A 107,043-nucleotide genomic window follows, 5' to 3' on the forward strand; every position below is an offset into this window, starting at 1 on the left:
AAGGGTATAGTATGCAGAAAATATATAGTGCGCCTCCAGGTGCATAGCATTTGTGCAACTTTGTGTTGTGTGCCGAGTTATCTGCAGCAGGCTTTAAAGATATTAATCATGGTATAAACGCACAATAGATACTTCTAAGACGAAAAATAGGAAGCACCACCGATAGACGTAAGACGGGGAACAGTAGAATAAAAATATAACATAAAGCTTCGTCTGTCCCCATTAGACGAAGCTCCCCAGTGATGACGCCAGTCGCGCTGTGTTGTGCTACGTACGGGAAACGCAGGCTTCCTGCTGCAGCATTTTGTCCGCCATCACAGGCTGGGCGGCGCTACAGCCACTCAGCACGCATTGGCAGCAGTGGCGCATCTGCCTGAGCTATCACGTTGCAATTATAGGGAAGGGGAAATTCATCACCTCCCTGTGAAGTTGAACTGAAGCTAAAGTTACTAGAAATATCAAGGCGGTTTGTTTTGACAGGCAGTTCTGCAAAATTAGAGTTTTTAACATAGAATTGCATAATATCAGATAAGGAAGCTTTGTTTGGCTCTTGCATGGCCGTGATAGTGGGCACACTAAACACGGAAACGGAGATTTTTGAAAGTTCTTTGTTCGGTTGCTTGTTATAACTTACTTGTTATAGATTAGTACATTTTATTTGTCGTTTAGGTGTCGTAGGTTGAAGCAAATGTAACGAAATGGCTTCTGGTAGTCATTCTGACGGCGACGATGCGTTCGCAGCCGACGAAGAAAATGTCAGATCAGGTCCATTGGATCGTATTGATAACGAGTGGGCCGGGGCCGTAATCGAAAACAAACACGCTAAATGTTACACTCTTGATAGGTCTTTCGGCAGTAAATCTAAAAAATCGCCCCACAGCTCCACAGACAAAGTCAGTTCGCATTTAAAAAAGTGGAAAAGGACGCTGCGAAAAACCTATTCCAACACCGAAGATAACGGTAGTACGTCGAGCGCCGAGCACCGCAGCACTGGTAACGCTTGGGACGGACAGTGCTCGAAAGAAAGCACCACGGGAGCCGAACTAACTTTGTCCTCAAATGTTACGGAAATGCATATTGCAGAATTACGCCTCAATGTGCAGACAGACAAAGAGGATGGGCGAAATAACGATAACAAGGTCGAAGGTTTCGCTGTCTCGACGACCAACAACCAGCCCGACTGCTGTTCTAGCTCGTCTCCTGTATCCGGACAGTACGTTCTCACTCAGCAAGAGGAAAACCCTTCAGTACAATCGTACAACCAGAACTATTGCCCTAAAATAGCCGAGTTGGATGACAAGCACGTTTATATAAACATGAGCGAACTTTTTGAAAAACCCAACGTAAATCTGTTATCAATGCTCCCAAACAACTTCCCCCCGTGTCTCGCGCCTTCGCAAACTCTTTCAGGCTCAACTAATGCTGACCAGATGGATCCACAAACAAACGGTAAATATGTAAAACATGTTTGGTCAAAAGGTTATATTTTATGCCAACGTGCCAAGACCTCAATGCCAAAAACCATTGTGCCTTTAGACAATCGAAGACTCTCCGTTGCTCTCAGAACTGGCTTTGAGATGAAAGACAATGCCTCCTTAAAAACTAATTCATCTTCAAACTTTCAATACTCAGACCCGTACTTTCCTTCCATGATGCAGGTATTCAACACATTCATGTAACTTGTTATAGTTTTAGGTTGTACTCAAGAATGTACCCTGATGGACTGTGTTCGTGGAAACTTATGATGCCTTTTTATTAATTTATTATTATTAATTCCTAGAGCTCCAAAGGGAGTAAAAGACGATCAGCGCCAGAATACGATGTTTATTTCACAGAAATATTAATTTCGCCTATTTGGCATCTTCAGTTTCTGTTGAGTTTTTGTTTTTGTTGTGGTTTTTTATTTTTTATTGCTATTCTGTTTTAGACAGAAACTGAAGATGCCAAATAGGCGAAATTAATATTTCTGTGAAATAAACATCGTATTCTGGCGCTGATCGTCTTTTACTCCCTTTGGAGCTCTAGGAATTATATTGATTCGTAAAGACAGATCCGTCGGTCACCGTACTTGCAAAGGCTGATTCCTGTAGTCAATTTTTTGACGTTTTCTCTATTTATTATTATTATTATTTTTTTTTTTGTCTGTTTGATCGATTCATGAAATACTTCCTTATTTTAAGATCTATTATGACGGTTACAATTCCTTCATCTATACTTACAGGACTCCATTCGAGAGTTAGCATTAGACGGGAAATTCACTGACGTCACATTGGAGGTTGGAGAACATCGATTTCTGTGTCACAGGATGATTCTCGCAGCCAGTAGCAAATATTTCCGGTAGGTTAATGTGCAAATCCTCGAAAAGTGGGACATCATTTTCGTACAATACACACTTCAAATGTTTCTGTAGAGCCATGTTTTGCAACGACTACCGCGAGAAGAATCAGTCATCCGTAACGATCCAAGGAGTCTCATCAGATGTGATGAAAGTCCTTATACGATACGCGTATACATCTTACTTGGAGATCAGTCGAGATAACGTACAAAACGTACTTGAAGCTGCAAGTCTGCTCCAGGTATATACATATCGCAGATACTAACAGTGCTGTGGATTTTAGTTAAATATTTTTTAGTTTACTCGAGTTTTGGAGGCGTGTTCAAACTATTTTGTTGGGGAACTTGCCGTGGAAAATGCTCCTGGATTTATGGAGCTTGCGCACGCTCACAATCTTCACCACCTGCTTGTGATGGCCAGACTCAAATGTGTGACTTGTTTTGATCAACTGAAATGCGTAAGTTATTCCAATACATTCATGGGAGACCCACAACAATATGTTAGGGCAGAATGTTGAGCAACACCGGAGAAATCCCTTATTGCCAAAATTTTTTTTCAACCTTTTTGAACAAATATAAAAGACCCGCAATGCGAAGGTTAACAATCCATACTGCAAACGTGAAAGCCAGTGCCAGAGGCTGACAAATGCACAAACTACTTCCTGTTTCGCCCTATTTTTATGCATCTTTCACATATGATAATTGATAAGATCAACTAAGGCTGCTGGATTCTGTGAATACTGTTTGTGTGTGTGTTAACGTTTTGCTTCATCTCGCGCTTCGACTACTGTACAAGTGGAATACATTGTGTCGGTAAATTTGACAACCATTAGGTTAAACTCTGTCCATACATTTCATTTCACAAAATTCACCAAAAAAACAGTTTGGGAGTTGAGCTAAAAACTACACTTTGTGCAGAAATCCGATTTTGTTGTTTTGTCGAGTGAACTACTCGAAACTCTCGTCAGTCGCAGTGACCTCATGATTCACCAAGAAGAACAAGTGTTTGAACTGGTGATGAGTTGGTGCGAATATGCGACAGACACAAGAACAAAGGAACTGAAAAGGCTTCTGCAACATGTAAGTTTCGGTCTTGGCGATTTTCAATTCATGTTCCATAGTGAAAGGCCCCTTACTAACTGGCGATTGTCCCCTGGTAATATGAATGAAGTTAATAAAGACTGTCGAATTTCGATTAAATTGTAGATCATTGCAAAACAGCGAAAGGACAATGGGATTCATGAAATCTATGGCATCGCAGAAAGCACATACAGGAAGTAATGTGCACAAGATATAGCACATTTGTTTATTGTTTACAGAAAAGGTTGATTCTTTTGTAAGGGAATATATTTATGCTAACCCCAAATAACTTGTCCTTCAATGTTTAACACATGTAGTTGGCCACAATGGTTTCGTTATTGTCGTAAACCCACAAAGCTCAACTCATTACAGGTTAAATTTCCCCTGATCGACCCAAGGTATTTCGTGCTTAACGTTGAAACCCACGAACTCATAAAAAACAATGCTGATGTATTTGACCTCCTGATGGAAGCCCGACGTTACCAAACAATAGGAGATGTGACTGAGGGAAGTCGAATTGTTCCGCGACAAAGTGGTTCAGTCCATCAGGTTAGTAAGTTGTCAGCACTCAGCTTGCACGAAGCCATCTAATTTTGGATAGCGTTTCCGGGTATTTTTGTCTGCTAATAACATCGTCACGTCATTCTGCCAGTTTAAAGTCAGCCCCAACGCGTGAAAAACGCTGACCCAGAAATTGGAACACAAACACAATTTCGGTGTTGTCAGCAATTAAATGTAAAGGTTTTTTCCAGAAAAATGGTAGTTCCAGTGAGCCTTACAAGGGATTCACAAAGAAGAAAAATATATGAATGAAATATTGTTTCCAATTACCTTTATGACGCAATCAAGTACATTTACATAACTTATAAATTTATCGCTCTGAATAGTCAACACTCGGAGTGTTTGAGCCCTTGAAAGTGGAAGTTCTTTACATGGCTCATTAACCAAGCAGAATCAGAAAAACCTGGGTCACATTTGCAAACAAGCTCATCGGAATTGTAATACCACTATTTTCTTACAGGTGTTCGTCACGGTGGGAGGTTGCGACAAAGAAGACCGCTTCGTTACCGAAGTTTCAGTTCTTGATTTTCAGCACAAAACCCGGGCCACCCTCTGCAACCTTCCGTCCAACAAAACCTCCAATAGGGTTAACGCGAAGTCGCCAACCGATCCAGTTCAACCAGACCGATCCAAGTGGGCTGAATTTGGATGCGTCGCTTGGAAAAATAATATTCTTATTAGCGGAGGAAAAGAGAGTCGTAAGGTGTGAGCACATCCTTTGTTTTTTAGGTGTTTTTGGTGGCTCTGAAGTAAAGCGTTAATATTTTTGCATCTGATTCTTGAGTTGACAAAAATAACATGTTGGCCACTTACAAGATTTTGGGCTAAGGCGTATGTGCTGGTGGGTAAAAGTATACCGTCATATTAGTATTGCACATGACCATTTAATATATGTTAGAAAAGAATGCATTTTGTACATCAGGCAGAACCAGCACCCATATTTACTTGTTATTGTTTTAAAGTGTTGTGCAAATATTCTTCCTTGATACCAGGAAGAATAACATACGGAAATTAGGATTAAACTGACTTCGGTATCTGCAGTTTTCAAGTGATTGACCTTTTTAGGAAGCGTGGATGTTCATTACGTCACTGCGACAATGGGTAGAGCTTGGGAGTCTGAATACAGGGCGGTGGCGCCATCGCATGGTCACGTGCGGAGGGGAGGTGTACGTGGTTGGTGGTTACGACGGATTACTGCGCGTTGATAGCTTGGAGAAATACGATGAAAGGTTGTCATATATTATGTGATAATTAAGAAATGAACTGCATATATGAGAGAGAATTTTTTTGCGCAGGGAAAATCGATGGAAAGAGAAGCGGCAAATGAGGGAGGGTGTGAGCTCAGCGGCCGTTTGTGAGTGCAACAAAATGATCTACGTCATCGGAGGAGGTCCAAGTGTGCGCATATCGTCCGAAAAAGTTCAGGTGTGTTAACATGCACTAAAACTAATTTATTCATTAAAATAACGTCTGAAATATTATAAAATTTCGGCTTGGTGTGATTATATATGTCATCCTTAACTGCTTGAGCCTCATATAAAAACACCAGGTCAGAAATGTTGATGAAAGCATGCATTACGTAATTTTTTAGACCTCCTTTGTTCGTTCAGTTGCTTGCAGACTCACAAACATGAACAAAATAAATGACCTAACGATTAAACTAAGATCCTCAATACGTGTAAAGGTTTACGATCCGTCGTACGATCTGTGGCGAACGTCAAAACCGATGCCGGAAGCCGCCAAATGCATCAACGCCATTTCTCACCGAAATTCCATCTACGTGGTTGGTGGAACGCTGAGACATGTGTTGAAGTTCGACATCACCACGGAAGCATGGGAACAAATCGGCGAAGAATTGTTGATGGAGAGGGCGAGCTGCGGGGTGACGCTTTGCAGTGACAAGGTACATTTGTACTTCTGATTGTTAGTTTTGTTACAAGGGTTGGCCGTTCTGGTTTTTTTTTTCTGTATTTTGAAACATATGTATTTTCTATGTGCGTAGCATAGTAGAAATATCTGCAAAATGGATATTTGTTTGATCTATTTGGAAACACCTCATTGCACTTACAATTGCAAGCTGTTTTTCAGTCAAAACGTTACGAATGTTGACTTCATGGCACACCACGCATTTCCTCTAATTATACCAACAATCGCGTACAGTTGTTGTCAGCATTTCTTAGCAAAACGGTTTTCAATTAAACGGGAAGTTGTTACAGACACGTCAATGCTGTAGTTGCATCATGTTGTGCAGATTTTTATCGTTGGTGGTCGTGACGAGTCAGGAAAAGCGATCTCCAACGTAAGTTATCTGGACCCCGACACCAACGTCATCAGGTCAGAATGCAACGTCCCGTGCGGCATTTCACACCACGGCTGCGTCACACTCCAGAAGCATGACCAGATACGTTCCAAAATGTTGTAATCGTCGCACGGTTCCAGTCAACCACTTTCGTTCCAGAAACAATGATGTTTTACGTGGTTCCTCTACTTGTATGGATCAGCATGATAGCGTAATTTATTTCATGACAGCATTTATTTTGTTTTGTAAGCGTTCTTGTTTTACTGTCGTTTTTGTACTGAGTCCTTATTTGATTCGCCAGTATAATTTTTTTATTTGGTCGAGCACAGGAAAATAGAGCGTGCCATTTTAATCTTTATTGTCCCGTTTAAAAGTAAGGTCGGTATTTGGAACTAGTACATTTTACAAGTAACGTTTACAGACACCCTGTGTTGCAACCATATTCAACGAGCAAATGAATCGGTGCAAAGCTTTGCGAAACATTGGGGTTTATTAAATTTATCAAGCCGAAAGCTGTTGATGGAAAATGACCATGTGCAGAAATTCACAAAAAACGAGTTTACAGTCATTGAAGATATTACGACAACAGATATTTATAGTTCAATTGGCGAACTGGCACCGTAAGGGCTTTTGGAGCTATGACGTGCTTCGACTTGATCTGCTGCGTAACGTGCGCATGGACCGTCATGAATTTGTAAGCGTCCCAATTGGCTTGATCCTGCATGCTCGTCTGCAGACTTTCCTCGGTCGGATAAGGACGAACCTAAGCGAAAACACTATTTTGACCTTTTTGCGTTCACTTAATTCAATTGTGCCTGGTGGCTGATTTTTGGCTGGTAGGACAGACTAGTTCCTCTAAACTTTTCTTGCAATATATTATCAATTGATTTCTCAAAATTACCATGATCTGGGAAAAAGCGTCATTTTAGTAAAACACTGAGTCACCAACCTTGCGTATTAGTGACTCTCGCAATTCGTCGTCGAAATGCTTCAAGAAAAATTCTTTGTTAATCAAAATACATTCGGCACCTTCGGAAATCAGGGACACCGGCGTTGCCCCCTCAGATTTGTCGAATAAAATTGGCAGCAATCCCTAAAAATGTGGTTAGGTAACCACACGGCAATATAATAGAAAAAGAAAGAATATGTTTTTTTATCATATGGTTCGCCTGTTTTCTATATCTACATACTATTAGGTATAGGCATAGGAGTGAATGAGAAACACTAGTTTGTGTAAAGCAGTACCATGACAGTGGTATGTACAAAGGTTTTCCAACAGCAACAGATTACCAATTTGACTTACAAAAACATCTCTTTCGCCAAGCGTTTGAACGTGAATGTAGGTGGGTTTGTTGCTCTTCGTACCATCGTCGTTTGTTTGAACAAAAGATGGGCGAGGCAAGACATTCTCGTTGAGAGTAGGTAGATTGCCAATTGTAGACGAAGCCTGAAAAGGCATAAATACCGCTGTTAGGCCGTTTCAACGAAGTCCTGTTTATTTCTAAGAGACTAATTGGAACCTTTTTCCTTTGTTTCCAGCCCCAGGCATCGACGAGACTTGCCCGATTGCGTTTGAGGATCTGCGTACGAAAGTTACTGTGCATTGAACCTCTTCTACTTTCCCTGTCGTCTGTTTTGTCGCGAAAACATGATTAGTGGCATGGTGCTTGATAACATTGCCCTATAATTGCTGAGCAATTCATTTGCCAAACGTTTCGATTGAAATTACATCTTCTAATTGTAGTTTGTAGTTACCATCGAAACTTCTGAAAAATGAATTTCTTAGCAGTTACATACTTTTTATTTTAAATATTTATAAACTGAGATCCCTATAATTGTAAATTTTTCTTCATGGCGTCAATAAAATGTCTACGTCACTTACCGTCTTTATCTTCCTCTGCGGCGTACAGCTGCTGTTGACAAAAATATTCAAAATTTCTTTCGTTTCCATCGAAGTTGTCCCTATTCTCCGACTCCGTTTCTTCATTATCAGCGTCGTGGTCGTTGACTTCTACCTCCCTGCCAGTCATCAGAAGAGCAAACGTCTCCCGTGAAATGGGATGCTCCTCCTGCCATTTCTTGTATTTGATGTTGATCGTAGATTTGTGCGCGTCAAGTGTTGTATCTTGATCGAAACACACGAAAATATATTGTAAAAATGTATTCACTTTGTTATCACTTTGAGATGTGGCTAATGGCAAATTTATCTCGAATTTTATTTGCGCAGCAGTATTGATAGGAAGAGGCTATACGTTTATCATTATCTGCTATTTTCAAAAAGAATTCACCGACATTGAATGTTCGTCATTTTTTACTTTGTTTCTATAATCTCTACAGTTATAAAAATATTTGGCCTTTGTGGCAACAGCATCATGCTATATCCTACATACCTGCAATCCCCAATGCTGCGAATTGACGTAACGTTTCCGGCGCATTTGGCAGAACTTTTTCGGTAGAATATTTCCTGGGCAACGCGCGGTAGTTTTAGAATTGTGTTTTTAATAACTGGTCGTTTGAAATACATTACTTACTGCACCATAGGTAGAGTGAGCCTTCGCATCAACGATGGAAGCGTAGGTCCCGTCAAAAGAGACACAGGCGATGTTGGTGACGTCAAAACAATTGGCCTCTCGGAACCAAATCGACCATTAAACTTGTCTATAGCGTTGTATCACAAAAAACTTTAAAATAAGGATTGTTTTTGTTTATGTTTATACTACACAATATGCACCTGCTGAAGTTTCACTCAGTGAAGTATTCTCATAGTTGAGGGCGCCCTTTGCTCCTCGCAGACCGTGAATGTTGGGTCGGGTAGCACGAAGGCACTTCACAACTCGACAAAATCCCTTTGAAGTCCACACAAGCAGTTATAATCTCATTACTTGAAATAAAGACTGAAACCTAATTTGAATTTTATGGTTTGAACGTAACTGCTTGGGCACCGGTGCGTTTGGTGATCATGCATTAAGCAAATTTAGCAAATTGGTTGGTAACAAGATATTGTTGCCTGGAAGGATCAGTGACGAATGGTAGCAAAGTATTGTTTGTAAAATATTTTGCATAACTTTTAATGTCAATTTTTAATGCCCTTTTTTGCGTTATTTTATCAATAGCGAATTAACGGTCATTACTAGGAAATGGGTTAATTCAAAAAAGAAACAGAGAAGGTTACCGATTTCACAATCACTATGACGTCGCTCTGATTGCTGTTGGGACAAATTACCACGCCAACGCGGAAGTAAGTGAAAGCGCAAATCTTAGGCTTATTTCTTGGCAGTTTGTATAGTGGATAACCTTTGAACTCAGGTAACGTGCGAAGGAAGGTCATGAACTCCGGCTCGTCACCATCCATTCTAGTGAACAGGTTTAGTTTTAAGTATGTTGTATTTGATTACAGCAAACTATGAATTCCAAATCATAACCACGCAATATGCCCTCCAAAAAAGTTTGATTTATTACCACTTCATATCAAATGTTTCGCGAAATGGAAATCAAATGTTTCGGGTAATCGAGCAAGTCATACAGGTCTTGCACGTATTTAAATATATTTAAACTATTCATTACATCCCTCGACATGCATACGTCCATGTTTTACGCACAGGCCTAGTTCTACGTCAAAGATGTCCCTTGTCGTGACATTTATTGACGTTCAGTGCGTTTTTCGTTGTCAGTTCAGCTTTGGGTTTATCATGCTATACAACCCATGTGTGGAACAGTACGGACGGGGTTGTGATCAATAACACCAAATTTTGCTACCTGTGCATGAAGATTTCAATGAAGTCCTTTCGACTGGCAGTGAGCAGTGTTAGGTGAGTTTGACAGACGACGTTGTTGGTTCGCTGTTCGTGACGCATGATAGCAAGCTCGCCGAAGCTTTTCCCGCGCTTTAGTATGTTTACCTGTGTCAATTTTTCAGTTGCGATTTAACTACCAAATGTAGGCTATACATTAGAGCAGTGCTTCCCAACCAGTGGGTCGCGAAGCTATTACAGGTGGGTCGCGAAGCATTTCTGAATGTTACAGTTTTCTATTAGATCACGAAATTATTGCATTATCATTACGTAACATTGTTTGGTCATATCTCATTGTGGGTTAGAGCTTGCTCCTAAATGTCAAAACATCAGTTTTTTTCAAAAAAAAAGACAAAAAATGCGAATTTTGCCTAATTACATTTTCAGTTTCTGTCTTATTTACATAGAAAATATGTATACACTTGGTTTTATTTTTATCATTGTGCAGGATTCAAGGAAGAAAGTAACCAAATATCCTGAAATCTGAATATTTACGCCCAGAAAACGATCTTTTTGGTTGGGAATGTGTTAGTTAATGATTACAGATCAAAGCTTAGACGAATTATTATGCATGTATTGGCATAACGTACCGTTTCAACATACCCTTCTCCAGAGTGACTTATTCTGTTTCGAGTTATCAGGGCGGTACCCGAGATTATAAAGTAGAAAGTTTCGGCTTTGTGGCCTTGTCGAATGACGATGCGCTTTGGTTCAAACCTGCACATACGTGAAAGACAGGAATAATTTTTTCAAAAACACGATCATACGGAATGCTTCTATTTAAGTAAGTTGGAGAAACTGATGATCCTCTATTGGGTGAAATATATTTTTTGAATTAACAACAAATAAGATGTCCCTGTGATCGTGTTTTCGAACTCATCTAGAAATAGTACTTGTGATACGGGAGCATGATCAACAGCCTGTCAGAGTACCTTGGTAGTGGAAGATCCAGTGTATGTTTACTATACTGCAATACATTCTACGTGTCCAAATCTAACCAAACAGACGAAGGACTTACTCGTCAAGCCAGGCCACACGAACCAACGCCTCCTGCATTCGCAGAGGAAACTCGGCGAATTCGTCCACACACGATCGAAGTCGTTTGAGCACCTGTATCAGATGATATAAAAAAGCAATGTTTTGGTAAAACGCATTAACTTAAACTTTACGTATTCAATCTGTTTGTCGGTCCTTTTCTCTGGGACGATGGTGAGAATGTATTTGACTTCGTCGTTAAGTGGTCCCTGGTAAATGCACAAATAAAGTAATTTTAACAATTATTTTCGCAAAAAAAGTTTGTAACATATCAATATAGTTTTTTTAATCAACTTTATTTGGTAGCGTAAATCCACGTATCATTAACAGAAAGCTTTCATATTTGTTGCCAATGGAAACCCTGGAAATGTTTGTACAAAATGTTGTAAGCATGATGTTCACCTCAGTTACTGCCCTGTAGTCGTTGGGATCGAAAGTAAGTCCTTCGCGGTAGGTTCGGGTCGTAACCATATCGTTTGAAAGCATGGCGAAAGACATTTGGCTCACGTGCGACACAACTGAAATCTTGCGGTAGTTGTCCAAACAGCGTAAAAGTAGACGGATGATTTGGGAGATTCTTTGAAATCTCTCAAAAGGCTGTAGAAACGTTATGGTCGTTGTTATGGATAAAATAACAACATGATGCTATTATTGCCAAAAAGTCTGTTGTCAATAGTGCTAAAAGCATGTTAGAAAAGAAGCAAATTGTTACCGTCAAAATTTTTACTCTGCGTCTCGTCCGGGATCCCCGTTTTCTTCGAAGCTCTCTTAGAAACTCGTGTGAAATATATCCAACCCGAAGGCGGCTTTGGAGAAACCTTTGCATGAGAAATAAGTCATTAACAGCCACTCTTGGAAACGCAAGTACACATACAAAAATTTTCTATTTGATATGCACACACACCACATGCAGTAGAGCTATTTTTCACGCAAAAAAACGATGTTGAACTTAAGCTATGCACAGCATTGAAGACAAGCGCCATATTGTTACCTGGGATTAATGCCTTCTGTCTGTGAAAACGCCTTACTTCGCATGCGAGGAGTGTTTTTGTCGGTAAATTCTTTCTGGAAATCACCAACGTTTGAAAACCTTGCACTTCGCCGCTTGCCCAGCGTCGAACCAGATTCGAGGGTCGATGAGCGGGAACGAGCCTTAAGATTGTCATTTCTTTTAGTAAGTCGTGGAACCTGGCCCATTTGGATAGTCGTCCTTTTTTTAGGTCGCTGCCGCAACAATGCATTGTCTGACTCCGGTAATTCGCTTTGTCCAAATTCTCTAGGAAAGACGGAAACTGATTTTCGTCGCTGGTATATCGCCGGTGGTTGAGCAATTCTTGTTTCATCGAAAGCGTCTTCAGCCTCTTCCAGGTTGCTGAATGAAGCGGATTTCTCGATATCATGCGGTTCCAACGAGGAGGTCGACTTCGTCTTCTGGACTGCTGCGTCGTCGCCGGTCAGAGAAGGGTAAAGAAAGTAGTTTGAACTCACATATGGACTGGACACCCCGCTCTCCTGGTTTGACTCGTTGGTATCGTCCGTCGCCGAGCTGTAAGTTCTCACATTGCCAAGAGTTTTGTTTAGAAATCTTCCACCCAAAAATATGGGCACTGCATGTGATTGCCTTCGGTGGAATGCTTGTTTTAGCCCAGCATTAGAAGCTTGGTCCTTGATGTATTTGGCGCCGTCACTGTTGCTGAGAAATGGAGGCATGTCATGTAGATTTTTACTTTCTTTAGCAGGAAGATGATCTGACGATTGTTCTGGAACATTGTGCTTTTCGCTGTTTACGAATTTCCAACCATTTGCTTCCAAATTCGCAGATGCTGAAATTGAATTTTCATCTAAACTTGGATATTCCTCTGACATTGTTTTAATGAATAAATCTTCATCCAATGTTTAATCGCTGACGACTGTATGAACCGACCGTAGTCCAGACAAACTCCAAAGTAAGTTCAAGTCTCTGCTCTTATACACCAACAGACGCCCATTGGCCCCACAAAGCAGGTGCTGACAGATGATAATGGTTTAGCTCAACAACTAAAGAAAATAACCGGACTATACAAAGATGATGGTCGCGCACGGCACAAGGGCTTCTGACGAGTCGCAAAACAAACTCACTTTTTGTCCCCACGCTGGCGTTTTTCTCGGTGCATCCTATCAAGGTTGTGAAGAAAAGCTTGAGAATAAGTCTTTTTTTTACAGTAGTCACAGCTGAAGGTTTGTTGAACATATCAGCGATATTAAAGTTTCCTCAAGATAAATCAGCAAACAAACCTAGCACTGCAGCCTACCCTAGCAACCTGCAGTGAGTAGTCGGACAATGCTGAATAAATATTTAATCGAACACCCATTAATCACGTCCTATCACAGAAAAGATGGTTGTGAAGATTGTTGGTAGGCGACAAAGTGCCCGAAAACCCATTGTGCGCCCCGATCTGATTTTGTGTTTTGTTTGTCTGGCGCGCGGACGCCGGGGACGCGACGCATAACAAGGCTCACTATAAAATATCCAATATACTCAGCTTAGTGTGGGTGCCGATGGTTCTTTGCACATTGATAAAAACATCATTGAATGCCGTTGTTTGTACAGGTTTCTCGGCTCATGCGCGGTTATAGAAGTTCAACACCCGTTTACACACAGAACTATTGTTACACTGCCCATTTAGGAAAGTTGGACGTCAACGCCTTTGCTTTTCTCCAAAGGATCTTGTTTGCGTCAGGAATGAAAGCGAACTCACCTCACAACATCCAACGAAAACAGAAACACATTCTTGTTTCACTTCCTTGAAGAGCAACATAGCACGCGCAGCAACACAAACAAGATAAATTAGTACATACAATATGTGTGCATGTACTCAAACAAGGATATTTTTCAGTGAGCTGCTGACATATTCTTTTCTCCGCACAGATGCACCTATTTTGGTTCCATAACGATTGACGGCGACTGCATAATCACCAAAGAGTGGAACTCTCGCTTGGTTATTTAGCTCGTCACCAAAGTTGCACTGTTGAGTACTATTAGGTGGGAAAAATCACCTAGACTACAGTTTTAACTCTATTGCTGGTACATAAATGAAAAACCCAAACAGAAAGGTGTAGGCTACGCGACAACGAACACGTACCAAATCCATTCGGAGTCGTGGCATTGAGATATTTTTATCAAAAAATTTTTTGACCAAGACATAACATTGTATGACGTGTGATGAATGTTTTCAAGGGTGAAAAACTTGTTGTAAAAAACTTTAAATAAGAACCAAAAATGGTCGTCGTATTAGCTTTGGCATTCTTATTTATGTTTACAGGCTTTGGCGTGTGTCTGCTCTTCTCAATTTTGCGCTATCTTTGTACCGACTTTTAGCACAGAGAAAGTGTACATAATGAGCGTGTGACGAATCCAAGACGTCATCGAAAAATTGACAGACTATGAAATATAGGACTGCTGAAGCCGGAAATAGCATGTCCTGCTCACTACTTGTCACTGCTTTTCATTGACTAAAAATGATCGCGAAGTGACATAAAAAATTTGTCCTTTAATAGTTTCCGTTATGAGTGATTGCACGTTAGGTAAAATAGTTTCATCAGTGAGAAAATGTTTGCTTTGTATTCTTTGCATCGATGCTTGATTGTTTTGGAAAATCGTGACCGTAGTTTGAGATAAAGCAGTGCCAAAGCTCTCAGCCTTCACAAAATATTTGTTTTCAGTATCAATTTGTCACTAGACAGAAATTTCTGAGTTAGACTTGCGCTGTGTGTTTGTGCGATGTATTTCTTTTACATCTATATGTGATTAATCGACAGCTGGTAGGACAGAGTTTTTCTTAGGTTATCATAGGGTTTTATGTCAATATATTTGCTTAATCTTCCTCATATTTTAACATTGCCATAAATGTTAGGTGCATGTAGCCTTTTCGTAACAAATGATCCAAGTTTTGTGTTTGCCAAGTTGTAATCGTGACAAAAGGTCACAGGGGCATTGCTTACGAATTTGTCAATGAGCTGCTTTCTGCTGTCCTTTTGTGTCTTTGGAATATATGCTTCCAGCATTGCCTATGGTGCTCCAGTTAGTTTACTTGAGTCTTCAGCTGTGAAGTGGTGGTCAAGAGGTCTGGCGAATCCATCATGGAGACCTATAGAAAACAGTACGTAAATACATTTTAATGCAACTGATTATTTTAGATTGTGAATATATGTGCGTCTTCCTCTATGCAGCTTCAGCAGTTCGAGTCGATTTAGTTTTTCTTATTGACGGTTCAGGATCTGTGGAAAGCAGTGGTCTCCACAGTTTCAACTACATTAAAACCTGGATAAAACGTGTTGCAAGCGCTTTTGTGTCGTCGAAAGGTGTACAAAAAGGTACAAAGCTGTGCTATTTGCAAGCAGTATAATACAAAGAAACTTAACCAACAAGACATTGCGAAATGACCCTTTGTTTTTATTAGTTACTTAACCTTGTTTACAGAAAACATTCGAATGGGAGTTGTACAATTTTCCCACCACTACAAGCACTTGCCGCTAGGGCGGCAGAAAATGCTTAAAACAGTAGTGGCTCTCGGTGCCTGTAAGGAAACAAACTGTTTTGAGTACTTCGTAGATCGCATGAAAATCATGGTGAGCCCTGTTTTTTTCGTCTACTTTTGGCAACATTACGTCAGTCCGGAGTGAGATTACGAAAGAAGATTAATTGCTAATTCGTGTTTAAGCGTGTCTCTTGGCGCAGGGTTACACCACGTTCATTGGTGCTGCAATCAATAAGACTGTACTGGAAGACTTCGCCACTTCGCAGAAGGGAACAAAGAAGATTTTACTGCTCCTCACAAACGGTGCTTCCGATGACAACGTGGGACATGCCGCGCGACTCGCACACAATAAGGTGACTTTGTCTGCGTATTCTTCTTTTAACATTTCCAGCTTCCTTCTTTGAGACCTCCTAAAAACTATTTCGGGTAAGTACATCAGCCACTTCAGAAAAACTACAGCAAACCTAAACACAACGACTTACATTTGTTAGTTAGGATTTTTGTGTTTGAAATAAATTGACATGACAACGTTGTTATGAAGTATTGTAACAAAATGTTTGCTTCACAGAGTATCGCGATATTTTCTGTCGGTGTCGGTGCCTACAATCTTAGTGAGTTACAAACAATTTCAAACGCCGAAATCGGAAATAACAGACGGGTATACCAAGTGTCAACGTTTAGTAAACTACCTTCTACAGCAGACGACCTAGTGAAAGAAATTCATAGCGTAATTGAATCAACAGGTAAAGTTTCTAATGTAGACACTTTGATCTTTCCCATAAGGTGACCAAGCATTCTAAATTAGACAAGTCAGCTGTAAAATGGTATCGTGACCTTTGCCATAATTTGATTATTTTTATGTTGAATTGCTAGGCTTTAATACTATCCAGTGCCATCAAATGTAATTCCGATTTTTTTCACAAAATTCGTTGTGCAGGTTGCAGCGCACTGCTAACCCCAATTCACGGTCAGTTGACTTGTAGCAATGCAAATGAAGTTGGATCAACTTGTAACATTTCGTGTGATTCGGCTTACTCGCTGTTCGGTAGCAATCAGCAATCCTGTCTTAAAACAACAAGTTCGCCGCCTAACTGGACAGGAAGTACAGCAACATGTGGAGGTGTGTAAATTAAAACGTTGCATACAAATACAAATGTTTGCCAATTGCTCGTAACTTCAACATAGATTCATTGAACCAGAGGGTTTTCACACAGCCACGTATCATGGACGTTCCACAGTCAATTTTTATTTTGCAGTATGTCGCGGTGTATTTGATCTACTTTTCATTCTTGATTCCTCATCAAGTGTGAGGGTTAAAAACTTCGCCATAATAAAGGACTTCGTTATGCAAGTAGTCGATACTTTCGAAATTGGACCAAGCAGTGTGCAAGTAAGAACGACCACAGTTTACCGTTAGGTCAAATAATTCATTGTTGTAAAACTTACGCCAGGTATCGGTCATGACCTACAACAAGCAAGTGAGGGATATGTGGGATTACAACAGCTATCTTGACAAGGATTTACTAATGCAAGTAAGGTGATGCAATTTTACGCCAAACCGGATATCAAGCACTCGATTTATTCCAGGCAATTACGCATATCTATTACAATGGTACTGGTACGCGCACTGGCCGAGCTCTACGTTATGCCGTAAACAACAAGTTCAAAAGTCAAACCGGCCGACGCGGAAATGTTCCCCATATGACGGTCATAGTGACGGACGGAAAGGCCCAAGATCACCGAGATGTCACCGGTGGGTCAATTATTTACGCTCCCGAAGAAATTCCGCATACCCAATTATCCATAATTAGAGCAGGTTATAGCAATATGCCGCTTTTATGTGAAACGCTTTTTGAGATTTTTTGAATGTCCGTTGTGTGTAAACCATATAAAACCAATAACCATTTGGTGTGTTTTAGTGTTTGCACCCAAACTTCATCAACATTCCAACGTCATAGCTGTCGGCGTACGTAAGGCTAATAAACACGAGGTAGAAATAATGGCGTCAAGACCAAGTGCATTAAATAATCTCATGGAAGACACGTTTTGGAATCTTCTAAGACACGTCAGGTGAGCAACCGTCGATAGCTTGTGATCGAGAGTCATGGCCAATGGATTTTTTTACGCATGAGTACAAAAAAGACATAATGTTTTGCTCCTGTGGTAAATTGTCGTAAAGTAACAATTTTTCTGCAACAAAATTTCACCCTATCATTTGTATCGCAGAAATGTCTCAACGATGTTATGTGCAGCACAGGAGAGATACAACCTCACGTGCCCTGTTATTTCGGAGGCCCCTGGAAGCAATATAAACTGCGATATGGAAAATAGAGTTGGATCCAGATGTTCCATATCGTGTCAATCGGGATACAAGCTTGTCGGGAATTTATCTTTACCTCAATGCCAAGTATATACGTTTTTAGCTGTTATTTTCTATAATTACTGCAATGCGTTTACAATAACACTAAATTCAATTTGCAGAAAAACCGTAGGCGCTGCAACTACGAATGTCTTCTACTTGGCGACCTACGTGAGGCGGTTTGGAATCGTAAACCTGCGTCATGTCAAGGTTAGTTTTTTGGTCGTACAGTCCAAACGCAGATGACAGTTTCAACTTTTTGAACTCACGATGATCGATTTGATTGTGGTTGAAGGTGGCGACCGCTTTGTGTATTACCACACACGATGGGAGTTTACGACACACAGCATCAAATTATGTAACGAAACTCGTTGCACATTGGGATAATATTCTCCTTTCCATTTCTGTTTACGTCGACAACAGAATTTGATGCAGCTGACAAATAACCCCTTTTTAATTTTAGATGAAACTGAAACCTAAAATTGATGGACGATGCAGAGCTCTACTCGTTCGAGTTTCGAGTTGAGATGAATGTGCCGGCGTTGCGACACAGGGCGACATATATCGTTGAAATTGTTGCCCAATTTTACCTTTCGTGACCTTGGGGTCGTGAGACAAAGCTTTCACAACCTTCTCCCTGTGACAATTGACAGTTGTCGCATACAAGGTCCCAACAAATGACCCATTGTCATTCTGATAGTAGCAATAGTGTGAATAGGCGTTCACGCACATATAGCAGCTTCGTGGTATGTTTACTTCACAAAGTTGCAACTCTTTGTATGTTTTCTGGTCATTATCAAAAAATGTACCACTTATATGTAAGGCTCACGTTTCCCCAATCTGATTAACCGTACTCTTTAAGTTTTTAGTTTTTTATTATTGTGTTTCGATTTTCGCAATCGTTTGTGCATGGTGTATATTTGCCCAAACTGGTACTGTTTCGGCAATAAATTGTTGCTATTTTGGGGTAGCTTTTTCAGAAAAGTGGAATTACTGCGAAATTGTTTTACAACACACTTACTTGCTGGCAATGGTCATTTTCATGGGTGGCGTAAACCATTTGACATGGAGCAAATTATTGTTTACAAAACGTGAACGCGTCGTTACCAGCGCCAAACGATTGATTTACGTGTTGGCGGCAGACACGTGGTTTGCGTCAAAAAGAGAGCTGCACCTTGTGATCATTGCCAGCGGCGACCTGCTCAGGGCGCTAAATAGCATTGTCTGCCATTCTTCAGAGACATAATAGTAAACAGGCGCTGACAATTGCCCAAGAACACGGCCATTGTCTCGTCTGTTACAACTGGTGAAGCGACTAAGGAATAATGTATACAAGTGGATTATGAGATGCAGTTTGGATGTAACAGCAGTGAAATGCGATATCTGAAAGATGGTTACTTACAGAACAGATATTTCATTGTGAAGGCAAAACACACAGTTGTTACAAGTTTTATCTCGGCTAATCCGCTCGGATCTTTGGTGCCAGAAAAATAAGTTCTGTGAAAGGATGGTGGTAAACTGTGTAGCTAAAACCCTTGAATAGTGGAAAAGTGCATTTTGTTTTCATGAAATTAGCTTTGAAACAGTCTATCAATTTTACTTCTTCAAGTTGGACGACCACGTATAGCTTTGCAATGGTTTTTAAATTTCTCCTGCACTGTGTCTTTTTGCTTTTGTTCAAACACTGTGTTAATGCTAGCAAGTCGCCCGAGATTGGGGATTTCGATCCGACTTACCAAACCACATCACGTCCTGACGCAGATTGGTCACGGGCTTTGGTGACACCCCCGTGGAGACCAGTTGTAAGCGGTATAGTTATGTTTACTTATCTTGTATTTAAACTTGCATAAAATCCAACATTAATATTCACTTTAACCACTTTAAGTATAATCGTATTTCTGCTTGGTAATTATTTGCCACAAAATGTATTACCTCAGAAGCCGTTCATATGCGTAAATGATACAGGTGCTGCGGTGTCCGTGGATCTTATATTTTTAATTGATGGTTCCGGTTCCGTGGAAGCCACGGGAATATTAAACTTCAATAAACTGAAAAGATGGCTAAAATCCGTAGCCTCTGCTTTTGATTTTTCAAACGGTTAGTTATCGCAAAACATTTGTTGGTGAAAAAAACACAGTTTAATTATTTCTGTAATAGAGAAGTTTAGAGTCGGCGTCGTACAGTATTCTCATAGCTTTCGACACCTTTCCCTGAATGCGCAAAGATTGCTGAAAACCGAACTGGAGTTGGGCGGTTGCTCCAACATTGCCTGCTTTAACACATATGTGGAAAAAATGCAGTATATGGTAAGTTTTTTAAATTAACGTAATCTGTGAAAGAATTTGGTTTGTGCAATACAAGTCAGCTTTGTAAACTGTTTTAGGGCTACACAACATATACTGGGGCAGCCATCAACAAGACTATTAAAGAAGATTTCGCAGCATCAAATGCGGATGTGGTAAAAATTTTAATATTAGTCACCGATGGACCATCGGACGACGACGTGATAACCGCTGCTGATTTTGCTAGGAAAAAGGTGAGTCGATATTTTGACGCTTTGTTTAAGCTGAACTCAACGCGATTCTTAGAACATCCAGTATGGAAAGTTTGTCGCTTTGCGTTCATTTTTTAAGTGTTTATGTTGCCAGAACGTCACCTTGTTCAGCGTGGGAATTGGAAACTACAACCTTTCGCAATTACAATGGATCGCCAATGGAGAAATTGGAAATAATTGGCGCGTATACCGCGTTCGTACATTCGGTGAACTTTCAACAGTTGTCGCCAGTTTGCAAAGGGAAATCAAAGCCACTTACGACATTCCAGGTATAAAATGACACCACTTGACTTTGTATTATAATGACGCTGTCGTGAGCTGGCGGATGATAAGCCGTGATCAGTAGCAATATCCATCTGATAAGTGTTGTTCCTCGGTCTCGCATTCCGAAAGGAGCATCGCGGGGCATGCATGCCTTTCAATCCCGCCGTCCAATAACGTTAACTGTACGCTTTGGTTGAGCGATATTAATCAGCTAAAAGTCGATGGGTCATCGTAGATCGCATCTACATTGTTTAGAGCGCTATATCTGTGCAGATCCGCGCTGTTGGCAAACAAACCAAGCATCCATTGAAAGCCTGTCGCGCTTGGCGTTCCGTATTCATGCACGTTTACGCGCCGTTGCCAAGCGCAAAACATCTTCCGAATGTCTTGTCGCATCAACACTCGTCAATCACACGCACGAAACCAGCGCATATATTTTCCTTGTAAAGTTTAATCCTCGGTTTTTGCGAATCGTCCATAATGTTATCAATAAGATTCCTTTCTTTTTATCTTGATTAAATCTTTATCAACCGCAGGGTTTCTGAACTCGTTTTAGTCCGGTAACTCCCAGCCCAAAAACTCCATAGCCAAAACCATTGTTTTAAATATAAATATGTCAATAATCATTGCCCTATAAGCTAACTTGTTGTATAAAATATACGGAAATCGTTTGCCACATCATATCATAATAAAGCATGATTGCAGCAACTGCTGAAGCAAAATCACAATAATATCCCTTCTTCAGACAAATTGAACTTTATTGCTTGTCCGCTAATCCACAGCGAAAGAATTATTTTAAATAATCTTGTGAGCCCACTCGGTGTACACAGTGGTCCTTACGTGCATAAACCCCCAGAGGAGAGCCCCTGATCTACTGGGTGATTTGTTACGTAAAATTAATCACGATGATTCTTCAAGTTAATTTTGATTAAACATTGAAACTAATCTAAAAAATCAGTTCTGTTTTCAGTAAAATTGTTTTACTTGTAATGTTTAAGTCGCAATGTATTGAAAATGCGCGATTTTTGCTAAAATACTTATACAGCAGATAAAATACTGAGATTCGAAGTACTTTTAAGAAAATTGAGTACAAAGTCATCTGAGCTTGTTGGTTTTTTAAAGTAGAGTCCGGAATGCAGCTTAGCGCAAAACACTGTTTTTATCAGAAAGTACACATAGACGTCCAGCCAGATAGTGCAACTACGTGTTACACTGGAGGTTACATCATATGACAGTTTTAAGATAATTCACGACCTTAAACTGAATACAAACACGGCGGTTAATTTAGTCCAGTAATACCAGGAGCTTGCGAAGGGTCGTGAACGGTATATTGTTGTGCGTAACAATAGTGGAGCGTGCCTTGTATTGTGACACAACAAACCTGTTGTTGCTGAATTAAGGCATGTCCACGTTTCGTTAGCGGCTCGCCGTAAGATTAATGTGGTTGACAATATTACATGCGGGTCGGACACGGTTCAACTTCAGCACGCACATGTTTTTGACATCACGATTATCAAGGTGATTTTTCTCGCCAAAAAAATCAACAAAGATTTTAAAAACTTAATTGTTGATTAATCATTCATCTTTCTTTATTAAATTTATATTTGTCACAATATTATTGTCCAAACCACAAGAAACAACTTCTAGTTTGTATGCGCCAAAGAGCCATAATAATCAATGAGAGCTGCAGACAGGGTGTATACACGCACTGTTTCGACCTGTAAAGTCTCGACTTCTAGTTTGTAGTTTAACCAAAAAAATAAACGCAACAAACAAGATGATGGTGTTTACAGCCTGTTCGCCGCTTTTGACTCCAATACATGGCGACTTGTCGTGCACAAACGCTAACGAGGTAGGTTCTACGTGCACCACGTCTTGCCGAGGCAAATACACAGCACAAGGAAGTCAAAACAGATCTTGTCTCCTGGATGACCTGACTATAGGACCACATTGGAACGGTTCATCAACAACATGTGGAGGTACATAGAGCTCGTGGTAGCCGATCCCAAAATGTTTGTTTAATGGTGGTTAGACAATATTAAAGCTTTATTTATCTCAAAAGTTATGGTTTTTAAAGCCGGCCCGTCTACAAGCTTTAAGAACTCACGAGCACGTTTAAACTTTCTTTAACCATATTGTATTCCTAATCCGCCTATAAAACTGCGTTTTTATTCTTTTGACTCAAGATAATTCGTATATATGGAAGCGAAAGGTCGCCTTTATGTAACCTAAGGATAAGGTATTTCAAATATTTAATTGACATACCAGCAAAGCCCTTCCTTTCCTCATGCTTTGCCACACAGGCGGTTTTTTGTATATTTGATTGTTTAGTTTGTGCGGCGAAGTTCGACCTCCTGTTTATCCTGGACTCGTCGTCTAGCATCGGTCAAGCGAGTTTCAACGTTATGAAGGATTTCGTTATGAGACTGGTGGACACGTTTGAAATCGGCCGCAGCGAAGTTCAAGTGGGTGTCGTGTGTGCGTCAAGCGTCGATAGGTCCAATGTTTTGCACGCGACGAACCGACCGCTCTTGGCAAATAATATTCCATGCGGTTTGCAAGGCTTGCCCCTTTGACCACTAAGTGTGGTTTGACATGGTTTAAATGCGAAAGTACGTGAATGACGCTACACACGCTTGTAAGATAATTGGCTACCTGAAACGACTTTCCTGGCTCGTATTGCGAGGCTTGCGGCCTGAACTTGTTGTTCGCGCAGGTCTCGGCCATACGTTACAACAGCAGAGTTGAGAATTTGTGGAACTACGACAGATACAGAGATAAGAACTCCTTGATGCAGGTGGGTATTTCGTCAAATCGCTCGCGGAAGTTGGTGCAAAGTTTCGCATCCACTATACATATTTATCGTTACAGTAGTTGTAGAACTTACAGTTGCAAGTATTTATACCCACCGTTTATAAATACGATATGTTATTAACATAGTGAGTTTCCGAGCGATCCAGCTCTTAATCAGCGCTTTAACTTTTGGGAAGTATTTTAAAATATATTTTCATGTTTGTAAGTTAAGATACAAACCTTACCTCAAATTATCGCAAGCAAATGTAAAGCTTGTTCGCTGACCCCAATGTTTTGCGGTAATGTTGTTCTCAGTCCAGTTTCAATCCCTTTCTTCTAAGGGTAAACCGGCCCGCCGATTATGGTATAGTATGTCATTTTGACGCAAACGACAACGTAAGTGGTCCATTGTATTGCGCTCTCATTATCATTCGACATCCGCAAAAGCGCACATTAACGTATTCCTGCTGTCCATATATACCAACAAATTTACCGTGAGTCAATGGCAAACCCGACACCGCCTTAATCTTTTACTGCAGGCAATTACCGAAATCAGTTACTCGGGTGTGGGCACCGATACCGCTGCTGCTCTGTACTACGCCCTGGACCACAAGTTCGGTCCGGACTCCGGTCGGAGAGAGGACAAACCCCATATGACCGTAGTGTTGACTGACGGGAAGTCAAAGCGTTCCATTAAAAGTATGAATTTGTTAAAACTATACACGCGATAAAATTGTGTGGTCCAAGACCGCTATCTGAAACCTCATCTTAAACTCCGCTAATGCTTTCGTCGCAAATGTTTCTCTGTAAACATCGTAATGTTTATGCAATTAGTATTCAGCAACTGGTGCGTGTTTGTTATACAACGTTGGCAATTGCATTTGTTATTAATACACATGACCATTTAGTTTTAATCAATCAAAACCTTTCTTACGTTTCCTAATATACTTTAAACAAGCACTTTCAAAAGCATTTTGCACTGGAACGATTTTGTGTATGCCCACAACTCTTGTCGATTTGTAAACAGTCATGGAACAAACGCTTACATATGCAGTCATGACAACTTTAAAAACTCCTTGCTGGCTTACTTCGCAGCTCCTGCGCAGAGACTCCATCAAATCTCACAAGTTCTAGCGATCGGCGTCAACAACGCTGACCAGGCGGAGATTGATGAAATTGCTTCGGATCCAGACGAACTTTACTCCCACAAAGTGATCGACAACTTTGTAGATTTGCTCAAGATTATTCGGTAAATTGGTTTCCTGAAGGTCGTCTGTATACAGGTTTAACAGAACTGCTGTAAAAGTGGCGAGATGATTTTGTGGGATTGCTTTATCTTATCACGTTGGATATTTCGTGTTAAGATACGGACGTAACAAAATGTCCATTGTGCCATTTTTATGTTACTGCCCTGTTTGGGAAGGTCGTATAACCCATATGGCACAGCCCCAAAATACTCGAAATTTCACATACTGATTGGGGAGGTTTTGCGGCGGAATTTGTGAAACAGCTATTACTAATTTACAATATGTCTGGCACCTATAGAAACATATTACTAAACCAAATTTGTTACATAAATTGTTGCTGACGCTGCAAGGCATATTTTATTGCTGAATACTGCTCTTCTGGCAAACTTTATTTTATCGACGTTTCTCGACGTTTCGGCTGTTATGCAACAGCCTTCATCAGGAGGTAAGAAATGTAAATTGCCTCAACAATGTCCACATTGCTTAACTTACATTTCTTACCTCCTGATGAAGGCTGTTGCATAACAGCCGAAACGTTGAGAAACGTCGATAAAATAAAGTTTGCCAGAAGAGCAGTTTTCAGCAAAAATTTTGTTATAGCTTTTAGGCAAACGAAAAACCTGATATCAGACTATTTTTAACGTCCATTATGACAATAGACGTATATATTGTGTCCGAAGTAAACAATGCCATGTTGTTTAGCGAAAGTTCGATAAAGCTTTGTGAAGCACAAGCTGCGGTTTCCAACATCGTATGTCCTTATTCTTCCCTGACCGACCCGACCGGATGTCTTTCGTTTATCTGCTCCAATGGTAACAAGGCTGGTTCGGTTTGCAAAGCCAGTTGTTGCCAAGGGTTCAACTTACCTGAAAACGATCTTTCCTCATGTTATTACAACGGGAAGTGGTCGGTCTCCAAGTGGAGATGCATTGGTATGTTATTGGTTATTACCAATACAGGTTTTATTTTGAGCTGGAGACAGGGTGTACACACTGTTTTGACCTGCAAAGTCTCATCGGTCACCTATTGACTGTGACACTTTGCTAGCTTTTACACTACCAGGCACACAGATTTTATTTGTTTGTTGTTAATAAGTTAATAAGTTTCCCACGGAGCATAACTGTAGAAGCAACAAACAGATTTGTTAATATATTCTATATTAGTAAGAAGTAAGCGAGGCAACTCTCATGTCTAAACATTAGTTCATCACCGAAAGTTTCCTGTGGTTCATTTTCGGTGTAATGCCCGAAGCTGTAATTTTCATCTCGCATTTTATTCAACACACTGTAAATATTGTAAACATTGTTTGGAACTTTTTGCCATTACGAAATATATCACATGTATATCCGTCTGTGATGTTATGCCGTCTAAACCAACCGAAAGCAGCAAGTGCCTGAGGTGAAATCGGTAAAATGTTTACATGCAGAAAACCGTTGCGAGGCCATTAAACCTGTAAACGGACTTCGCCTGAGTTGCTCCAGTGGAAACAGCCTTGGATCGATTTGCACTATTTCTTGTGACCCCGGTTTCTATTTATCCGGTGCATTGGATAATACTACATGCAACGTGAGTACTTGGCTGAAAAACACTTTAACGCCACATTGTTAAAAGGTCGCCCGTGTTAGAGGGGGGAGATATATATCTTGAAGTAAACGCGTGGAGAATTTAGAGATTTGTTGCTCTGAAAACCTCACAGATTACATCCTCATATCTGTTTTTAGTACTAACATGTTTGTATTCGTCACTAGGCATCGTCATCCGGGGATTTCTATCGATGCTCACACACTTGTATTAAGACCGCCCAACATTCCACTGAATGGAATACACCGCCGGTTACTTGTCGACGTAAGTTACCAGGCATTTGTTTTGGTTGCAAACCTTCTTTATTGGGGCTTACGCTATGCAAATAACAGCATTCGTTGCCCAAGGCTATGGTTATATATAACTCATTTATCACTGTTTTTTGTACGGAAATGCTATAGCCATGAGTAAGGTAATTCTTAATGTGGCTTTCTTTGGGCTAAATTTGATTGCCCATAATCACCAAAAACTACCAATAATGTGTTTGGTGTTTATGTCAGAAACGCAGAATTGCCACGCCACCGCTTGCTACAACGGGGGCAAATGCAAAAACGGCATTAGTTCCTTCACTTGCAAGTGTCCTGAGGGATTCGCCGGTGATCGGTGTGAGACGGATATCGACGAATGCGCATCAGACCCTTGCGAAAACGATGGCACCTGTGAGAACTTGAAGAACAGCTTCAAATGTCGATGTGTTGTTGGTACGTTTTTTCAGTCACGAACAACAGTGATATATTTTTATCGATAGTTAGCAATTGTCGGTATGTATATTCCTAAAACTATGGTGTCGTACTTTCGTCCCGCCCCGCAAGTTACTTTGCAAATTGCCCATATACGCTACGTACATGTGTTCATTTGTACAGTGCTATGAGCAAAATTCTGTTCTAACTTGGCGATTCGTGTTTACTTTCAAGTCCTTAATTCATGCATCCCATTAGCATTGTTTGGATACAGACCGCTTGTTCGAAGCGCCCGCGCGTTCCTCGAAGCAATGTTTTGCAAAACACGACACGAAACTATTTCATACGTGCCCACACGTCTAATAACAGCAGACAAGCGCCAGACGTAGGTATGTAATTATGCTTTCTTATTAAAGGATTCAGCGGAACCAGGTGTGATGTTGATATCGATGAATGCTCGCCACACCCATGCCATAACAACGGCACTTGCGTGGATCTAATAAACGGTAAGCAACGTTGGCAGCAAACATAGCATTCCACAAAGCTGTAATTTACCCTCCTTCGTACATATTACGGACAAATGCTCACCTTTTGCGACAGGTTACGAGTGTAACTGCCCGACGGGGTTTTCCGGAAGAAATTGCGAAGTTGCAGTAGATTGGTGTGCTACGCGCAACTGTTCGAACCGCGGCCGTTGTCAGAATTCCTCTGTAGGTTACGAGTGTCATTGTAACGTCGGCTACGTGGGACGTGACTGCGAAGTGGATTACGACGAATGTGAAGGGCAACCTTGCTTAAATGGCGGTAAGACATTTGCCGTCCGATGGCTCATCGTCCTGATATATCCACCGCAGTTTAATTTTGGACTAGCAGATGCTATTTTTGAGCTGCCTGTGCCGGTTTTATCGGGCAGCGACATTATAATCATGTTGTGTGCATTTGACCCATTAATAAAACAACTAAACGGTCAAACTATTTTAGAAAGGTCAGTGAATACCACTGTTTTATGATTACGATTTATTTTTACTTTCCTAGGAATCTGTTACCAATCCCAGACTGTGGGAGAATACGTTTGCTATTGCAAGAATGGTTTCGCCGGTCATTCGTGTGAAATTGATGTACCCGAGTGTTTATCGAGTCCATGTAAGAATGGCGGAGTTTGCAACGAATCCATTGGTTTCTACAGGTTTTTTATTGTTTGTATTCTCACCGTCTTGTGTGAATTTGAAGCCTTGCTCGCCGAATTAGAAGATAATTTACCATCGAGATGTCAAGCAAAACTAAAAATCTCCTACTTGCTTTAAATTGTGCGCTATTAAACAGACACACTTTCTTGTTTAATGAAGTATAAAATTTTACTGCATTATTTTTATTATTATTACTTTTCAGTTGTATATGCGGTGCCGGTTACGAGGGAGTAAATTGCGAAAAAGAAATAGACCGATGCGCGTCACAACCCTGTGAAAATAACGCAACCTGTCTAAAAAGGTTGGTATTGCGAATTTTTCTTTAAAAATGTTTTTGTGTGTTTAAAACTATAGTTTTTTAAGTGTTTTGAATTAGTGTTTTTATTAAACCAATAAGAAAGCAAAAAATTGAAATGGCATAATTTGTTATATGTTATACATTTGTTTTATGATATAAAGGGTTGAGGGAGACGGATATAATTGCACGTGTGAAGTTGGATTTACCGGAAAACGCTGCGAAATGGATGTAGACGAGTGTGCCTCGTCACCGTGCATTAATGGAGTATGCTCAAACTTAGAAGGAAGTTTCAAGTGTTTATGTAACGATAGTTACGAGGGAGCGCTCTGCGACATTCCCCCCAATCACTGCAGAAACGTTACCTGTCAAAATGGTGCCCCCTGCATTAACTTACCGGACGGATTTTTCTGCAACTGTTCGAAAGGATTTAATGGAACTTTGTGCGACCAAGACATCAACGAGTGTTTTCCAAACCCGTGTTACAATAAAGGAGCTTGTATTAATGGCAACGAATCATTTAGGTACGTGGTAGTTGTTTTTCTTTTGTACTTGGTGCAAAACCGATCTAATTCTTTGCTGCTACGAGTCGTGAGTCATTCGTTACAAGTAAACAGGTGGTCGAATTTCTGGCGCCCCTATTTGCGCGTTTGTCGGCAAATACGCTTTCTTATCTGATTCTCGACTTTGTGCGGTGAATTTTCCTCACCATCGGTGCCGCAGCATGTAATCACTGAAAAGTACTTAAGTAGGGAAGCACTATGCGATTCCGCATTGTCCGTGATCTTACGTCACCTCCTTAGTTTTTGAACGCAAAAAAACAACTAAGGTACAAGATAATAGTGTATGTCTTAGATCGTGACAAAATATTTTTTGGATTTTCTGTGGTTTAAGAAGTGAAAATCCGAGCTCTCAAACCAACCATTTCGACTTTAATTAAGCTCGTTAAAGTGGCCGCCATCTGTAACCTGTCCGAATAAAAATGTGTTGGGCGGACTCGTTAGCCATTTTGCGGCCGAAAACCGTGCGAGCGACGAGTGTGACATGCTTGAATTAAATTCAGCAACCATATGCAAATACTTTGTTTCTTGTTTCGGAATAAAACTTGGTTATTTTGTCATTTCGCATGCATAAGTCTTTTATGTGCCTGGCCTAATGTTTTTCTAAGTTACAAATATTGTTGTTGTTTTTTATTTCCTTATTTGATTACAAGAAGGCTAGCGTTTTTTTTGTATGCAGATTGGGAATATTTCTTTCCCCGCAGTTGTATGTAAATAATTCCCGTGTTTCTGGTTTAGGACGAAAACACCAATGGGCCACTAACGACCATATGTGCACATATTTTCTCAAAAATATTTGCCGTGTAAAATTCGCATATTTGCCACATTGCGATTAACCATTGCATTACGTACACTTGACACAGAATAAGGAAGAAAATTAATTGCACGCTCAGTAAATGCATATTAGCATTGTTTCCGTACAAATTTGAGTGCCTTATGACGACTCGACAAAACGTTGCGTCGAAACAATATGGTCACGGAAATGCATTTACCAAGCTCTTCTTATTGACAGTTAATATTATAGCTTCCTTTAAACCCCATTATTGGCCGTATTGTTTCACAAACACAAACAGTTTGACATTAACCTTCATCAACCTTCACAGCTGCCTATGTACGTACGGATACGAAGGGCTTCGATGCGAACACAAAACCATAAACTGCTCGACGGAGCCTTGCGTTAACGCAGAAAGTTGTACAGATGACGAAAAGGGATCTTATGTGTGCAACTGCATGGAGGGATTTGAAGGAAGAAGATGTGAAAGAAACAAAAACGAATGCCTTGCTGAGCCTTGCGAAAATGGTGGTGAATGCGAGGATTTGGATGCAGGATACAAATGTAATTGTCTCGCTGGCTACACTGGCGTGTGGGTAAGTCAAAGTCGGGCAAAAGTTTCTTGCTTTACAGTCACGCCATTCAGCAAATGCATTCTCATGCTGTATCGTAGACTTCCGAGCTCAAATTACGAAATTTACGGTGATGCATGATTTTTTCACTTGCTATTTTAAACGTTTGTAGGAAGGCGAAAATACGTGACTAACGCAACAAAATTGCGCGAATAAAAGAGTCGAAAAGCAATTTATTCAGAAAAAACATGTAGCTACGTGGTTGTTGCATGTGTTTAAAGTGCCAAGACAAAGTGGACCACTGCAAATCGGCTCCCTGTCTCAACGGAGGACAATGTGAGGGCGGGACGGCCAATTACACCTGCCACTGCTTGGCAGGGCATCACGGAATTGTTTGTGGGGAAACGTGTAATGATTGTTCGTGTGGTCCCTGCGCCAATAGTGGAGTGTGTTTGCATGCCGCTGCAGGTTTCGTGTGCAGGTAAGAAAGTAGCTTTTGTCAGTTCTCGCCTGATACTATTATAAATCTGGGGAATAAACAAGGCGATACCTTTATTTTAAAGTTTACCTTTGTTTTCCATGTTCCTCCCACTTAGTATACCCTTGTATTTGTATTATAGTCATATATTACTTTCTGCAGGTGCACAGACAGGTATCGTGGGCGCAACTGTTTGCAAGACGTCAACGAGTGTTCTCGAAACTTCTGTGGCGGGGCAGGGCAGTGTCTAATATCCGGTGATGGTGTTATAAGCTGCTTGTGTGATCCTGGCTATGATTACACTGGAGCAAGTTGCGAACCCTCCACTGATCTTTTGTGCAACCCGTCTCCGTGTCATAACGGAGGAGTGTGTTCGACTCAAACCAACGGGTGTGTTTCTGTTTTTTCTGTGGAGAAGCCGCAAGCTGTTAACATGTTCATTCGTTACAGTTACACGTGCAACTGCAGTGGCAATTATTTTGGTCGAAACTGTCAATATTCGTTGGATAATGCAAACTGTACCGGTTTTGATCCTTGTCTAAACGGCGGCGCTTGTTTACAAAACGCTAATGGAATTCACTTGTGCTCGTGTCCGTCCGGATTTTTCGGCGAATTCTGCGAGAGAAACGAATCCGCCTGTGTTTTAAATCTATGTCCATTAAACAGCTTCTGTGTTGAAACGAATCAAGGATATTGGTGAGTGACCCTATTTTTGTGTGGTTTGTGAGTGTTGCAAAAATTATGTTACACGTAGATACCTGACAACTGTACAAGATCGATGCATTTATCTAATCCTAAAACCTAAAAGATTTTTTATTGCAACCGACGTTCGTCAACCATTCGGCGAGACTTTTTCAGGTTTAGACGAAACGTCGGTTGTAATGAAAAAAATCTCACAACTTTATGCCAGAAGAACAATTTTTTCAATAATTTACAAGAATATTATTATGTTATAGGTGCGTTTGCAACAGTGGTTTCACTGGTGAGGATTGCTCTCAGACGGTAAACGAATGCGAGTCCAATCCGTGTGCCAACGGTGCAAACTGCACCGATAAAGATAACATGTATTGGTGTGATTGCCATCCGGGATGGACAGGTGAAAGATGCCAGCATGACTTGAACGAATGTGAAGTTATACAGTCAGTCTGCAACGGACGAGAGTGTTTGAGTAGGTATTTCCAAACGTATAAGTTTTAAACTCTGTTGACAACACACTATTTAGGGTTTTGCATTGACTTAGAATGTGAGGTTCGATACCAATTCATGTAGTTACTGAGCTAAACCCCGTGGTTCAATTGCTATGCGGTCAACATTACGGAGATGCTTTCTTGCTGTATAAACCGGTTATGCCATACGTTTTCCCTATTTACGGCAACCTCTCAGAAAGCGCACGTAAACTTGTGTTTACAGCGTTGGCGCTTAAGCAACCTATTAAAGCTCGCTTATAAGCTTGTTATTGCTGAGTGGACACCTTATTATACATAATCCCATTGCAGATACGATTGGTTCGTACATGTGTTGTGATGGCATTTCTTCTGGTGGTCGTTGCCATGTAAACAACGATGAATGTGCTTCAAACCCTTGCCAACACGGAGGTGAGCAAAAGTAAAATAACGTTAAAGTTTTGACCTTACGTGTGACTCTTCCACGCGTGGTTGTTTATTGTTGCTTAAACAGTCCTGAACTTTATCCTACGTTGGAGGGCTGTAGGCAATCTTCGAATTACAATTATTTTGCCTATCGATACATCATTGCTTAGAATGAAGTTTTCGTTTGTTTGTAACTTCAATGTTCAAATACAGGTGCTTGCGTTGACAAACAAATCGGATACTATTGCAACTGTAGCACTGGATACATCGGAATTAACTGCGAGGTATAACTAAACTTTGTACAATTTCGAAAACTGTTGTTGTAACATTCTACGTATCCTTTATAGACAGACATTGATGATTGTGCTTTGGATCCTTGCAAAAACAATGGCACTTGCATCGACCAAACCCCCGGCTTCCAGTACGTTCTGCTGTAACAATTTTAAGCACATGTGGTATACATATTTTACAACCTTTTTGGGCAGGTGTAATTGTACGGAGGGTTACGGCGGTGCGTTGTGCGAGGTCGTCGGCGACCACTGTAGGGTTGGCGAGCAGCCCAAGTGCTCCAACGGACTCTGCATTAATGGAGACGGAGGATTCACGTGCAAATGCCCGCCGGGCTTAGGTGGCACTGCTTGTGACCAAGGTCGGTTCCCAGAACGCTGGCGGCGGCCAACGCCTCGTCTGCCACAGACAGTAATTTGCTTTGTTCGTTTTGTTTGCTTAGTGCTTTGCGTGCTGCCTCTCGATGCAACTGGCAGATCGGGGAGAATACTCTGTCGCGGAGACGGCAGTGTGGGTACAGTGTGTGAGTTGATATGCGACCGGGATTTGGTGCCTCTCGACCTGACCTACAATAACACGAGAACGTGTGAAGATAGTGGGGAGTGGTCGGGCACAGACGAATCACTCTGGAGCTGCGTGGCGCCATCTTGCCCCAAAATTCCAGGAACTGACATTTCTTCCAGTTCAACAACACCGCAGAACACGCGCTCTTTCTCCCTCGTTGGCGTCGTGCTGAAGTCGGCTCTAGATGACCCTCAAGCAAGTTGCGACAACGGTAGTGCCGTCGGATCAACTTGCGTGTTTTCGTGTCCAGATGATTATCGGCTTATCGGCTCTGCTAACAGGTGTTTAGTATATACATTAGGAATTAGAGTCGCTCCATGTCTGTTAATCTATTATAGCCTGTTGAACTACGAAGGCGAATAAAACCCAATTCATTCATCATTCCTTGGTATTTATACAGGAAATTTATCGTTTAGCTACTTTTTATGTTATTTTTGTAACAAAACAATTTGTGTCGAAGGCTTCGAATGGCGGAAAAGCAATAACAGTAAGGTTGATTTTTCAGCAGCACGTGCAGCAACGATGGTCAATGGGTGCCGACTCCGAGTGCGAAATGTGCACCAGCTAACTGCACCAAACCTGACATTAGAGTCGATCCTAAGTTTTCAAACTTGGACGTTTCGGAGGTGACCTGCGCAGACCCACTTTACGGACATGGCTCGATGTGTTTTCCGTATTGCCATAATGGCTTTATCATTAGCAAAACTTCACCAGATATGAAGGTATACGCCGCAATACTTCTATAAATTGTATTTCACATGTGCCTGGAATTTAAAATCCTGAAGCAAAGCTATCAGGCTCACATAACAGGACAGAGTTTAATGCAAAATTTCTGGTTATCACGCTTTATTGTACAGAGGAAACAATTCACCTTACACACTATCCCAATGAATTTGTGTAACTTTCTTATTGTGCACTGTAATCCACACGCAGGAAAACCGCAGTTTACGTCACTGCTCTAAACAACCGAATATGTTGTGTTTGTATATTGTGTGTTACATATAGCAAATGTAATCAAACCCATATTCCACCAACAACATATTTCAACAGATAATAAGAATGATTGATTTCGTAGAAAGTTTACCTTGCTGCTGATTGTATTTCATAATTTTGCGGGGAGATAATTTTGGCTGATAGTTGCAAACCCTGCAGTAACATTAATTGTTTAACTAATTGGGACCGGATAGGTGGAAACTGTGACACTTTCTTCAACTAACTTGCAAAAATAAATTTTCGACTTTATGTTTAGATGAAAGTTTGATTTCTTTGGTAATGTCAGGCTCTTCTGGCAAAAAAAAAAAAACTAGTTCGGACGACGTTTCGGTCGTTATTCAACTGACCTTCATGAGACTCAGTATCGGATTAGTACAAAATATGATAAATAATCCCAAGTCGTCTGTCTGACTATTTTCAGAAATGCAAAAACGGCCAGTGGACTCCCCCGGAACCCTTCAGTTGCGTACCCTCGGCATGCAGGGGACCTCCCCCAAACACTCACAACGGACGGTATGAGTGCACAAACTCGGTGTTTCTCAAATCTTATTGCGAGTCAAAATGTAACCCTGGCTACATCGAAGCAATAAGAGGAAGTTATACTTGCACAATGCGAAACGGATATATTTTCTGGGACGGTACGTTTTCTTTCAGTAACGTTACAAATACATTGGTTTCACTGGGTTTTAAAATCACTGTCAAAATAGTGATTGTTAGTGCTTTACTGAAAACGAGTACTTATATTCAGTTGAAACACTTCATGGTTCAAATGAAATAATCTTCTATGATTACCATGAGCCAAGTAGTTTTTATAGGACTTTTTAAAGCACCTACTACGAAACAAATGGCACAATATTAGTGATATCATTTGTGCTTTCAAAATTACGTGACAGACCACTACGCAGGTTTTCTGACATAAGTTTTATAAAAGGTCGCCAAGGAATTTGCCGCGAAAAACTTTGTCAACACTCTGTCGACTTGCGAAGTGGAACGGTGCAAGAGTTACAGGAAAGTTCGGCAGTCCGTATACAACTAGCGCCATCTCGCAACGAAGATTTATCGTGCCGACGCCGAGCCAAAATTGTCATAAACCCAACATTAGTGGGAGCAGTAAGTTTCCTCAAATTTTGTAGTATTGTTTAGTGATTCCCAAAAGTTTTAAAAACTCAAAAATATAATATAAAGCACAATGTAGTTTTACTGTATTAAACGAACGTCTAATTAAACCCCTCTGAATAGATATTTACTGTTGAACAAGTGGTTGTTGCGTTTACACATGTAAAACTTTATTTAATTATAATTATGATCATTGCATGAACTGATAATTCTCGCAGATTTCAATTTCTCTCTTGCCAAATTAAGTAATTGCTCGCGTACAACTTGGAGCACTTTTTGCTTGCCACTAGTAATTCGCGCACTAGCAGCTTTGAAACCACTGGTCCGGATGGTGTGATAACGTTTATCCATTACAACGATAGTCATATACATGGTGTTTGCATTGTTTGCAGATATTTATTGATGTGTGGTATGGTTCCAACCCCACTGGATATCACTTACACATCGGTTACGATTTTTCTGAGTCAAACCAGGGCGAGAGCGGAATATTCGGCAATAACACCTCTTTGATATTCAGGGGGTGTGTATGTGGTTATTTAATAAGGCTTAACCTATGTAATCCGTTCGCATGAATCTCGTGCGAAAAGTACGAAGTCCAAAGTTTGCCACCACGTTTTTCAAACAGTTGAAACAAACTGTAATATTCGGTCAAATTAATATGACAAAATTCCTAAAATACACACTTTTTGAAACAAAGGTGTATGTTTCGTTGTTTTTCACTAACACGAACAGATCAATTATTTATCATGTTTCCCAAAATCTGTTTCAAGGTTTCATATTTTTTTTTCGCTTTCAGTTTATTTTATTCAATTATTTATCTTCGTAAAGATGCGGCCAAAGATGTCCAGTCTGTTTTCGTAGAAATGCAATTTATTTTTCAATTTATTACTATAATTTAAGTAAATAAGATTTCGCTTTATAAGTCGTCGTTTAATTATATTTGACCATCCCATAGCGTCTCGAAGAGCCCTGTATGATTAGAATAATCCAACTTTTCATTACCGTCCATGCAGGAATAATTGGATCGGCGCAGAATCATCAAATTTCTTTCGTTCCGGCGACCACTTACAGATTATGATCACCGCCAACTACATTTACCTGAACAACCACAGGCAAAACAGAACTATCGACATTTCACACCATGAACCTTTTCCTGTGGCTATTGGTATAAATCAAGCTTTGTCGCCAGATGATCGTCCAGGTTCAGGTCTGTGTGTTTTGTGCATCAATACCACATGAACTTGCCTCTGCAAAATCCATGAAATACAAAAGTTTATGTTGAAAATGTGATTGATTTGTTTGGAGCCACGTAGTGTGTTCAATACATGCTTTTTATCCGCTTTGTTTGAACTAAAATTAAAAAACAGGTTTGCGGGTTTGGATTACACCAAATTAACTTTTTCGGGCGGTGAAGATCATATTATCGGTACGGTGGTTAAATGCTTTATTGAAGTTGCTTGTATTTCATGTATAAATGTCAAAACACGCGTCATCTACGGAATGTTTATTGCAAATTGCCGTGACGACAAAATGGAAACATTCGTCAACGTCTTTTTTTACTTCCACTATTGCCAAAAACTTTGCTCCATTTGGGCAACGGACAGTACTGGTTACTGTCACCGATTTTTTATTTATTTTTTTATTTTGCTTTCTTCGGTGTTGAATATTTCAATTTAAACATCCTGTACTGGGATTCTGTGTATTGTTTTTCTTTACATATACATATATGTCTCGTATATTTTGCTGCTTAAAAATCTTGCTACACAGAAAACGTTTAAATGTTGCCAAAAGGAGAAAGAAGCAGTAAAATCAAAAAGTACGTTTAAGCAATATCATAAAACGATTTATTCTCTTTTTTTTCTTTAAATTTGTATGGTATTTGAACAACAACAAGCAGCGTTTGTTTCAAAACAAGATCCGACAACTGAAACTGGAAGCAGCTATACTCGCATACCTAATAACCGTTAAAAATCAAGCTGAAATTCAAAAGATTTAAAGAATGAACTTTGATGAAACAATTAGTCTCTTTTTTATTTTAACACTGGCTATGTGTGTTTATATGCTATGGTATGATGCTCTGTATTGTTTGTTCGTGCTGTTAAGAAAAAAGCATCGCACAGTCACTCTCATGTCTGCAAACTTATCGGCCGCCATAATGATAATTCAGGTGTGGTTTGTACAATACAGCGTATTCATTATTTCATTCTTCTGGAAACAATCCATGGTCTGACCCAGAGAGCTATTAAATGTGTTGTCAAACAATTTCATTCATTATTTGCAAATGCTAAACGTGTTTCCAACATATAATGGTAAAAAAAAACTTTCCGGAACAATGAAATTTACACGATAAAATAAACTATTGTGATTTTGTACAATAGGCGAGATTTCTAAAATAAGTCGATTCAAGTTTCTCTTGCGAAAATTGTGAAACAACAGCTGAACCGCTCCGCCTTACTTTCACCACATGTTTACTATTCGACACGCACGAAAATTGTTCTCAAGATGTTTGACACGCAGAAAAAATCGAGGCCCCGCACATATGTAGCGACAACTATGTCAGCCAAATCAATTAATGATTTTCCACTACCAGGAGGATACTATAGCTGCTCTAGTTCGACGACGTGTCAACCAGCATAAAGTAGCATTAAACGCAAAACCTAGCTTAAATGTTTTCCGCCTCCTTTGTTGTTAAACCTTCATCTGTCTAAATCATTGGCAGGGCAAACAAACGCAACAATCAATATTCACAGCGTGGCCTTTGTCTGAATCAGGTAACCAGACCAGTTTATTTTTATTTGAGAAATGTTTTACTGGCCTGGTCTCTGCAAAGGTGCCAGGTAATTTTACCCCTGACCAAACGCCAGAAACATTCACACAACAGGTATGTTTTGCGTGCTTGACGTTGACTGTTTTACCATTGGTTTTATCCATAGATTTTATAAAGTCAAATATTATGTATCCGCCACAACTTGAAAAAACTATTTAACCGGGACAGCTCGCGTGTTTGATCACCACACATTTACACACATGATTGAACATTAAACAAGACAGAGTGGTTGCCCTGGTGATTATGACGCAACATTGTGACTTTTACACAAAATTGTATTGGGAAGTATGTGTTTTGCAAATATCAAAAATTTATTTTAACCGACATCAATAACAACGGTTCACATGTTTATTGATTTTTACGTTGAGTGCCAAACAATGGTCAGTTAGCGTAAATGTAAAATTCGATTCCCAATATGATTGGGGAAGTTTATAATGCTATCCAAGGACTTGGACGATGGACTATAGCTCATTTAAGTGGCCTGATGCAGGTTAACATAATAGGCTGAAGAGATTGGAGTATATTCCTGGAATCTGTTCTGACTGACGACAAAGACATGTAAATGTTTTGAAGATTACATTTTACCACACTTAAATTTAACCACGTGGTGGCGGTAAAAATGCGCAGCACACCTTGCTTTTAAATTTAGACTAAACGGACATCGAAAGGCGTCAGCCCTAACTACAAATAGCCTTTCTAAATTCATTAAAGCGGTTTGATTTCAATCAAACATCTACAAAAAGGAAAAGATCGATTGTAGAATGCCCAGTAATGAGATTTGCGCAAGAATTGTTTTTGGTGTTGTTTCCCGAAAATCGGTTGTTGGCTTAAATCAGGCGGGTGGGAATTTTTTCCACAGCAGTTTTCACTCTATACCTGATTATTTTAAACTTGTTATAGTCTCTTTCTTGCTAATTTTGTCGGTCAAAAGTACTCATCACAAGTCGGTTGCTGCTTCATGACGCGATGTTTCTAACCAAAAACTGTCACTCACATGAAAAACTCGCAATATATGTAGCTTTCAAGAATCTGAGAATTCTTCTGCGTAACGAACATGTTGCAGACTTAATCTTACATGTTCATGTAGTCAGTGTCAACTATTGTATTTGCCGAAAGTGCCATTCCGAAATGTGGTTAAGTGGTTTCCAGTTGTTGTAAACTACTGCTTGGTTTGGATTTTTTGTTTAAGTTTACTCTGTACCAACTGTCTAGGAAACTTTCGTTTCAGGTTAAAATCTTTCAGTCTTCTTTGATTAGACAAATATATTTCGCTTCGTTAAAAGCATCATCAGTGTCTTATTCAAATTTCCTAGACAGTTGTTATATATATAATAAGGTGGAAATCTTCAGGGCCAAATTGCAACAGAATGGGAAATGATTCCCAGAATCAATTCTCAAGCAAGTTCACTCTGTGTGATTAACTTGATCAGAATGAAATATCAGCCCCATAAAAGGCTGTTTTGTAGCCAATTTCTGTTGATTTATCTCAACACCACAACAAAAAACAGATAATGTCGACTAAGTGTAGGAAGAAAACGAGCAAATGCACGATAAACATCTACAGATAGTACCAGGAACGGAAAAAAGTGTACGCATGCTGAGCGAAGAGTTACCGTTTTAAAGTAATCCAGCCTTCGAAGTTTGACGATTTGTAAACACAGACTCATATCGATTTTGTGGTGTTGCACTTCAGCGAAATTTACAGGAGTTGTGTGCGTAAACGCTGAACAAATGCCGCTGTCTGGCGCACTTTTGACGCTGTCGTGTTGATGCGACTCTCTGCGAAAGGAATGTTCGAGAATGTTTGTCTTATTTGGGTGTTAAATAGGATACCATATTTAAAATTAGTTCGTAATTAGTTCTCTTATTATAATTGGGTCTAAATTTATTTGATGCAATTAATAATTATCAATTAACAATAACAATTCTACCATACAATTTATCAACAAACCCACAATGAAATGCGTCACGGTCGCCTTCCTACGTGATTGACGTCATGCGCCTTTTTTCCGTGACGCTGTTTTGGCTTTGCTGGTCTTTGTTCGTTTTCCAGTGTCACTGCGTTGAAAGAAAGGAAGACGCGATCTTGTATTGTGACGTTTTGTTTCTATATTACGGAATTTTAGTCATGGAAGCAATTGCCTAACAACTTCATTATACATTGCCATGGATTGCCAATTGTTTCAGTGATGTTTTTATCTATGGCTACCTTCTCAGATTGTAAAACTTCAAGGAACCACTGCTGTAGCGGGGTATGTTGCATAATTTTAATTAGTACCCAAGTTGAGAAGTGTTATGAGCAACTTTTGTATTAAATGTTTCGAAAGAATAACTTAACTTGCATGATTAAGTAATACTTATGAATTAGGCCTACCATGTTTTGAATTTCCGATGATGTGTTTATTCGGTTGCATTTGTAACAAAATGGTTTCAAAAATTTAAGTGACCGTGCTGCCCAGATTGGAAAGTTTGCAATTTGCACAGATTTCAGCAAACATTAATTGTGTGGTCAACTTTTATTATTATTTATAGTCATTAGTTAATTGTTTTCGGCACAGATTACCGTTAAAAGACATTGTGGCTAAGATGCTGATATGTGCTCGTTGGCAACAGTTAAAAGATAACATTGGTACCATCTTAACAATAATGGATTTTTCATCACAGTCATTTTTAGTAGCTCATAATAAGCATTGTTTTGTAACATCATAATTTTGTTCGTAGCCACTCACCATTCATGGAGAAATTTCATGCAAGTGGAATAATGCCCAAAGAAGTTTGGCCTCTACAGCGGTTGGTATCCATGCTTCAAAGCACTCTAACTAAAGAAAAAGAATCGTGGAGGGGTGTTCTGTTGTCATCGCCCGCAAGCATGGTAAAATATTTTGTTTTAGCTTTACATATGTTTGCATAACATTTTGTGTAGCTTTTCACAAGGGTTGTCCGGTGCTAGTATTTTTTATCCGATATATACCCGATATTTTTCATTAGAAGTACTGCAATACTGATACTTTATAAGTCTAGAAATATGTACAAAATTTGATGTAGGGTATTATTAGTTATTTTTGATAAAATTTCGAAGTAAAACCCACAGGAGTACTTGTTTGCAAAGTGGGGTCATTTGGCTCGTGTGTTAGAAACAAAATAATGATCATAGATTGCTGGTAAATTTTGGCAATGGAACAAGTGAATTTTATATGCCTTGGATGGAGTTCTACAATATATACCATTGTGTTGTATCATTATCACAACTAACTAATGGCATAACAACATGTCTGATTTAACTATGAAAAGCAGGGTTCAAGTAACTGTCCATCACACAAAAAAGCAGGGGTTCAAATTACTGTCCATTAAATAAGATGAAGCAACATGCATTGATCAGTGCAATGTCCAAATTATGGTTATTTAGTATGGTAGATAATGAATACATGATACATCAATTCCCCTTAGTTTTTGGTGCACTTGTAGTTTTTAAAACAATCCCCTTGATGAAGAAATTTTCTCTAAAAAAATTGTTTGAGTTACCAGGAAGTTTTGTTTTGTGCACAGAATCTCATACCTTCTATGGGAACCTAGGATGTCAATTGTGTTCACATGTGATATGCTTTGTCAAGGCCAGGCAGCTGGTGTGTTAAATATTACCAACTACTTTTACATATAGTTTGTTCAGAATTTTGATTAAACTTGATCACCATGTAATTTGTAAAATAGGATTTCCTTTTACCTCTTTCTGTATAATCACCTGTTTAAATGACATTTATTATAAACTGTAGTCCATTTACTGTGTTTAAATCCACAATTCCAACGATAGGTCGACAGCAATCCTACTTATATTTTCATCAACAGCCAAATGTATATGTTTTAGGATGTTTGCCCAATATTTTGAGTTCCCCTTGTCGTTTTATGGAGCTATTTGGCAGTGAGTGAACGTGCATTCGGCCTCTGGCGATAAAGCTTCGCAGGGATTCTTCTGTGACCTTAGAAGGTCGCAAGAGACCTTTTTTCTAGTCACGTCGCCTTTGGAGCGTGTAGGCGGCCAGGGCATTTAAATACGAATGGTAAAAAAGCTGCGTTGCCGCCTTCCCCAAACGAGCGGCGGTCTCTAGGCGTGCGGCACTATTTGAAACTCCCTTTCTCTGGGCAACGCGCCCTGCGCGGTTTCCGTCTTTGCGCACACAAGAAGGAGGGAGATTATCGAGAACCAGCCACTCGTGTCCAACGTCACTGACGAGAACTGAAACCGTTAAATATCGCCCGTTGCCATGATTACTCTGGTGACGTTTTATGGCGCAACCGTCGTATTTGCTTGACCAGTCTTTGGTCAACAACTGCTTGTAGCGAAATAGTTTCGTGTCAACTATTGGCGCACTGCAAACGTTTGGCCTACTGTTAACCTACGGACTCTTTTGTTAATGCAGAAGGACGTGAGTCCCGAAGATCGTGACGAGGTGGTGATATGGATCGCAGAACTCAACAACCAGTTTAATTTCCACCCTGAAACATTCTTTTTGGCCGTCAGTATACTAGATCGCTTCATTACTGTAGTCAAGGTAAAAAAAAATCCACAATAATGCATGTGGCAACTCACACTTACTGAAAATGTGGAAGTATGCATTATTGCTACTTAATTTTTTGTTTCATTTGCAGGCCCAACCAAAGTACCTCAAGTGTATAGCCATCACATGCTTTTATCTGGCTAGCAAGATCACAGAAGAAGAAGATGTATGTATTAACTTTGTACCATAAAGTGTTCAACAAGCCCATATACCCTTGTCTAGGTTAATTTATCACAGACTTTAAATATGATTAAGTTAACTTCCTCTGGAGGAAATATGATTTCACAGCTGCCTGTCATTAATTATGTTGGTGTTAAAGCTATATGCAGAACCTCTGCCAATTTTGCTGTGCTTGTTAATATCTACCTTATGATTGGCACTTCCTGCCTTTATATCTTCACTGTCTCCCTGATAGAAATAGGATAGGTGGTTTGATTGAACAGAAGTATGTGATCAATTTAGCATATGCACTGCTTCAGGTCATTCCATGTACTGGAGAACTGGTTGAAGACAGCAACTGTGGATGCAGAAATTGTGATGTTCTTCGAATGGAAAGGATCATTCTTGAAAAGCTCTCATGGGACATAAACTCCCCAACTCCTCTGCATTACTTACACATTGTATGTTTAAGTTAAATATATATTTTTATATTTTGCCATGACATACACCTTGTTCATGTAACTTTCTGGTAAAACACTTTAAAATTTAGTTCTATATGAATTAAGGAAAGGTGTTATTTTGTAAAAACAACATACACACAAATTGGAAATTAACTTTCGGATTACTGTCCAAACTTTGTGCTGTACCTTTTATGCAAATATTATGCAAGTTTTTTACAATGAGTGATTCACTGGGCTCTGAGGTATAGACATACAAAGTGTCCAGGACATTGTTTAAATATTCATTTTAATATCTAAATCTATAATTATTAGTTTTTGTACTGATGCCATCTGTTTTTGATTTTTAGTTTCAAATTATTGCCTTTTCCCACATCACGGATTTATCATCTGTGATTTCAATCACACATCAATTGTCAATGCTCACAAATGATCTTACCCATGCAATGTGCCACTACAAGCTTGCAAAATTTCCAAGTGCAGCTATAGCATTGGCACTTGTCTCTTTGGAACTGGAGTCGATCATCGGTGATGCCTCCAAGTGGACGTCCATTACTGGACAGATACAGGCACTAGCGAAGGTTAGTTTTGTTGTTTGTTTGTAAAATTATTTGTTTGTTGCTATGCAATAACTAAACAACAATTGAAGATACAATACCAAATTGTTTCCTTTTTGTACTGTCAAAAGATGATATTTAACGCAGTATATAATGGTATCATGGTTGTGAGAAGTACAAATGTTTATAATTAGCTGTTACGCCACAATGGCATATCACAAAGTACAAAATTGCCAAACACAGTAACTTGAAACCCTCAGTAGCTTGGAGAGTCTAATTAAATATCTTTCCGTACCCTTCTCAAGTTTCCAGCTGCACAATTGAAATTCAAAGTGTAAGTTTTTGTTCGCCAGTGTGAAGCTTGAAGTGTCTGTCCTTGGTAAAAAATCACCAACAGTCTGTGTCCTCTTCTAAAGTTGTTGACAGGCTGTCAAGTAGTTTCCTAGAGCCTGGCATATCTGCCAATACATGGTTTTGGTCTGTTAAACCTACTGTTACTGTCACACAGTGTTGTCCAGGTGGCATTTTACCATTTCCTGCAGTCACTGTTTGTGTTTCTTTGACATGTTTTTGTAGTGAATCAATTTTACTTTGACAGGTACAAACCAGCGACTTCATGCATTGTCGGGATATTCTCAGCAACCTTTTGTCTGAGACATTAGTGTATGACAAGATTTATGTGAAGCCTCAACTGATAGATGATAAAGTTGGAAATCTACCCAAGGTTGGTTGGAAAGCCTATTGTCACAAAACATGCCAATCTGAAACATAAACAAAACCACTGTTTAACTAGACACAAATCCAACTGCAGTGCCTTAATGCTGTTTATTTTGTAGATTCAAGGTGATCCTGCAGAAAAATGCAAAAGTGCCTTTGTATTAGTTGAGAATGTTTGGGAAACAGCTCAGTCCTCAGCAACAGAGAACATGGAAGTTTCTGATGGTGTCGACTATGATTCTGACAAAACCCTAACTGCATCAGAAGGAGAGGAGACAGATGAGGATATTTCAACTTGTCCACATCACATTCACTCCACTCGCCCCCGTACATATGCCGAAATTGTAAAGTGGGGCATGCCAGGCTTGTGTGGAAGCGAGATGCAGAATCAAGGTATTAATATGTAATGTTCCCATACCGATTCTGTGCATGGTTTTGCAAATGTTTTCCACGATAAAAAAAGAGTTTTAGTTGTAACTTTGTCTCAAGTGAGTTTCAGGGACACTATTAGATGTCACAAGTGCCGTTTGGTGATAATGCACTGATCTTGTTTTTGCAAGTCTTTATATACCTGTTTTTTTTGGTGGGAATATTTGGTGTCGAGACCTAATGGGTCAAAACAGTAGCCCTGTATGAAGCTATATCATTGGCTCTACTGCATATATATAACCTTTGCCTATTTCTTTGCAGGGTGCAGCAAGTCTCTTCAAGCCACTGTGTCATCTCTGACTAAAAGGTGTCACTTGCAAGCCTCCTTCCCAGGTCAACAAACCCAACAATTCCTCACAATGAATGAGCAGCTGGCTCCCAGCATGCAGGGATAGCAGATTTTGTTTTGTTCTGCTAACGCTTGCCTTCATTCTATTACCATGTACAAAAACATATACATACAAGATATATTATATATTTCCAGTGCTATTGTACCTTGATTTATTTTCTTTTATGTTACATTGTAATAGAATGGCTCATTTATAAACATATATTTTTTGATAGCGCCCAGCAGCACAATATGTGTTGTTTCACTTATTACACATGACATGTCCTAACAGGGCGTGCTACATTTTCTGAAGATATTTTCTTTTAAAACAGATGCCCTGTTATCCATGCAGTATTATAATCACCCACAAAAAAATTCAAACCTAAAATGTTCTTTTTTAACACATAACGTGTGTGGTTTATTTGCAATTGCTTTGAAGCAGCGTTGGTTGTTATGCGAGTTTATGTTGGTGTACACCTTCTTCTCAATATCCGCCACGATCGTCATACCCGCTAAAACACCACAGAAGGGGGCGTCCTGTCTCGCTTTGCCGTCGTTCGTTTGTGTTATCGTTTTCTTTTTTAGCAGTTAAAAATTTATTTTTGTTTACTTTTGACTGCGTTCGCGTCTTTCATTTCATTGTGCAACTTCGTTCTTTTCCAACCTTTTCTGTTTTACTGCGGTCGTCGCATCGCTTATGTACATCACAATGCGCCCCTAAATGGTGTGCCACAATTGACTAATTAACAATAGAACCTCGAACCTAACCGGTGATAAACCCACCCTCTCCTCTGTTTACACACGCCCGTTAACCGTCTGGAGAGCGCAACGCCCTTACACGATTGTGGTTGCGATTGCATCATTCGCTTTATTTCGTAACGGGGCGAAGCCGGTCGTGACGAGAAACCACGTTAACCTCCCTGTTTGTCGTCGCTGTTCTCTGGATCATTGCACGATGCGACTGAGTTTCGAAACATACGTGACAGTGTCCAACGCACGCTGTTGTTAGCTATCAAATGCCACAAAGGTGTCACGTGACCACATTTGCGTACGCGCTTGATATCTTTCCTGTTGTAAGCGTCACCCTTCCGCCGGGGTTACGCATAAGAACGTGTGTAGTTATACAGTGTGTGCTACAGCGCGTCGTTCAAAAGATAGACATGAGTACCAATGCTTTGCACAGTCTCCGTGCGGCGTACCGACTGGCCCTTATTTACAACATCGGGCGCTTGCACCATGTATAGGAAGCTTAAACCTGCCTTTGTAGGTGAGAGCCGCCCAAAAGTGGCATGCCGTGTTTTCGGAGTCGATATGTGTAGATGGAAACCATAAAATCGGTGGAGTGTATTCAGAGTCTTTGCTTTTAGCCCGTGCTTGTTCTAACCCTGTGTGTATGTTTCCTTTTCTAACCCTAAAATCTGATTGGTGCCGTGGTTGTGATCCAGTTCGGGCGCATGCGAACTAAAAGTAAAATCATCATCATACCGACGGGTAAAGCTCGACGACCAAACCAATCGTTTCCGATCAGTATTATGCCTTTTTTCCATAGCTAGCGAAATTAATTTCCCTTTTCTTTTTGCGCTGTCGAGTTTTTTGATGGCCCTCTTCGACGAACAGTCGCTACTAACACAATTTCCTGCTGGTGATGCGACTAACGCCTACATGTTTTCTCTTCAACGCTCCCCGGTGGCTCTCGATGTGCGAATCTGGTGACCGCTTTTGTGCGTTGTACAGAGCTGACAAAAACTCATTCCGCTTGCGCTAATTAAGTCGCTTTCCTTTGGTCTTGACACCTCGCCTTCCGATATACTTGCGTAGCCTCCCCGATTTTAGAGGACTTCTCGATTTTAACTTCCACCATTGCTTTTTGTACCGAGCACACGCTGGCGGAATAAAAAAAACTATTTAAGGTACCAGGGCTGGTGCTTTTTTTGCACGAGAAGTTTAAACAAAGGGCCACTTGAGGACCTATATGCTGGGTACTAAATTGGAGAAATCCTGTTTTCAAAGCCCTCTGCTGTAATGCATTTGGCGACTGTCCTGCTTGGTTCCCAATGACCGTTAATGGGTCTTGTGACTTACATAAGGAACTAATATTCTTCAAAGTTAAAAAAAATTTTTGCTCCTGGATGACTGTACTGAGCAAGGACTTGTTGAGCCTCCTGGAAGATCTTATGACAGAGGGTTTAAACAGCTCTAGGGGGTTGCTTCGGCACTTTTTCAGCAAATAAGTTTGATGCCATTGCATAGAGAAGAGTTGGGACTTACACAAAAATGCAAATGAGTGGGCAGTTAAACGATTCATTTTTCTTTCTTTTTTTTGATCAAATTTGTTGATCTGGGACGGTCCTTTCATTAAATCACGAAAGATCGGCCACCAAAACGATTCATTTTCCCACAAACACAGCCTAAATATTGTGCTCCATATTCACCGTAAACTATCTGATTGAAGTAGCCCAAAACCCCACTAAAATTGCCCAAAACACCCAAAAAATTCGCCATGACAACAGCATACGCATGTGCGCTCATTCAACCGAAAAAAAGTTTTTTGATAAGCAACTTCTTATTTCATGGTTTACTACACTTGTGCGAGTACATACCAGGAGTGGTCAAACTTTTCAACTCAAGGGCCAGTGTAGGTGTAATCTGAAGATCAGTGTTTTCCAACCGGTGGTAAGCGGCTGCATTCCAGGTGGTACGCAAGCACCTTTCCGTAATTTACGGATATAGTTCGAATTCAAAAAAATCGTATGTGATCTCAAAATATTTGTACTTCATCCCCTAGGTTACTTTGTAACACTTAACTAGGTGGTACGCGTCGAAATTGTTTTACCTCCAAGTGGTACGCAACCACAAAAAGGTTGGGAATCACTGCTGTAGATGCAGATACATAGTAATGGGAAATGAGAGTTTAGTTACGAATATTGAGTTATCATCCACTTGCAAGAACGTAGTGGTGGCCGGCATGGGCGTCCGCAGGGAGGGGCAAGGGGGGGCGCATGCCCCCCCCTGGAAAACAGAAAAAAACGCAAAGGGGCAGAAAATACTTCACCACATACTTCATTGATGGTTAATATTGTTTTTGTTGTGTTATTTTGCCATATCGGGGTTGGCAAGAATGAGTAGCATTGTCATATGATTTTTCTTCTGAAATACCGTTTCTAAAACGGCGATGTGACGATAATATTGCCCCCCCTGCATTGTTTCCTGCGGACGCCCATGGTGGCCGGCCCCCTTCGACAAATACGAAGTGGTCATAAAGATCTGTGATTTTAATTATTGTTATGATTTCTATGACATGGCGCGAAAACGGCACTTCACCGAAATCAATCAATCAACAAACGTAAATTGTATTGCTATTGGCGAAGGTTGCGATTTAATGATTTATTTGTTTATTTTCAAAAAGGAATCCTGTCTAATCAAACAATCTTGATGGATGACATATTTAAAGAAATTGTTGAAAAACAACAGTCTCATATTGATAATTTGGAGAAACAAGTTGAGCACCAAGATAAACAGGTAGGTAATATAATTGAGGCAAGCCGAAAAACCTTTGATTGCCACTTTTTGCTTTGGCACTTACACCAAATGGCAATGTGACTAGGATAGTACTAATTCAATAATAACAGCTTTTTTGGCATAAAAGTGTTATCATAGTTTTCGGTTTCGGACATCATATCATTGTAAGATCAATAATTGCCAACGGAATTTGTTTGTGTTCATGCTGACTTTAACAAGGAGTCAAGTTTTTTTGTAATTAAATTTTTGCTGTAAACAAAAGATTTTTTAGACAATGGGTAGGAAAAGTGCTTCTTGTTCAATGGTGAACATGTGTATGAATGAGCTACAATAAAGCCCCAATTTTGATTTTTGTTAGAGCATTTAACTTATAAAGGTCCTGCTTTTTCTTGTTAAATTGTATATTGCCAAACCCCGTCATTTTACTTGCACAGGAGTACATTTATAAGCTGTTATTGTGTTACTTTTGTAACTGTTTTAATGTTTGTAGATCAGCACAGCAATTGCAGGTCACAAATTGTTCCATAAAAAGCAATTTGAAAAGTGGGAACTACTACAAAAATGGCAACAAACTGTAACATGCGAGCTTGAACAGGTTTGGAATATTGAAACAGAATGTACCATTAAACGAGACAACCTGAAAACCAATGTCGACAAACTGAAAGAAAAACTGACCAGCTTAAATGAAAGTGTAAAATCGAGTGAGGCCTCCCAAAAAGCTCTTGCCAGTGCTGTTGAACAGGCCAACAGGGAATCCTTGGATCTTGCTAAAACACTGCTTGTTACCAACCCTAAAGAGAAGTACATGGATCAACTGTTGACAAATATCACAAGAGTAAAGTGGTCTCATTCAAGCGATGAACAAGGTGGTGCGGTGAAAGGCACTGTTTTGTCCACATCACAACAAGCCAAAAAGTTTCATGTAAATCCTGAACAAAAATCACCAGAAGTAATTTGCAGTGAGTTGTGGTCTTTGTTAACTGAAGGAGAAACATTTTTAACGTAAAAAAATTTGTGAATTTGCAAATGTTGCTTATCAAACCTTTTTCATTAGATTTATTGTTGATGGACAATATTGTATTTTTTTAAACCATTAAAAGTTTTGTTAAAATGTATGTTTTGTGTTTGTGTAAACATGTTTCACGCTCTTTTGTGTAATAATAATACTTTTAACATATTCTACTTGTCGTACTGTTGAAAAGCACAGTTTTACTTGACAACCTCGACAAAGATCGTTGGAGCTGAAGCATAGACTGGTTTTAACTGTTATTGTGCAACATCGCATGTTTTCTCATGTGTATAGCATGAGATATACTGCAATGGTTTGGGAAGAAAAATTTGCCATCTAAACCAGGAAGCATATTTGCTCCGCACAAATGAAAACACATCTCGAAAAATATTACGCCTAATTCATTGTTTTGCATCAGCAACACTTGAAAGAAAACATAAAACAATTTCATCCTTGCTGATAGTTTACGCTGAGGTCGTGGATATATGTTTGGAATTCAGGCGTCAGAATGTGGAATCGTCGGTAATGTGACACAGAGTAACCCAACAGTTTCCAGATGCCGCAACGCCGAGTAGAAACCCTCCGGGCCTGAACATTTATTTTTTAAGGCGCAGGATAAATAATTAATTCCAAAAAGCACGCCCCTTATTCGTTCTCAAAGCAATACTTTATACGGAGGGTTTTACTCACATGTGTCTTTATCGGCCAGCTTTGGTCTTGTAGTAAAAGTTACTAAAGAATCTTAATCGTAAATACAAAAACATATTATAGCGTCTTTCTTGGCCTCCTGGTGCTGGTGCAAAACTCCTGTGCAGTAGAAGCCATTTTGTGAGCACGTAGGACCGGTGGCGTTTGACCTGCAGTTACCCACATCGCGAGATAAGTGTATGACGTATCACTTCCCCTCGATCTGGCGTGATGCTCTGGCACTAGTTTTTCCGGTAGCATTATTTAGTGATTGGGAAGGTCGTTTAGGGACAACAGTTCGGATTTGTGTGGGTGTGTACACTTCTAGTCAGGTAGATAGTCATGTGGAAACATAAGGTTATAATTATTGCCTATTTTCTGACTGTTCTTACAACAAACCGGAACGTTGAAGGAGCACCCAGTCCTATGGAGTATCTTGTACAAAGTAAGTTGTTTTTTGTTTGTGGCTTGTCTGAATTTCATGTGATTTGACCAAATTTCATATTTCAGTAAAACAAGCAGTTGTTAAACGTATGCGAAGGAATGCGATTAACTTTCACACTGCTATCCGTTGCTACCAACCTAGTATCATAGTCTTAGGAACATACGGAGACTACGGCTGTTATTGTGGCTTAAATGGCAAATCCGATTATGCGGCGAAAGCATTGGATGAAACAGACGAGTAAGCGAATGTTCGAAGCCACATTTCTATTAAAAGTTTGGGTTTAAAAAGCATTAGTATTTGATGTTTTAACGTAATTTATAATTTGATAGCCTGTGCGATGCATAGGATATAGGTTGTATAGTGCTTGTCCTTCAGGACAGTTGCCATATTATTTCCGGCAGGTCGTTGTTAATTCAGACACTCGTATGAAGTTTACCAACCTATTGCGTTTTATGCAGGTGTTGCATGAGGCACGATAAATGTTACGACGAAGCGGGCAACGTTGAAAAAAGTATGTGGGAAAGCCTATGGTTCAATAATCATCTGTTACAACGCTACGAAAACAATTGCTTGGACGGAAAAGTTATCTGTGGTAAGCTTTTTATATAGTTTTTTGTTGTAAAAAGTTCATGTGGTCTTGCGTATTTTTAGCGACAAATTCTCCATATCAAGACAAATTATGCAACTGCGACAAGGAGGCTGCCAAATGCTTTTACGAAGCTAGTGCCCGATATCGCCCGCAGCTTTTCAACATTGACGTAAATTTGTATTGTAAGTAAATTTGAACGGTTTAAATAAATTCCTCCTGTTCATTAATTTTATGTTTTTTTTTATAAACTTAGGCAAATCAAACTCCAGTTTAGACGGACTTAATATGACTTACTTCGAAAACCGACGTAAGTACCGGTTGTTGTCAATATCTTTGCTGGTGTTGTATACACTAGAATGAAAATGTATGTGTTTACAGTGGATAAAGTGAAAGACGCTAAACCCGTGAGTGACCAACAAGAATCCATGGAAGCCAAAGAAAAAGAAATGGACGAAAACCGATATAAACAACTAACAACGGACAATACAAATACAGGCGTATATACGAAAACAAATGCAACTACACTTTCTCCGATTGTCGACCGGAACAAACAAAATGAATCGCCTGACACTGCACAATCCAACAAAAATAAGGTCGCAAAGAAAATGGAAGAAAAGGCAAATTCCACAGCCAATCTTTTCATCCTGACAACGCCAGCTACCCAAACAGAGCTAAAGCACCCTTCAAGAAAACCTGTGATAAAAACCAAACATTTACCACCTGTTATTGAAAAAAACGATCCTGCTCGTCTTCGACACCATTCAAAAACTCCCACGAATGAATCTAATCATCGGGTTATGCAGCTGTTAAAAAGCACGCCTAGTGGTCGCGCAAACACATGGGAGCATAATGCTTCGTTGGTGATCTGTGTATTTCTTTTTGCTGCTATGTGGAACTCGTATGCAACATAATTCGTAGCCACTTTGGCTTGTCCTTATCATACTCCAATAGTCAATATGCTGATTTTGTTGCTCGTAAGTGTCCGTATGTTTGCAACGTACTTATGCAACCACAATTTGTTCCAATTAAAGTTCATTTAGGAAAATCCAACTGTTGCATTGGTCTATGTTGGTACACTGGAAACACAGTGTTAAAATAGTGATAATACAGCATACAGCTTAGCTGGAATTACACAGATAATGAAAACCAGTACTTTATTATTATGCATGCTATACATGTGATATGCACATAAACTTGGACATAAGACAAAGGAAAAACAGAAATGACAAGAGCTTTATGTAAAAATGAATAAAATGCAAATACCAACACAGGCAGTAAATAACTAAAAACCTGGTAAATAGCAACTGCAAGTTTGTAAGGTTACATAAAAGACAAAATCATTTAAAATAGCAGTGTGTAAAAGGTTGCACTCATGGAAGTTGCTGCAGTACAGGAGGTGATTTTATTTAGAAAACTTTTCTTTTAGCAGCATAAATTGTAGATGTTCTGTCAGCAGTATTGAGCTGGTTTCCATTTATGACTGCAAATGGAGATCTTCTTTTTTCTATTACCTTTTTAGGAGATGGAAGTTTTGTCTTTGGTGCAGGACTTAGGTGGAAGCATTGTCGACAAGTTGCCATGTATTTATCGGTACCTCCAATGACCTCAATTTCCTTTTCTTCACCAAGTCTTTTTGTAAAAGCTGCCTCTCTATAACATGATGTGCACACAGCGTTTAGTTTCACCACACTCTCTGCTACGGGCACCAAATCCAGTATGGAACCAAATGCTTTTCTTTCGAAAGTGCCATCAAGAGCAGCAACTATCACAGTTTTCCCATCATTTGCCATTTCCTCACAAAATGTAACAACATCAGAAAAAAACTGCCCTTCATCAATGCCAATTACTGAGAAGTTTTGTACATTTTTAAGTGCCATGAGTTTTGTTGCTTTGACCGCAGGAATCACCTGTTGATCGTGTGTTGACATACCATCATCACTGTAACGAAAGTCTTTAGCATACTTTATCACCAGGCACTCACGGTTAGCAATTTGGTAACGACGAATCCTTCTCATTAACTCTGTTGATTTTCCCGAAAACATTGGTCCAAATATTACTTGTATTTGTCCACGTCCCTTCGTTGGGCTGTGTGAAAATCCGGACAAAGACACACAAGACATCATGCAAAATGTTGGTCGGTCCCTTGTAACAACTTTATGCCCACACCAACTTAAACACTCGCCTGGTTTAAGGTACCGTGCAAAGCCTTTAACAATTTCCATCAAGTAAGCGCGGTAACGAGCTTAAAAATTGGCGGCAAAACCAAAACAAAAGCTTGCCCGCTGCCGCTTTGTCGCTTTTCTGATCAGCTGTTACTCAACTCCCGCCCGCCATGACCAACGCGCTATCCATGTTGACGCCACTGATGTCTATGAAAATGTGTGTTTATAGAGATCGGTGGTTAACGCCAGTAAAATTGCAGGATAAGAAAATGAACAGTTAACACCTTTAAAATTAACATTAGCATGTTTTATACGTTTACGAGCAGTTTATGTTTGTTTGACAATTGTAATTACGGCTCAAACCTAAATCAAATGCAATGATTTTTAGTAGCACTTTAAAAATTCAATGAAAAAAAGTGTGTTCCCAAAACAAAAACGATTTAGAAATTAAAATTTTTACAAACAAAACTAGACAATCATGACGAATGGCTTCGCTTGGGAGTATTAAAAGTGTTTTTTTGTCACGTTTATGCTTCAACGGTTTCTTCAATGTTTACTTCGTCATGCTTCATTGAGTTGGTTTCATAGCAAAGCTTAAAGGTGCGCTGCGTTGCAAAGCAAAGAAAACAGGTGCGAATTGTAACAAAAAAGTGTTGATGAAGGCAATTTTCTAAATTTATCAACCTTTGCTGTATCAAAATAGCATTAACTAAAGTTTTCCGCTAACTCACAAAACAATATAGCCTACTAATCTGCTTTCGAATTTTGTCAAATAACAAGGATTCCCTTACTTTTTAAGATATCTTTAATTTAGCTTTATTACATCAGCCATTTGTGTTTAAAATTGATCACAAAGATGTACATACATAAACTAATACCACAGCCTAATCCCAAACTGCATTAAGACTTGTCTCTTTTGGTTATGGAACTTATTGAGGTCATTTTGACTCAATAAATTTAACAACAGCATTTCACCAAGGTAAAATGTTAAACCACAATAACACTTGCACTCTTCACAGGACATAGCTAAGTATTAGTGGAGATATGCCACCAGTTAAAGTTCAAGATCTTTCTATTTACAATCAGAGTAGCAATGAGCAATCACCTGCTGCAACTACTGGTGAGATGCTGAACATTGGAAACTCAACAATGATGTTGGTATCTGAAGTGAAGGAGAAATATAACAAGATACTTAACACATACAAAGACTTTAAGATATATGCCAAAAGCACAGAAGGAAAAGTTAAGTTTTCTGTCATGAGTGTTGGTTTAGTGGCCGGTGGTATTATGGCTTTGCGATCCAAATCTACAAGAACATGGTATAAAAGAATGATTCCCGCTGGGAGTTTTCTTTGTGCTTGCTCTTTATGTTATCCATACAAGGCATATGAAGTATCCAAGTCTGTTACAATAGCATCTTACCATGCCACTCTATCAGTTGTCCAGTTTTCAAAGGCTTCATTTCAAAAGGCTGGTGCTGCATATGAAAAATACAGGCAAATACAGAAAAAGGATTCTGACAAAACAAATACTGAGGAAAGGGAAAATGTGAGTAAAGTTTAATTGTTTAACTCGAATGATATTGATGCAGTCATAGGCGTATCCAGGATTTTTGAAGAGGGGGTCCAAATTCTTTGGGGAATTCCCCGATTTTCAGGTGTAAACTAAGGTTAATTGTGGTCGAGAATCGCAAAAAACGAACGCCCGTGTTCGCACAAATCGTCACATACACGGTGGCTTTCTGGCTTGCGCAATTGCGTAACGTTATGGAACACTCGATGCGAGTTTTTGCGGTAGTGCTTGTGTCGTAGTTTTATTGCTACTATTCAAAGAAAGGCTTAAATATATTTGTGACCAAAAGGGTTCAAACGTGGGCTTACGTTATCAAGAAAACATACAAATAAAAACTATTTTGCATGCGGTGGCCTTCTATTCCTCTTTGCACCTATGCGAACGCTAGCAGTTGTTTTCAACATGCGTAATATTGGCAACGAGTGCAACAACTATATTAATTGACTTTCACGCAAGTAAAACACTTGTCATTACAACAACGTAACCGCCAAAAAGACTGACGAAAAATGACACTTGTTTCGTAACAATGCAACATGTTTGGTAACAATGCCAACTGTTCGGTAACAATGCTCCCTGTTTGGAAATAATAGCGAGTGCAAGCACGATGCGGTTTCTAGGTCAACGTTAAGAAAAACTTCTGGTTTTCACACGGATTTTGACAAAAAAATACAGTGGCGTTTGTTTGACTATAAAAGCAGACCCAAAGTATTTCACAAAAGCGGACCCCCCCCCCTGGATACGCCCATGGATGCAGTATATTAACTAGTGATGCACCGAAACAGCATTTTTTTTAATCGGCCGAAACCGAATATTCGGCAAAAGTTGCCGAATAAATTCGGCCGAATAAACCGAAACTAATTTTGGTATCAATCTCTTTAAATGGAATAAATTTAAACAAAACATGTGCTGGATTGGATCTAATCCTATCATACAACCTTTTATTGGCACTGAAAGAATAACCTCGACTGCTGTACCAAATGCTTAAAGTTGATTTTAATCATTTCGGAGACAATAAACAAATAAAACGAACACATTCTTGGAGTTTGAACAATGATTCTAAACTTTGAGTATTAGAGTTGGATGCATTAAAAAGTTTCGGTTTCGGCCGAATTTTGCAAAATATTCGGCCGAAACCGAATAATTATAAAAACCTTAGTTTCGGCCGAATAAATTCGGCAAACCGAACTTTCGGTGCATCCCTAATATTAACCATGCAAATTTAACAACAAAAAAGTAAAATCAATTAGTTAACAGGTTTATTATAGCCTTTCTTTTCAACGTTTTTGGTAGTTTTTGTGCATAATAATAATGTGGTTAATCTGCCCAGATATACCAGGTTGGTGAAAACGGAATAGCCAAGGTGGAAAGTCAAACAGCTGAAACACCCCCAGATAGTACAATACTGCGTCTCATTCCTGAAGTTAGTAAAGAACTGGTTTCTCCCATTGTTCAACCCAACATTACAGACCATGGCCAAAGCTCCAAGGAAGACACAGACTTGTACACAACCAGATCTTGATGATGTCAAAAAGAATTGTTGTTATCTTGAAAATTATTTAATGTATGTAAAATACTGCAACACTTTTCTGCTATAACTTAAAAGTCTTAGAATTTGGTTACAATGTATAGATCCTACGCAATGTATTTGGATGTACTTTGATGCAACACGTTCTGTATTTGTTCCAAGCCTACTTGCATGCCTAATCGAATATATAGTTTGTCCCTTTGTTTTTGTAAGTGCATGTTAAAGTGGTGTCTGCGTAGGAGTGAGTAGTAAAACGATTGAAAAAACATGTTATGCCCAATAGTAAACCAAAAGCACAATGGCAATGATTAAGAGTAGTTTAAATAAAACTTAAAAGAGGTTGTAGCATAAATCCAAATGATGCTATTCCATTCGAATGTCGCCCATGTCAAGGTTTCGGACAAATGCAAGATATTGTGTTTAAAATGCTATATTTATTTATTTGTTTCAACTGTCGACGAATGTCAGCCCCAAAAGTCAATATTTGTCGAATTTAGTACAAGTTGTTGCGTCGCGTTCTGTATAAGCGTGACGTTTTAGAATGATCAGCATACTTTTGAAAAAAGTTATCAAGAAAAGTGAACCAAATTTTTCATTAGAATGAGTGACATTCTTCAAGCGATATAGCTAATTTTGCTTCATGGCAAATCAGTCTATACAGGGTATAAATTTAAACCCTGCATAAACTACAATGAAATTCGATTATTACGGATTTCGTCAGTCTAAAAATTTGCATATTGCATTTTAACCCAACTTTCATGAGCTCCTGGAAAAAGACGAATCATAGCAGTGGCCACGTAGCTTTTGTCCGTTGCAACTACTTTTATAAAAAGAAGCTTGTCTCGAGGGTTCTAGTTTTATCACGATTGCCGGGCTTATATCCCTTACTTCTTTTTTCGTCCACTGAACTGAGGCTTCATTAGCTCAAATAGAAAAAGTGCAAGTAGCTTATAATGAAAAATTTATAGTTATTCTGGGAAAAGACATTAGCTTCCTAAACAAATTTGTGACCTGCCTTTTTTAAGTCGAAGAACAGTTGTAGTTCATGTTAAATCTCTTCATGCTACAAGAATTACATCTTGATGCACTTCACTTCCATATATTACGTTGATTCTCGAATTACCATTCATGAGATTTCGACAATGACACATTTTAAGCAACGTATAACGCGCATGAATTTACGCCCACAAAGTACCAGCTACTGAAACAATTAGTAGGCTATATTACGTAATAATCTCACCACATTGCAAGGAAGACCATACACGAAGTTTAGGTTGTTCTCAAACCAATTAGTGACTAACTGCCGAAAAAATGCGGCTATTTATTATTTATTGAGCAAGCAAAACTGTACACGGCGTAGAGTATTGTCAATCATTAACCACACATCACCACGATACCAGGCGTACATTGATAATTCTGTATGACTAGTAGCAGCTGTACGGGAGTCGAAGGAGTTCTTTGTTAGTAGTTTTTGATAAGGTACCATAATGTTGCGAAAAAGTGTGTGGATGAAAGCAATTTCGGTGTCGTCATCCATTCTCATTGTAGCCTGCATGGTTTTATACTACTTTCAAGTTTATTCCGAAACTTCGTTCAGTGGTAAGTTTTCAAAGACTTTCGCTTTGTGAACCTCGTTTCAGTGAAATGACCCATGCAACATTTCTGACGTTGTAGCTTCGCCTGTGGTGCACAACGTTTGAAACTGTACAAAATACGATATCAATCAGTTGGTGCTTTAAAGCAGCTACCCGATAGCTCAGTGCTTGAATTACGTTAACAGCTTGTTGTGGTTTTTCGACAACAGCTTGTATGGGTTTTTTTAACAGCTTGTTATACACAATCTTTTTCTACAGGTGTTACAGGACAGACTACCTACATTTCCCAAAACATTTGGTTGATTTCCTCGACCAGCACTGCTTCAGCTAAGCCGTCCAACTCGTCAAAGGAAGATCGCAAAATGTCTCAGAGAAAAAGGCGATTAAATGACATTTGCCAGCTGGGTGCGAAACATGGAGAATGGTCCCACACTGATATCAAGCGTTATCGATCTGAGTGGGTAAAGAATGATAATTTCGTTGTGGCTCCAGGCAAGAAGTTTCTCCTATGCGTTTTGCCTAAGTGCAGCAGTACGAGTTGGCACAAACTTGTGCGTGACATGAGAGACCCAGAGGCCGCCGAAAGGCCAATGGGTTGGCAAGACAGACAGAAAAACAATCAAGTTGCCCAGGAACTTTCCTTCGAGGCTGGTCGGGTTCTGCTCACAGAGAAGGATGGAGTGCGCGCTATGGCTGTCAGACATCCTTTCGGCAAGTTGATATCTGGTTGGAATCAAAAACTGACCAGGAATTCGCAGTATGCAAACTTTTTGCTGGAAGCCTATCCACACATGCAGGAGTACGCAAGCAACAAGGACGAAAAACACGCCATTGCTTTCAATGATTTTGTCGAGTATCTTGCAAAATACGGGGAAGACTACGCCAACCTGGACTACCATTTTTTACCAATGACAGATCTTTGTAAGCCATGCTTGTACCCATACAATGCAATATTTAAACAAGAAACAACAGACGAAGACGCAAAATGGGTAATGGAAAAGTTGGGCGTTGGCCATCTTCCTTGGGTAGGCAAGGGACCCACATACGAAAAATCTAACAAGCAAGAAGCAAACGAAATTATTCGCAATTATTTTCAAAACGTCAAGAAAAGTACCATTCGAAAACTGATGGAGATTTACTTTTACGATTTTGCTCTGTTTGGGTATAGCTTCGACCCTGAAACTTTGGAAGCCTCCGGGTTTCGGTAGAAATGTTTGAGAACAAGAAATCACACCATATAATTACTGTGCTATTAAGTTAAGTTTTTTAGAAATCTTCGTTTTGACACGTGTTGCTATTGCGCATAAGTTATGTTTTAAAGTTATACAAATGTATAAAAGTAGCCTTTTATAATTTTTTGTTATTTTGCCGACTCGTGCGTCGCAATTTTAAACTTTAGAATTAAATTATTATTTCTTGGAATTGTGTTTTGACAGCGTGATTTTTTTTAGGTCACACTAATTGTAACGGGAACCAAGCCTCTGTGGTAGAAATCAATCAGTTTCAAAGCAAACAGTGATGTTCAAGACCCCCTAGACTTATAAGGGGTCTGGTGCGCCGTACTGGCTGGCCCCACTCGTTGCGCCTGTGCAAGCAATACTAAGTGTAAAATTAGCTGCATTCTGTACAGTATTTCTATTAGAATGGTGTTTTACAGTGGACCGCAACTTTGTGTCTCAAAAACACTTAATTACGTTTACACCTAACTTAGTTTTCACGTGGGAAAGGTTGGCGAAGAAACAGAGCAATAGGCCTTTGAAAATGGTGTTTTACAGTGGACCGCAACTTTGTGCAATTGAGACGTTGCTACTTTTTAAGGTTAGGGCCTTGTAATGAAACATATTATTCTTATATGTGCAAAAAAGCCATAATATTGCAAAGCTGCAGACAGGGTGTGTACACGCACTAGGGTGTGTACGGCCATAGTGCGCTCCACAGTGGTTCGTCGTCTCTGTTGTTCGGTACCTAGTATAGGGTACCCTGCAGATCGACGTTGACCGAAAGGTACCACAAAGCGGAAACTAGTGTGCCTGCTAGTGTGAAAGCTAGCACAGTGCCACTCAACAGCTGCACTGATGAGACCTTACAGGTCGAAACAGTGCGTGTACACACCCTGTCTGCAGCTTTGCAATATTATTCTTGTTGTTGAACATGTGGGTTCTAACACGTTTCAAGTTGGTAAATGAAATTGGTATGCTTCTTTTAAGTTGCAAGTGAATTATGAGCTGGCATTTGTACTTTGTCGTTTGAATTTTGTGATTCGGCTTATTTTTGTTTTGTTCGAATTCACAAATGAACGATATCTGATCTTATGGGCATATTGGCATATCTCATTGGATTTTAGGCAATTGCGCACGAGTGCCATTTTCTTATATTTTATTGTTTATGATATAACTAAAACAGCCTTACGGAATGTTTTATTTTGAGTCAATTGTGACGCAACTGTTTAGTTTTTAGGCCCTGTCGTAAATGTCAAAATTATGACAATCTTTTCTGGTGAATGCTTGCAGATAATGTTTAGGCCGTTTGTGGCAGTTACAAAATTTACGTTTTACCAATACTGCAGTATTAGTTGTTTTGTGTTACTAATTTTCGCGTTAAAGACAATATGAAAGTTTGTTATAGATATGTACAATATATGTTATGGTAATGAACATATTCTTACTTCAATGCCTGTTTTTTTTTGTTGTTTTATAAATTAGAAGACATTGCAATATTTCTTAGAAACATCATTAAAATAAATAGGCATTGAATAGTAAGTGTTCAAATCGAGATGAATTGGGATGAAGCATGTGAGACCCTGAGAGAGTGGAGAGGCTTGTCTGTACGGGACAGTGAACAGGTGGTTGAACTGGGTGCAAACTTAGTTCGTGATTATTCACACAAACTGCAAGATGAGTTATGGCTTGTTTGTGAACAAGTGTACATAGCAGCCTTGGATGTACAACGATATGATGTTGCACAAATGTGCCTGGATAAACTGAAAGATAAATTCTCAAACAGCTCACGAGTGATGAAGCTTGAAGCCATGGGCATGGAAGCTGAAGGTAGATTTGATGATGCATTGCAATTATACACTGATTTGGAGAAAAAGGATGAGACAGATGCTGCTGTACGAAAACGTAAAGTAGCTTTACTGAAATCTCAAGGGCTAATTTCAGCTGCAATCAAGCAGCTAACTGTTTACCTGCAAACCTTTATGGCTGATCAAGAGGCGTGGATGGAACTATGTGAATTATATGTTGGAGAAATGGATTACAAGAAGGCTGCATTTTGCATTGAAGAACTTATCATGTTCAATGCATTTAATCATTTGTACCACCAGCGCTACGCCGAAATTCTCTACAGCATTGGTGGGCAAGAAAACCTTGAAACTGCCAGAAAATACTTTGCACAAGCAGTTAAGCTAAGCAGTAACACTAATATCCGTGCTTTGTATGGCCTGTTTTTGACATCAAGCAGCACTAACACATCAAAGGGAGATGCAAAGACACGGAGCAGCAAACAGTATGCAAATTGGGCAGCAAAAATGATTTCCCTGAAATACAAAAATGTGTGGTCAGATGCTGATACTGTGGATGAAACAAAGTTTTTGTCAAAAATTACTCCCAAAAATGACCTGCCACAACTTACAGCAAGTGTTCATCATATGTTTGATCAAATGAGTTTGGGTGATGCATCCACTTGAATGTTGGTTTGTAGAAATTTTGCATAAGTAGTAAATTAAGTGTCAATATTTTGTGTGCAATTAACTGGCCATATTTCATTTCATAATGCCAATAAGAATAGTTTTGTGCTGTTGTGATGAAATGCACTAATATTTGAAGAACGTATAAGATTTTAAGAGGATTTTTGCTGTTTGCTACTGTAATCTTTTTAGTAAACAGAAGTTTTCTGTCTAAGTTATGTAGTTGAATATAGGAAAATGTATTTGTTGAACATTTCCATTTCTATGTAAACTGTTATTGACAATGTTTACTTGTTGAGTGGGAAAATCTATTTATTGTTGCTGCCGTTGTTGATCAATTTGTGACTAATGATTACTTTTACTAGACTTCAAACTTAAGTTAACAGGCTAGATCACATAATTATTTGAACACATTTGGTGTGAGATATCAGTTATGGCAGATGCAGATGAAGAGGATTGGTTGTATGGCAATGAAGGTAAGTTTTTACAGAATAAGTAGATTTGTCTGTATCTTTTTATATAAAATAAAAATCTTTTCATCTGATTGTAGAAAAAGAAGAGAAAAACAATGCTTCTGGAAATGAGTAAGTAAAGTTCAGTTTCTATGTGTAAATTGCATAAAATAGATTTAAACAAAAATGTCAGAGCTTAAATATTGTAAGTGACATTATGATGCAAAATATTTAAATAGTGCAGTGTTCCTCTTCAGTGCTGATGTAGCTGACTGTCTGAGTGGTTCGATAGCTGAACTTACTGTAGGGCATGCAAGCACAGAAGTCACAAGGATTTGTTAGCACTAAAGATGGACAATGCATTTGTATGGGATAATGTCATTTAGAAATTATCTGGCTCTGGGTCATTCTTGTTTTTTAAATCAGCATATATGCGTATTAATTAAAATATCGTTTTGTCAGAAAACCAAACGCTGACAATGACCCTCCAACACAAAGTCAATCTAATGCTGAAGCAGCTAAGTCAGAAATGGAAAGTAAAGATGCCCCAACAACGAATGGTGTGTAAACTAATTCTTTGTACAAATGATTACAAATTGCTCTATTTATAAATCTTGTTAATGTATTTTTGCAGGACTAAGCAATGATTCAGAAATGGTGACTGATAAAAATGAACAAGTTGATGGAAAAGAGAAGATGGATTCAACCAATCCAGTTTCAGAAAATATTGTCAAAATTGATGATGACTCTGATTCTGATGATGATGTCCAAGTATGTGCTTTATATCAAACAATAAACTATATGGAAGTTAACCATTAAATATTAATTTAGGTTACCATTGGAGCTATAACAGCTGGGCCAACAGGTAACAACAGTGAGGCTGGGGGTGCTTTGGCTGGCCAGGGCTCATCAAACAGAAGCTATTATAGAAATCCAGTGCAAGTTGTTGGCGCACAGAAAACATCTGTGGGAAAAGGAATCGACCTTGCTGCTCCTGGCAACATCAACGGACAGGCTGTGATGGATGTCAGTTTGGATTCACTTGAAGACAAACCATGGAGAAAACCTGGTAAATATTGCAAAAAATTTTTTTTTTTTTTTAGAATTTTGCATGGCAAAAGAGTCTTGTAGCCGGGTAATGTTTTTTTTTTTGAAATCATCGCAGTGCTTTTTACTTTGGATTCAAATGTTGTTAGGTATCCTAAAACTTATTTTTAATTCTACATGAACTATAAATTTAAGTTCCTTATGATGATTGGTTATTATTTTAATAATGTTTTGGTTACAAATGATGTGTATGTAAATAGAAGTGTTGCATAGATGCCAAAGTATTACTCTGAAACAATTTTGTAATTTTGCAGGTGCTGATATTTCTGATTATTTCAACTATGGCTTCAATGAAGTTACCTGGAAGTTTTACTGTGACAAGCAGAAACGTTTGCGTGATGGAGACACATCAGCATTTTCAGCTCTGCCTTTATCAACACCAAATGTACAAGCTCAGTTTTTGGTTGATACACATTATTGCTATTTTTTTCACTTATTACACTTTGCTAGAAGCGGTAGATATATGACCTTGATATGATTGCTGTGATGCCATTGCATGAAACATTACTGCGCTGTATATATGTGCTTGTATATATAGCACATAATTTTTTATTTGCGTGGGTAAACCTGGAGTTCCGCAATTAAATGTATCTTAATTACAGTAGAAATTGGTGTCACTATAGCAAAGATATTCTGTTTTAAAGCATTATGTGTGTTGCAGAGTAAGAGCTCACATATAGCTATACTTGTAAATTATATGAAACCATTTATGTGCAAAACAAACAAATTATATAATTTTTTTTCTTTTATAAAATCAATTGTTGCATTGTTTTTTTTATATAGGAGAGGTTAACAACACCACTGACAAACATGTTGTCCAAGTTTGAAAAATCCAAAAGTATATTGACATCACCTGCTGCAAACCGTTTTGATAACACTGTTCGGACAATATCGACTTTGCAAGTTACAAGAAGAAAAGAAGACATACTGAACCAACTCAAATTAAATCAGCCTGTTACAGTGGTAAACACCACACCAACATCCTCTGTCCCAAACTCCTCTATTCCTTCAGTTGCTGCTCCTACGTCGTAAGGGTCAAATATTCTCATTTTCTTTGTTGCTTGAAGGGTTGAAGCAAAATTGAAAATGTAAATCTTAGTAAATCCACTCATCATAGTGCCAACTTTGAACATTCAATTGTACCACGCTTGTCTAAGCAGAATAGTGCATCAAGCATAAGATGGAAAACTAAAAACTTATGAGATTTACTATTTTGTGTTATATATTATGTAACCACATATATACTAAACTTGTTACCTACAGCGTTAACCTACAATTATCTTTTACAGGACAGCTCTCTTTACTGTTCCTCCACCAACAGTAAACGGTCCTCCCCCTCCCATGTTCGACCCGACCAAACCTCCACCCTCCATTCTTGGTAATGATTAATTTTAATAAACTTTTAACATCAATTATAATTTAAAACATTTTTTTGCAGGTCTACCCATACCTGGGTTTCCACCACCAGGTAAATGTTCCTGTTTATTGATTAATCTCACTACCTTGTCTTTGCACACAGCTTTCCTACTGTTGGCATATAACTGCATCAAACAATATAACATTTATGTTTTCAAGTTAAACTAAGCGTTCTTAATTCATCAGGTGGAATTCTCCCTCCCGGTATAAGACCCCCGGGTACCGAGTTTATTCAAATTCCTCCTGTAAGTGGGGGAGCGTTTATGAGACCACCTGGTACGTACATTGTTCCACCTTCAGGCCAACAACCTTTTTTCAATCCCGAGGAAGGAGATGATTCCATGCATCGGCACCGCTCAGATTCACAACACAGGTAGATATCATTAACCGCATTTCCTGCAAGTAACAATTGGGGATGTCCGATATCAATAATATTGGATCGGTCCCGATACCGATGCCTTTTAACACAGCCTAAAAATGCGTTGGTTTAACACAGCCTAAAAAAGCTAAATGAAAGGCACAATTTGTAATTACGACAGACGGGTTGTGCAAGATTACAACACTCGCTGGTGACGGGACATTAAGGTTATAGTTTTGTGTGCATTAAAGGAACGTATTTGTGTTTCCGTTGGGCAGAGCACAAACAACCTCTAGAATGTTCGCCTTTTAATAAGTTAGTTGTAATGCTGATTTCCACAAAATGGAAAAATGCCTAGGAGGGCCCAGTGGACAAAACTTTGACCGACTCTAATTTTGCCGTACTTTTTTGGATTTTGCCTTTAAGTTTTGAAGCATCAAAAATAAATATTGATATAAAATTTCATTTTTTGTATTTACTTGTTCAGTACTTAAAAAGTATCAATTTGGATCTGTATTTTTTATGAAAAATTTTTGTTATTAATATCGGTCAACCCTGGTAACAATATATGCATATGTATATTTATAAATAACTGGATACCGGCACTTTTTGTAAATTTGCATAAATCAAAATACTGTTAAATCTTTGATTTTCTAGTTAATGATCTATCGGTAACAACGCTTTGAAAATGACTTTACGTCTTCAATTACTGTTAGCATCTGTGTCTGGTAACCCTGTCCCAATTTATTAAAATTCTTGTCTAATTTGGTTTCCAATGCACAATACAAATTTTACGACGTGTAATGCGAGATTTAATTAATAATCCTGAAAAAGGTCTGTGAGTAAACCTGGCCTTTACACTTACGCAGACAATCTGATGGTTATCCCAGTGATGAGGAAGGAAGACATCGTTCCCGCAGGGACTATGACAGGGAGCGCGACAGATACCCACGTAGGCCCGACTACAGGGACGATTACCGAGAAAGGTTCAGTACTTGGTCTCCTATTTGGTTAAAATCGATTATTCTTAAACACTGTCCTATATATTTAGGGGCAGAGACTACGAACGAGATCGTGGGAGGGAAAGGGATCGCGATCGGGACCGCGACAGGGATCGGGATCGCGAACGTGATCGCGACCGTGACAGCCGAAGACGGAGGGACGAGAGCCCATCGAGACATAAGTCGTCAAGAAGGTAATGTTTTACGACCAATCAAGTCACAGCCTTGTACAAAACTAACAAATTTTTTTTGAGCAACTCATCTTGCAATGCGTTGAAACGATCCGCGAGAATGTCACGAGACTGCCGCGTGCCCGCGTCACAAATGTTTTTTTTTTGTTTACCTTTTAAACTTCAACAGGAAACACGAAGATGATGATAGACACGGTAGTAAACACAAAAAGTCGAAGAAATACAAGCACGACAAAGAGAAAGGCGACATTGCCCAAGAAGAAGACGGTGCCCAGCCAGAAGAGCAAAAAGCGTGAGATAATGCCCTCAATTCAAACAAATTATACATCTCGCTGGGCACATCCGTTTCTGATGCATTTCAGTGATGACGCACTGCCGCCTTTCAAAATGACGTTGTTCTGCTGTTGACCAGTATTTGGTTGTACGAAATTAAGTGGACTTTAGCAAAGTTTGAATACGTTTGTCGTTGGCAACCAAATGAACATTTCTACTGCGATGCTTTTCATTTGACAGTGGAAAAATAAACTGTTTTGGGGCAGATGAATGTATTCAATGGTGACACTGCTAAATTCAAAATTGTAATTGTTTGCGAGTTCTGGGCCCAATTTTGTCAATACAAAATAATAATAAAACATTGTTTACAAAAAAAGACTGTTTATTGTGCAGTATACGTTAAAGTTCAGGGTATAGCACGACCGCCATGACCAAACATTGCACGGGGTTAACTTTTGCTGATTTAACAGCTATTACGTGGTTGTGAGTCAATATAGTTTGTCTTGTTGTTTCGCTTTAGTTCAAATATATATTAGTTTCAAACATTCTTACAATTTGCCAAATAATAGATGGATATGTTTGGATTATGTAATTGCTTGTTACTAAACAGTACAGACTGCTCAAAGCGGGACGTTTATGTAGTACCAAGTACATTTTTCCAACAAAATAGGAGTTTTATGGTTTATTCATCATGTAAGTAAGCTGCATTTGCCAATTTCGTAAAGTAACTACCAAGTATAGTAATGTTGCGGTTGTACAGTATCGGAAAATTTAGGAAAAATCGCAAGTCATCTGACTAAGCAAAGGTGAATGACGTCATTTACAGTGTTGTTGACTTGTTGTCTCTTAAGCAGCGTGCTTTGTTGTAGGCCAATAATCACAAAATAGCAAGATAGGTAGTAGTAGTACGTTATCTTTGTCATAGACTTGTCCATTTAGTTGTGGCTAATGTGAGTATCAAACTACGCGAACATGATGCTTCATTTATTAGCGTGAACGACTACAACTTTATTGAAAAATCTACATCATGCAGTAGGTAGAATGACATATAAGCACTGATAAAACGGTTATCAAATCTGCGCCCATATGAAGGTGAACTTACTCACTGAGAATCACATTTTGTCAGGCTTACAATGATAATTTGCAACGCGTGGTTTACATGGAAATGCAACTTCCTTAGTGTAATATGTGTGCTTTTTGTTGGACAACAATCATGTAAATTATAGTTTATGCATGAATAGACACCATGCATATGGGTGTATATTTAGTACCCCGCTTATAGGTCACCACAAAGGCAATTGTCTTTCGATAAGTTAGAAGCAACTTTTATGTATACAACAAGCTAATAACTGATGTATAATCATAATTGCAGTGATATACAAGGACAAACATGTGTGCATTAAGAATAAACTTGTTACAAAAGCTTGGCAGCCAAATGCAAGCAGCAACTGTGGTTGCACAACGGGGCTATCATGAAAAAGTGATTGATCACTATGAAAATCCACGCAATGTTGGCACATTGGACAAGAAGTCCCATACTGTTGGAACCGGTTTGGTGGGAGCTCCAGCATGTGGTGATGTCATGCGTCTTCAAATTGAGGTGGACGATGAAGGAAAAATTAAGGATGCAAAGTTCAAGACCTTTGGGTGTGGATCAGCCATCGCTTCAAGCTCTCTGGCTACAGAATGGATCAAAGGAATGTCTATTGACAAGGCAGAAACTCTAAAAAATACAGAAATTGCTAAAGAGCTGTCTTTGCCTCCAGTTAAATTGCACTGTTCAATGCTGGCAGAAGATGCTATTAAAGCAGCCATCAAAGACTACAAGATTAAAAATGAATCTAAGGAATAAAAGCACAACCCTTTGTTAATTCATCGGATGTATATAACAATGTTATTTTACAGTTGTAAGATCTACAAAACAAATAGTTTGTGTACACCTCTACATGTTTTCGTAAAGCTAACTTTTTAAAAATATGATAATCTGTTTTTATTACTTTTCCTGTTTTTTTTTTAATGGAACAGCTTAATTACAAGTATAGCAAAACCCTTGGTGTCAGTTTGTTGGAGCGCTATAAATTGAATTTAGTTCACAATTACTGACACAATATTGCATGTTTGCTGAAATTTGGTGTATTTGACTGTTTTTTTTTTGTGACTATTACATCACTTCCTGCCTTTGTGTGGTTTGTAATAATCTCTGAGTGTGGTAGTTTGCAGTGGTTGTTTATTGTGTTCATATTGCTTCAATAAAATCACAGAACATCTTTTTTGTCAGTGCAACAGGAATACCACGTAAATTCAAATAAACTTGCAGAAAGTTTGCCCAAACTAGTGTAAAAGCTGAAAATCATTGAAAACAATTTATGCGAAAGTGTCCATAGAATTTGCATTCAACTTAAATCTTACTTATCGCTGCAAAAACGTCTTAAATTTATATCAGGATGTCCCCATCACAGTTGATTTTCACTATCGCTTTGTTTCACAAAAATGTGTGCAAAAGTACTGCGTAAAGTTCGTGATGTGTAATAGCATGAATCAATTCATTTCCTTTTTCATTGTTATTCTTAGTGATTTAATTGGTCGTTACAAAGTCAGTTTAGTTTTGTCCGTCGTTATGTGGGCAATCACTAAATTGCTCACATAATAAGATGTTGCATGGGCCCACCAACGCGTCGGCCAATCCATTGAAACCTGTATATTGAAATGGGTAAAGTCATGAAATATGCAAATTAGCCGTAAAAGGTTTGAAGCAGGTTTCTTCAAGACAAAGTAAGCTGATAACAAGGTTTTCACTTACCTTAACACATAAATTTAAATGATTTGTTGTACGCAAATATTACCGCAAGCTCGATTCGAGACTGTTGGCAACCAACCCAGCCAGTTTCATGAAAATACGTGTTGGCGTTGCCCGAGGCTAAATGTTTTGTGTGACGCTCAAACACTTTATGATAAGCTCACATATGGTTGTTTTGAGGAAGACGTAGACAGCCAGGTTGTATTGTTTTTCGAGTTGTGAATCTGTACAAGTCCAGTGCTTCAAGAGCAAATTTGAGTCCCAGAGTAAACTTAAGAAACAAGGATAATGTCCATCCATACCTCGATACCAGCCAAGTCACCGCTGCCACCGCCCAGTGAAGTTATGTCAAATGCGGCTTCAATTCATCCAGATCAGGATCCACACGAAGAGTAAGTTGTGTTGCTTATTTTTTAACGCCAACTTGTAATCGAAGACATAATGTTACGAAAAGGCTACAATTTTAAATCAAGATTACGACATGAAGTTAAAAGCGCGTATTATATGCATGTTTTGTACGACCTATAATGTGGTTCTGTTTGGTTTGGCATTTTTTTCTCGTGTAGCAAAATTACTCGTTAAAATTTTGGTTTGTGGGGACAATACAACACTTACCTACGATTTGACGAACAGGCTCATCAAAATGAGACTTGGGACGTCATCGCACCATACCAACCCTCGCTCGAGGACATTGGTGGCGTGGAAAAATAGCATGCCGATTGACGAGTATCGATTTGTTCGTGAACAGAAACGAAATCAAAAAAACATACCAACAACGTAAGTAACACATATTCTTATAGTTATACCCATGTTGTTTCATAACTTATTCACACTTTAGCTCATCCGACTACAACGAACAGCATTTGATCATAGCCCACCGCCTTGCTGAGCTTGAAAAGCGTCGTGTTGGAACCCGCTACTTGCCAAAAGATCAAGCTGGTCCAGATGCAAAAAAGAGTGCTATAAAAGATTCGATGGCCAGTTGTTCAATCAGCTGAACAACTTATTGTGGCTTTGATCAAACTTGTTTTCCAACAACCTAAAGACCTGCCTTTCCTAAATGAACCATGCGTATGAACTTGAACATTATTTATGAGTTAATACCTCAGCAGATAAGCTGAAGGGAGATTAGATATTCTTAAATGTTAAGAAAGCTGTGCAGCTGTTTCCCTTCAATGTCCTTTCAAAGGGATGTTTTTAATGTAAACATTCGAATACTGTGTGTTGGATTTCTGTTAAGCTGGACTTTTTCTTTGCGACACAAGCATCGGTCCTTTTTTAGGCTAAAACATTTCATTGTAGCAAATGAAGAACTGTGTTTCTTTATTCGTATTCTCTATTTTCCGTTGTAGCAAACATACAATCTAAAAAGACACAACGAAAATGTTTTTTAAGTCATGTTGTGTCACGGAGTAAAAAACATCGTTCTTCAGTGAAGAGGATATATTGGTACATGACGTGCATTGACGCCATTGTCTTTGTATATCACCCCCATTTATAACAATTCGTAATATTTGTTTTTTATCCCATGTTCTGGTGATAAATATAAATTGTTTGAATACATGAAATACATTCATTATCAGAACAGGTTTAATAAAATCGATACGTTGGTTAACCTGCAGCGGTTGCACCATAATTACCGACTGATGGGACTCGTGAGGTGATTGTCTGATGGGGTTGTTAAAACCAAAACAAATGATGTTTTCCCAAAGGGAGTATATATAGTAGTGCAAATAATCCGTAAAGCATCACAGGAATTGAAATCTGCTGTGGACTTTTTTTCATACATTTTTACACAGCGCAAAATAAACATCTGTGCGCACGGGCCATCATAGCCTTACAGGTTCAGAAAAAGAAACAGTAAAAGAACTGGACAAAACAACTGCATCGCAAGTAGATTTGGTCGTTCTCAATTTTTCCTGGGATATTCTGTTGTTGTCTGTTCTTCTTTATAAAGTTGCCTGGAGTTGTATAGATTGGAAGTTAGCCAAATTATTCTGTGAAGTAGGCTAAAAATGCTGTTTTATTTGTTGAATACCCCTTAGGCCGGGTCCACACTCACGCTTTGCGCTGGCGGATTCTTTGTTTGTTTTATTATACGCCGGCGTGTGGGCGTACGCTCGGGACATTGAAATAAACAAAGAATCCGCCGGCGCAAAGCTTGAGTGTGGACCCGGCCTTAGAGGCTATGAGTTTTATGTCCATAAGTTTCCCTGTGTTGAAAAATGTTTCCTCTCGAAAATGCGGATATAAAAAAATACATTATATACTTGGTATTTGTTATGTAAAAAATATTTTCAGTTGTAAACGAAGTGTATGATTTAAGCAAGACAAAGAAAGTTTAAGCGTCTGGGTATTTCAGTAGCTTTCAAAATTACGTAATCCACTAGGTGGTGCTATTTACGATTGCGCACCTACGCTGAACCTCAGCCAGGTTCTGGTAATGGTTTTGCCACCCGTTAACCTGTCGCAATTGCTCGGCGACAAAGTTGCTGATTAACAAAGCTACCAGTTACACTTAAAACTTGGTTCACAAATATTAAAGCACAACAATAAACATTTAATAAAGTTTTGAATCTGTAACAGTTCTGTGTTTCAAGAATCACTTGATTTTGGAGTGCTTGATTCTTATTTTACGCATGTATAGAAGTCGCAATAAAACAGTTTCGCAGAATGGTCTGCGTGAAAAATATTTACATTTTTACACCTCTGCATATGTCCTTAAATTTCGTAAAAACTTCCAACATAAAAAGTACCTAAGTACAGAGAAGTAAAAAGTGTTGTACGATGGAAACAAAAAACCCAAAAGAAAGGATTCAGTTGTTAATTGGTGATAGCGACTATAATGTGGCCTATCTACTATTAGTTTGGTGTCCAGATGAACCAGCGCAGAAATTACCCTAAAACAACACTTTTCATCAAGCCTAGAACAAAACAGCACCCCAGCGTTCTTGCCGTGGGCGTATGTCCACGCAGCCAAAGTGCTTTTACCTTCCCGGCCAGCCTGCGCGCTTGGCACCAAGCGGCAGCTGTTTGTGAACCGCCGAGTGTGTGCTCGCGTGCGTTTACTTCGTATTGGCCCTGTGGAACTAAAGGTCTCATCGACTGCGCACACGCACTATGCACGTCTGCCCGCACAACAATCCGGCCAGTCACGGCAGACCAGGCAGTGCTGTCATGTTGGGCGTGTACTGTAGGCCAAGTTTCAGTAGGTGGTGTGGCAACAAAGATAACTTAAAGTGTATTAAGTAGAGAAAAGTCGATGGCAAATGCCATGGTATTTAGTGTTATTGGACAGGTTTGGTTCAATACAACAGCTTTAACATTGTCTAACAAGGTCTAGACAAGGGTGCATAAAGCGGTCCAGCCAGCCACCACACCAATGTCTCGCACTGTTGCCGGTAGTCGCCTGTTCGACTATAGTCTCATCAAGTAGTTTGTTCTTATTTAAAATATTAACGTGGTATTTTGCGTCCAGGGTATTTTTTGTTTGTGATTTTGTAATTCTCTCCATTCTCACTGCAAGAGGTAATGCCGCGGTCCAAAAACCCAAACCCACATCAGCTTAGTACGGCTCACGTGGACGGTACGTAGCAATTACCAAAATACGTACTGCCTTTTTGTGTAACTTAAATGCTTACTTTGCAGAATTGCTTATTTCGCCGGAGGAACAATCTTTTTCTCCACCACATCTCGACGAATTGGAATGCGACGAAGGACTGGCGGACCAAAAGTTGATTACAGGCGTTGTGTCAAAAAGCGTGTTGTCGGAAAAAGTGAAATTGGAAACAGAGGACTTGAATGTTTTTCCAACAACCGTACTGTCCGATGCCAAAAGTAGCAACCAAGACCACGTGGCGGACAAATGCGAAGAACTGGAACCGGATAACGTGAAAAAAAGTAACGGTGACGTCATCAGCCGCAGCGAAAACGGGGAATGTTTGAGGAAAGAAACCATCTCAATAGATGAACATTCGGTCGGACAATTTTCCCACATGACGTTAAAGACTGGCTCCATCGCAACCAAAAATAAGCAAACATCAGCTACTACACACAGCAAAAGTAAGAGGACCTCTTGGAACTCACTTGGAACCCACAATCCTCATGTTTTAGCTTGGTAAGTAAATCATAGAGACAATAAAGTTTAATTGGTTCAAAATTGCCAAAATACACTTGAACACGATTTTAATTTGCAGGTTTAAGGAGCGTTTTGCCCTGAAAGAAGGCAAACGAATGTCTGCATCACAGGTCATCAAGCAGTACGAAAAAGATTTTGCAAACACAGCCGATTTTCCACTGCACAACTTTCAGGTATAGCATTGCTGGTGAATCGATGCAAAGAGAGGTCTTGTTCATTTTATGCAAATCAAATTTAGGTGGGTCACTACCTGCGCAGAGTCTTTCCCTACATTCAGCGTTGCAAGATCACAAATCATGGTCGTAGGGTGGGTGTATACAAACATTTGTGCGTTGTTGATAGAAACGACTCAGAAACTGAGAAGTACAAAACTGCTACCCAGGAACAAAGTAAGTCAGCCCTTTTCGGCAGTTTTTAGCTGAGTAGAAAAAAGATTTTTACGAGGGGAAATGTACACCGGGGTATTACCAACGCGTAGTGCAGTAATAGGCATTTGAAAATCATTATGTCACATAAACGATCAACCCCGTGGCCGCTATTTCTTTGCTTTGGTAGCGCAACAATAAAATAACTGCCGTCTGCCCTCATCTGTGAGGCAAACAGGATACGCAAAAGGTTGCACTGCGTGATGGCTTCGGGCCTGACCGGGACAAGCGCCCTGTTCGCTCATTTTCTGCACTTTGTCTGCGCGCGTGTCATCCTGATTAACCTCACTGTTGTGCCACGATCTAAAGTTCTGTGTTTAAATGCGGTTTCGGCCAGTAAGCTGCGATGAGGAGATTTTATTGACTTAAAGGTGCTTGATGAAATTTTTTCTGCTTGTTGCATACAAGGTTTAGTTTTATGTCTGTATTATGACATATACCTTCCATCAGTAACGAAAACTGATCTATCAGGCGATCTACGACGGTCTACACGAGTCAGACGCAAAAAATCATACGATAGCGATTTCGAATGTTCGGATGCCACTGAGTAAGTTTATTGTGGTAAAAGTTCATCTTGAATTATTAACATTACATTAATGGAAACATGGTGATGAGGAACAGCTAAAATGCCACTAGTTTGCATTTTACGTGTGTATTAGGTGTCTTACACTGACAAACTACTATGTTTACTATTACTATAACTGTGTTACTATATAACAACGGCTTAATATATACTTTATGTGGCTTGCTTGCGAGTTAACACCCGGTTAGTAACTGTTGAGGTGGGGTTTACAAACGACAGTTTCACTGTTAATGTGCCTCACTTTCAACAGCAAAATGTCGAATCGCAAAATACGGAATTCCGGAATTCTTTACAGTCTCCTCTTCCCGTCATCAAGGGAGAATCCCCAACACGAGAGTGCAAAATGCAAAGCTCAAGGAATTATTAGTGATGTAACCTCGAACGCCAAAAAGAAACTAATACAGGAAGAACTTGTATTCGAATGGTGAGTTGAAGTGAGGATATAAGATTTTGATCGACTTGGCTAAATATTTACTTTCCTATCGCGAAAGTTGCCTAAATTTATTGGTGTACTTTTCTACTTTACTTAAGGTTACGCGAGCACTACGAATATGCAGATGGCTACCATGTTCGAAGTTTGGATGTTATGCGGCGTTACAACAGGTCGAGAGATGCTCACGTGCAAAACATTTGCCAGATCGGCCGCTTTATCAAAGCAGTTTTTCCGCTGGCGAAACACATGCGCAAGTAGGACACGCAGTTGATTACATGTATATATTTCACTCTTTGTATATGCTTTTTTTTAATATAAATAACTTGATTTCTTGCACAGAATAACAAACGTTTTTTACCACAGAACCGTAAAAGGAGGCAAGCGAGAATGGATTTACAATAACATACGCGCGAAGGAAAAACCGGCCGAGGCCCAAAGCGATTGGGTGCCGCCACCAATAAAAGAAATGTCACGACCATCCCTACTTCCAATGGGAAGTTTTACTTCAAAACCACCGACATGTACAAGTCATTCACCCGACAAGGCTTCAAACGACGTATTTTCCAACATACATTTACCCATTCTTCCTTCGGAGCTGAGCAGCATTTACCTCAACGAGAATGATACGTCGAAGACACAAGCAGAAGAAAAAGAGGCTGTAAGTCCTTCAGTTTCCTCGCCCCCTGATTCACCCTTGGTGGCCTCCATGGTGCAGCAAACTACAGGGATCGAGGTTAAATCAACGTCCTCGGCACGAAAAAACCCAGAAAGGCGTTCCCACCTTGAGTCGCAGATTAACCGGCTTCACAGCACTAAGGGTACTTTCCGTCTAGCGACTGCTGACGGTCATATGCCCATTCGAGTAATCAGTCTGAGTGATAAAAGCGGTGTCGCGACCAACGATTGCCCGCAGGTGAGCGTACTTCCGAAAATTGGCAAACTGTGGTCGATCAAGACCGACGTCCCAATGAGCAAGATTAAGGGCGTATCTGTGGTCCCAAACGGTTGGATTGCCAGAAAGCGAAGTCGCGACGGCAGCAACGGCGACCAGCCTCCAAGAAAAATCAGCATCATTAAGGTTTCGTCCACAAACGAGGAAACGAAACTTGGGGACCAAAAAACGTTGAACACCGACGAGATGCCGAGAAATGGAAAAGAGTCGCCGGAGGATCCGTTTTCTCCAGACGTTTATCAAATACACAACGAACGCCTGCTGTTGAAGCCACGTCAAGAAAGTACTACGTCCACCACATTTAACCCAACCGATAGTTTAAAATGGAAAGATTTGGAGGTTTGACAGCTTACATGTAGACTATAGCGTATATATTATAATTTCAAGGCATCGTTGTTGCCGAACCGATTTCAGTAGCAAATATATAATACATGGCCCATAGCTATAATAAAAAGAAATAAGTTTCCTGGATTATCGTGAATATTGCCTTGATAATCAACAACAATATATTTTACAGAAATACAAGACCCACTGGTCGGGGTGGGCGTCGACACCCACCAGACCTTCCACGCACACCACTGACTATTTTGAGTGGGTGTTGTTCGAAGACAACCTGTTATGTGACGGACAGCGCGTGTTCCGCGAGCTTCGAATATACGATGATTGGTCGGTGTCGATCCACGTTATGGGACGAAAGGTTTACGCTGATGAAGTCGGTGGAATTACCGATTTAAAACGCACACGTGGCAGTATTGACAAGGTGGGTGGAGTTCAAAAAACCATTGAAAAATTTCTTTAACACTAAAGCAGTAACAAAGCTTATAGGCACAGGCACAGGCACAGGCACAGGCACAGGCACAGGCACAGGCACAGGCACAGGCACAGGCACAGGCACAGGCACAGGCACAGGCACAGGCACAGGCACAGGCACAGGCACAGGCACAGGCACAGGCACAGGCACAGGCACAGGCACAGGCACAGGCACAGGCACAGGCACAGGCACAGGCACAGGCACAGGCACAGGCACAGGCACAGGCACAGGCACAGGCACAGGCACAGGCACAGGCACAGGCACAGGCACAGGCACAGGCACAGGCACAGGCACAGGCACAGGCACAGGCACAGGCACAGGCACAGGCACAGGCACAGGCACAGGCACAGGCACAGGCACAGGCACAGGCACAGGCACAGGCACAACAGTACAATTGTCAAATACAAAGGCATATTTATTGAACGTTTCGTTATGAGATAAAACACTTTGGTCTATGGTATAAGTGGCAAAGAAACTGTATATTTAAATTGCTGCAATATTTTTGTCACCGCGAAGAAATGAATATTCTTATGTAACCTTTTTCAAACCACAGTTCTTTTTCTCATGCTGCTCTGTTGTATGCAGGTAATGCAGACACTTGCGCAGGCTAAACTGTGTCGAGGGTTCGCGTCTCCCCGGTTAAGTGATATGAGAGTACATGGTGTGATTGTAGCCAAGCCGGAAATCTGGTCAAGACGGCTCGATGACAATGAAGAACTCCGCCATCGTGCGATCAACTGCCAGGTATATTTTTGAAGATCATTAAACGATTGTAATTTATCAACCAATGCCTAGTGACCGGGACTGGATTAGGCATTAAGCAAATAAGCACATGCTCGAGGCATTAAGGTAAGGTTGGCACCACGGATTCATCATTCATGTGCTGTTAGAGTAACCATTAAATTTGTGGACAGCAACACACACATATGCGGAACACAAAAGTTTTCAGTGCTTGGGCCTGGAAATGCCTTAATCCGGCCTTGTTTGTGACCATAATGGGTCGGGTTTTTGTATGATTGATAATTGTACAACTGTAAGCAGTGTAGAGGAGTATATATATATTCATCGGTCCCATATATATTCATTTCACATCATATGGGTGTTTTCTGGTGCGAAGTGCAAACATTCGTCATAGCAGATATTATTTTTCTGATTTTATGAACATTTTAGTTTGCATTTGATAAAATCATAGGGCTGAAAAAGTTGTCCGAAACTTTACCGCTTCGCAAGTGAAAAAAGTTAGGATCTCTGGTATAGGAAACGAATGTTATCCAAACCTTTATCCATCAGTATTTTACCCAGCACTTTATAGTTTTACATAAATAAATTGTTTTCACTCTCCAGGTTCTTTTCCGAACAACGGACGATTGCTGCTGCAAATGTATGCGCATAATTCAACTCAACAAGCAAAAGACATCCAGGGTCATGCGGTTTACTTCATAAACCTCCACCTATAGAATTGTGGTGCAAGCGCACCTGTTTGTTTTTGCGTGAAAGTTTTATTTTTTGTTGATTACACACTTGCTTGAATTCGAAACTAACTTGTAGTTGTGGGGTAGCTGGAGCCAAAACAAGAAAATCAATACCCAACAGTTAGTTTGTTAATTTTGACTAATTCTGGTCAAAATTACATTCTAGATGACTACTTTAACCGCTCCTCCAGGGGCATTTTGTCCCCCTGTTGGACATTTTTTTGGCTAAAAAGGCAGAAAAAAGTGTAGGTTTGTTTTGTAAAAAAATGAATCACAGAAAGTACCCTCCATTTGCGGTAAAGTGAAGCCTCCAACCCTCCTCTACACAATTCATTAAGAATTAGATGTATTGTAACTGTTTTTGCCCCCCCCCCCCCCCACCCCCTATAGGAATGGCAGTTTAGCAGTTAGCCTCCCCCCATGTGCTGTCTTAATGCATCAGACCCTGCAATTGTTTTTGGCAAACAAGAGAAACTGTCACAAGGTGCACGAAGGCAAATGACCTCTAAAACTCAATTTTTAGGATTTAATTGTGAGTTACGGCCCTAATGGAGTGTTTCTTAAAACCTTGTTTCCCGTGCCACCTCGGAAAGAGCGAGTTGATTTAAAACGTCCCTTCCATTTGCAATACACTATGACGAATTTATTTTACATCTTTATCAGCATAAAATCCAAACTTTAATCTACACTCAAAACATAAAATATAATTTCAATTCCACCTGATATCATAGGTCGCGTAACAGCCTATTTTTCTGAGCGCCCTCTTTTTTAATGACAAACGCACCCGCAAAGCCCCATTCCAACTTGTTCCTAGCAATACAATCATGCGCAGAAGACTACAACGTAAATGAATCATACAAGCAAACGGTAAGATAGCACGGACACCGTGAAAACCTTGGCGGTTTTTGTGTCAAGTACCCGTATGGTGGTATTCCTCACGAAGAGTCACGCTCTGCCGTAGGTTCGCAGGTGATGGGTTAATTGCAACCGGCCGTGGTCATATAGGGCTGTAACGTTACGGCCAACATAGGTAAGCGTCCAAGATCAGTAAGTTAGACAAAATCGGTAACCTAAACACGTGACTGCAGCGGCAAACAGGGATTGTACATATTTTCATCCAAGGGGGTAATTGAAATCATTTAACCTGTATTGCATCATCGATAGGTAACATAATTGTTAGGGAATCACGCTATACCTTGCACTATGTCCATGATAGGTAAGTTTCTTCATTGTTAGAGTAGTCACGCTGTACCTTGCACTATGTCCATGATAGGTAAGTTTCTTCATTGTTAGAGTAGTGCCCGCTATACCTTGCACTATGTCCATGATAGGTAAGTTCGTTAATTGTTAGGGTAGTCACGCTATACCTTGCACTATGTCCATGATAGGTAAGTTTGTTCATTGTTAGAGTAGTGCCCGCTATACCTTGCACTATGTCCATGATAGGTAAGTTTGTTAATTGTTAGGGTAGTCACGCTATAACTTGCACTATGTCCATGAAAGGTAAGTTTCTTCATTGTTAGAGTAGTCACGCTATAACTTACACTATGTCCATGATAGGTAAGTTCGTTAATTGTTAGGGTAGTCCCGCTATTGGATTGTGACGCAATAAGTAGGTTTGTTCAACGTTAGGGTAGTCACGTTATACATTGCACTATGTCCAGCATAGGTAAGTTCGTTAATTGTTAAACGTTTAACAAACCGATACACTTTTATATAGATGTATATATGCCAATATCGCTGATCACAAAAACAAACTAAAAATATATAAATGGTCGTACGCTGTTTGACGTTTATTCATGTGACTTTTTTTTTCCGCACTGATTTCTCGCCAGTATGAATTTTTGTCTTCAATTCACCGTTTATCCTTTTTTTTAATGAAGGGTCCCCGGCCTCTTTCAGAGAATGCAGACTTAACAAACTTTTCAAGTTTTATTAAATTGAACTTTTTTACTATGAACAAAAACGTCATACGGTGTCAACTCGAAGAACTACAGTTGCCAACACTTGTTGTGTTTAAACACCGCGGAGTTAAAACAATTTGATCCCCTGTCACGCTCACGTAGTACAAGTTTTCTTTGGACTGTTGCGACTTCGGGGAAGTCCGAACAGGTTTTGCAAAAGGCGAAGTTAAAGCTTGATCGTCGGAACTGTTCAAAGACATCGGTAGGGTGACCACACTCGACCCTGTGACGTCACGATCCATAGTCTTGGGCTTGATTGGCGTCTGATTTTTTCTCGGTGAACGTAAAATTGTGGGTTTGTTCGCTGTTTCAATTGTGTTGGTTAGTGTTTTGGTTGGGCTATGTAAGAGTTTTACTGGACTGGTGGTTCGTACGGTGGTTGGCGGGAGTGCCAGAATCTTTCGATCTTTATATTTGTCCTTGAGGAAGTTTTGCGCCGGATCGAATGTATTCTGCAGAAAGTATAAAAAACAATAATTACAGTGGGGGTGAAAGTGAAAAAGTCTTATTTTAAACACAAAAAAAGTAAACCATTGTGTTTTCGTATATTAGGTGAGATTCCTTAAATAAATAGATAAACTCATAACTATTCGTGACACTCCAGCTGTTGAATTCTTAGCAGAACGGCAGACCCGGCAAGAATTCTTTTGCGGAATGTTTTGGTTTACTTTAAGCACTGAATATTAGACATTCTATGCAACCTACCATAGTATTACAATCTTGAACGACTTCAATGAGAAGCCGGTTTTGATACCCATGTCTAATTTCTGATTTCTTTGCTGGGTCTTCTGGAAACTAAATGAAAATCAAAGTACATCAAAGAGTAATTATTTTGCATGTATATTTTATTATTGGATAATTATTATGAATTATATCTGTTCACATGGCGTAATTACATTCTCATAAACAAACAACAATGACTTGGTCCTTTTATTCTATTTTTTATTATTTTTACTTCTATCTTAAATTATTGTCCCTGATGTGTTTTATACATTTGTGAAACTTACACTATTACACTGTAATTATGGTAGTTTCAATTAACATTATTGTTTACCTTTAAAATACCAACAAACATAACAAATCAGGCATAAAAAAAGACAAAAAAAAAACAGGAGTATAATGCAACTAACCCATATGCCTGTTGTGCGAACTGTTTTGTTTCCACTTTCATCCCTAGAAATTAAATCGTCAGAACCATGTTGAGTAATTGTGCAGTTAGGTGTGATTAAATTTGCGTTATCATCACTATGGTCCTTCTCTGGAACATGGGGGTTTTCAACTTCCGATGCATTGTCACATTGTTCAGAAGTAACATTGTTGTTTATTTCGCAAGTTGGTATGTGTTCCTGGTACCCTGCAGCAGGTACAACTATTTCCTGATTTAGATTGTGCATTATCTGGGAACTCCCGCCAAAAATAAGAACACTTTCTCCATTGGCGTTCAAGACCACAGCCGGTTCTGGTACATCATCAATGGAATTGATTTGGACCAAAGTTGTGTGACTTTTTGGTGCCTGGGCATTTACAGCTGCAGCCCCAAAGTTAAATCCTGTTACCATCCCATCTGGGGTCATGTGAACAACCTTCTGTTGGATTTCAGGCATGAAGACAGGCTCATGTCTTGGAACTTCTGTTTGAAACGTCTTAAGAATTTGTGCAAGACCAGGAGCCCCCTTTGACAGTGGTGGGATAGTTGCGATTGGTTTCATATTGCTGACAGGAAATGTCCATTCCTGGTTACTAAGATTTAAGAGTGTCTCCTTCAGTTTAATGTTATCATTGGTGCAGATCCCTTCAGTTAGTATCACATTCATGTGTTCTGGCAAGGACCGGAACTGATACATGAGTCTGTGTCCATCCACTTTGCGCATTATACCTTTCTGATAGTAATACCTGCAAACACAAAAATACAATCAAGTACAAACTTGCTTCCAGATAATTAGGATTAATTTTCTGAATGTTCTGAAATGTTCAGATTGAGCAAATGTTTGTACTTGCCTCAGTCCTCTTCCCATTGTTTCATAATTCATGTCTGGTTTTTGTTTGTGTTTACCCCACAACCATGACACAAGCCTTGAATCAACCAGCTTAAAGACTGCCTGTGACAAGTCTACCCAATAAATGTACTTGGGGCATGCAAGTTTATCCTGCAGGAGTGCAAGCAAGAATTCCCAAAGATAATAAGAGTTCCCTGAAAAAAAACATTTCAAGAAACTGCAAAGTTTCTCAGTTCAGGCTTCAGAAGTTATTTTTAACTGACCATGGGCAGATTTTCCGCCAACACCACCAGAATTCTTTTTTGCTTGTTGCTTTTTTCTCTGGGATACTTGAACTGGAATCAACTGATTACTTATTTGCACATACTGTATTCCATGTAAAGTTTCAGTTTTCTCATCTTGTGATTGGCAACCGTCATTACATTCTGTAACTTCCATCTGCACATCTAAAGCAAATGTTGAGACCGGGTGGTGTATTATAAATTTATAAACCCACATTTAAACATAACAGCCCATTTAATTTCATGGTGCAGCAGGTATGTTGATTTTGTTACTTAAACAATTCTTGCTACAAGTGTATGGGCTGTTTTGTTTATCAAACAAAAGAGTCTCTACCATTGGGTTTCAATTAACAGGCGTATATATTTGACCTTAACTGACTAGTTGGAGACTAGTCTACATAGGGTATTGAGAGTATGGCTCAACCACCTGCAAGAAGGTTGCATCACCTGAGTTTTTTACATACAATGCATCACTACTAACTTGCCCCCTTCTGCCTAAGCTGTGCAGCCAATAAGATCTAACCATGTTTAACACTCACTCTAGAACATGCATGGAACACTAGAGGCCTTTATATCAAACACAAAGAATTTAAATAAAAAATTAGTAGTGTAAATGCCCACACCTTCTACAGCCACATGTGTATCATCTTTTGAGTGGTGCTGTCTGTAAGCTGTGAAAAGAAGCTGCAAATGAGCCCATAAAACAGCACCATGTGGTATTCGCTCCTCAAATTCGGATTGGCTAAACATGCATAACTCCCTTCCATTTATATGCAAGTTCTTTAACTTTAAGATGATAAGTATAAAAAGTGCAATATGAGAGTTTAAAATCTGTGTAATACTTTGCTCGAATCCAAGTTGAATTGATTGACCACATATTGCATCCAAGCAAAAACCCCATCCTCTGTCCAGTTGTTGGGGTTGGTGATTAAAAGTTGGGCAAGTTTTGATGTGTGTGTTTCATCTTGTATGATTACTTCAACACCATCATCTACATTGTTTACAGCTTCATTTTGTGAAGTGAAATCCTTTAAAGATGGAACTGTTTAATGGGCTGGCATCATTTTAGAATCACAAGACATGCTTATTACCAAGGCCTCAGCAAATAATCTGTTTTCATGTTGTGAGTTAGGATGAACTGCAGCCAAAGAAGTGTCATTTGGAGATTTCTCTCTTACTGCTAAAAAAGTTGTTGTAAAGTTTAAGGGATTAAATAGGGTATACAACAATACCAAAATGTTCAAATTTCGTTCATTTAAAGCTTGATTCACATGCATACCTTTATCGACGCTTGCAACATTTTTGTCAGGCAACGTGGAACTTGGAAATGTCCTTTGCGTTTCAGCACTTGCCTCAACTTTAATACAAATGGCAAATATTTACCTCTACTATGTCACTAGATTTTGTTTTATGTATTAATTGATTAGTTTCGGTTTAGCAAAAAAACATTGTTTACAAACGGTCAACATTGCACATGAAACAAACAACTACTTCCTACTTCCGGGTTTACTCTCGGACCTATTTGAGTCGCATACAAACGTTGCCAACACAATTAAACTCTTTGTCACTTGTTCCCTTACCAGCACGCAACAACAAATCAAAGCTTTTTGACGTATTCGGGCTTTCGTTTCCAGTTTCATCGTCGCAATCCATTTGTATTTCAGTTATGTGCGAATTCCCATGAACCTCGTTTTGTTGATTTGTAGCAGGAACCAAGTGCACAAAATAATATTGTTTCTATGTTGCTCTTGCGTTGCCATTAAACCAGGTGGACCCAAAGTTTTTGAAGTTTGGGACGCAATTCAGAATTTTTTTATTCGCACGGGCCGCAAATGGTTGTTGTCCCAATAAAAGGATACTCTTACATGTATTTTGGGTGTAATTGAAACACCACTTTCTTGCAACTTTCCGCTTCCCGCGTTTTTTGTTAATAATGGCAGCGTTTGGAGCCACGGAACACTTTTCTTTATTAAATTAAACTTGCGGAACACCAAACTGTTGGAAGTATTGCGGCACTATACTTCATCAGCAACACGCTCGCGCAATTACATTCTTATCATTAGAAAACGAATCTTATTGTTACACAACATTAAATGAAGCAAGTCACGATGAAACGTTCAAACTGCTGATAGTGGATGATTTTCATATAGCTATTTACGCCCTTTGTGATAAACAAGTGATTTCCGACCCGTGTTCCACGGAACATCAGTCAAACTAATAAATTTTGCGGAACCTGGCGATCTTTCACGGAACACCGGTTGAAAATCACTGGTTTAATGCAACAAAAATGCCTCATTACCTCCACGCATGTCATCTTAAAGTAAGAACTACAAAGAAAATTCTTACTCGTTTTTATTTTTCTGGAACGTACGTGTGCTCCTAAAAATTTTATTCATGTTGTTTAAAGTAATATGTAACAATACTCTGTATAAGCAGCAAAGTGAATGGTGAAATAATATGCAGTACAGTATGTAGCCTTTGCAGGCACAGTTCAGAGGTTCACAAACGGCAAATCTGCTGTCGCAATGCATTGCGGCGTCGTTTTAATATTGTTGGCTCGTCGCAGTGCACCACACAACTTCACCGATCAATCGTTATTTGGGTATTATGATGCAGCCTAGCTTAATAAGTTTGTATTTAAATAGCGCTAAAAAATTGAAGCACTGCTCTGATGTTAATATATAGGCTATGTTCCCACGAGTAAAATAAAGTTCACCTGTTTTTAATACATAGGTATGTCGCGGGCCGCTAGAGTATTTGAATAAGAATACTGATGTTGCCGTACAGGCGAAATATACAATATTGTGCAATAATCTAAGTCAGCCCTAGTACTAATTAAGTTACCTCGCCCATATCGCGAAGGCTATTCAACGATATTTTTCCGCAACTATTACCAAGAAGCTGATTTTGCTACATTTATAATAATATGACATGTTTGAAAATCGGGTTTGGTGAAATGTGAATAATGTTCTGCAATTACAGTTTATAAATAGCCTACGACTATTTCGGTAATATTTTTTATATTTAGAAGTTCTTTTAACTCAGGAAAGCTTATTTCTTCCCCGGAGGCGCGGTGGATAGATGTTACCTACATCTGACACAAAAGTCTTGAAAAATCTTTCGTTGCAGAGTAGGCTATATTGTAACATACCCAGAGAAACCAGCAATTATATTGTGTAATGTTTTGTTTGCAGCATTGCATAATTCATCAGCCCGGTACCATAGGCATTGCATATTTCACAACTTTCGACATAATCCCATAATTTAGCCCAAATCAATTATCCATCGATTGTTCTCGAATAAAGTAATTCATTCCACATCCTGTTTACCACATAAAATGTTCCCCTATGTTTATGTCACACCACACCTTTGTTCTTGTATTATATTGTTTCAAGCGATTTATGATATCACGCCCACATTATTGACCAATCAGCTCTCAGTAGGGAGAGCTTAAAAAGCCCAGTGTACACCTGTAAATTCATTCTAATATTCTACTTATTTTACTGTAATTCTATAATCCTGCTATTCTGCTATTACCGTATTTACTCGATTGTAAGCCGCCCTCGAATGTAAGCCGCACGTTAATGTTAAAGACAAACTTAGGTGCCCTACAACAATAATTGTCAACAAATCTGTCGTTTAAAATTGTCAGATACGCTGACAACCTTGGGAGATAAAACATTTTGGTACGATGGAGCGAGTTGATGGCAAATTTCATTAAAAAACAGAGCGCAGACAAAATATCGGCGTGACATTAAATAATGTAAGCCGCCCTCGAATATAAGCCGCCCTCGATTGTAAGCCGCACAAACGGAAGGTTAAAAAACTTTATAAGCCGCGGCTTACAATCGAGTAAATACGGTAACTGCAATTCTCTCTGAACCTGGTAGAATCAACGTTCGTATTGCAGAGGTTGTAATGTATCGTTTTGATGAAGCATTGAACAGATTTTAATACAATAATTACTCGGGAAATTATCCGAGATCTGATTTCTTTTGCAGAACGAGGTAGGAGGAGTAATTACAACCCAAGAGATTCGATCGTCCCGCGCTTACGGTATCAAGGCACTGTTAATTAACTCTGAGATAATTAGGGTTATTTACACTATACACATCTTGTAGGTAGATGAAGTTCAAATTTGCTTATTCGTAAGTGTGACGGCCAAAATTTATTGGTTGAATGTCACGCATAGGCCTACGCTATCGGTCTGCCTATACCGGGTCTTCGTAGGTACCAACGTCAGGTACGATGAGTCAGAAATTCGCAATCGCACCCCAGTCTCTTGGTTTTTAGTGAATATATTGTGCAGTGAAAGAACGACGAATCAGTACGCTAAATCGTTCACAGATTCGGGATGACAGCAGTGTAGAATGGGTGAGACACAACACAATACATCAGCAACGGGACAGCATCGGGGTAAACAGTACAAACAGGGCACGATTGAGATTTCTGAAGGTCACAGTACCACGTTTCTAAAGGCACTGTGGAGTTATCTTAGCGTCTAAAACATACAAACAAAGTCACAAATTTGCTACATAGTCAACTGGCTTACAAAACACTGAAAGAGGCACATGACAGGCCTTTAAGTCTACATAACACTTGTCACAAATATGGAAAGTACTACTAGAATCTCGACAAGGTCTAATCTACATTAATGTTAACGATTACTGTGGCTATTTCCCGCCAGGAAACCATGCGAGCACGCTTTATGAGACAAAGGAATGCGATGATGTAATGCCAATGTGCACATATACACACAAGGGTTCAAGTAACATAGAAATGTTAATAAATTGTTAAACTGTCCGTAACATACCGGCCCCAAAAATATTGAACCATAATGAAAGATTTTTCCAATTACAAGGACGGACAGTGAACACATACACACAAGTGAAGAGTCAATGGTGACATAGAAAGGCAACACATTGGCAATGTCTAGGTATGTTGGCACATGAGGTCATGGTAAACACTTTGGCTGCACAATAGGAACAAATGCTTCAGTACCAAAACACTACATATTTGCACCATGTAATGGTTTACATGAATGAGGTACATATAACTGAGAAACTACAACAGGTAATGGTTGTTCAATACTGCAATACAATGGTGTATCAAAAGGTTTGCAAGTTTCAGACAATCATATGATGACAGGAATGGCAAGAAAAGAAACAGGTGACTTTCACACAAGTTGTCAGGTTTTACACAATGAGGCAGTGCACAATGGAAGTCTAAAGCAGGATGACAGTGAAGGCAGAATAGAGAGTACCATATGAAATGCTTGTGAAGAAAGCAAGGTATATATGAATACATGCATGGACAGAATGACAAGTTGTCATATGGGTTCGAGAAGGCATAGTTTTCGAACATCTCTCATCAGTGTAGAACCAGTCATTCGCACACAAACTCTCCGAACAATGCCATCATTGTCTGGATAGGTCTCATCTACCACACCCTTTGGCCATACACCCCGCTTGGTATTAGTGTCCACTACCAGGACCACATCTCCAACCTGGTAGTTGCGAACTGGGTGTAGCCATTTGTGGCGTTGTTGAAGTAGGGGTAGACACTCCTTCATCCATCGTCTCCAGAACTGGTCAGTCAGCCATTGCACCGCTTTCCATGACTTTCGATAGCCATCAGCTTTGTTGAAGATGCCCGGTGCCATAGATTCATCAAGGCTACCAGTTAGCAAGGTAATTGGCTTCAATATTGGGCCATCCTTTGGATCATCACTTACAGTTGTCACGGGACGACAATTCAAAATCGACTCCACCTCTACCAAGAATGTGTGGAGTGAATGTTCATCCAGAATTTTGTCTCCAGTTAGTGAGCGCAGTATCTTTCGTGCAGTGCGGATCATCCGCTCCCAGACACCACCTTGATGACTGGCAGCAGGTGGATTGAAATGCCACTCAATCCCCTTTTGCTTGAGCTCTGCACATATCTGTTCCTTATTCCAGTCTTCGATTCCTTTTCGAAGCTCTCGGTCAGCACCAACAAAATTACATCCATTGTCACTGTACATCTGCTTTGTGGTGGATCCTCTCCTCAGCAGAAATCTTCTCAGCACCAGAATAAATGAGCTAGTTTCCAGTGAGTCAGCTAATTCCAAATGTACAGCTCTAGTAGCCATGCAGGTAAAAAGACAAACATAGCGTTTCGCATGACTGCGTCCAGATTTTATCAGCAGGGGACCAAAATAGTCCACACCTGTGTGAGTGAAAACAGGCTGTCCAGGAGTCACACGAAAAAATCGCAATGGTGCCATTATTTGTTTACCAGCCTTTGCATTCCAAAGGCGACATTTTCTACAGTCCTTCAGGTAATGGCGAACAGATGATTGACCTTTCAAAATCCAAAACAGGTCACGAGTTGAAGCTAGAACATGTTGAGTTCCGCTGTGTCCTTCCTTCTGGTGATAATGGTGGATGACAAGTCCAGTCACAAGATGTCGACTGGGCAGTATCATCGGGTGCTTTGTTTCATTTGGTAGGCAGGCATGCTGTAAACGCCCACCAACCCTCAGGATTCCATTCACCTTGAATGGGCTCAGTTTCTGCAATGTTCTATTTTGAACCTTACCACCATTTGAATGTTGGGATTCCATGAACTCGGAGAAGTCAGCATAATCTTGCAGACTTGACATCACATCTGGGAAGGCCTGCTGTTGCACGAGCTTCACCACTTGTAGGGAGGCTTCCTTCACATCTCCAGCAGTCAGAGGTCCATCAGATGGGGGTTGCTTGTTTGGTCGGTTTGAATACTTCCACATCATGTACATCTTGAAATGCAGCAACCATGCGGTTGCTTGTTGCAGTCTGCTGTATGACGAGTATCGATTCAACAAACGATTCAGTCCATAGTCTTCAATTACTTCGACGACTATGGTGTTCATTTTGGGGGAACCAGCATCTGGGTCACCTTCCTGTAATGGTGGCAGTACAGCTGGGCGAACTGGCCAACAGCTTTCTTCTTTCATCAGAAATTCAGGTCCACAAAACCATGACTGGCATTTCTTCACATTACCTGGAAATGTTCCTCTAGAGGCAAGATCAGCTGGGTTTTGCTTGGTGTCAACATGTCTCCACTGCTCCGGATCAGAAGCTTCATGTATGACAGCCAGACGATTGGCAACAAATGTGGGAAATCGCCGAGATGTATTGGTAATGTACTGTAGCACTGATGTAGAGTCTGTCCAATACACAACTTGTTGGATATCCATTTCCAGTTCACGCAGAACAAATCTAGCTAGTTTCACACCTACAACTGCGGCTGTCAGTTCCAGGCGTGGGATAGTCACCACTTTCGCTGGTGATACACGTGACTTGCCCATCACAAAGGCACAATGGTATTGTCTACCATCAGTCAATCGCAAGTAGCAGACAGCGCCATATCCTGTCTCACTCGCATCACAGAAACAGTGCAGTTCAGCACGTGTGTAGTCAAAGTCCTTGAAGCACCTAGGTACAGCAACAGATTCCAGACATGGAAGAGCTTCCAACCATTTCTTCCAGTTTTTTTCATGCTCCGTTGGGATAGGATCATCCCATCCAATATTCCTCTTGCAAAGATCCTGCATTAGTTTCTTGATGGGCAGGATAAATGGCTGCACAAACCCCATCGGGTCGAACAACTGACTAATTGTGGACAGAATTCCACGACGGGTGCAAGGCTTTGGCTTGAACTTGACGTTTGCCTCAAAGTGATCAATTGCAGTGAATGGTGCATGGTCTTCTTCGTCAGACTTGGGTATATCAGCATTGGGAATGGATTCACACAATGATGGTGAACCAACAGAAAAGATAGGACAACATTCTAACATTGATGACAGTCCAGCACCTTTAAAGTTGCGGTCATGTGAACGAGACAACGCAACAATGTCAGCCTCGACGTCCGCTTGAGGTTCTTCAGAATCCCTGGCTGTTTGCAGGCAATTCAGTTTTTGCTCAACAGTGCATTTGTCATTTGCCTTCATCAACAGTCCATGTGGATCATCATCGCCAGTTGCAATGTGACTCACACAACCATCATCGTCAGATCCTTCAACAGCATCTGACCTAACCAGAGTGTGATCCGCAGTCTGGGGTAGTTCATTAAGTGCCAGGCCAGCTTCTTTGGCGCCAGCACCGGCCCCGATGAGAGCATTCACTTCTCCATCAGGTGTGCATGAAACGTCCAGTCCTTGAGGATGACTATTTTCATCCTTGGTTGGAGTACTCTCCGACAACTTGGGAAGAGCATCCACAGTCAGTGTAGGAACACATAACAGGTGTTGAGTGTTGACTTCCTTGCCTTCTGGCACAGAGATTTCCACTTCAGCATTGTGGACAACCTCACAGGTATCAACTCCAGTAAACTCCCTGGAGCACTCAACTTCATTGACAGTCAGTGTCATTTCAGTGGACGAAACAAGACTCGTGTTGTTCTCCACCACATCTGCTACAGCATTGCATAAAGTATCATCATTGGATGCCTCATTGGCAACCGGCCCCAGTGACAGGCCAGCAGAGGGTTCAACATCACGATGCACAGGTTGCATCGGAGGATCCGTTATTGGAACAAACGGTTTGGATGTGGCTTGCAGCAGTGGGACATTTTGAAGCATCAAACAGGGTTTCTCAGACAGGCACTGGACCTCTGGAATAGCAGCAGCATTGAGTATGGTAGGAACTGACAACACAGCTGGAGAGATGGGAGGGGCATGCTGCAAACCCACAGCATCCCCAGACGCAGACATGGACATCCTGAACACCGGGCGAAGCAGCTCTTCGCGGCCTGACAGTGGGCACACCGATCCTTCAGCCTCCATGGCAGCCATATTCATCTCGTGTTTCGTCTGTGTATGTTCCCTATGCATCTCAAAAGACTTCTTCTGCAATTCCAGGCCAGCCCTTTTCTTGAGTCGCTCTGATTCTTCCTTTGCTTTTTGAACCTCAGTATTTGCCCTTTCGATAACTCTTTTGGCCTCAGCATTTGCCTCTTCGGCAGCTCTTTTGGCCTGCAGTACCAACTCGTCAGCATGCCATATGTCATCTTGATACTGAAGATCTGATTTTGCTTTTTTCAGTTGGGCTTGTCTGTAGGCTTGTAGGGCCTTCAGTTCAATTTTCCGTCTTGCGGAAGCACTGCTGCAGGATGATCTGCTAGACCGCAACGATCTGCTTTGACGATGTGATCCAATCGATACAGCATGTTCAGATACAACATAGTCTCTATACCGGTTGGCAACCACAGGACTGTGGTGTCCGGCACAGAACCATTGCAGCGCAGCCAGCGCCCTTTTGTCATCATTATCAGTTTCGGACAATGCAATATCTTCATTCGGTGTATAAGACATTGTCCTTTCGTCAATTCCACGGGTGCCTTGGCGGAACAATTCAGACATGCTGATATAGGTCGGCATTGTCTGGCTTCTTCAGAAATAATGTGACGGCCAAAATTTATTGGTTGAATGTCACGCATAGGCCTACGCTATCGGTCTGCCTATACCGGGTCTTCGTAGGTACCAACGTCAGGTACGATGAGTCAGAAATTCGCAATCGCACCCCAGTCTCTTGGTTTTTAGTGAATATATTGTGCAGTGAAAGAACGACGAATCAGTACGCTAAATCGTTCACAGATTCGGGATGACAGCAGTGTAGAATGGGTGAGACACAACACAATACATCAGCAACGGGACAGCATCGGGGTAAACAGTACAAACAGGGCACGATTGAGATTTCTGAAGGTCACAGTACCACGTTTCTAAAGGCACTGTGGAGTTATCTTAGCGTCTAAAACATACAAACAAAGTCACAAATTTGCTACATAGTCAACTGGCTTACAAAACACTGAAAGAGGCACATGACAGGCCTTTAAGTCTACATAACACTTGTCACAAATATGGAAAGTACTACTAGAATCTCGACAAGGTCTAATCTACATTAATGTTAACGATTACTGTGGCTATTTCCCGCCAGGAAACCATGCGAGCACGCTTTATGAGACAAAGGAATGCGATGATGTAATGCCAATGTGCACATATACACACAAGGGTTCAAGTAACATAGAAATGTTAATAAATTGTTAAACTGTCCGTAACAGTAAGCATTCATACAAGAAAAAACGGTTCATTTCGAACAAATGATTCGTGTAAATAGTCGTAATGCTATGATAAAGACCGCAAAGTATGGTAAATTTAGGCATAACTCATAAAAATATTGCCTGAAACAAAGCAACGCATAGAAAAGTTAAGTGAAATGATTTCACCGAGTGCAGATTTTTACACACGATCCCTGTTGCATTTTGGGCACCCCTGCTTTGAATTGACTGAACAAGACTGTGATTTGGAATAAAACTTTAAAGGTAAAACAAATTTATTAGCTATGAGGTTTTCCCTTGTAGAACATAATTGCTTATTGCGACATACATCAAGAAGATTGCGTACTGCAAAACCTACGTAGTCCATTTAAACAAAAGTCTCATTCGATTGAAGGAAAAGCGAGCACATGTTTTGTCTAATGGCGGAAAAATACATGAGTTTGGCTTTACCAGTGCTAAACGTATGATTCATGTGCGACATATTTGTTTTTGACAAGTTTTTTTCCACGCATGCATCGCAATGGTTTAGTTGCGAAGTCAGACTATTTTCAGTTTAGGCGTAAGTTACACGCGATTTCGCACCGCGGCATAGTTTTTTTATATTAAACAATGTTCCAAGTTAAGCACTTTGGATTTGACGATATTATCTTGTGTGAAAGTAAACGCAAACTATTTTTTTAACTGCAATTAAACCATCAAAAAACTATTTCAGCAAAATTGGATACATAGCACAGTCCTTTATGTTAAGGTACTCCAGTCGCTGGGGAATTCAACGCTGCAGTACCCACAGCAACTGTTACAAATGATATTTTATTCCGCTAGGTCTGGAATCTTTACTGTTGCATGAAAAGGTTGAAAAAACGCTCAGTTTTAAGTAATAAATATAAAACGATAAAAGAGATGGGCATTCTGAATGAAATTTTTCACAATAAAACATTGCCCGAAAAATAAAAAAACAATTTAATAGAAAAGAAAGAAATAATCTCAAACACTTGCAATGCAAAAGCAATATTATTTGTCGACCTCCTCAGAGGTCAGTTTGTCCACTTCAGGTTTATGAACATCACTTGTTTGCTGAATTAAATCCTGAAACTTTGAAATAAGGTCAACACTGTTTTCCCCAAGCATAGAATGTAATTGCACATCCATATCAGCATCATTTGAAAGTGAGATGGGAAATGAAATTGCTGAGTTGCTGTCTGAGTTTAAAAATGGCAAACGTAGGCGCTTTGAAGGTGAGAATGTTGAGCCATCCATTGAATCCCTTAAAAAGCACGTAAATGAACATGATAATTAATTATTTTTTGTTGAAGTTTTAGAAACACAAACAAAAACATAGTTCTAAACAATTAACTACGTAATGATATGAATTTTATAGAAATTACTATACTCTTCTTTAAAACTAGGTAATTCTTACTCGGTGTCACTGATAACTCTTTGTGGTGTGTTCAGTGTTGCAAAACTGCATGGTGATGGTGGAGGAACTCCAGAGTTCATCCAAGGGTTGACAGGAGAGGATGGTCTTGAGGTCATTAGGGAAGGAGGGTGTGCATCCAGTGGTGGTAAAGACAATGCAAGAGTTCTTACCTGAACAATAAAATCATTTGGAAAAGCCTACAGTTTTATAAAAAATATTTTGAGCAAGCTTACAGCATCCTGATAGTCAACAGAGTTGCTGTTAATATTGATAGAATCCAACAATGAATCCATGCTTGGTGTGATTGGCCTAGGTTGAAAAGATTCTTCATCTGACAGTTCATTGTCAATTGTTTCTTCTGCAGTAGATGTTGGTTTTGAAACAGCATTTGTATTTAAGAAACTTGGTGGATCACTTGAGGTAACGCTTGATGCACCAGAGCTGCTTGGTGTTACCCCTGACTGTTCGGCAGCAAAAGCAACCAAATTGTAATGAGAACTTCCTGCGGTTTCTTTGTTAGATATTTGCAAGCCTAAAGCTTCTCCAAACATTTCACCTTCTGATGAGTTTCCTTTGGTTGGGCTGGAACTTAACGACTCCTTTGAGGTCATTATAACATCACCATGAATTGGGTGACTGACAGGCTCAGTTGGCTGGGATACAGTAACAGCTGCCTGTGGTGCAAATCCAACTTTGCTTGTACCACACGAAACTATAGACAAAGTCATCATTTTTCTGACTGCACCATCATTGGGCATCATGGCCCTTTGGACAACATAGGGCTTTCGGGATTTTCTGCTTCTGTTTTGAGGTCGGTATAAATCCCTGCGTCGGTTAAGTGCTTCTATTTGTCGGCGAAATTGAACGTCACCATTTCTTTCCTGGACTTTTTGACGTATCTCATCTGGGTTTGGTGAGGTATCCATAAGATTTGTATCCAATAAATTTTCAGTTCCTTTGACCAAAAATAATATGTTGGTGTACAGTACCTAATAATTTGAATGGTAGTTAAAAATTTCATTACAACATACTCATAATTTTTCTTCTTCGGGCTATGGGTGCATTTGGAACTGCAAATGATTCGGCAGATGATACTGGATTTGTAAATTTGCTAACTCCTCTTCCATGATTCTTTTTGGTATTTGTATTAGCAACTGCTTGAGTTGTGTCATTTAAACTATTAACCTGAAAATAAATTTTTCATGATAAAAAAATAAAACAATTCATTTAATACCATCTGTTAAATGCAATGACTGGTAATGCACTTATTAAACAAGTAAATGTAACACATTAAGTGTACAATCTACATTAGTGGTATACTTTTGATCAGAATGATGTTTTACAGCAATTTCTGTCTGCACTTGCACATATGGTAAATCCACTTACATTGTTAAGAATGTTACATTGAACGCTTGCATGAGATGTCTTTTTCTCATGTTGGAAAGTGCATTTTGCATTTGGGGGGGATTTTGTGACATCCTTTAACTCAGAAGACTCTTTAGCCTTATTTCGTCGCAGAAGGGAAGCTGCTTGCAGCAATGCTATAACGCCAGAAGATAAAGGCGCTTTGACAGGTTCAGAATTGGTTGTGGTCGTGTGTTCAATCCAATCGTAACAGAGCCTGAAATGCCCTGGCTTTCCCAGCATCAAGAATATTTCGGCAATTTTTAAATCACCTGAAGTTTCAGAGTTCCACGATTTTAAAGTGCTGGAATTTCCATTAGTAGCCTGATAATTTAAATAGTTGTTGCTTCCTTTTTCTATGTGAGGTTCAACAAAATTTTGGGTTGCCTTTACATTATTAGTGTTGTTGTTGGCATGCTCACAGCCATTTCGTTGCTGTTGTATAAGAACTTCTGTGTATTTTTTTTGTGTGCTTTGCACTTCATTTGCTAGAGTCATTTCTTTCTTCAGGTAACTTCCTCCATGTTCAATGATGTCTGTACTCGGTATCTGACTGTTTGCATCAACTGACATGCTTTCGATAGCGAGCGGGGAATCTTTGGTTTTGGGTGACAATGCTGAATCTGCGCTTGATTGGGAATCTGTGGACTCCAAATTTATACAATGTGGTGTTGGGGAACCATTTGCAAACACTTGGACTGTTTCCCTAAAAGGTGAAGCCATTTCCAGTTGAGTATTGTAACCATCAGTGGGGTATAATGCCAGTGATATGTTTCCACTGGTCAATGGGCTACGACTGTGAACACTTATTACTTCAGAGGTAGTCAAGGCAACACCTTGATTGTTTGTGGAAGTTTCAGATACTCCGCCTACATTGCAAACTTCACTTTGAACAGTTTCAGGTGCTTGAGTAACTTCCCCATGCTTGGTGGCATCATGTATAACACCTTCACCATCAGACACTGGTTCTAGATTGCTAAATTCCTCATCTGAACTGTTACATGCATCTGTGGCAGCCTCATGCACCTTGACAATCTTTTTCTTGCTTTTAGAACAGAATTTTCTTTTGCCCATTTTGCACATGGCATAAGACACTATGCAATGGGATTTCGTTTGTAGCACCTGCATGACACATACAATTGGTGTATTACATTAAATTAAAAACAAAACAAAAAGTGTTCAAACAAAACCAATGTTTTTTGCCTACCTGATGGATTTCAATTTTGGCCTTTACAGGCATATCTGGAGGCACAGAGATTCGCAGGTTGCTTGGAATGTTGTGTTGTGGCGATGAATTGGATGTCAGGGTTGGCTGCAACTGACCATATTCAGCAACCTCAAACATCTTGTCGCTTAAACTTTTCCATTTTTTGGTTAGATGGGCCAGAATTTGTGACAAATGACAATCCATCGGTAAATTACATCTAAGTTTAACACAACAACTATTTTAAACACACCTGTCTATCTTAGTTCAATAGTAAAATGGTTTAAACTTTAAATTTATTATATTAGTTTTTATTACATATATATTTATTACTTAGAGACACAGTTTATCATTACTTACATACATAATTCACACATAAAAACAATAAACGATTAAATAAATTATTTTACCGAATTCTAGGATTGTGGCCCAACAAATGTACTTTATTCCAAGCTTCCATTGTTAATGGACACAAATCAACATTAACCCGTAAAGGCAACTTTACACGTCGACTTTCAGTGATTGCAGATTTTTGCACTAAAAATCACTCAACTATTAATTAGGAATTCAAACCAAGCACATGCACACAAAAGATATGACATACCTTCCTTATCATGTATTTTTTTCAAAGCCTTGCAGATTGGGGTTTTAATTCTGTATGTCTTTCCTTTAATTCGCACACTTGTTGAGCCAAGGTTAATGAGCTCTGATAACTTTAACATTTCCTTTTTCTTTAACATATCTAAATATAAAAAGTTTAGGTTTGGGCACAACCAGTCTGATAACAATGTAAGCTTACATCCACCAAATCTTTTACAGAGTTCCCCATAGTTGATGACGGCGCTCAACTCTTGCAGGGCCTTGCTTGCCTGATTACCACTGCCAACTACAGAAATGTAAATTTACATACTATTGTACTTCATTTATAAGATTTTAAATGCACATACCATCATCACCCAACAATTTACTGATAGTTGTCCATGTTCTGTAGTAAAGATGACGCACTTGGTCTTTTGTTTTAATTACACTGTCATCGCCTTTCCTTTTATGCTTCTGTGCAATGGCCTTCTGCACAGCTTCAAAGTCTTTTCCATGCTTCAAATTAAAATATTTGCTTACATTTATATTTTATCACACTTTATTAATGTAAACAACATTGTCATGTGATCTACCACACAAAGTAATGAAATATAACAGGTATGACAATCAAACAGGAGAGTTACTTTGTTTGTTATAATAGGCAGGCAGTATATACTTACCACGGCAACAGCTTCAAAAAAGTGAATTTTATCATCTATGCTCCATTGTTCACGAACCCTCTTTTTCTTAACAACCATTGCTTGAGCAGTGTCTTGGGGCACAGTGAGAGGTTTTGTTTTGATTTCATCTTCGATCAGATCATGCAACACCACAGATACAGTTTGCTTAATTTGCGATGTTACAGTTGGCAACTGCGGCTGATTAGCGTTTCCTGAAGTACATTAACAACATTTACAAGAGTTTTAGAAACAGTATTAGATATTGCAGACACACTAGGAAATCACATCATGGCAAAAAGCGTTTGGGCACTTTCCAACATGTAACACATACACACCTGTTACGATTGTATTAGAAAATCATGTGCATTAAAACTATGTTTTCTCATACCTCCAAGTGCTAAATCGGGCTGAAACCGTTTGACAGGTTTTACTGTAGCACGAAGCACCGGACCTTCCGATTGCTTTGAACATACAGCAGTGTTCCGTCTTCTCCAAACCCTACCTTTTTCGGGCGTTTGGTTGTCATTTGCTTTAATAGAGGAATTCTCGCAGTTAATGTCAACAGCGTCGTTGTCCACTGATACCATTGACTCACTGCGGAAAAGCAAACTGTCATGAATTCTACACATGTAATCGAAAACACTTCACGACCACGCCGCACTGCAGTGTCTTCACAAACATGGCCGCCATTTTTAGCTGCTCCAAAGTGCTTTCTGTATATCGGTGCTTGGCGAAGCTACAGAAACATCTTTTATACTCATTTAGGTCGATGTAGGGATTGACAAAAAAAATACAAGACTACTCTCCGGACTGGTTTTAAAAACGTTCTTGATAACAAAAACATTTCAAACAATGTAGCAGCAGCAGCGGCGGCGCCTCCATCACGCAAATTTACTTACCTAGCATCGTGCATTGTGTTTTCAGATATATACGTTACTTCCTGTATCTACATGTTGCTGACGGTTAGCTTGATATCTGATGAACGCCAATTATCGTTCGAAATAGTTTATAGTTTGCGCAATGGTTTCACGGAAACCGCTTGCCTAGAAACTAACCAATCACAACCCTGGGAACAGACAATAGCAAAATAAGCAAGTTGACCATTACAAACAGCACTTTTTGAAGTGTTGGAGAGTAGACCCACCAACTTGAAGTGATTTTAAATATAAAATTACACTCTTTGTTACACAATAAATGATTTTTCTATTCTGGGGCAAAATGAGCAGGAAAGTCTGCAAATGTTCCTGTAGTTTTTCTTTTTAGTTGCTTGCATAGTAGTGTTTGAAAAGAAACAGAATCACAATATTTCTCCTAGTGAAAATTTTAGTTGTTTGCATAGAAGTGTTTAAAAAGAAACAGAACCACAATATTCTTCAGCTACTAACAACAAACAAATTGGTTGTAACTGCTACTTCGTCAAATTATCAGTCATAGCTAAAATTTCCAAATAGATTTTAACTTTTGCAAGGACTTCTGTAAATACCTCAAATTTGCTGTGTGTCAAAAAACACGAACAAAAACAAGTGATGATAAAGTTGGCAGATTGTAGTTGCCAAGGAAAAAGTATATTTGTCAGATAACATTCATTTTCCAATCGGTTTTATATTATTTTTTGTTAAAATGCTGAGATATATCATTATTCCAATGAATTTAAACATTATATTTTCAGGTTTATGGTAAACTAATGTTATAAACGATTTTAGGTCATTTTGGTTGAGAACAGACTAACATAGCTGACATTTTCTTTGTCACATTACCAAAAATAAGGTTAGGCACTCTGTATGCCAGAATATAGTTGATCAAAATGCAAATTGAAAAACAGATTATATACAAATGTTATGTGGCAGTTTCATATTAACAAAATGTGAAAATCACAGGTGCAACATATGTGGAACAGAAATATTAACACAAAAAAAGCTGAACACATTACATTTAGGATATAACTTCCATGTAACTTAAAATTACTTATATACTGAGATGAGAATGTAAACATTAAATAGTCTGAAAGGTTTGCATTATCAAAACGTTGGTTATTATGTACAGTTTAAGTGTTATAGATGCTATTTGTTGCACAACTACTGTGATCTCTTAAATCAACAATACAAATTGATAGTGCCAAACAATTTAAAATTAACAATTTTATATTATTTATTTTATGAACAACATTCACTTAATAAATATTATTTCACCAAAAGTAAGTCATCACGTGGTTTACGTTTTACATTACTTGAAGATGTATATGACCTAGATTGCAAATTTACATCATTAAAAGTAAGATAAAAGTAAATAAAAAACTTGGCAACTATTCTCCTTCAAACTATGTTAATAATGAAAAGATTTATTCAAATAGGTTTGTTCAATCGGCATTAGAGATTGATGCAATTGATCAAATAGTTCTGTTTGCGGCCAATCAACATTTCCATATTGGCAAAGCAATTTGTTGTTTTGATCGTTTGGCGCGAAAAAAGCGACTCGACCGTAACGGATTATCACGTGACTGTTCAGCTGATTTACCGATAAGTCGGGTAAAGTGGATTACGTAATGCGATAATTGTCATAAATAAAAACGAATTTTGCAAAAAGCAATAATTGCACGTGACTGGGTGACTTTGTTTCTCCTGACTACAAATGTAATTCTAGCGAATGGTTGCTAAAATGTGCTTAACTGTTTCTATTACGTCATAATGTCTTGCCTGAGTTATTTTACTTCGTGAGAAAAAGGCAACCTAACCATGAACAAGGCACGCCTTAGTTGGTTGGTGGTGTATATTTTTCTGTTTTTGCGAAGACTTTGTGTGATTACGCAACGATGAACTACGATTGCCAACGTCCCACTTCAAGGTAAGTCATAATCAATATGTATATTTATCTGTAAGGTGTGGATAATGAAGAGCCAGAAATTAGTAACTTGCATTCCACTTTTTATTTGGTATTTTATTAAATATTATCAAAAAGTCATTTGGTGAAAAGGGTGATCCGTCCACCTGGTGGAGGTTCAAGTAATATCTTTGGTGTTCCTGAGCAAGCTGGTTCAGCTCAAAAGAGTTCAACAAATCCCAGCTTTAAAAGCAGTGTATTTGACCATGGCCCACAAGCAACAAATTCAACAAAGCCTGCAGGTTGGTTAATATTTGACTTTATTAAGCTTAACGTAATCTGGTATAATTTTACTTTATGTTAGTAGTCATCATTATAGTGTTTTTGTTAATGAAACCCACCGTATGCCGACATATTTCAGATGTTTTTTTCTGTATAAGTAACTTGTCAGAACTACAGACTGGAACTTTCAAATAACCCTGAATCAATCCTTGTTTTTGTTGAATTATTTGTTTGTGGTTGGTATGTTGTGTTTTGTGTATTTTGAACTCAATTAATTGACTTTACACACTAAGAAACTGCTTGACATTGCAACAACGTCACCATTGAAAAAATCCATTTCGTCCTTGGATTGACGAAAAATTGGCCCTTGTTTGGCAACAATGTCACTGCCACCTGAAAACATGAAAACTAGGTGTCTATGATTATAAATAGGTTAACAAAAGTTTGTTGAACAAATGCAAAAGTTGAGAACAAATACTTGTATATTAAAACCTGCATCTTGGTTATGGCCACAGCAAGAATGAAAAGTTAGATCATGCTGTACTTCACACTTAAAAATATCTGACTGTATGTTGTGCAGGCCTAGGAAAGTAATATGTGATCTACAAACTATTGTTTCAATATATACATGATCTTTAAAGATACATTGCAATGACATGCAAAATGAAACTCATTTGTTTTCTCTGATTTCCATGGGCACTATTGTGCAGTAATTCCTGAAATATTAATTTCTACCTATCTCACCTCTCAATTAACTTCACATCTGATAATATTATAGTGTCCTCAATTGACCACTTTTTGTCAAAGTTGTATGCTTATCACAGCTCAGAAAGTTGCATCAGTTAGCAGAACATACATAAGTACAGTTTTCCAAAAAGAACCCAAAAGAAAGACGAAGCCACCATCACCAACATTTAGTTCAACTATATTTGTAGTTAATGATGAAAACAAAAGTGTTCGTCCAAGTATTGCAACAAGGCCAGGTTAGTAGAATTAGAAAAGAATAGTTTGTTTGTAAAACTTTTCAGAAAGGCAGAACCACAGTTTATTTTAGGTTTGTATCTTTTGGTTGCATTTCCTCAACACCTATGTTTGCTTTATCCTGAAATGTATTGTATAAACTTAAAATTTAGAAAACAATCTGTAAATAGTGTTTGAAACATTTGTTTTCCATGCTTACCAGTAGAATTCTAGCTTTGGCTTTCCTTTTCAAAATCTCAATACAAATAAAAGCCTATGATTTTTTAAAATTGTCGGAATATAATGGTGATTTTAATTCAAAGAAATGTCAGTAATGAGAACTTAAATAACAGTTTTTCGACAAACATTTTTAAAAAGGTTTAGTTTTTTCTGCACAACCTTTCATAAAGTCTTAATGGTTTAATTTGTTCTTGTAGGGCCATTTTCTTTTAATGAATTACCCAATATTTATATAGTACTTGCTGGTGCACTGTTTTGATAAGAGACTGACAGTTAAACATTTATTTGCAGCACCTTGGGAAGCGAGATCAAGCTCGCAAAAGCTTGTGCTAATATAAATGTTTAACAGTCAATCTCTTATCAAAACAGTGCAACAGCAAGTACTAGGTATAGACCAGAGACTCACATGGTACATTGAAGAAATCCAATATTTACAGTATCACAATAAATTATTATCTGATAAACCAATGTATTTACTTCAATGGGGTTAACCTCTGTGCGATCCATAAAGTGAAGCCCTAAACTGACTTCTATCTACAGTACAGTTTGATTTTTTCTCATAAAAAATGTGTTGGAATGTCAAAAAATTGTGTGGGATTGGTATTTCCAAAAAATAGATTTCCGAGAACTTATGGAACTTAAAAAACAAAGCTCATGTCAATAACATTAAATATGCTTGATTAAATACACAGACTCTGCAAGAAAAATCAGCAATGTGCCAATGTTTGATTCTTCTGGAAAGCGACCAACTAGTGCACCTTGTCGACCCCAGAGAAACAACAGTCGATTAAATATTTTTTCTTGTCCAAATTATCCTGTGAAAGCAAAACATGAGCCAGGGAAAAAAGTTTTTCCCAAAACAGGTTCTTATAGTCAATGTAGTTGCATGTCATGAATTTCTGCTGCAGTGCATGTACATTTTAGAATGTTAGATTAGATTTTTAGCTAATTGTGATTCTTGTTTAGCAGTGAAGCCAGCTAATGGAAATTTTCGATCATCCGTCTTTTCACAAAACTGTGTGGGCAAGGCAACAGTTCCCAGGCCAATACATTATTTAAAATCAACTGTGTTCATGACCCCACCACCTTCACCAAGTGTATCAACAAACAGCAGCAAAACTTATTCTTCAAACCTCAAGGGTGAAAAGGATTACAAAATAGGAAAAAGACAGATAACGAAAGCCAAGAAAACATATTTGTCTGGTAGCAGTTGTGATACAAGTAGAAATGAAGCGCCCAAAGTTTACAGCTCTGATTCAGGCAGATCCATGCTAAATTGTCAGCAAACCTTAGACAAACCTCATCAAATTCCAGTCCAAGTTGAAGAATATGCAGTTTCTCCTAATGGAGAAGCGAAACTAGTTTTAAACCGAAAGTTAAAAAACAGCCAAACATACAAATCTGTAGCATTTTCCTCTTGCGAAGATCCCCCGTGCATGTGGACATGTGACCAAAACCCTGTACCTTTTCAATGCAGAAAAGCACAATCAGCAGCCAACAGGTCACAGGTTTTTGACGAGCATGTAAGCACTTCGGCTGTGTAGTCATCCAACAACAAACCTTTTCTCCTGAAATTTCCAATTTTGAACAGAATGTGATATGTCATATGTGGCGTTCATTGGTTCAAAGCGTTATTACGTAGAATGAAGTTTGTGCATTTTGTCAAGTAAATTGTCTCCATGCAAATGTAGTACTCTTTGATAGTTTTATGTGCAATTATTGTGTAATAAAGCAAACGCAAATCCCCACTACATCTGTTCATTCTGCAGTTCGCAGGGATCCTATAACTGGAGAAGAAATTGGCAGCGGCGATAAAGTGCAAGAGAAAGACAAGGAAGCCGTGGAAGAGAAGCCGTCTGTGGTTGAAAATGGGAAACAAGCCAATGGCAACGAGCCTCATCTGGGGGCCCGCAACGCAACAGGCATCCGTTGTGCTCAACCACCGGGTGGTCGCTCCACTGTCACATTTGGTTAAACCAGTAAAAGTTTCCTGAGTGTCGTGAACTTTGTGTTCTTCTGAATTTGGTACTTCTCTTTAATTAAGTTTCGCCGCTATCAGTAATTACGTAGGCTATTATCCACGTCAAGTGTTTTCTTGCGTTATCCTTTTAAAAAAATTCGAAGCCAAACTTCGTAACAGTGTTTGTTTCCATGTGCATGTTGCTTTAATGGTCGCTGCTGACGCTTTTTAGTCAAGTGAATCTCTCAAACCTATTTATTATTTGATAAATTTTCTTTCACTGTTGTAAAATAACTGGTGCTTTGTATTGTCGTTGGCTGTATAAACATAAGCAAACTTAAATGAGCTATGTTTGAAGAGGGTTGTTCAAAAACAGTTGTGAAGTGAAACAAATGAATGTGCTGGGTCGGAGTATAATTTTGAATCCGACTGTGCGAACCACAGAAATAGTGTGGTAAAAAGTGAGGATCGATGCCTATAGGTCGATATTTTCTGTAATATGTGTCAGAGGCAAGGAAAGCGCCCGACAGTTGTTAGCACTCATTGCTGTATGGGTTATAAAAAGGAGAAATTACCGTCCTGTTTTATTTAATATCTTCTACATTTATGTCGCGTTAGAATTCCACAGTGTTGTGGTTTGTCGTACATGAACCCTGTAGTGGAAATGACAACAAGCACCAACAAATCTGTTTGTTACTATATTGTTATTTCCAGCCATTTGCAAGTCTATTTCTTGGAGTGGTGTTTGATAAATAAAGTTCATAGTTCTGACACCGCGTCAACAGTGGATCTGACTACACGATGCTGCTAGTGAAGGTTGGTGAAAAATATTTTGGTTTAGATTGGTAAGTTTTGGGCGCCATAAATTGCAGAGCCCCATTTTTTGTCACCGAGAAAAAAAAACATATATTTTTCACAAACACTCTCTATGTGTATGAACGTATACTTTAACAGAATATTTCAGTGTAACGCAGTCCTATTAAATGTTGTTAATGTCATGATTTAATTAATTGCATGCAACCTCCGACGGAACCTCTGGGGTGCTTTCCGGTACACCAGGAATCCGGGGAACCTATAGCGTGATTAAGTATTATTAGCGCCATTCACGTGTGTATCATTGTACGACCAGAGACTACTAAGTACTTAGTAGTTTCTGGTACGACCATGAGCGGTGCTCTGCAAAACCGACCAATACAAATTCCCTCATGGGATTTGCACACCAGCTCGCACCAGCGTGTACGTTTACACGTAATATCGGACCAATTATTTCCTGGACAAAGTAACAATTGGCTTACATTCTACATTCCACGTTTACCTCGTATTATTTAGTTATATATATCGCTGCTTAAACGCCAGTTGAGACATTTGGTAAACACTTCTTCGTGTCGATCATGCGTGACCAGTTTTTAACCAATCACGTTCTTGTGCTCTCTCCACAGCACTGTCCAACTTATCCTATTCTAATTCATGCCATTCTGATATGCGCTATTGGATGCTACTGCTTACCGATAGTGAATCAAAGTATTACCAATCAAAAGATTGTTGCCAACCTTCGGGCTTGTTTAGTTATAATACTATGAGTGAAAACTGTTGTCCATGTTATTCTGGAAAGCTAGCCAAGGTTTGGAGAACTCGCTTAAACCAGGCAGCAGCCTTATCTACAATTCTACAGCCAGCGGTCAATTCCTACTGGAGATGCATTCATGGTTCCGACTTCGCGTCATCAATGGGTCTGACGTCACAATGCTGCAGATGAAGATTGGCGGAAAATGCATTGGTTTAAATAGGAGTTCTTCAATAAAACGCGTGTAACGCTGCGGTAAATCATTTTGTGGGAACATTATTTTGTTTGGACAAAGCAAAAGTTGTCGAAGAATGTAAATACCAAGCACCAAAAACAAAAATTTACGTTTAGGCTAAGAAAAAAGTCTGGAATTAAACGCAACAAGCGCGTCTAGCAGCTGCATTGCATTAATGTGCGCGATTGATATCTCGTTAATGGGTAAAACCGCAGCATATGAAACAGAAGACTCAAAATCAAATTATAAACGCATTCCCCTGTTCTCTAGGTCACTTCAGAAAGTTCTGCAAAATATATTGAAATTAAGAAATTTTTCCAACTCAGTTGTACTCATTAACAAAAAATATAATAGATAAGCTTTAGTGTCCGTTTGCTGTCAGTTTCCATGCGATTTTGCCGTTAATTCCAGACGTTTTTCTTCGCCAAAAGTTCCGTTACTCCTATCTATACCAATGCATTTTCAATTAATCTTTGCTTGCAGAATTGTCACGCCAGATCCACTAATGGCGCAGTCGGAACCATGAATAGCATTAAATAAAGATCAATGTTGGAACAGCACAATAAGACTTGCAACAGGGCTTGTAATTATTTTCATGACACGTGTCACACTGTGACATGTGTCATCAGGCCCGCCTCAGACTTG

The 107,043-nt window shown here is 39.4% G+C and overlaps 17 protein-coding genes across 22 annotated transcripts; 13 read left to right on the top strand and 4 right to left on the bottom strand.

Annotated features, from left to right (window-relative positions):
- Positions 1-673: 673 nt before the first annotated feature.
- LOC145911272 (kelch-like protein 6) lies at positions 674-6,690 on the top strand. Its single transcript, XM_082998561.1, has 12 exons — positions 674-1,449; positions 1,537-1,658; positions 2,222-2,337; positions 2,411-2,576; positions 2,634-2,792; positions 3,253-3,414; positions 3,787-3,963; positions 4,436-4,678; positions 5,041-5,204; positions 5,271-5,400; positions 5,660-5,878; positions 6,227-6,690. The coding sequence occupies exons 1-12, from the start codon at positions 699-701 to the stop codon at positions 6,395-6,397; spliced, it is 2,580 nt and encodes an 859-aa protein (XP_082854687.1). The 5' UTR covers positions 674-698; the 3' UTR covers positions 6,398-6,690.
- On the bottom strand, positions 6,470-13,520 carry LOC145911271 (uncharacterized). Of its 2 annotated transcripts, none has more exons than XM_082998560.1 (16): positions 12,092-13,520; positions 11,813-11,918; positions 11,503-11,697; positions 11,235-11,309; positions 11,084-11,175; positions 10,656-10,782; positions 10,031-10,173; positions 9,447-9,627; positions 9,006-9,120; positions 8,806-8,932; positions 8,671-8,738; positions 8,157-8,411; positions 7,795-7,904; positions 7,578-7,721; positions 7,224-7,367; positions 6,470-7,037 (listed from the first exon to the last, which is right to left on the bottom strand). In XM_082998560.1, the coding sequence occupies exons 1-16, from the start codon at positions 12,964-12,966 to the stop codon at positions 6,852-6,854; spliced, it is 2,943 nt and encodes a 980-aa protein (XP_082854686.1). In that variant the 5' UTR covers positions 12,967-13,520; the 3' UTR covers positions 6,470-6,851. The 2 variants fall into 2 exon arrangements, with proteins under 2 accessions (XP_082854686.1, XP_082854684.1); XM_082998558.1 differs by having other exon boundaries at positions 8,157-8,399; positions 8,665-8,738; positions 12,092-13,518.
- A 909-nt stretch (positions 13,521-14,429) lies between these two features.
- LOC145911585 (matrilin-1-like) lies at positions 14,430-18,896 on the top strand. 2 transcript variants are annotated; one of them, XM_082998980.1, is made up of 13 exons: positions 14,430-15,239; positions 15,310-15,441; positions 15,560-15,708; positions 15,818-15,970; positions 16,186-16,360; positions 16,555-16,737; positions 16,874-17,007; positions 17,069-17,149; positions 17,205-17,370; positions 17,537-17,687; positions 17,844-18,024; positions 18,099-18,186; positions 18,440-18,896. In XM_082998980.1, exons 1-13 carry the CDS (start codon positions 15,092-15,094, stop codon positions 18,454-18,456), a joined length of 1,758 nt encoding a protein of 585 aa, XP_082855106.1. In that variant the 5' UTR covers positions 14,430-15,091; the 3' UTR covers positions 18,457-18,896. The 2 variants fall into 2 exon arrangements, with proteins under 2 accessions (XP_082855106.1, XP_082855105.1); XM_082998979.1 differs by having other exon boundaries at positions 14,432-15,239; positions 15,310-15,453.
- Positions 18,897-19,594: 698 nt separating this feature from the next.
- Positions 19,595-37,736, top strand: LOC145910462 (uncharacterized). Its single transcript, XM_082997592.1, has 34 exons — positions 19,595-19,785; positions 19,942-20,073; positions 20,134-20,282; positions 20,360-20,512; positions 20,625-20,799; positions 22,588-22,773; positions 23,126-23,259; positions 23,511-23,591; positions 24,127-24,286; positions 24,683-24,836; positions 25,537-25,766; positions 26,261-26,400; positions 26,583-26,679; positions 26,916-27,116; positions 27,512-27,601; positions 27,696-27,899; positions 28,131-28,281; positions 28,485-28,583; positions 28,742-29,101; positions 30,241-30,505; positions 30,763-30,962; positions 31,122-31,349; positions 31,410-31,655; positions 31,916-32,127; positions 32,456-32,554; positions 32,762-32,832; positions 32,896-32,969; positions 33,034-33,197; positions 33,279-33,681; positions 33,906-34,122; positions 34,815-35,031; positions 35,325-35,503; positions 35,902-36,029; positions 36,523-37,736. The coding sequence occupies exons 1-34, from the start codon at positions 19,611-19,613 to the stop codon at positions 36,746-36,748; spliced, it is 6,000 nt and encodes a 1,999-aa protein (XP_082853718.1). The 5' UTR covers positions 19,595-19,610; the 3' UTR covers positions 36,749-37,736.
- Positions 37,737-40,400: 2,664 nt separating this feature from the next.
- On the top strand, positions 40,401-46,239 carry LOC145910493 (cyclin-I-like). Of its 2 annotated transcripts, none has more exons than XM_082997634.1 (9): positions 40,401-40,588; positions 41,058-41,208; positions 42,752-42,883; positions 42,981-43,055; positions 43,369-43,509; positions 43,857-44,087; positions 44,662-44,806; positions 44,907-45,173; positions 45,471-46,239. In XM_082997634.1, the coding sequence occupies exons 2-9, from the start codon at positions 41,071-41,073 to the stop codon at positions 45,602-45,604; spliced, it is 1,263 nt and encodes a 420-aa protein (XP_082853760.1). In that variant the 5' UTR covers positions 40,401-40,588; positions 41,058-41,070; the 3' UTR covers positions 45,605-46,239. The 2 variants fall into 2 exon arrangements, with proteins under 2 accessions (XP_082853760.1, XP_082853759.1); XM_082997633.1 differs by having other exon boundaries at positions 44,662-44,787; positions 44,900-45,173.
- Positions 46,240-48,915: 2,676 nt separating this feature from the next.
- On the top strand, positions 48,916-50,196 carry LOC145912210 (uncharacterized). Its single transcript, XM_082999618.1, has 2 exons — positions 48,916-49,056; positions 49,547-50,196. The coding sequence occupies exons 1-2, from the start codon at positions 48,970-48,972 to the stop codon at positions 50,060-50,062; spliced, it is 603 nt and encodes a 200-aa protein (XP_082855744.1). The 5' UTR covers positions 48,916-48,969; the 3' UTR covers positions 50,063-50,196.
- Positions 50,197-51,030: 834 nt separating this feature from the next.
- On the top strand, positions 51,031-52,847 carry LOC145910512 (uncharacterized). The gene is made up of 6 exons (XM_082997655.1): positions 51,031-51,197; positions 51,263-51,434; positions 51,656-51,789; positions 51,849-51,968; positions 52,040-52,093; positions 52,165-52,847. The coding sequence occupies exons 1-6, from the start codon at positions 51,095-51,097 to the stop codon at positions 52,695-52,697; spliced, it is 1,116 nt and encodes a 371-aa protein (XP_082853781.1). The 5' UTR covers positions 51,031-51,094; the 3' UTR covers positions 52,698-52,847.
- A 79-nt stretch (positions 52,848-52,926) lies between these two features.
- On the bottom strand, positions 52,927-54,130 carry LOC145910513 (thymidine kinase, cytosolic-like). The gene has a single exon (XM_082997656.1). The coding sequence runs from the start codon at positions 54,006-54,008 to the stop codon at positions 53,193-53,195; it is 816 nt and encodes a 271-aa protein (XP_082853782.1). The 5' UTR covers positions 54,009-54,130; the 3' UTR covers positions 52,927-53,192.
- Positions 54,131-54,971: 841 nt separating this feature from the next.
- Positions 54,972-57,560, top strand: LOC145911804 (uncharacterized). The gene is made up of 2 exons (XM_082999242.1): positions 54,972-55,496; positions 56,848-57,560. The coding sequence occupies exons 1-2, from the start codon at positions 54,993-54,995 to the stop codon at positions 57,037-57,039; spliced, it is 696 nt and encodes a 231-aa protein (XP_082855368.1). The 5' UTR covers positions 54,972-54,992; the 3' UTR covers positions 57,040-57,560.
- A 972-nt stretch (positions 57,561-58,532) lies between these two features.
- LOC145911859 (carbohydrate sulfotransferase 10-like) lies at positions 58,533-59,848 on the top strand. The gene is made up of 2 exons (XM_082999302.1): positions 58,533-58,644; positions 58,899-59,848. Exons 1-2 carry the CDS (start codon positions 58,533-58,535, stop codon positions 59,846-59,848), a joined length of 1,062 nt encoding a protein of 353 aa, XP_082855428.1.
- Positions 59,849-61,346: 1,498 nt separating this feature from the next.
- Positions 61,347-62,694, top strand: LOC145910618 (ER membrane protein complex subunit 2-like). Its single transcript, XM_082997807.1, has one exon. It carries the CDS (start codon positions 61,414-61,416, stop codon positions 62,326-62,328), a length of 915 nt encoding a protein of 304 aa, XP_082853933.1. The 5' UTR covers positions 61,347-61,413; the 3' UTR covers positions 62,329-62,694.
- On the top strand, positions 62,692-67,450 carry LOC145910617 (uncharacterized). The gene is made up of 13 exons (XM_082997806.1): positions 62,692-62,804; positions 62,879-62,912; positions 63,243-63,340; positions 63,415-63,551; positions 63,612-63,849; positions 64,142-64,272; positions 64,671-64,915; positions 65,177-65,265; positions 65,326-65,355; positions 65,490-65,676; positions 66,531-66,647; positions 66,713-66,856; positions 67,023-67,450. Exons 1-13 carry the CDS (start codon positions 62,762-62,764, stop codon positions 67,147-67,149), a joined length of 1,620 nt encoding a protein of 539 aa, XP_082853932.1. The 5' UTR covers positions 62,692-62,761; the 3' UTR covers positions 67,150-67,450.
- Positions 67,451-70,108: 2,658 nt separating this feature from the next.
- Positions 70,109-71,525, top strand: LOC145911641 (uncharacterized). Its single transcript, XM_082999046.1, has 3 exons — positions 70,109-70,315; positions 70,557-70,700; positions 70,762-71,525. Exons 1-3 carry the CDS (start codon positions 70,212-70,214, stop codon positions 70,919-70,921), a joined length of 408 nt encoding a protein of 135 aa, XP_082855172.1. The 5' UTR covers positions 70,109-70,211; the 3' UTR covers positions 70,922-71,525.
- A 1,877-nt stretch (positions 71,526-73,402) lies between these two features.
- On the top strand, positions 73,403-78,730 carry LOC145911600 (uncharacterized). 2 transcript variants are annotated; one of them, XM_082998996.1, is made up of 11 exons: positions 73,403-73,509; positions 73,572-74,040; positions 74,120-74,234; positions 74,300-74,450; positions 74,958-75,033; positions 75,320-75,493; positions 75,601-75,756; positions 75,866-76,793; positions 76,972-77,214; positions 77,851-78,009; positions 78,610-78,730. In XM_082998996.1, exons 1-11 carry the CDS (start codon positions 73,455-73,457, stop codon positions 78,706-78,708), a joined length of 2,625 nt encoding a protein of 874 aa, XP_082855122.1. In that variant the 5' UTR covers positions 73,403-73,454; the 3' UTR covers positions 78,709-78,730. The 2 variants fall into 2 exon arrangements, with proteins under 2 accessions (XP_082855122.1, XP_082855123.1); XM_082998997.1 differs by having other exon boundaries at positions 75,365-75,493.
- A 1,985-nt stretch (positions 78,731-80,715) lies between these two features.
- Positions 80,716-84,671, bottom strand: LOC145911156 (uncharacterized). The gene is made up of 10 exons (XM_082998406.1): positions 84,560-84,671; positions 84,259-84,336; positions 84,071-84,159; positions 83,822-84,007; positions 83,603-83,765; positions 82,962-83,144; positions 82,700-82,892; positions 81,832-82,594; positions 81,407-81,496; positions 80,716-81,153 (listed from the first exon to the last, which is right to left on the bottom strand). Exons 1-10 carry the CDS (start codon positions 84,630-84,632, stop codon positions 80,716-80,718), a joined length of 2,256 nt encoding a protein of 751 aa, XP_082854532.1. The 5' UTR covers positions 84,633-84,671.
- A 9,179-nt stretch (positions 84,672-93,850) lies between these two features.
- On the bottom strand, positions 93,851-100,247 carry LOC145910676 (uncharacterized). Of its 2 annotated transcripts, XM_082997863.1 has the most exons (13): positions 99,240-100,247; positions 98,729-98,934; positions 98,341-98,552; positions 98,029-98,176; positions 97,881-97,967; positions 97,686-97,823; positions 97,492-97,618; positions 97,085-97,301; positions 95,860-96,999; positions 95,505-95,658; positions 94,707-95,428; positions 94,474-94,643; positions 93,851-94,320 (listed from the first exon to the last, which is right to left on the bottom strand). In XM_082997863.1, exons 1-13 carry the CDS (start codon positions 99,251-99,253, stop codon positions 94,068-94,070), a joined length of 3,588 nt encoding a protein of 1,195 aa, XP_082853989.1. In that variant the 5' UTR covers positions 99,254-100,247; the 3' UTR covers positions 93,851-94,067. The 2 variants fall into 2 exon arrangements, with proteins under 2 accessions (XP_082853989.1, XP_082853988.1); XM_082997862.1 differs by lacking the exon at positions 99,240-100,247 and having other exon boundaries at positions 98,729-99,213.
- An 820-nt stretch (positions 100,248-101,067) lies between these two features.
- On the top strand, positions 101,068-104,393 carry LOC145911860 (uncharacterized). The gene is made up of 5 exons (XM_082999303.1): positions 101,068-101,181; positions 101,311-101,459; positions 102,264-102,422; positions 103,332-103,502; positions 103,606-104,393. The coding sequence occupies exons 1-5, from the start codon at positions 101,150-101,152 to the stop codon at positions 104,181-104,183; spliced, it is 1,089 nt and encodes a 362-aa protein (XP_082855429.1). The 5' UTR covers positions 101,068-101,149; the 3' UTR covers positions 104,184-104,393.
- Positions 104,394-107,043: the final 2,650 nt, after the last annotated feature.

Source organism: Ascidia mentula, chromosome 8, assembly GCF_947561715.1.
Source record: "Ascidia mentula chromosome 8, kaAscMent1.1, whole genome shotgun sequence".
In the NCBI taxonomy this organism is placed as follows: Eukaryota; Metazoa; Chordata; class Ascidiacea; order Phlebobranchia; family Ascidiidae; genus Ascidia; species Ascidia mentula.

What these genes read in the sequence shown, in the direction of transcription:
- LOC145911156 (XM_082998406.1), bottom strand. Translation starts at nt 84,632, where the DNA reads ATGGATTGCGACGATGAAACTGGAAACGAAAGCCCGAATACGTCAAAA. An exon ending in TGTTGCAAGCGTCGATAAAG is followed by an intron (nt 84,160 to 84,258) that starts GTATGCATGTGA and finishes CAACTTTTTTAG; the next exon opens with CAGTAAGAGAGAAATCTCCA. An exon ending in TGGCGGAAAATCTGCCCATG is followed by an intron (nt 82,893 to 82,961) that starts GTCAGTTAAAAA and finishes GTTTTTTTTCAG; the next exon opens with GGAACTCTTATTATCTTTGG.
- LOC145911641 (XM_082999046.1), top strand. Translation starts at nt 70,212, where the DNA reads ATGTCCATCCATACCTCGATACCAGCCAAGTCACCGCTGCCACCGCCC. An exon ending in GATCAGGATCCACACGAAGA is followed by an intron (nt 70,316 to 70,556) that starts GTAAGTTGTGTT and finishes TTTGACGAACAG; the next exon opens with GCTCATCAAAATGAGACTTG. An exon ending in CAAAAAAACATACCAACAAC is followed by an intron (nt 70,701 to 70,761) that starts GTAAGTAACACA and finishes TTCACACTTTAG; the next exon opens with CTCATCCGACTACAACGAAC.
- LOC145911860 (XM_082999303.1), top strand. Translation starts at nt 101,150, where the DNA reads ATGAACTACGATTGCCAACGTCCCACTTCAAG. An exon ending in AAATTCAACAAAGCCTGCAG is followed by an intron (nt 101,460 to 102,263) that starts GTTGGTTAATAT and finishes TGCTTATCACAG; the next exon opens with CTCAGAAAGTTGCATCAGTT. An exon ending in AAAAGTTTTTCCCAAAACAG is followed by an intron (nt 103,503 to 103,605) that starts GTTCTTATAGTC and finishes ATTCTTGTTTAG; the next exon opens with CAGTGAAGCCAGCTAATGGA.
- LOC145911272 (XM_082998561.1), top strand. Translation starts at nt 699, where the DNA reads ATGGCTTCTGGTAGTCATTCTGACGGCGACGATGCGTTCGCAGCCGAC. An exon ending in GATGGATCCACAAACAAACG is followed by an intron (nt 1,450 to 1,536) that starts GTAAATATGTAA and finishes TTGTGCCTTTAG; the next exon opens with ACAATCGAAGACTCTCCGTT. An exon ending in GCCAGTAGCAAATATTTCCG is followed by an intron (nt 2,338 to 2,410) that starts GTAGGTTAATGT and finishes ATGTTTCTGTAG; the next exon opens with AGCCATGTTTTGCAACGACT.
- LOC145910617 (XM_082997806.1), top strand. Translation starts at nt 62,762, where the DNA reads ATGGCAGATGCAGATGAAGAGGATTGGTTGTATGGCAATGAAG. An exon ending in AACAATGCTTCTGGAAATGA is followed by an intron (nt 62,913 to 63,242) that starts GTAAGTAAAGTT and finishes TCGTTTTGTCAG; the next exon opens with AAAACCAAACGCTGACAATG. An exon ending in ACCTCCACCCTCCATTCTTG is followed by an intron (nt 65,266 to 65,325) that starts GTAATGATTAAT and finishes ATTTTTTTGCAG; the next exon opens with GTCTACCCATACCTGGGTTT.
- LOC145911600 (XM_082998996.1), top strand. Translation starts at nt 73,455, where the DNA reads ATGCCGCGGTCCAAAAACCCAAACCCACATCAGCTTAGTACGGCTCAC. An exon ending in TAGTACGGCTCACGTGGACG is followed by an intron (nt 73,510 to 73,571) that starts GTACGTAGCAAT and finishes CTTACTTTGCAG; the next exon opens with AATTGCTTATTTCGCCGGAG. An exon ending in CTGGCGAAACACATGCGCAA is followed by an intron (nt 75,757 to 75,865) that starts GTAGGACACGCA and finishes TTTTTACCACAG; the next exon opens with AACCGTAAAAGGAGGCAAGC.
- LOC145910462 (XM_082997592.1), top strand. Translation starts at nt 19,611, where the DNA reads ATGGTTTTTAAATTTCTCCTGCACTGTGTCTTTTTGCTTTTGTTCAAA. An exon ending in ACATCGGAATTAACTGCGAG is followed by an intron (nt 32,833 to 32,895) that starts GTATAACTAAAC and finishes TATCCTTTATAG; the next exon opens with ACAGACATTGATGATTGTGC. An exon ending in CTTATCGGCTCTGCTAACAG is followed by an intron (nt 33,682 to 33,905) that starts GTGTTTAGTATA and finishes TTGATTTTTCAG; the next exon opens with CAGCACGTGCAGCAACGATG.
- LOC145910512 (XM_082997655.1), top strand. Translation starts at nt 51,095, where the DNA reads ATGTGGAAACATAAGGTTATAATTATTGCCTATTTTCTGACTGTTCTT. An exon ending in GCATTGGATGAAACAGACGA is followed by an intron (nt 51,435 to 51,655) that starts GTAAGCGAATGT and finishes CGTTTTATGCAG; the next exon opens with GTGTTGCATGAGGCACGATA. An exon ending in CATTGACGTAAATTTGTATT is followed by an intron (nt 51,969 to 52,039) that starts GTAAGTAAATTT and finishes TTATAAACTTAG; the next exon opens with GCAAATCAAACTCCAGTTTA.
- LOC145910493 (XM_082997634.1), top strand. Translation starts at nt 41,071, where the DNA reads ATGGAGAAATTTCATGCAAGTGGAATAATGCCCAAAGAAGTTTGGCCT. An exon ending in AGATACAGGCACTAGCGAAG is followed by an intron (nt 44,088 to 44,661) that starts GTTAGTTTTGTT and finishes TTACTTTGACAG; the next exon opens with GTACAAACCAGCGACTTCAT. An exon ending in GGTTGGTTGGAAAGCCTATT is followed by an intron (nt 44,807 to 44,906) that starts GTCACAAAACAT and finishes TGTAGATTCAAG; the next exon opens with GTGATCCTGCAGAAAAATGC.
- LOC145910676 (XM_082997862.1), bottom strand. Translation starts at nt 98,969, where the DNA reads ATGTGTAGAATTCATGACAGTTTGCTTTTCCGCAGTGAGTCAATGGTA. An exon ending in CCAAAATTGAAATCCATCAG is followed by an intron (nt 97,000 to 97,084) that starts GTAGGCAAAAAA and finishes TGTGTCATGCAG; the next exon opens with GTGCTACAAACGAAATCCCA. An exon ending in AATGTAACATTCTTAACAAT is followed by an intron (nt 95,659 to 95,859) that starts GTAAGTGGATTT and finishes ATTTATTTTCAG; the next exon opens with GTTAATAGTTTAAATGACAC.
- LOC145911859 (XM_082999302.1), top strand. Translation starts at nt 58,533, where the DNA reads ATGTTGCGAAAAAGTGTGTGGATGAAAGCAATTTCGGTGTCGTCATCC. An exon ending in TTCCGAAACTTCGTTCAGTG is followed by an intron (nt 58,645 to 58,898) that starts GTAAGTTTTCAA and finishes CTTTTTCTACAG; the next exon opens with GTGTTACAGGACAGACTACC.
- LOC145910618 (XM_082997807.1), top strand. Translation starts at nt 61,414, where the DNA reads ATGAATTGGGATGAAGCATGTGAGACCCTGAGAGAGTGGAGAGGCTTG.
- LOC145911804 (XM_082999242.1), top strand. Translation starts at nt 54,993, where the DNA reads ATGCCACCAGTTAAAGTTCAAGATCTTTCTATTTACAATCAGAGTAGC. An exon ending in ATACTGAGGAAAGGGAAAAT is followed by an intron (nt 55,497 to 56,847) that starts GTGAGTAAAGTT and finishes TAATCTGCCCAG; the next exon opens with ATATACCAGGTTGGTGAAAA.
- LOC145912210 (XM_082999618.1), top strand. Translation starts at nt 48,970, where the DNA reads ATGGATGACATATTTAAAGAAATTGTTGAAAAACAACAGTCTCATATT. An exon ending in TTGAGCACCAAGATAAACAG is followed by an intron (nt 49,057 to 49,546) that starts GTAGGTAATATA and finishes TAATGTTTGTAG; the next exon opens with ATCAGCACAGCAATTGCAGG.
- LOC145911585 (XM_082998979.1), top strand. Translation starts at nt 15,092, where the DNA reads ATGAGCTGCTTTCTGCTGTCCTTTTGTGTCTTTGGAATATATGCTTCC. An exon ending in TAGCGTAATTGAATCAACAG is followed by an intron (nt 16,361 to 16,554) that starts GTAAAGTTTCTA and finishes TTCGTTGTGCAG; the next exon opens with GTTGCAGCGCACTGCTAACC. An exon ending in TATCTTTACCTCAATGCCAA is followed by an intron (nt 18,025 to 18,098) that starts GTATATACGTTT and finishes TTCAATTTGCAG; the next exon opens with AAAAACCGTAGGCGCTGCAA.
- LOC145910513 (XM_082997656.1), bottom strand. Translation starts at nt 54,008, where the DNA reads ATGGAAATTGTTAAAGGCTTTGCACGGTACCTTAAACCAGGCGAGTGT.
- LOC145911271 (XM_082998560.1), bottom strand. Translation starts at nt 12,966, where the DNA reads ATGTCAGAGGAATATCCAAGTTTAGATGAAAATTCAATTTCAGCATCT. An exon ending in GCAGAGTAAAAATTTTGACG is followed by an intron (nt 11,698 to 11,812) that starts GTAACAATTTGC and finishes ACGTTTCTACAG; the next exon opens with CCTTTTGAGAGATTTCAAAG. An exon ending in GAGAAGGGTATGTTGAAACG is followed by an intron (nt 10,174 to 10,655) that starts GTACGTTATGCC and finishes AAATTGACACAG; the next exon opens with GTAAACATACTAAAGCGCGG.